Raw genomic sequence first — 144179 nt, 5'->3', positions numbered from 1 at the left:
GCCCTGGATTTAGGAGTACCTGAGTTCAGATCCAGCCTCAGACACTTGACACTTACTAGCTGTGTGACCCTGGGCAAGTCACTTAAACCCCATTGCCCCGGAAAAAAAAAAAAAAAAACAACCAAGGCCCCAAAAAGCTGAGGGATGTCCTAAAGTAGTAAATAGCAGAGCCCCTGTAATATAAGACACCAACCAACACATTATTAACATTTCAGTACATACTGCTTTCTAGTGTGTTTACTTATTTTCTACTCCCTTCTTATTGCTATAGCCCATTAAGGCAGCTAGGTGGCACAGTGGTAAAGCACCTGCCCAGGATTCAGGAGTACCTGAGTTCAAATCCGGCCTCAGACACTTGACACTTACTAGCTGTGTGACCCTGGGCAAGTCACTTAACCCTCATTGCCCTGCAAAAAAATAATAATAAAATAAAATAAAATGAGCTGGAGAAGAAAATGGAAAACCACTCCAATATCTCTTGCCAAGATCCAAATGGGGTCATGAGGAGTCAGACACAACTGAAACGACTCAACAACAACTGAACATGTTGGGAATAAGGATGCTCCTCATCTCTGCTTGATGATGGGAGATTTCCTGAAGGAAGTGAACATCTAGATATTTTTAGGATAAAGTAGGAACTGTGGGACTGGAAGAAAGAAGCAGGAAATTAGGGAGACAAGTTCAAAAGAGGTGGAATGGAGAGAAGCTTTTTCCTGGCATTGGGCGGGAGGGACAGACTTGACAAGGGCATCTAAATGCCCTTGGGTGCCCTGAGGGACACAGAGCTACTGGCAAAAGGAATGTATGCAGTCAGAAACAGCCATGCAATTTCTAAGCTCCAAAGTCTCATGGAAATGTGTGACCTGCTACTGCTGGAAAAGACTGAGGGGGGACGGAGGCTGGCTAACTTTCCCAGTGCCTGTCCTTTTTCAGTCCCTAGCCCCTAGCTCAGATAGCAGGATGGAGTGGGAGGTAGACCAGCTCATATTTCTCTCCTTTCTTCCTGGCAGAGATCACATGGCCAGTGAAAGAGGAGGACAGCTGGGCTGGCAGGTGGGACTTTGCCTACTGCCTGGGAGAAAGGACAGTGGGAGGTTACCAAGGCCTAAGGGCAACTAAGCTGCCCAGTTGCTTTCCCCAAGCACCCTTCACAGGGCCTCAGCACTCTAATTTCACATTCCTATGGAGCTGATGACGGAAGCCCCATCGCTAAAGACCCTTTCCTTTCCATCAACTACTCTTTGTCAGCTTGTATATATGGTTCCTCCCTTCTCCAGGACAATGAAAGTTAACCAGTTTCCCTGACAGGCAGGAACATACTTTGGATAGGAAGTAGGAGGGCTCACTCAAAACTTAGAGTGGTTCCACTCAGGATTCTCTTATCATTATCTCTTATCTCAAGATTCCACTTGAATGTCTAAGACCAAACCAGCTAAAAGACCTTCTAGGACAACATTTGACAAACACTGATCAAGATGCAGCATGATATACTGAGAAGAACATCAGCCCTGGAGGGAGTCATAAGACCTGGGTCCAAACTCCACCTCTGTGTGACCATGGAGAAATGACATAGCTTCCCGGAACCTCTGTTTCCTCGCCTGTAAAATAAGGACTTCAGACTAGATGGCCTCTGAGGTCCCTTTCATTTCTAGATCTATGCTCCTGTGTGCGAAGCACCACGCTAGATGTTGTCGTACAAAGAGGAATGAGACAGTTCCTTGAGAAGTTTATAGGCTGATTATAAGACAAGTACACTAAAAAGTATGAAACAAATTAGAACAAGAGCATATAAAATGAGCACAGAAATAGCCTCCTACTTGGTCTTCCTGACTCAAGTCACTGTCTTTTCCAGTCCAGTCTCCACACAGCTGCCAAACAAAGTGTTCCCAAGAGACAGATCTGACAATGTACTCCCCTCCTCAATAAACTCCAGTGGCTCCCCTCTGTCTCTAAGATCAGATAGAAGCTCTTCTGTTTAGCCCTTCACAACCTGCCTCCAACCTACCTTTCCAACCTCATTCTCCATTCTTCCCCCTTCCACCCTCGCTGGTCCAACCAGACTGCCCTTCTTGCTGCTCTTCTCCCAGGACATCTCATTTCCCACCTCTTTGCCTTTGCATGGGCTGCTCCAGATGTTTGGGAAGTGTTCCCACCTCATCTGTGTCTCTTAGCCTTCCCTGTTTTCAGCAAAGCTGTGCTCCAGAGACACCTTCTGCAGAAGCTTTTCCAAGTACTAGTGACCAGCCCCCAATCAAGAAAGGAACATCCTTGTATTTATGCAATGTATGTATGCATTGTTTATGTATACGATCCTTCCCATGAAAAACACCAGTTCCTCGAGAACAAGGACTGTTTCATTTTCATCTTTCTATCTCCACCACAGTGCCTGGCACAAAGTAGATTAATAAATGCTTGTTGGTTGACTGTCTGATACAAAGAGCCATGAGAACAGACAAGGAAGACATCACTTGTCATTCGGAGAGCAAAGAAAACGTTTTGGAAGAGGTGGCATTTGGACTGAACCTTGATGGAGGTGGACAGAAATGAGGGAGAGATTAGAATTCATTTCAGGGATAGTAAATGGTATGAGCAAAGATATAAAGGTAGGTGAATAAAGGATATATGTTCAGGAAAACAGTGAGTACTTCAATTTTTTTGTTGTTCAGTTGTTTCAATCGTGTCTGACTTTTAATGAATTCATTTTTTCTTGGTGAAGATACTGGAGGGGTTTGCCATTTCTGTCTCCAGTTCATTTTACAGATAAGGAAACTGAGGCAAACAGGGTTAAGTGATTTACCCAGGGTCACACAGCTAGTAAGTCTTTGAGGCTGGATTTGTACTCAGGAAGATGAGCCTTCCTGACTCCAGGCATGGCACGCTACTTATGCCACATAACTTCCCAATTTAGCTTGAAAGAAAAAGTAAAGGAAGCAGGCATAATGTGAGAAGGGGACAGCTAGCTGTTCAGTGAATAGAGCACTGAAATGGACAGAGGACCAGACCTAGAGTCAGGAAGATCTGAGTTCAAATCTGGCCTCAGACACTTAACAACTGGGTGACCCTGGGCAAGTCACTTAACCCTTAACCCCTCTTTATCTCAGTTCCTCATCTGTAAAATGGGGACACCTTGGAGAAGGAAATGGAAAAATACTCCAGTATATTTGCCCAAAAAACCCCACCACAAACCATGAACTTTCACAACAAATGTAGATTAAATTAGATTATAGAAGCACCAAGGAGTTAAGACTTTATCCAGTAGCTAATTAGAGACAACTGAAGATTTTGGAGAAAGAAATGAATATAAGATCATAGATTTACAGCTAGAATGTTCCTAGGCTAGTGTATGGTCCAAACTCCTCTCCCATTTTCCAGATGAGGAAACTGAGACTCAGAAACGTTAAGCAATTTATCCAAAGGCAACAGAACTAGTAAGTAGAAGAAAGGATTTTAGTCACCTTCTTCTGATTTCCAATCTATTGTTCTTTCCATTTTGTACCACCTTGACCCTCTAACACAGAGATATGCATTAGGAATACTTACCAGGCAGTGATTTATGACATATATTAGAGTCAAGGGGACCAGAGAGGTAGATATTGCAGTATCCAGGGATGAGTCAGTCAGTCAATAAACACTTATTAAGTGCTTCCTATGTGTGAGACCCTTGACTGGGTTAGTGGAATTGAGAATTGATTGGAAATGGGTGGGCCACAAGTTTCAATTGTGGATAATGGGAGAAGCAGCCTTGGTCTCCCATGTATCCTCAACCCAGGCAAACTGCCTGCTCTAAGAGATGTTACACAGGACACAATCCATCCTTCAAATGCACCTCCCTAGAAGCTCTGCCCAGAAACTGAACACCTTGGGAATGTGTCCAGTTTGTGTGGGCAGAAGATATCCCACCCTCACCTTAGCTGCACTAACTAGGCTGACTTGATTTTCCATCTTGCCAGAGAACAGGCAGTCCTGTAGTCAGGGTGATATGGTGTCAGCTGTGGATTGGTTGGGGCAGCACTTTGGAGGTTAACTGCATGCATGTTAATGAGCCTGATAGTGCCATGCAAATTATCCTGTGCCCAAGGCTTAGAGGAAATCCGGCACTGAGCCCAAAAGAAATTGAGTCAGATTTATCTCTCTTCTCTGTTCCCTTGGTTAGATTTTCACTGGATTCTAACAAAGGAGATCTCCTGGACTAGAAAAGACATGCTGAGAAAGGAAATAATTATTAGAATATGAGAAAGTCCCAACCAATGATCACAGTACTTTACTTGTACCTATATCCCAGCATTCGCATGTTATCTTACTCAGTCATCGCAACATACCTTTGTGATTGGGAAGACACAAGTTATACATTCTTTGGTGAGTATCTACAGCTTCCCTCTCCTCTCCCCCACTCCTCCCCCTGAGAAATTTGCGAGCTCCTGGCTTATCCTGACAAGTTTAGATGGCACAGTGGATAGAGTCTTGGGATTATTGTCAGGAAGACCTGAGTTCAAATCCCATTTCAAACACTAGAAAGATACCATATTGTTTGAGGTGAGGAAACTCTAATAATAATGTGAAGAACATCATGAAGGCCAGTATTTTGTCAAATAATACCTGAAATTTGGATTACAGAGTGCTTTACCCCCATTCTCCCAATTTATATTCTCAACAACTCTGTGAAGTAGGTGCTACTGTTATCTGCATTTCACAGATGAGAAAACTGAGACTTAGGAAAGTCAGTTTCTAAGGCAGGATTTGAACCCCAGGTCTTTCTGACTCTAAGTGATGGTTGTTGTTATTGTTGTTCATCCATTGTTCTTTTTTTTACAGAGCAAGAAACTGTTAAGTGACTTGCCCAAGGACACACAGCTAGTAAGTGTCAAGTGTCTGAGGCCAGATTTGAACTCAGGTCATCCTGAATCCAGGGCCAGTGCTTTATCCATTGCGTGCCTCACCTAGCTGCCCCCATTCATCCTTTGTTCTTGAAGAACACCAATGACATCACAAGGGTAATGTCTTGACTTGCATGTGGATTGGCTTTAAGTGAGACAGAGCTAAATTATCAGCCTCACTCTCTCCTCCAGAGTCATGGAAGTGAGGGTAAGCTCCCTATACTAGGGCAGATTTGCCTGCACTCAGTTCAGGCAGTGGCCACATTTAGGGCGGTGGCAGAGGAGAAATCTGTTCCTAACTCTGCACATCAGACACCAGACTTACCCCAAACAGCCTTTCAATCTCATCTTACTCCCAGTTTAGCATAGGCTAAGTGGAGAACTGATTAGTCAAAGGACAGAAACCCAAGGATAACCACCCCCCTGCAACTCCCCACCCCCGCCGTTTGTACTCACATGCACAGGTAAGCAAAGGGGACTCATGCATACAGTGCAGAGCTGGGGTGTGTACCCTAAGCTGCTCCCATTTAATATTTAGGTAAGGATTTGTAGCATAATGTAATATTGTGAAAAGAGCACAGGTCCCTAAGCACGACTGTATAACCTTGAGCAAATAGTTTGCCCTATTTGGGCTGCAGTGTCCTGATCTGGAAAATAAAGTGGAAGAGAGAATATGAGAAGAAATTGTTTCTTAGGTTTCTCCCAGCTCTAGCAGTTCATGATTGGGGCAGTGCAGTGGCATAAAGCCCACTGAGTCCAGAGTCAAAGGACCTGAGTTCAAGTTCGGACAACAATTTTCTATGTGACCTTAGTCATCACTTAAACTTCCTGGTTCAGTTTCCTTATCTGTAAGATGACAAATGTGAACTAAATGCCCTCTGAGGGTCTTCTAAGATCAAAATGTCTGAGACTGTGATTCTCTGATTTTTTTTTTAGAGATTAGAAACTTAGTCATTTGGCTTCTAAATGTACTTTTTCCGCATAGGAAACTGAGACTTAGACATGGCTGGTTTTCATTTGCTAGCTCCAGAAAAAATCTTGAGGTGGAAATCTCCCCCTTCCTGCTTTCTGGAACCTATCCTGGGCGTTGTGGTATTCAAACCCACAAACACCATAGCCACAAATTGGTTTCAAGCAGAAAAGGAGCCTGATTTGGGGGGAGGGTGAATAGGACACACAAGACATCCCACCGCACAATGGAAATGTGCTCCACTTTCCAGTCTCTGTGTCCAGGTTTATGTGTGAGTAACCATCTTGACCTCAATCTTTCTCCATGAATTATGGACAGTGAAAATGAAGTATGTGAAAAAAAATACCAATGTACTTCTTCTCTGCATTAATTTGATCCTGGCAAGCTTAATCAGGGCCCTAGCTTATTAACTGTTCTCCTGCTGATTTGTATAGATCTCTACCTGCAAGTGTATGAATATAAATATCAATCTTTTCTATTAAAGACTTTTACCCTAGGGAGAAAGAAACACCCAAATGAATTAGATGCAATACTGCATCAGAATCATGACTAGGTTTTATACAGTACTACAGGATTCAAGCCATCTGGTCCATCCCCCTGCCTTGAGGCAGAACTGCATAAATATCATCGTGAACAAATGGGTGTCTAAAGACCTCTAGGAAAGAGGATTCTATAGTCTCTGCCAAGAGCCCTTTTCCACCATTAAACAGTCCTGCTTTTACATGCATTTATATTTACAAAGAAGCTATTATTTAGAGATTTCACAACGTGTTAAGGCTTTTGCCTTATTATCTAATTAAAGGAGTTCAGGCATCGTCTGAGGAAGACAGCGTACACCAAGAGACCTGAATCTCCAAGAAACAGGTCTGGGATGTTGATAGCCTATATATCCTTGAGGATAGAAAACATCTCTCAGCTTACTCTTTTTAAAATAAATAAAAAGTGATACAGTTAGGCACTAGGGTGCCTCCTTCTCATGAGAAAAAAAAAAAGCCTTTGTCACCTAAGTGCTCTCAGCTTTGCTGTACTGGAGTAAACAGAGATTTGGATTATCTCAAGAAAATTTAATGAAGTGAAATAAATGAGAGTATTGTTTTTTAAGCCAACAACAGCTTTACAACACTATTTGTTACTGATAAACTCTGCTGTGAATAATCTGTTGCCAGTATTCATCAGTATATAGCATTGTGGAATGGCAGAACTAGAAAGGACCTTATGCTAACCTTTCACTTGACTGATGAAGAAACTGAGCCCTGGAGTCAAAATGTTGCTTATCTCAGGTCATGTGGACAGTTAGCACCTGAGCCCATGCTCTAGAATCCAAATCTAAGAGTCAGATGTCTTTTCCACTATGCCACAGTAAATAATAACAGCTCTGCCCTTAAAATCAATCACCTGTTTATTAGGTGCCTACCCCATGTCTTGTAGTGTGTTCACTGTTATGGTGGATACAAAGTCATAAATCCTACCTTTAAGTTGATTATAGTTTAGTTGAGAAGGCAAGACTCAAACAATGGATGGTGTAAAGCTAAATACAACTGTGATGAGAATCTAGATATGAAAGAGATCTAGAACTGAGAGAGTCCTTAGAAGTCATCTAGAACATCCTTCTCGTTTTACAGCTGAGGAAACTGAGACTCAAAGAAATTAAGTGATTTGCCCAAGGACACATGGGAAGTATGACAACAGAGTGGGGATCCAGACTCGGGTCCTCTGATGACAAATATATTATACTTTCCATTATGTCACGCTGCCTTTCCAGGAGAGAAAGGAGACTTAGAATAAGGTCAGGCTTATTAACTTTATATTTACACTGAATATGTACTTGCTGTCTCCCTCTACCCACCCATCCTCCATTAGAATATGAACTTAGTGGGAGAAGGGATTTCATTCCTTGTACTAAAATCCTTTGCCCCTAGCGTAGTGCCTGGTGCCTAAATAGTACTTAATAAATACTTGTTGATTGACTGACTGATTGATTGAATGAGATGGCATATGAATCATGGGAGAAGCAGGTTGGTATAGGGCAGTAGTTTCCATTTAGTGGTCAGCAAAATCCTTGTGCATTTATAACAATCCACTAAAGGTTCATTAATGGTGCCTTAAGTAATAAATAATTGCAGAATGTTATGAATAGCATATTAAATTACCTTGAGAGATCACAACACATTTTTTTTCTCGAAATTATTTGTGAAATAAAAAATATTGGGAACCACTAACATAGTGAATGAGTATAAGATTAGGACTCAGGAAACCTCGATCTAAGGAAATAATTTGATCATTAGCTAACTGTCTTTTTAAGTAAGTCATTTTATCTACTCCAAGCTTCACTCATCTGTAACGTAAGAGTTTATAGACGATGATAGCAAATATCCATTTTGGTTCTAACATGTAATGGTTCTTTGGTTCTATGGATCTGGATAGGTGGAAAAGATATGGGGCTAAGAAGGATCACACACTGTGGGGGTAGCATGAACCAAGACAAGGAAACTCAACTCAGAATGGGAAATAGAGAGGGAACACAAAGGTCCTGAGGTTGGGTCATAGACATGTATAAGGTCAGTGGGCATCCATTAATAGGAGTAAAGGACCAAAGTGAAGATTGCTGTGATGTTTGGGTGAGACGCTATGCAGAAAGACACAGAAAGTAAAATAAGTAAATGTACATGCCGCAAGGGATGTCATAAAGGGATGCCAAACCAAAGTCTGAGCCAAACACAAACTCCATGAGTTCAAGCATGAGGCAGGAATTTTAGAAAAGGGTGATCATGAGTTTGTAGTGCCTTTAAAATTCAAATACGAGCCAGATTCTGAGAAATCTTAGGTGAGGGAACCTGAGCCATCAAAATTATTATTAGATGGATCCCATCTAAATTAAACCTGGTCAGTGCTATTTGAGCTCAGCACCAGGAAAACATTTGGAGAACTCATCATAGATCAATGAGCTTTCTTTTGCAGGGAAGGTCTTAAGCTATCTACCCTCAATTTGCATAGGTCAGAGCAGATCCCCTTAAGCACCAAAACAGTTATGAGCCAAGAGAACAGTACATTATTGTATGTTGCAGTGAGTGATCACCATAGCCACCCAGTGTATGGGGATGGGGGGAGGTCTGCACAGGGATGAGTCCTCTTCAAGAATCATGATTCCTATGGGTATAAAAGGGACACTATTGAAAGGATTTTGCACATACTTCTATTGATTCTTTGTGAAGCTTGGAAAGGGAATAAGGTATTGGATAAGGCATTCTTCAAGAACTGGGTCACTGAAGTTACTGTCTTGTGTAAGCTACCTAAAACAACATAACCCCAAATCAATCAATCCACAAGTATTTATTAAATATTTGGTATATATGAGGCATTATGCTAAGCCCTGGGCACAAAAAGAAAAGTAAAAAGAGAAAGACACTCATAAAAGGAGTTACTTGGAGACTGGTTACTAAACTCTACTTATGGCCAGGACTTGTTAAGCAAGATTTTAAAAGACTAGAAGGTACTTATTAGAGAAATGCAAATTAAAATTATTCTGAAGTACCACCTCACACCTATCCAACTGGCTAATATGAAAAGAAAGGAAAATGATAAATGTTGGAGGGGATGTGGGAAAACTGGAACACTAATGCACGATTGGTAGAGTTGTGAGCTGATCCAACCATTCTACAGGGCTATTTGGAACTATGCCCAAAGGGCTATAAAAACTGCATACCCGTGGATCCAGCAATGCCACTATTAGTTCTATATCCTGAAGAGATCATAAAAAAGGGAAAAAGACTCACATGTACAAAAATAATTATAGTTACTCTTTTTGTGGTGGCAAAGAATTGGAAATTGAGGGGATGCCCATCAATTAGGGAGTATCTAAGCAAGTTGTGGTATATGAATGTAATGGAATATTATTGTTCTGTAAGAAATGATAAGCAGGCATATTTCAGAAAAACCTGGAAAGACTTACATGAATTGATGTTGAGTGAAAGGAGCAGAACCAAAAGAATATTGTACACAGTCTCAACAATGTTGTGTGATAATCAAAGGTTATAGACTTATCTCTTCTTATCCATACAATGATCCGAGACAATGCCAAAAAACTTATGAAAGAAAATGCTGTCCTCAAGTAGAAAAAAGAACTATGGAGTCTGAATGCAGATCGAAGCATACCTTTCTCAAATTTGTTGCTGCTTTTTTGTTGTTGTTATTGTTTCTTCTTTCCTATGGGTTTTTTTCCTGTTTGTTCTGACTCTTCTCTTACAACATAACTAATGTGGAAATATGTTTAACATGATTATAATATATAACCTACATCAGATTGATAGTTGGCCTTTAGAGGGGGAGGAAAAGAAGGGTGGGAGAAAAATCTGGAACTCAAAATCTTACAAAAGTAAATGTTGAAAACTATCTTTACATGTAATTTGAAAAAAAGATCTGGTAAAATGAGCAAGATTAGAAGGATTAGGGAAGAGAGTAGAAGAAGAATAAGAACAGAAAAGAGAAGAGCTTCTATTTTATTCCATTTGCCAGGGAGTCCAGAGACCTTTATATGAGTAATCCCATGGAGGTCAGAGTAAGGAAGCAATACAGCTCCCAGGAGTATGCTGGTGAGAGGTAGAAAGCAGCCCAAATTGAGAATGAAGTTACTTTATGGTCTGTGATTCTTCCCAATGAACCCTGTTCCTGCTGTCAAAGCTCAGGGGAATTGGCGCAGATCAGAAAAAAACAGAAAAATCTGATTCTAACTGTAAAGTGCTTTGAGTTCTTTATTCATAACTATTAAAGTAACCTGAAGGTATCGATAAAGAACTCAAAGCATTTTACAGATAGAATCTGATTTTTCTGTTTGTGATCTCAAGTGAAAGACAGCATCTCTGAGAATTAGAAAATAACCTAATGTAAAATGGCTGGACCAAAGACACATAATGAAACCTCATCAGAAAGTCACTGCACAGGATGCCAAGCACTGAAGAGAGCTGACAACAGAATGCAGAGTCCTTCATTCTGGACACTTACATTTCCCCTCTGCTAAATAAGCTTTTAAGCCCCGGGAGCCATTTCTGAGTCCATCAGGTATTTATGAACTTGAGGAAAGATTAGGACATACAAGATATTCTCTAGTGGAGGTTCTTATCCCTTTTATAAGCCATGGACCCCTTTGGCAATCTGGCAAAGTCTGTGGACCCCTCCTCAGAATAATGTTTTTAAAGGCATAAAATAGAATATACAGGATCACAAAGGAAATCAATCATATTGTAATATAGCTCTGTGTGTATCAAGTTCATGAAAACCCTATTAAGGACTCTTGTTCTACAAAATCAGAGGAGCCGAGGTCAAGACTAGATCTCCACAGGTCATCTGGTGCCTCCCCCTGACTCTAGGCAGAACCAACCCAAACTAATCTCTCCCCACATGAGGATCTCTGATTTGTAAAGAAAATTGTACATGCTTCCAAAATAATCCTTCTAATTTTTAATATTCATTAAATAAGCAGTTTTTCTTTCAGTTTAACCAAAATCAATCATTCCCTTTTAATTTGTTCTCTTTGGAGATAGAAAACAAATGGTCACTAACTCTCTAGTGACCCAAAGACCATCATTAAGCCACCCCCCAAAAAAACCCAAGTTTCATTGCTCAGGATGAAACTATATATTTAAGCTACTCTGGAAATCTTTTTGCATCCTAGAGACAGAAGGATCGAGGAATATGCTAGGGGCATTTCAATATGACTGTAATAAACACTTGGGAATCTGGGAGATGTAATATCTCCATGGGCTTTAATGTGCCACTGGATATCTCTCCTGGCTTTGCCTGAGATATTTTGGAAATGGTGGTGAGAGACAAATTGATTTTCATCATCTCTATCCACAGTGAAAGTCAGAGAATGCCACAGAGTATATTGTCTGCAAAATTAAACTACCTGAAATGAAACAAAGTAGAATTCCCCACATACACAAACTAGTAAGTGCAAAGCAAGGGGAATTTAATGAGGTATTGATAGAAAAAGACAGAATACCAAATAAGATGGTGTTGACAGAAATACTATGGGAAAGGGGAGAAACTTGACAAGCCATGAGCCTGCACACTGGAAAAGGGTAGAGAAAAGCAAATGTATTTAGCAGAGAGAGTCATGGGGGTTACAGTCCCTGCTGAGAAGAGACATGCAATATTTTCTGCATAACTATTCCTTATCTAAATACACACTTCCATTAGGAATTTACAGACAATTTGGGAAAGTTACCTTTAAGACCATTAGTAAAGGTGGCTTCATACTTGAACCCAATTTTCCCACTCTCTTCTTCTCCCAACCACTCTTCCCTCCCACTCCCCATGATCTTAGGCAAAAAATGCTCGATGAAAATTATAATTGAGGAGTGGGAGTTTTTAATGGCATCTCTGTACATGCTCCTTCTAATGAATAGAATGCAAACTCCTAGAGAGCAAAGATTAACTTTTGTGCTATGCCTGACACACAGGTGGCAATTAAAAATATTGATTGATTGGTCGATTGCCTCCCAATAAACTAACCTGCTTCCATTCTCTCTCATTTTTTGGAATGAAATGTCCTTGAGGGCAGGAAAAATTTCTTTTCAATCTCTGTATCTTCAGTGCCTAGTATGGTGTCTTCTATGAGCTAACACAATGGGTTTACAGTGTCTTATTGTGCTAGCACAATAAAAGTTGCTTAATAAATTCTTATTAAAAGCTCCCCCTCCCCAGTAAAATATAAGCCCCTCAAGAACAAGTACTGTTTTGCTTTAGTTTTTTGTATCCTCAAGACCTAACATGGTACATGGCACAAAGTAGGAACTTGATAAATATTTCTCCATTTTAGTTTAATAAAATGGAACATCTCTGGAAGAGGCAGATATAACTAGGCTCTTGTTCTACCTGGATAATTTATAGGCTACTGGTGATTTCTGGAAGTGTTTCAGACCCATGGAATATTATTTCACCCCAGCTGGAATAGCATAGCCATGGTTGCCATTTACCAAGTAGAAAAGATCTGAGTTTGGGGTTATTGTCTCGTCTCTGCTAAGACAAAAATGCCTCTCCTTCTGAAGAGCCAGTAATTCCTCCCTAAGCTACTTCAAAGTAGTAAGACTCAATTGATTAGGTCTAAGAACAGAAAGTATCTTGGGAGATCTAGTTTTCAACCACTCAGTAGAATCTACCATCATGCCATTTGGTTTCATTACTCCTTATACAGAGAGAGAGAGAAAAAAAATGTCTAGCAAGTCAAAGTAACCTTTCCAATTTAGGGCAAAAGGATGCACTTGAGAGTTTAGTGCCTTCATGAAAACACAAGCCAAAACTCAGGGTTTGAGGAAATTATCTTACCATGTTTCTTGTCAATATTCAAGAAATCCAGAGAAAATATTTGGTAATTGGGGTGTGCAATGATGCATCCTGAGGACAAGCAAAGAAATGAGAGAAGCTCAAAGTAAGAGGGATTAATGGATGGGGAGAGACAGAGAAAGGAAGAGAAAGACAGAGAGAGAGAGAGGGAGAGAGACAAAGAGAGGTGGAAAAGGGAAAAAGTCAGGGGGCAATTTTTAAATAGTTTGAAGTATAAATCTGGAAGGAAAGTATAGATAGAGGAATGTATACAAATGTCCTAAGTCAGAAACATGTCAATTTTCAGATGGCAGGGATTCTAATCCCTCTTTTTTGTCAGCTTCCTACTCACAAATGGAGAAAGGTTAAGAATGTCAGCCTTATACACCCCTAGGTTTTACTTTTACAGAAGGATTCTGAGATTCTAATAATAGTAATAATAATAATAATAATTTACCCATAAACCTGGTGATACATGACCACCAGCAGGGGGCAGCAATGCATGCTGGGATGCTGGGTTCCCCCAATTTCATGGGACCTCCCACCAACCTCACCCCAAGTTAGAGGTGTTACCTTAGGGTGGGAGAGGCAAACACAAGCAAGCATCAGTGAGGTACAAAGTTGGTTATATGTAAGATATGAAAAAAAAATGTCCTTTTAGTCTCAAGTACTCTAGGTCATCAGATCAGAGCTGACTGGACTGAGTACTCTCTTAGATTGCATCTTTCAAGGACCCATCAATTCAGAGACTTCTGCCTGATTAGCTCTCCAGTCCATCAGACAGAGCACAGACGAAACTGAGTTCTACCTAATCATCAAAAGACGCCATTTATCCAACTACTACTGAATGATACTTTCCTAAGTATTCATTCATTTGGTTCAATTCAGCAACCAAAAAAAAAAAAAAGTCAAACATTTTAGGAGTCTTCCAGGTGCAAAGCACTGTCCAACATCCTGAAGGATTTAGAAAGATTAGTCTAAGAGTCCCTGCTCTCAAGGAACTTATTATCTGGTACTCACAGTCTAAGTATCCTATGATATGATTTCTATAATTTGGATTAAAATTTTAAAAGCAAAGCCTTTAAACAAAAACATGACTTAACTCTTTTAATGGAAAGTACTACATTATTACAAAGCATTATGAATATTGCATCTTTTTTTTAAGTTGTGAGCAGATACTCATGTTACATGAGCAACTAAGCATATGGGGAACAGAGTTTAATATTGTCACTAAAACTTACAAAAAGTTAGTCTGTCACATACTTTAAAAGATTTTCATAGTCATCGTTGTTCTGCATGGTAATCAGGAACAAACGGTAAGTAATTCACTTAATGTCTGTAATTAGCACTACTTTAACAAACAAACCAAGTATGCCTGAGATTAGAGGGAGAAAGAGGAAGAAAAACTTGGAAAGACCAAGAAGTTGCTTTGAGTCTCCACTGAATATTCCGGGATAGCAGAACTGGTTTCCCTTTCCTTCTCCCATACCCATGAAGAACAAGAAAGATCAGATGCTAGGGCCATAGGGCATTATGGGAATTTAGAATTGAAAGGGATCATAAAGATTATCTAGTCCACAGCTGTATTTTATAGATGTTGGTCTCATCTACATAACCTACAGAGTAGGTGACGCTTTGTCCAGAATTACAACCTAGTAAACAGCAGAGCTAAGGTTTGAACTCATATTCTTTGGCTCTAAATATAGCATAGTTCTTAGGAAAGGGAGGAGCTAAGTGCTCCATATTCTTAACTCTGGCAGGGAAACAAGCCAAAGAAGGCATTTTCCCTCCCCACCAACCCTAGGATTCACCCCTCAATATTGGTTTACAAATTCAAGGATCCTATGAGAACTTAGAAAAATTTTCTTGGATTTTCCAGTTTCCCCTTTCCCCAAATTATAGGGAGAAAACTGAAGTCTACAAAAGCCCCTTTCCCCAATCCACTGACAAAACTAAACCAAGAGCAAGCAGAACAAATGATGTTTGTAAGGGGACTACCCCATGCTCATGTTCAAGTCCTCACATTGTACATCCCTGTGAGGGTTAGTTTAATGACAGTGGAAGCAGAAAGTCCCACCTCTCCTGTTTTTTTCACTGGAGTGAAGGCCTAGTACCATTTTGCAATTTAGTCTTAGAGAGTTGCTTGTTGACACTAAGATGTCCCTATAACTTGCCAAGAGTCATACACTGGGGATGGGTCAGAGGGCAAGACTCGAGTCCAAAGCTTCCTGATTCTTAGCCTCAATTCTCTAACCTCTACACCATGTTACTCCTCTATTAGAAATTAGTTCAATTTTATTGCTTCTTCCTGACAGAAAAATTGTTAGTATTACAGAAAAATTGTTAATATCAATTATATGACCTGCCACTCCCTCTTACTGATCCTAGTAATGTCAGAGTTCCAGTAATGTCCTTGCATTCCTACTTGTAATTTACTTTTTATTAGGTTGAGTTGAACCACACCCTATGTCCCCACCTTGGGACTCATCCTTGTAAACAAAGCTAGCTTGAGCCTAACTCCCAAAGTAGCTTCTGATGTCCTTACCTCCTTCCCTTGGGATTCATGGCATGAAGGGCAAAAGGAAGTGGTTTTCCTGAATCAGGCTGCCAAGGGCAACTGGCATCTCATGGCTAGGCCTCCTCCTTTTCTTCTAAAAGTATAAAGAACCTTTCCTATAGGCCTCCTGGTGGGACAGTGCCCAGGGTGGCAGGTTTGCTCCCCTTTTATCTCAATTAAAGATGTTTTATTCCTCCACTTATGAGTTTGATTTATTTCAGTACTTGACACTCTTAATATCTCACTGAAATATACAAACTGAAGGAATTCATGATTTGAAGAAGAGGAGCTATGAATCAGGTGGTTTGGGAGTTTGAGAACTTGAAGAGGGGCTGGACTGTGCAGAGGGGTGTGTGTGTGTGTGTGTGTGTGTTGGGAGATGTGGTATCATAGTTCATCAGGTTTATGAAGACTGTAAAAGCATCTTCTGGCATAGGGTTTAGCTGAAGCCCCTGAATCACACAAGACTCAGAAGAACTTGTTGTTGTTCAGTTGTTTTAGTCATATCCAACTCTTCATGACTCCATTTGGGGTTTTCTTGGAAAGAGATACTGGAGTGGTTTGCAATTTCCTTCTCCAGTTCATTTTCCAGATGAGGAAACTGAGGCAAGCAAGGTTAAGTGATTTGCCCAGAGTCACACAGCCAGTAAGTGTCTGAGGCAAGATTTCAACTCAAAGAGTTGGGTCTTCCTGAATCCAGAGCTGGCACTCTATCCACTTAGCCACCTAGCTGCCCCTAGTCCTTAGACACTTTAACCTTTTTTGTATCATAGACCCCTTTGGTACTCTAATGAAACCAATGGACCCCTTCTCAGCATAATTTTGTGTCAGCTACATTCATAACTGAAGGAAATGTTAAATTTCATTTAGAAGTTAATGAAAAGATGGAAATTTTTCTCATCCAAGTGCATGGACTCCCTGTAATGGACCCATGAACTTCATGGCTGTCTTTGAATCCATGGTTAAGAATCCCTGGAGCAAATGGACTCTGAGTTCCTTTGCAGCTCTGAATTCACCATCCAATCATGTACCTGAGGGGCACATCATATGGGTACTATTACATTTAGCAGATGAGAAGATGGAGACTTAACAATAGAAGGACCAGGTGGATTAATTGACTTTGAAATAAAACTAATTTTGCTCTGAAATTAAAACTTTCATCATAGTATCTCTATTTTCTTTGCTTCATGAATTAAAGAAATGCACTGTATCAACTGACACACCTTGGTCCTTTGAGGTATTCTTAAATTCCTATCCTTCTTTCAAGAGGCAAAGGAGCTCAGTCAGTTAAAAAGCATTTGTTAAGAAGGTATTATGTGGGCTGCGGCGCGGGCTGTCAGGAGGGCAGACGGGCGGGCGCTGCAGGCCCCGTTGTGCTGCGGCCGCCGCGGCCTGTGCCATGGAGCCCGGGCCCCCAGCCATCCGCGAGGGCTGGTTCCGGGAGACGTGCAGCCTGTAGCCGGGCCAGGCCATGTCCCTGCAGGTGGACGAGCTGCTCCACCACCAGCGCTCCCGCTACCAGGAGATCTTGGTATTCCGCAGTAAGACCTACGGCAACGTCCTGGTGCTGGATGGAGTCATCCAGTGCACAGAGAGGGATGAATTCTCATACCAGGAGATGATTGCCAACCTGCCCCTCTGCAGCCATCCCAGCCCACGAAAGGTGCTCATCATTGGTGGTGGGGACGGGGGTGTCCTTCGGAAGGTAGTGAAGCATCCATCTGTGGAGTCTGTGGTCCAGTGTGAGATCGACGAGGACGTGATCCAGGTCTCTAAGAAGTATTTGCCGGGCATGGCCGTGGGTTACTCCAGTCCCAAGCTGACCTTGCACGTTCGTGATGGGTTTGAATTTATGCAACAGAACCAGGACGCCTTCGATGTCATCATCACCGACTCCTCAGACCCCATGGGTCCTGCCGAGAGTTTGTTCAAAGAGTCTTACTACCAGCTGATGAAGACAGCGCTGAGAGATGATGGGATCCTCTGCTGTCAGAGTGAGTGCCAATGGTTGCATCTGGACCTCATCAAGGAGATGCGTCACTTCTGCAAGTCCCTGTTCCCCGTGGTGGAATACGCCTATTGCACCATCCCCACCTACCCCAGCGGCCAGATTGGCTTCATGCTCTGCAGCAAGAACCCGAGCACTAACTTCCGGGAGCCGGTGCAGCAGCTGACCCAGGAACAAGTAGAGAAAATGAACCCCAAATACCACAACTCGGACATCCACCGCGCGGCCTTCGTGCCGCCCGAGTTTGCCCGCAAGGCCCTGAGCGATGTGTGAGGAGATCAGCAGGCCCACCTTGGCTTCTCCCAGGGACTTCAAAGCCACAAGCGCCCATTCCAGGGTGCTCCTCTTCCTGCTCTGAGGGCATCGCCTGGCACTCGGCACCCCCTCCCGACTGAGGACCTGCCCCTCGCCAGCCATCCCGCCCGTTGACCAAGTGTTACCAGACCCAGGACGTGATCGAGGGGCTCCCCGTGCCATGCTCTGCTGGGCGGGTGGGGGGAGAGTACAAGATGTCTGTGTCTGTGTCTGTCTCTGTCCAGTCTGGTCAATTAGCGTCTATTAATATTGATCATCTGTGTACAGAACGATCCTTCTCACCTCTAACAAGCCCCCTCACCAAACAGTGTATTTATAACTGAAAAAAAAAAGGTATTATGTGACTAGCACTGTGCTGATGGCTGAAAATACAAAGAAAAAAAAACAAAGAATTCCTGCCCTCAAGGAGCCTACAGTCTAATTGGGGAGAGGACATGCAAACAGGTATGGACAAACAAGCTATAATACAGAATAAATTAGAAATAATCAACAGAAGGAAGGCACTGGAATTAAGAGGGATTTGGAAAGACTTCCTATAGAAGGTAAGATTTTATCTGTGACTTAAAGGAAGCCAGGAAATGGAGATGAAAAAGAAGAGTAAGGGGCAGCTAGGTGGCGCAGTGGTTAGAGCACCGGCCCTGGATTCAGGAGGACCTGAGTTCAAATGTGACCTCAGACACTTGACACTTACTAGCTGTGTGACCCTGGGCAAGTCACTTAACCCTCATTGACCCACCAAGAAAAAAAGAATATTCAGGATTTGGGGACAGCCAGTGAAAGTGCCCAGTCTAAAGATGGAACAGCAAAAAGGACAGTGTCACTGGATCAAAGCATACTTGCCCACGGAGAGTCACACTGCTAATAAGGATAAAAACCAGGTTCTAATCTCAGGTCTTGACTCCAAATTTTCTTTTGACTATACCATGATGTATATTTTTGTCTATCTATAGTGATGATGTTTCTGAGAAGTGCATTGTCAGACCATAATCCCTTTATTAGTAGATGTATTTCTGTTAAATGTGCAAGTCTGACTGACTATTCAACCTGAATAGTGCTTATCTCACACCTTGCTTTCTGATCCATACTGGGAATGGACTGTGTCACCTCTCAGAGCAAAGCAAAGGCCCTCTCTCAAGCAGTCTTTCCCTTAGCTGTTTCAGGCCTTCTTGGGAACAGAGAAAGGTCACCTTATTTTTTTAAGCCGATTCCAGTTCCTCCTGAGCTAGAGTAAACAAATATGTTGTTTATATCAAAGGACTTAATTAAGCAGACTAAGTGACAATGCCATCCAGAGTTTGCAAGTGAGCTTTTGGTCCTACAACCCACCCATGGATAATTGAGAACTGGCTGGATCTTTCTGTTTATTTCCCTACAAAATGGTTCTTGCTGAATCTGAATTACTTCCCAAATGACTAGGATAATGGCTTAGCCTTGCAGGTAGCATGGCAATGGACCAAAATAATTTGAGTAGCAATGATGATTGTCATCCTAGTCTTAAAAGTAAATTCTTTTTGACATCTTTTGCTTTTATATCATCTACATTTCCTAAGGAATCCTTCTCTATTCCCCCTCCAGACAACCATCCTCCATAACAATTCTGTGGTACTACCTCATACCTATTGGATTGGATAATAGGACAGCAGAGGAAAATGACAAATGTTATAGGGGATATGGAGAAAAGGAAACATTAATGCACTGTTGGTGGAGTTGTAAACTGATTCAAACATTCTGTAGAGCAATTTGGAACTATGGCCAAAGGGCTATAAAACCCTACATACTCTTTGACTTAGTAATACCACTACCAGGTTGCTATCCAAAAAGAGATAAAAACCAAAAAAGTTAAAGGACCTATATGTGCAAAAATAATTATGGGTGTCCTTTTCTGGTGCAAAGAATTTGAAATTGAGGAGATGCGCATCAATTGGAGAATGGCTGAACAAATTGTGGGATGAAATTATGATGGAATACTAGTGTGCTATAAGAAATGATGAGCAGGATGCTCTCAGAAAAACCTGGACTTACCTGAGCTGATGCAATATGAAATGTACTGTACACAAAGTAACAACAATATTGTAAGATGATCAGCTGTGAATGACTTAGCTATTCTCAGCAACACAAAGATCCAAGACAACTCTGAAAGACTTATGAAAAATGTGATCCATCTCCAGAGAAAGAACTGATGATTTCTGAACACAGATTGAAGCATAATTTTTTAAAGTTTCTTTTTTGTCTGTTTTCTTTCACAACCTAATACAGAAATGTTTTGTATAACTTATATTGAATTGCTTAAGTCTTTAAAGGGGTGGGGAGGGAGGAAGAGAATTTGGAACACAAAGTTTTTAAAATGGACATTGAAAATTGTTTTTAAATATAATTGGGGGAAATAAAATTCTAAATAAATGAAAGTAAAAAAGAAAAAGAAAAAACTTTGAAAGACTTAAGACCGCTGATAAAAGCAATGATCGAACATGATTCCAGAAGATGGATGATGAAGCCTGCTATCCACCTCCTGACAGAGGGGTGATGGATTCAATGAATTAGACACATATATCCAGGAATGGACAATGCGGAAATTTGTTTTACTTAACTCTGTACATTTGTTAGAATTGTTTTGGTTTTCTTCTCAATGAGGGGTGGGGAAGGTTAGGAGGCAGAAAGTGAGCAAAAAGGTGGGAGAATGATGCAAAGTATCAATAAGATTGCAAAAAAGAAAAAAAAAGCACCATTGAAGCATATTTTTAATATCCAGAAAAGATCAGAAAGAAGTCCAGATAAGCAGGACAGCTTTGAAAGCTACATGCTGAATCTATTCTCTATTTAAAAAGCAAGCTGTAGGTAATAGAGAGTCACTGTTTCATGTACAATTCTCTCTTTTGGTTCTTCTTTGTATACGAAAATGCTTGTTTTGGGTGGCTAGGTGACACAGTGGATAGAGCACTGGCCCTGGAGTCAGGAGTACCTGAGTTCAAATCCGGCCTCAGACACTTAACACTTACTAGCTGTGTGACCCTGGGCAAGTCACTTAACCCCAATTGCCTCACTAAAAAAAAAATGCTTGTTTTATTTTATGCTTAATATCAGAATAAAATTTAACACAATTTTAAAATAATAATATTTGACCATTATTATTATTTGCAAGGCACTTTACATCTATTGTTTCATTTGATCTTCACCACAACCTTGTTAGATAATTGCAATTATCACATCTATTTTAAATATAAGGAAACTGAGGCTGAAAGAGGTCAAAGACATGCCCATGATTACAAAGCTAATAAGAGCCCAAGGCAGGCTTAGAAGAACCCAGGTCTACCTGACTCCAAAGTCTCATACTAGATCTAACTATTCTGCACTGACTCTCTCTTTTAAAAAAAAAAAATCACACAGGATAGTAAATAGCCTGGGTTCAAACACTGATCCTTTCATGCCAAAGTCAGTGTTCTCTTCACCATATCACACTGTGTGGACTATAACCAATGGTACACCCCCTTTGAAGGACAACTCAGCATTCAAGTCCTCCTAGAAAAAGATCTCAAAAATTCCTGAAAAACTCTAAAAAACTCAAAAAAAAAACCCTTCTAGTCCCAAACTTGGTGCCTAGGTTATTGCTAGTCCTAAGCCTCCACGTCCCCCATTCCTGCTGACTACATCTTCCCATTTCAACCTTTTCCATGCCCTGACTCAGACTGATATGATGGTGTCAACAATCCCTGGGAATCTAATCCTTGGAAGCTTCTCTATGGAGGCTTCAGTTCTCAGTAATTTTCCCTCCTTAGCTCAACAGGTGTTGAGTGACCCTGTATCAACCCTAGATTTCTATTAGTTTTTTAATATAATAGAGAGTATATATAATGCTAAGTATTGCCTGGGGATCATTTCTCTCTGCCCTCCATCACTAATCAACCCAAACTTCAAGGCATATGTTTTGATTATCTCTATATAATTACCTTAACTTCCATGGTGAAGAGTGTTGTCAATGATCTGCGATCTGTAATGGAGGGTGTAATGGAAGAACTGATAAGATTTCATTATGCCTTTCATAATGCAACTGAGTCCTATTAATTATATTGCTGCCCAATATGAGAGCTAGAATGCATCATTTGTGCAGCTGATTCTGCCTCAGACCTTCTTGTATTTCATTCTATTGATGCAACATAAATGGTAGGTTGGCCACAGATAGAGTAGGGGAAAAAACCCCAAAACACAACATTCTATTTACCTCTTTCAGCCTGAGCCACTTAGATAAACAGTCCCCCACATTTTACTGATGCACTGACTCAATACTGCCTTCTAACTTCTGGCTGCCTTTAATTACTCATTCTACTTTCCAAAGATATCTATAGTATGGCACTATGGAAAGAGCACTTGTTTGAGATTCAGAGGACTTGGGTTTAAATCTTGCCTCTGACACTTACTACATGTGTGACCTTGGATGAGTCTCTTAACCTTCCTAGAGCTCGGTTTCTTCATCTGTAAGATGAGAGGGTTGGTCTCAGAGGTTCTTAACCAGGGGCATCAACCAGAAAAATAAGGCAGTCCCTCCTTCCCAGGAGCTCACCTTCTAATGGGGAAGGGCAATAGGAGACATCTATAGAAGGATTCAACTTCAAGTCCATTGGAAAGGCTCCATGGTGCTTCTTTAGGATGTAGTAGCAAAGCAGCTAGATAATAATACATTTTTTCACAGAGTGATCCATTTTCAGTCTCTTTCTTGGGATTCTCAGTGTCAATAACCAAGGACTACTAATGTCTGGAAGGAATATCATATCAAAATCAACTGAGGGAATCATCACTCCTTTAGATCTTTTGTTTTGTTTTTGTTTTTTTTTTTTTAGTGAGGCAATTGGGGTTAAGTGACTTACCCAGGGTCACACAGCTAGTAAATGTTAAGTGTCTGAGGCCGGATTTGAACTCAGGTACTCCTGACTCCAGAGCCGGTGCTCTATCCACTGTGCCACCTAGCCGCCCCTCACTCCTTTAGATTTATCTCTTTTTTGTTGTTCAGTCAAACTCCATGACCCCACTTGGGGTTTTCTTGGCAAAGATACTGGAGTGGTTTGCCATTTCCTCTTCCATCTCATTTTACAGATGAGGAAACTGAGGCAAGCAAGATTAGGTGATTCGCCCAGCTATTAAGTGTCGGAAGCCAGATTTGAACTCAGGAAGATGAATCTTCCTGACTCCAGGATCAATACACTGTGCACTATAGCACCAGCTAGCTGCCCTCTTTCTATATAGACTACTTCATGAAGAGTATCTCTTTATGGATGTCAAGAATTGTACTTTGTTTTTCACCTATATAATGCATTTATATAATATTATGAATTAGGGTTTATGTATATATGTACATATATATACATATATATAATCTTATCCCCACCTCCACCCTGACATTTATACTAGATTTTAGTGCCATTAGGCAAGGGGCATTCTCTTAATTCGTCTTTGCATCTCCCTAATATCCAGCATAGTACTCTGTAGACAACAAGTAAGTAACAAATGTTTGTTCCTATTTGGGACTCTGATCTTAAGATCATAGATACATAGAACTGAAGGTGGAAGGGACCTTAGAATCCTGAGCATCCTACCTCCCTCCTCCCCATTTTATAAATGAGGGAACTGAAGGCCAGAGGGATGATGCCCAAAGTCCCACAGGTAACTGTGAGTAGAAAGTCAAGATTTGAATAAAAAGTCTCTGATTCCAAATCCAGTCCTCTTTCCACTGTGCTATTCTGAGAGCTGTAACCCTTGGCAAGCTGCCACATTTTTATGGGCCTTGGTTTCCTCAACTATAAAATGGGGGTAATAAGATTTTACCCATGATTAGAATTATGTGGAGATAGCAATTTTTTAAATTTCAAAATATAATATAAATATGTTATTATTATTATTATTATTATTATTAGAATAGAATTGTAGTGTCCAGGTTCAAGTTTAAATTAAACAGTGTAGGAGGCAGCTAGGTGGCGCAGTGGATAAAGCACCGACCCTGGATTCAGGAGGGCCTGAGTTCAAATCAGGCCTCAGACACTTGACACTAGCTGAGTGACCCTGGGCAAGTCACTTAACCCTTATTGCCCCATTTTTTAAAAAATTAAACAGTGTTAAAGTTAGAGATGGATATTCTCTTTTTTTTAAACATGAGAGTCCTGTTTCATTTGGTTTCATCAGGTTGCTTTGTGATGGGGAGAAGCACAGTCAGATTACTGCTCTAAAGGGTCTCTGAGAGGCTGACTCTATTTATTTGTCTATTTATTTCTTCATTTTTGCAGGTGGCTGGCTCACAGAAAGTTCTCCCACCTTCTCCTCAGGCAAAATGACATCCATGGGAGATTTCCCAAGGATAGGTACAAACTAATATGAACAGACTCATGGCTTGTTAACATTGGAAGAGACCTCCCAGCTCACCTGGTCTAAAACTCTGATCTAACAGAGGAGGAGACTGGAGGGCAAGAGCAAAGGTAACCCAACAGGCAGCAACTCAGGCAGTATAAAAGGCTCCAACTGGGCTTATCACTGAGTTTTAGAAGCATAGTAATAAACAAGTCCCTTTAACATCAAGGAGCCATGCTGGGGAGTTAAGTACTGACTGCCAAGAGCTGCACACCTGTGAGGGATCCCTCCAGTAGGGGCTGAAGAAAAGTAAAGATACCAGTCCCTGCAGCTCTCACAGTGTTTCTACATAAATGGGAGCATTAGGGAAAGTACTCTGGAGTCATAGTGAACACTAGTTAGACAGTTACTAAGCTATGGACTGACCCAGATAATTATGGGGAGATTTGGGCATCAATATACAAAGTCAGATTTTTTTTAAATTCTGCTTTTCTTATTAGACGATAAACTCCTTGAAGGCAAAGACTGTTTTTGAATCTTCTTTGTATCCCCAAGGCCTAGCATATAATAAACGTTTAATAAATGCTTATTGATTAATCATTAATTATCAATTAATCATTAATTGATTATCTTTCAGGTGACAATGATCCCATTGTACCCTTATTCCCTCTTCCCTTGTTTCTTATCCTCAAGGCCTTCTGAGTTTCTGAGGTTAATGTCTCCCTTTGTGTGAGATGAAATAAACCTTTAATAAAAGACATGAGAGGTAGCATGATACAATGTCTAGCTTCCTGATAAGGATGACCTGGATTCAAGTCCCATCTCACATACAAGCTGTGTCACCCTGGACAAGGCAATTAACATCTCAGTGCCTCTAGGTAACTCTCCAGGACTGTAAGTGACTGTTGACAATCTTTACAGTATAGACATATACTATTTTATCACAGAAATAAGTCTTCTGGACTCTCTTGAAAGCTAGCAAGGAAAAGTAGCAAGAGCATTGGACCTGGAATTGGGAGAAATCTAGGTTTAAGTCCTAACTCTCACACTTAGGAGTTGTATGACCTTGGGTAAGTCACTTTATCACTATGAGCTTCAGCTTCCTCATCTGAAAAATGGGGACAATATTTATACTAACTACATAAAACCCAGCCCACAGGGTTGTTCTGAAGAAAGCATTTTGCAAGTATGAAAGTTCTATACAAGTGTAAGCTATTATTATTGGTTTTGAAACATCAATATTGCGTGAATCTCTCCTTGTATATCAATCCAACTCACAAAGCATAATCATGACTCCTGGACAAGGCTGCCCTCAGGCTAATAAGAGGTGGCTACCAAACTGTCTGGCACAGTGGAGCAAAGCAATGGTTCTGAAATCAGAAGATATTTTTAACAAGTGATTTCAGCTCTTTAAAGTTCCAATTTCTTCATCTTTAAAATGAGGGAGGCAATCTAGAAGGCCTCTAAGTTCCTTTCCATCTCTAAGTCCATGTTGCATCTGGAGCAGGTATGGAAAAGGGGAGGAAAGAGAAGGCCTACATTTCCCAGGATGCTCAGATCAGGCAGGACCAAGGTATGGAAGACAGTTCCCAGAAAGACCATGTGCAGAGTGCAAATATTCATTAGGAAGACAGGAAATCCAATTCCTATGAAGTATGTTTGCCCACAGCACAAGTTGTTTGCATTAAGGGGCCTGAGAGGAGGGAGCAAGAAAGATGGAGAAAATGGAACTGGGTTTGTGACCACTGAAGTGTGAGGGCTTTTGAGATTGAACAGTGTCAATAATAGGTTTTGGTTTGTTTTTGTTATTGGATTTAACATAAAGCAAGGAGATGACATGTCCTGGATGGGCAAAAGTTGGGAAATTGCAACCCTGACTGAGAACTGCAAATAGTGTCTGAGAGAAAGCAGGCCAAGAAGAATCTGTACTAGAAATGGTGTCAACCAGAAAGCAGATGATTAGCTAGAGAGAAACTTGACCCTTCCCTGAGGTCAAAGCAAACTATGATCTAACCCAGAGAACAATCAGGCTGCTGAAACTGCCTATGGCTTCCCTAGCAGGTCTGTAAATTGCAGGCAAAGCTGAACTGCAACTTCTCCAGGAAGAAAGTAGAATAAAGCTATGCATGAGTCCAGAAACTTGCCTGAGATTATTTTCTGTTGCTTTACATTCATTTCTATCCCAAATAAATGGTTATTCCTTGTCTAGATCCGTTAGGCTGGTGAGCAACCATATGCCAAGACATGAGTTATTTCAGAATTTCCCAATTTTCTGAAGGAGAGCTGCTAAGGAAACCATAGATAAATAACCATTCCAAAGTCTTCACAATTAGAAGCCACTTCTATTATTGCCTAGAAATGGAAAGAGCAAGGATTAAAAAACCTTAGACTTTCTTCTATGCTATGTCTCTCAATTCTATATATCTATACTATTTCTCTCAATCGTCCCATTTCTTCCTAATATCTCAATATTTCTATTCAGTTCACCAGTCACTATCTTCCCCCTCCCATTGATATTATAGGAATTAGGGGCTTGAGGAGAGCTATCATTAGACAAAAAGGGGGAATGGGCATGTGCATCATGGTAGGGAGAAGCTCTCTATCCCCACTTTTCCTGGCCCTAATCAGTATTTTGCACGAGAACATGATTTGGAGAAAGATGCACAAGACATAGGACAGAGATAAGAGGTTTTGATTAGCTGTCTATTTTGGAGATGCCCTGGAGAGAAAGACCTGGTAGAGGTCAAAATCAGGACATAAAGACAATGGAGAATCTATGAGATTCCTCCTGATTATAGCTGCAAGTTTTGCTTCCCCATTGCAGATATTAGCCTTAAATGAGTACTTTTCAGTGATGTCACTGGAAGAAACAGGCCATATCAAGAGACTCTCTTTCATCACTTTTTCTCAGTCGTCTCTCCCTCCTTCACTCACTCTCTTTCTCTCTGTAGGCTGCCATCTCCTAGGAGTCTTCATTTTGTCACTTTTTTATTTCTTCTCTATCTGCTCTAAAGTCATCCTCTCATCCCTCCAGGGCCAGCCTTTGGGAAATTGGTTTTCAATGTAGAAGATCGCCTAGGAATAGCTGTGCTGTGCTTTTCACACTGTCAGGAATCTGTATGAGGAGGGAAAAGGAATAACAAAACAAATAGAGTGGAGTTCCTTTACTCTATTTCCCATTGAGGGTCCGCAACTCCCTACTGATTATGAAGGAGACCTTGACCTTCTAAGTTTGGCTCATCAAACCAGTTTATGCCCGTTTAGAATGGGGACAAAGCAGAAGTGAAAACACACTTTGGGGGGTGTACGTATGCTGTAGTTGTTGTATATTTCTCTAACGTACAGAACATAACACTGGCTGTGCATACCCCCATGCCAAACTGCCTCCAGGCTAATAAAAGCCTCCTACAGAACTGCATGGGACAATGGAAAAAGCACCAGATTTGGATTCAGAGTATCCAGGTTTAAATCCCAACTCCACTACCTGTGGGACTTTTGACAATCCATTCAGTGCCACTGGACCTCAGTGTCCCCATCTATAAAATGGGCATGGGTGAGGTCAGACTAGAGCTAAGATATAAGATCTAATCTAAGATCATGGAAGACTTTCCTGAAAGGACAGTCTTCTATACTGGAACAACATGATACAATGGAAAACTCAACAAATTTGAAGTCAGAAGATAAATGTTCAAATCCTATTTCTGCCGATTCTGGCCTCTTGGATAAGGGGCTTGGATAAGGCCCCTTAGATAAGGATATAAAATGAAGTGGTTAGATTGGATGGCCTCAAGGAGTAACTAGGTGGTGCAGTGGATAGAGTACCAAGGCTTGGAGTCAGGAAGATCTGAGTTCAAATCTGACCTCAGACACTTACTAGCTGTGTGACTCTGGGCAAGTTATTTAACCTCTGTTTGCCTCAGTTCCTCATCTGTAAAACAGGGACATACTGGACAAGGAAATGGCAAACGATCCCAGTATCTTTACCAAGAAAACCCCATGTATGGGGCAGGTAGGTGGCACAGTGGATAGAGCACAGGCCCCGGGGTCAGAAAGATCTGGGTTCAAATATCATTTCAGATACTTACTAGCTGTGTGATTCTGGGCAAGTCACCTAACCTAGAATGCCTCCAAAAAAAGAAAAGAAAACTCCATGTACCAAAGCCATGGGGTCAAGTAGAGTAGGACACAACTCAACAACAACAACAATAACAACAAAGATCCTTTCTAGTTCAGAATATATCATTCTATAAAAGCATAGGGCTCAGAGCACTTACTTCTGCTTATCCAGTGGTAAATCTAGTTCTGAATTCATAACAATAGAATGGTAAGTAATTAGAGCAGGAAGGCACTTGGGAAGTCACCTAGTCTAACCTCTTCACCTTAGAAATTAGGGTACTAACTCCAGAGATGTGAAGTGACCTGTTCAAGGGCACACAGAAAGCTGGCAGAATGTCAGAGCTGAGAACAGACTAAAAATCCCCTAACTCTGAACCACCCAATCTCATTTCCTGAAAGTCCTGCACTCCTTTGTATTGACATTTAAGAAGCTGTTAAAATTGTCTTTCTTCTCCTTGAGGACCCAGCTCAAATGCCACCTATTCCAAGAAATGGTGCATGATCTTTTCCAGCTGTGATTTCCCCACCTCTGAATTATTAAGAACTGTTAAGGGATCCCCTCAACTTGCCTTTGGAGTTGCCCGATTTTCCAAAGACACTGGACCCAGAGCATGCAGGAGGCCTTGAATGTGTCAAGGACAAAGCCCCACCAGCTGTTGTTTTCACTCCAGGCCGGATTCCCTGTGTGTTGGGGAAGTTCAGTGGTGCAGTCGATGGAGCACTAACTCTGAAGTTGGGAAGACCTGAGTTCAAATCTCACCTCATACACTTACTAGCTGTGTGACCCTCGGCAAGTCACTTAAATCCAATTGCTTTAAATACTGGACCAAGATGGCTCTGGAGAAGAGAGTAAGGTTGGTAACCTTGCCAAGCCCTCTCTCACTTAAATCTAATTCATTGCAAGTCCTGACATCACCACCCAATGTCATGGTCCTCTGTGAGATCGAAAGACAACAAAGAATGTCCAGTAATATCCCTTCCCTACTTCCTCCCGCCCCCTGCCCCTAGCGCAATGGACCTCTGTAACTCATTGTTTAGGTTTGATGATGGCTTAGGATGAATGTAAATACCAATTGTTTTCTATTCAGACCAAAAACTTCTATTAATATTTTTTCGATAGCAAATCGGGCCATCTTTTGTCTCAATTCTTATCTAGCCCCTAATCATTAAATGGACATTTCCTCAAACAAATTGAGAACTGGGAAAGACCTCAATTTAGAAAGGCCAAGGTCCTCCACTGCATCTTGGGCCACCAATAATCATCTTGCCTTTTGTCTTGCCACTGGTCTTCACTGACTGGAGGAGAAAATTAAGCTGATGATTTTGTGTAACTCTGCCTCACTTAAATCCAATTTATGCAAGTGAAGATATCTCCCCATGATGTCATTGGTTCTCTTCTAGATTGAAGAACAATAAGAAGGGAGAAGTCTGTGTTGCCCACCCCAGTGAAACATAGCTATGGATAGATATGACTAGCAAAAGAGGTCTGGGTGCTCACCTGGATAGGATGAGAGAGGGCTAGCCAATGAAGAAGAGGTAAAAAGAGGGAAGAGGACAAAGAGCCCAGAAGACTCACTTCGTCATCTACTTTTCCAGTATAGAACACTCCCCTGACTTCTTGGAGTGGTAGGAGAGAGAATATTAAGTCAAGTCCATTGGACTGGGCAGAAAAACTGCAGGACTAAGGCCCAGGGTGATCTTTTACCACACTGTAAATACAGGCATGCCTCGTTTTATTGTGCTTTGAAGATACTGCATTTTTTTTTACAATCGAAGGTTTGTGGTCACCCTGCCTCGAGCAAGTCTATTGGTATCATTTTTCCAACAGTATGTACTCAAAAAATATCTATCACATTTTGGCAATTTTCACAATATTGAAAACTTTTTCATTATTATTAGATCTGCAATAGTGATCTTCAATCAGTGATCTTTCATATTACTATTGTAATTATTTGGGGGAGCCAACAACCACTCCCATATAAGACAGCAAACTTAATAAATGTGTATGTTCTGACTGGTCTACTGACTGGTGGTTATCCATCTCTCCCTTCCTCCCCAGGGATCCCTCTTCCCTGAGACACAATGATATTGAAATTAGTCCAATTAATTACCCTACAATGGCCTCAACTGATACAGGAAACTCCATTGTTGTCTTATTTTAAGAAATTGCCACAGCCAGCCCAACCTTCAGCTACCACCCCACTGATCCCTGATAGGTCAGCAGCCATCAGCATCGAGACAAGTCCCTCCACTAACAAAAAGATTATGACTCGCTGAAGGTTCAGATGATGGTTAGCATTTTTTAGCAATAAAGTATTTTTAAATTAAGGTATAGACATGGTTTTTTTTAGACATAATACTATTTCACACTTAATAGACTATGGTATAGTGTAAACATAACTTTTATATGCACTGGGAAACCAAAAAATCCATGACTCTCTTTATTGGAATATTTGTTTTATTGTGCTGGTCTGGAACTGAACCTGAAATATCTCTGAGGTATGCTTGAAAATGGATTCAATTCCCTGTTTTCCAGCCCCTAGCCCAATACATACCCAGGACCTCAAGTCTTCTAGAGAGCAGTGACCCATGACCTGGGGAGCCAGTATAGGAGGTGGAGCTTAGGGAGGAGAACTGAGGTCTGAGGGAACATAAGTCTAAGTCAGCCCTACAGCAACCATCATTGATCTGTAAGGGGGGGGGGGGGTGGAGGGAGAAGGAGAGCAGGTGGATAAATGTCAGATATTATTATTTCATTCTTGTCTGAGTTTGATGGAGTTCAGATAGAAGTGGTCCTGGGAGAGGTACCTAGCCTGTATTATCTTTTTATGTTTTATGAACACTATAACATGAATGCATAAAATGACTACATTTTATAATTCAATAAAAGTATGTGGTTGTAAACTCATCTTTATACTTATACTTATTATTATTGTTATTATTATTGGCATAATTATTAGAAGTAGAAAAGGCAGGATGACAGCAAATAGAAAGTAGCCTCAGATCCAGGAAGACCTAGGTTGAAGTCCTATTTCTGATACATACTGATGTGTGACCTTGGGCAAGTCACTTAACCTCAATGTTCAAAGCAACTCTCTAAAACTAAGTTGAAGAGAAGCTGCCAACCTACATTACTAGAAGGAGTTTGCTCCCTTGGGAGTTCCCTATACCAATGAAAACTCAGTTCCAACCCCAATCCCTATTAGAGGAAGTATGACACTCCCTTTCATGATTCCAACTTTCCCAGTGCCTTCCAAATAAAGCCTCCTAGGACTTGCCCTGGACCCCATATTATCAAAGGTCAGTTTGAAGGCTTAACAATTCATAGGACATTTTTGGGAGTCGTGAGTGTGAGGGGAAGAATCTTCAGTCTCAAAATGAGGGGGAGCTAACAGGTCTGAGAGTGAGAACAAATGTCTCTTAAGGGGCTAGTCTTACTGTGTGATCCCAAACAAAGACTTGGACCCCTGGTTGAGATGGCATACATCCTATGCATGACAAATGAGTTTTCTAAGCATGTAGAATCATATAATAGCATTGCCAGGGCCTGTCACCCACAGGTGTTAACATTCCCCCAGAGACCACCAGCCAAATGTCTTGCAGCTACCAGCTCTGTGACAGGATAGGAGCCTGAGATAAAATTAGAAAGGATTTCTCAGCTCAAGCCTTCTCCAAATCTCAGTGGCCAGCTAAATAGGGTCCCTCTTAATTGCTAAATCATACTGTTCCTTCTCTGTCTCCTGACTAGCCAATTTGAAAGGCAGGAGAGAGTGAGAGAGAGAAGATGGGGAGGGGGATAGGTATGGAGGGGATGGAGGGGAGATCAGACTTTTTACTGAGAAAGGATTTGCAAGACTTTCATTCTACATTACTGTGGACTGTCAGTTAAGCACCCGGGAGATCCTATTACCTAAACCTGACTAGTGTGAAGATCAATTGCCTATAGAGATCTCTCCCTGTGTGTCTCTCAATCTCTCTCTCTTCCTCCCTCCCCAACCCCTGCAACCCACTTTATTTACCACTCTTCTGCAGTAGCATTAATATGTGTATATATATATATATGTGTATTTAGCCCTTCTCATAAGTATATATGTGTAAACATATATGTGTGCATGTATTTGGATATATATATATGGATTTAAGCATGTATCCAAATACACATATACATATGAGAGGAGCTATATATATGCGTGTATGTTTAGATCCATATATATGGTACATAAATGTAAATATACATTATATTTGGATACAAATGAGAGGGGCTGGGCTATATGAGGGTGCAAAGGGGAAATGACTGACCACTGTCCCATTTCTTGCAGCTATTCTGATGAGCTCTGTTGCTCCTCTTTTTATACCTTTTTTTCTTATTAATTTTTTTTTTTTGCTTAAATTGTAAGATTTCCACATGGAACCAGACCTCGGAGCAGGGAGGAGGAAAATCTTCCTTCTCTCTGCAATAAGGAAACTTCGAAGCTTCCAAAGAAAAGCCAGCCAAGCCTAAACTAGTTCTGAGAAAAGTATTAATACAGAAGGCAAGTGGTCAAAATGGAAAGGGCAGGAAGGCAAAGAGAACATGGGGGAAGAGAGGGGGAAAGGAGGGGGTGGAGGGACAGAGGGAGAGGCCCTCGTGAAACTAGAACCCTTCTTTCCAAGTGCTCTCCTTCCTCCACCGTGGGTAATGGATCCGCGCCGGGATTTCCTTTCAAAGGTGACTTATAACCTCTTCATTAGGGTAGATCTCTCCTGGGCACTAATGGCGTGTTTGGCAGAGTCAGCGAAATGCTGTTTGTGTGTTCGTTTTGAGTGAGGGGGAGCTCTCAGCTCAAAGGGAGGAAAATAAACAGTGTCATTCGCCGCAAGACGCCGCATCGGGGACGACAGCCGGCGGCCGCCACTGCTGCAGCTGCGTGTGGGGCGGGCAGTGAGGGCCAATGCGCACAGCTAACAGGTGCCATGGAGTTGAAAAAGGAAAACTGTGAAATAACCATAGATATGCTCCTTATAGTTCACCCCGAGAAGAAACGGAGTGTGCAGAGGGACAGACAGACGGATCCTACCGCTTCCCTGCAAAGCCGAGGTAACAAACAAGCAAGCAAGCATTGCTAGTCCCGGAGTCCGGAAAGGGGCGGGGAAGGTGCCCCCTACGGTCGGTCTCTCTAGGGTGCCCGGTCCCGGGGTGGGTGTCCGCGCCTGCAGGACGCGGAGCAATTGCACGGGACAGGGAGCAGGGGCGCAGGGGCGCAGGGGGACGGCTCTAGGGCAGAAGTCCGAAGCGGGGTCCGCTCCTTGCTCCCCGCCAGAAATGGGGGAGCGTCAAAGTCCCTACTGTTACATAGTGGCAACCGATCTCCTCCACCGGATTTCGCGGCCTCCTAAAATCGTTACTTCGTTTCCCACCTGTATCTAGATAGATTTCTGCAAGCCCAGGCTGTCCTGGGACTGAGTGCAGAGTCCAATTCAGACCAGTGCTCCAACCAGACGCAGCTCCCGGATGGGAAATCAGTGGGGAAGAATGTTAAGTCAGTCTCTCTTGCTATGGTTGCCTGAACTTTGTTTAGCCTCAAGAAAGCTAGCTGGGAAAGGAAATCCAGGATCCTGAGCTGCTGCAGTCACTGGAGGGGCTTGATCCGAAGGGGGACTCGGAGAAGTTCATTTCCCTGCCCTCATCTCTGCTCTATCAACAAGAACAATAAGATCTCCCCGATAGCCTTCTATCAATCCTGCTGATCATAGAGGCAGGTGTAAAGATGCCCAAGGTAAAGACAGCCTGGGTTCTCATTTGCCCAGTCCCTTTGCCAGGCAAAGTTTATGAGAACCCAGAAAGCAACTTTATGTAGCTCTGGGCCCAGCTTTCTGCACTAGGCAGAAATTTAGGTTACAATAAATACAATCTTGCCAAAGATTGACCTTGTGGCCTAAGGAGATAACCTTCTTGGTGCCTCAGTTTCCCTAGAGATGAAACCGCTGTCTTACATTGGAAGGGGTGTTTCTAGGAGAGAGGAAAATAAGACGACAAACTGCTTTGATTTGAAGGTTCTACCATGTTATTATATCAGAAGAGGAATAAAATCATAGAATATTAAAGCTTGGGCAACTCTGGGAATCATCTGGTTAAACTCCCTGATTGTACAGATGAGGAAACTGAGGCCCAGAGAATTGAAGTGATCCTAAGTGGTCAGTGGCCAAGGCAGGACTAGAATACAAGACCCCTGATTCCCAAATACAATGCCCTAGTTTGCTTTCCATCCTGAAGGCTTCATTTGGGGGAGCAGTGGTTTGAGGAGAGGACGAAACAAAGACTTGGGCTTACTTACAAAGCTGTTCTAGAAGAAGTTTAGGGATTGCTCCTTTTGTTTGGGCAGCATACCTGGCATAATATATGAGCATGTGTGTGTGTGTGTGTGTGTGTGTGTGTGTGTGTGTGTGTGTGTTTTATATATGGGGGGTGGTATTCATTGATAATGAGTCTTCACATTTCCATCCCTTAGCATAGTGCATGGCACATAGTAAGAGATTAATACTGCTTGTTATTCACTTGAACTGATGCTGCTGCTACCGCTAAAGAAAAGACACCCATTGTTAAGCATTTGAGGGCCATTAGTTATCAACAAATAGACTATTTCATCAACAAGAAAACTATTAATGATAAGTGGGTATCCACCTGAATAAGCTTGAATTCTAAGGGAACCAGGCCTAATGGAAGTTCTGTGAAATGCGTTGTGTAACTTCCTTTTAGCCTCCTACCCAAAAGCTGTTTATATTTTCTGCTGCTATGCTCTGCCTCTGGCTTTGATTCGGTCCCCAGAGCTCTTGAACCCATTTAATTTCCACCTCCTACCTACCCACCTGAAGTGGTGGTGCTGAAGATGTCTTTGTCCCTGTCAATTACAGCTGGAGAGGCTCTGAAAGCCTCCTGAGAGCTAGCCTAGACACTGCACACAGGCAAGGAAAATAAATAGATTCAGGAGTTCTGGGAATACCGACAGGTGTCCTGGACTCAGAAGGGACATGGGGGCCAAAGGCAATTCTCTGAGATTCTCTAGGTGGGAGGGACAGTACTAAACTAGAGAGAGAGAGCTTGGAAGCTTTGGGTTAAAATAATTAGGCAATTAGCAGAGGTAATAGGATCCTGATTAAGAAATGACACTTTGTCCATTCTGTCTCTCAATTCTCTGTCATTGAGATGTGTGGTATAATCCCCTAATATAGGGTTCTCCTAATAGCCTTTCAGAACCTAAGTGGCCAGATCAGGGTGTTGGTGGTCTTTGGTGAATGTCTACCTGCATCACCTCATTTATACCTGGCATTGGGTGTGTGTGTGTGTGTGTGTGTGTGTGTGTGTGTGTGTGTGTGTACTGCTATATATTTATTTCTGTTCTGGGAGTTCTAGCATTAATAAAAGTAGGTGACAGAATAAAGACCCCCCCTCCCATAATGACTGCCTTCAGAAGTAACAGTAGTTTAACTTTACAATTGCCTGAAAATAGACTGAATAGACTATTCACAAATCCACCTGTGTTTCTCCTAATCTTACAATTCATGCACCTCAGTATGATCTTGGAGAAATCCAAGCAGAGACTGAAGCTCAAAAATAAATATTCTTTCTGCTTAAGCTTTTTTTAAAAGAAAATTCTTTCTTCAAATGTTTTACTGGTGGATTCTAAAATCATCTTGTGACTTAAAAGAAAAATGGAAATTCTTTTCCATTCAAATGCCCCCCTTGACCATATCAGAAATAAGTGGCTATTGGCATTGCAAACAATTACTCAATTCAGTGCTTATGTATATGGGGGTAGGAGGGGAATTGGTCAGATCCATCATTTAATTAAACAGGTGTATCAGCTCAATCAAAACCATTGAGTTGTAGTTCTATGCAAGAGCCCAGATACTCCATGGAGAGAAAGCACTGAACACATCCAACATGTTATGAGAAAGCATTAAGGGGCCTAAATGAATACGGAGAGATCAGAAAGAAACAAAAATTCTTCCTTTCTATTTTCCTTAGCTCTTTGGTAGAGAAAGTGACCCTACTGTTGGAAAATCCCCTTTTCATTCTGCATCCTTTCTCCAGGGAGCCAGAATGAGGAATTAGGCCCTCAGGCTGACCTACTCAGATATGACTGGACTCCATAGCAGAGAACACCAAGGCATTTTATCTATCCAGATGTTGGAGGATTGAGGGAAAGGTGACTGCCCAACTCTTATGTAATGGAGACATAATGGGTTTAGATTTTCAAAAAGGCGATGGGGATAAGAGTGGTCAGGGCAAGGCAACATGGGAAAAATGAAGGCAACTTGATTCCAAACAGGATTATTCAACCTGTTAGGCCATGTAAATCTCTTGCCATTTTCCTCCATGGCATTCCAATGTGATGCCCCTTCTAGAATCTTCCAGATGGTTTAATGAGTGAAACTCCCCCCATTCTTTCCTAATTTAACTTCTCTTGAAGAGCTAATTCCCTTGTTGAATTATACACACACAGACACACAGACACACAGACACACACACACACACACTCTATACATTTACTCCAGTCCTAAACATATATAAAGGTTAGGTTAAAGACCACATTCTGACCCACCACCCCCTCAATAAACTTGTATTTGTTTTGCATGTATACACATTAGCCTAAGAAAGAATTGTCATATATCACTGAGGGCACATAAATTTGTGATAGACTCCAATGAGTAGATGAGACAGCAGTAGGTAAGACAGGTGGTGAGGATGACACAGGGTTAGGTTTTGGCAAGGTGTGAGTGGTGATGGGACAAGGAAGCAGGAGATTCAAGGGTAGGGAACAGAGTATATGTAGTTGAACTATTTAACAGGAATATCAAGACATCAGATGAAAGCAGGAGAGATGAAGTATCAGAAGTTATATTGGAGAGAAAAATTAGAGTTCGGGATCATGGACATAGAACTCTGTGGTATTATAGGTGTGAGGTGAAGGTATGACCACCACACATGGAATAAAAGTCTGGATCATGGGAATTAAAAATGTTGGTGAACTTTGAGATTAGGGTATTTGAGAGGACATCAGTGTGCATACTGAAATTCCTAAGAATGAGTGAAGGACTTGAGGATGAAGGGAAAACTGTGAGCTAGCTACGAAATTCCTGAAAATGAAGGAAGATGACCAGAAGGCCTGCAGATGATTATGACAAGGATCTAGATTGTGTGATATTATGAATAGATTGGACTGAAAAGGAGTGGTTACTGTATGATGATAGCACATGGAGAGACTGGAAGAAGCAGAAAGGAATATGATGATTCCCTGTGTCTCTCAGTGTGCCCAGGGGGCTTGAGAGGTGGTGAACCCAATGCTAGAGAGTGTAGCCAGAGATACAGTGTCTTCTGGGGAAGCCAAGTTTCCATGAGTATGAAAAGATGGAAAGACTGTGAGAAGAAGTTTCATACAAAAGGAAATTTGTTAATAATAGAACAGGGTTTCCAAAGGGTTCAGGAAAGATAGTCTGAAGTGGCTGGGGAAGCAGAAAGTAATTGCAAGAGAAGAGAATTTTTTCCAAAGTAGCATACTACTCCGACTCAAAAGAACTGGGAAAGGGTGAAGTGGAAGTTTGCTAAAGATAGTACTGGAATGTACCATTTGATTGCATCTCTGACCCTCAAGGGTTTTGTGATGATGAGGGCAGAGGTTATTTGTTTTCTTTCAAATACCAGAAAAGAAGGGAGATCAGATCAGGCATCTGGGTCAGTAAACACCAGTGAGTGACTCTTCAGGGGCATGACTGAAAAGGAGGAGGTGGTGACGTGATATGAAGATGCCCAGCATTTGGAGCATGTTTTTGGGTCCTACTGTGTTCTGGTGTCTCAGGTGCAGGCCCTGGGTAGGGTGTTGGGGATGAAAGGCCTGGTGTCTTGGGCTCTGATGAAAGTCTGTCTGAAGGTCCCTCTCAAGTTAACTCTTGGTCAGAGGGATTCAACAGAAGGCACCTTAGAGATCATCTAATCTAGGGATTTGGACTTGAAGCTGTCATTTCATCAATACAGGGAATTCCCAAATGAGGAAACTACCTCTTCCAGTTACCTCTTCTGCAAGTATAGTCCACGGTGCTGAGACCTGCTCACACAGCCAGTATATTTAGGAGGAGGGATGTGAATTGAGGTCTCTGTTTCCAGACTGATCTCTCTCCATTCTGCTAGACTAACCTTGTAATTTGACAGAATACATCACACGCAAAAACACACCAAAAACATATCCCTACCCTGTTGCATAGGGTGCTGAGTCTGGAATCAGGAGGACCTGGGTTTAAATATGTCCTTAGACACTTGCTAAGTAACTTAACCTAACCTAAGCAAGTGAATTAACTGCTGCCTGACTCAGTTTCCTCAATTGTAAAATGGGAATAATAATAGCAATTACCTCCCAGGGTTGTTGTGAGGATCAAATGAGGTAATATTTGTAAAACTGTTTAGCACAGTTTTTGACACACATGGCATATAGTAGGTATTTAATAAATGCTTGTTTCCTTCCTTTCCTTCCCCTCCAAAGAGGACCATAGACTTCTAGGGCTTCAGATTTAGAATCAGAAGGGAATTCAAGGGCCCATCTAGGCCCCATCTCTCTCCATTTTACAGGTGAAAAAATTGAGTCCTAATGAGGTTAAGTAACGTGGCCACAACCACAGAGCATCAGAGGTGAGATTTAAGCCCAGCTCATCTGGATGTAAAGCCCTTGTTCTTTCTCCTGTAACTTGCCTAAGGGATTGGATCAGGTGATCTCCAGGGTCTCCCCCCCTAAACTTTACAATCCTAAGATTCCTACTCCAATGCTCTTTCTACCACAGGATATTTTCACTCAATTAAAATATCCAGGAATTAGGGGAAGAAAGAATTGTTAGTCAAATAAAGAAATCTTTCACAAAAGTGCTTCTTACAAAAAAATTTAAATTTAAAAATTAAAAATTTTTTAAAGTGCTTCTTACTTGCAGTCTAGATCACAGGCCTTCCTTAAGAGGTAAGCAGCCATATTATGTAGGGAAGAGAAACCCAAGAGCTACAGGAAGCCTCCTGACTTCATTGTACCCATTAGTCAGTCTTATGACTGACTCTCCTCATCTGCCATGATGTTATTCACTGTTCAACTGGAATACAGTGCCCTAAATCAAAGATGGCCAGGAACACTCTGGAACATGTCAGAATCAGATTAAAATGTAATTGGGAAATATTTAACAAAAAATGTAAATATAACAAAGCACAGATAACATTATATTTTAAAACTCGGTCAATATGCAGGGATCCTTATGTTTAAAGTCTTCCTTTGCATTTGACTTGTCTGCCCTAGATAAATCTTCAACTAGAAAACTACTGAAAATATACAGGTGAGCAACAAGCATTTATTAAGTGCCTAATATGTGGCAGCCACTGTGTTTAGTACTTCAGGATACAAATACAAACTTAAAGATAGACAGTCCCTGCCCCAAGGAGGTGGCATTCTAATGAGAAGTCATAAAAGGAAGCTGAAAAAGGAAGGGGAGTGGAGAAGTACCAGGTACAGGGTATCAAGGCCTGGGAAAAACTTACCAATAGGAGAAAGGGCCAATCGTGGCTTGATGACTCTAGAGTCAGAAAACCTGGGTCAAATCCTTCCTCGGATACTTATTACTTGTGACACCTTGAAAAAGTCACTTAAACGCCATGATTAAGTGAAGAAACTTCAGTTTCTTCATCTCTAAAATGATTGGGTAGGATTGGTGGTCCCCAAAGTCCTTTCTAACTCTAGATCTATGATCTTTGAGATTGTCTCTTTTTCCTGGAACATTCTCCCTCTGCTCTAGCTACTTATCTCTCTGACTTCCATTAAGCCCCAACTCAAATCCCATCTTCTACAGGAAGCCTTCCTTAGCCACTCTTAATTCCAGTGCATTCCATTATTTAATTATCTCATGTTTATCCTGTATATAGCTTACTTTGTATATATGTTTGCGTGTTCTCTTACTCATTAGATTATAAACTCCTTGAGGGCAGAGACTGTATTTTGCCTCTTTTTGTATTGGCAGTGCTTTGCCCAGTGCCTAACACACAGTAGGCAGTTACTAAATTGAATGAAGGAATGAAAAAATGAATGAAGTAGTGTGACAAGAAAATACTGGAATCAAATCAACATACATATCTACTATGACAATAGATGAGAAAATATACAAGTGATACAGGTGCCGGTGGACAAATAAGGCAATGGAAAGGAATACAACTGGCAAATATAAGGGATATGTTAGAGATACCTGTGGATTTAAAGTCCTTTCTAAACTTAGTTGTAAATGTAAACTTACTTGCATTTGTTATTGTTTAAAGTTAAGTTCATAATATGGAAATGTTTTACATAATTGCACATGTATAACTTATATATGATTGCTTATGGCCTCAGGGAGGGGGAAGAGGGAAGGAGGGAGGGAGGAAAAGAGATTTGGAACTCAAAATTTTAAATAAAAATGTTTAAAGATTTTTTTAATTAAAGATCACAATACTTTAGTGATTTTTAAAACTCTGAATTTTTTTTAAACTAAAAATCTAACTGCTTTGGCATGTTTCATGCCAACTCATTGTTTCACAGGCTTCCAGGGAATCGGAAATGGAAACCGAAGACGGCAGAAATTTGAAGGAAATGACCTTCGAGGTAAATATCTGGGAAGAGGTCATGGGAGGTAATGGAATGTTAGAGCTGGAAGGAGCCTGAGCAATAGATCAACATGGTCTAATCCTTCATTTTACATATGAGGAAACTGAAACCCCAATCTCATTCACCTTTTTTATTTTCTTACTTTCTATTAAATCACTGGGAATTCAGTCTTCCTGAAAAGGAATGAGAGGGGCAGCTAGGTGGCGCAGTGGATAGAACACCGGTCCTGGAATCAGGAAGACCTGAGTTCAAATCCAGCCGCAGACACTTAACACTTACTAGCTGTGTGACCCTGGGCAAGTCACTTAACCCCAATTGCCTGACCCAAAAAAAAAGAAAAAAAGAAAAGAAAAGGAATGAGAGCAACTACAGTTGTACCAGTCTTGCAGACGGGTTCTGAAGTAAACATCGGCCCCAAATGTTGTTCTATCTGTGACACAAGGTCAGGATGACATTGTTCCTCCTGCAGCATGGAGTGTCCAGAGACTGGACTAAATGATCTCCGAGGTCTTTTTCAGCTCCCTGGAGCTAAAGAAGGCAAGCCAAATGGATTGGGCTGCCAGGAAGGATTTTCTGCCTTAAAATGGTCTCCTCCATGAAACCTGATTATGTTTAGGTTTTAGACAAAATTACCTACAGAGACAGGCCAAGAATTCTGTGATTCCACAATGATCTGGGAGCAAAGAACATGATAAAGTGTTAGTCTGGGAAAGATTCTGAAGCCTTCCATTCTGTGATTCAATCCATGTAACCATTCAATCTAGTTGCAACCCATTACTTCCTTCACTTCCAGTCCAAGAGTAATCTCTCTGAAGATGGGAATCTATAAGCCAACTCAAAGGGGCCAGGGCCTGGGCTGCTTTGGTAACCAAAGACATAGGTTAGAATCCTGCTTTGCTACTGCAGACCTGTGTGATCTTGGGCAAGCAATTGTGCCCTCATGTTCCTCATTTGTAAAGCAAAGAGGGTGGACAAGACAATCTCTGAGGTTGCTTTGACCACCATTGATCTCCCCATCTTGGAATCCGATTATATTTTTAAACAAAGAACCAGGACTGGCCTGTGGAGACAGACCACTTTTTTCCTCTCTCAATCAGTAACAGAGATTCTGTGGGTGAGCCAAAGATTCTTGTCCATGAGGGTACACAACTTCTCTGTTATCACGCACAGGATACCTTTTTCAGACAGGTTCCAAAGTGCTGTTAGCTGTGGAAAGATTTACTGTCTTCTACCATGTTCCTAAGTCTTTTCCATCTAACCGAAGCCCAGTACTAAGATTCTAAAGTGGTGAAAGCCAGTGCCAGCATCGGGCCAGCCCTGATGGAACATTTTCAAATTTTTAAATTCCAATTCTTCTTTATCTGTTGCCAAGAGGTCCAGTAGAAAGACCGCTACATCTGGAGTCAGTGTCCTGATACCTGTGTGACCTTGGGCAAGTTACTTCTCTGGGCTTCACTTTTCCTTATCTAGAAAATGGAAGGCTTGGTCTCCATGACCTTTAGATTCCTTCCAACTCGAAATCTATGAGCCTGTGCCTGAGTTCTCTCAGGTTAATCTAATAGCTTTCTAGCCAAGTCATGACTAGAAGCTAGGTGAAAACTGCTGACTTTTGCTTTTACTCCATATATGCCCTGGGGAGATGGTGAACTGGGAAAGTGGTAAGCTAGTCTCTTCTGTTGGTGTACTTATTTGGAAATACAGTCTCATCTATCATTCCTTTCCTTTTTCATTTATTTAGCACTTATTTATTTAGTGCCTATGAAACACAGGCCACCATTTCTAGAATGAAGATTATTTTTTTAAAGACCTTTCAGGTATCATGTCTCATTTGTATCCTCCCAACAATCCCAAGAGGTCCCCTTAGAACAATGAGAAAAACAAGGAACAAAGAATTGAAGTGAGTTTTAGAAAGAAGCAAGAGTTGCCATTTCTCCATTACTTTATAATTCATAACACTTTCTTTACACCAATCCTGTGAGGCAGATAGTTCAAGTATTACTCTTTCTATTTTATATATAAGGAAACTGAGACCCTCAGTGATTGTGACCACCATGATAACATGCTTGACAAACAGTCAATATGCCATTCTAGTTCAGGTCTCTCTATTTCTTGTCCTGTTTTTATTTAAGCAGGTTAATTTTATGAAATTTAAGTGTACCCTGTAGGACATTGTTCTTCAATTTTTGGTATCAGAATTCCTTGACACTCTTAAAAATTATTGAGGCCCCCAAGAGTTTTTGTTTGTGTGCGTTATCTCTATTGATATTTACTGCATTGAAAATTAAAACTGATAAAATTTTAAAATATTTATTCTCTTAAAATAACAATGATAAATCCATTACCTGTTATAAATAAAATGTTTAAAAATACCTATTGTCCAAAGCAAAAAAAAAAAGATACAAAAACACAGTCCCAGCCCTCATGGAGTTTATAGTCTACTGGGGAATAAAATATAGCTAGCCTTCAAGAAGGATAAGTAGCATTGTTTTACATATTTTTACAAATTTCATTCATATATGGCTTAATAGAAGAGAGTTGGGTTCACCTATCTTCTTCTGCACTCCATCTGTTGTGATATATTATTTTAGTTGAAGTCTATGAAGAAAATTTGGCCTCACACAAATAAGTAGAAGGAAAAGGGAGGAGCATTTTAGTGGACAGTGTCTTAGTATGATTATGAAAATAGTTTTGACCATGAGGAGCCCTTGAAAGGGTCTCAGGGACACCAAGGGTCCACAGACCACACTTTGATAACCACTGCTATAGTTTCAGACAATAGTTTGAGGTGTGTTGAGGTATATCTAACAATGGAATGATTATGCCAATGTCCAAAATTGGGGACAGGGGGAAGTAAGCCAACTATTATCATATATAATTTTTTTAAAGCTAGGATTTTGTTTAAAATTTTTGAAATGATATTTATGAATGACATTAGCCTAGACTTCCAATTCTTTGCTTTATGCTCCTCTGGTTTGGGTTCTAGGACTATATTTGTCTCATAAAAGGAGTCTGGCCAAAAAAAAAGAAATTCCTAAATTCTTTGGGAACAATTTGTATAATATAGGTATTAATTGGTCTTTAAAAGTGTAATGGAATTCTCCCTTAAATCCATCTGGAGCAGGGTGTCTTCTCCCCTTGATAGTTTTGTTCCAGCTACTTCAATTTCTTTTTCTGAAATTGGGTTATTTAATATCTTTATTTGGTGTTCTAGTCATCTAGGTCTTTTATATTTTAGTAGATAATTTTCTAATCCTTTTAAATTTTCAGTTTTGCTGGCAAATAATTGGATATAGATTTTGGCCATTTAAAAAATTTCTTCTCTGCTTGTTGTGATTTCATTTTGTACCCTGTATAATTTCTAAAGGCAGAACAAATATACCAAATTGTTGAGAAACCCAGCCTGGCAACACTGTCACCCAACCGGCTGTGCTCAGGATGGAGCGGTGCCCACTTTCCTGGCCGTGTATTCCCCTGTGTTTCTATTCGCTGCTTCCCTAGTCTCTCAGTGAACTCTACCTAGCAGCACTGTACGGCTCTGTTGTTACATATGGAAATCAACTGTACAGTCATGTCTATAAATATCAATCGCCCATCGGTGCCAGCCAATCCTCCTCCTCGAGGATTCCCTTCCCCAGGATCCAGTTTCCTCACCCCTCCCTTCCAACTCCCGGGGGGGTTGAGGGGGAGACAACCAGCTGTCCTATGCAGAAGCTCAGCCTTCCTGTCTTCAGGCCTTAGAATTTGAAGACCAAGGATTCCCACTGAGCACAGTGTTTTATTGAGTTGGCCTGAGACTCAGGGGCAGTGGTTAATCTTAAAGAGAATTGGGGGGAGAAGACATGGAGGCCACTGGAACAAGGCTGCTTTGATGCCAAGTCCCTGCTCTAGGTTTGGCTTTGGCCCCAAATGAGGGAAAATGAGATGCTGCTAGAGGATGCTAAATCTCTAGGCCTAAGGAACCAGCTGAGTATAGTAAAAAGAGAAGTAGAAATAACCACAAAACATGCAAAAATGAATGTTGCAAAAGTATAGAGAACAAGCTTGACTCTAAAGAAGAGAGATGGGGAGATACTTCCCCTCGCTCCTTTGCAGAGGTCAAGAGGGATGGCCATGGTCAGGGGGTGTTCACAAATGGGGAACATTTCATGCATTGTAAAATTTTTCAACATTTTAATTGAAATTGCTGATTTTTAAATTTTCTTCCTCCTTTTCTTTCTTTTTTTTTCTTTTTCTTTTCTTTCTTTTTTTTTGTGGGGCAATGAGGGTTAAGTGACTTGCCCAGGGTCACACAGCTAATAAGTGTCAAGTGTCTGAGGCTGGATTTGAACTCAGGTCCTCCTGAATCCAGGGCTGGTGCTTTATCCACTGTGCCACCTAGCTGCCCCCCTCTTTTTCTTTAAAAAAAATTCTTTTTTATATGGAATGGGTCTCTGGGAGGGGAAAAGGTAAGGGATATAGGAGAAAATTGTGAGGTAAAAAGGAAAAATATATATCCAAAAAGTTTAAAGAAAAGAAAGAGATTTGAGTTAGAGGACATAGATGTGAATACTAGCTCTGCTACTTACTATCTGAGTTACTTTGAGAAATGAAAAAAAAAAGAAGGAAAAAAGCATGTATTAAGTGATTAGCATGCACCAAAACACGGTGCTAACTCTAAGAATAAAAATGCAAAAGCAAGACAGTCTCTGTCCTCAGAGAATTTACATTCTGAGAGAGACAGAGCAGAGAACGCATAGTGTTGTGGCCAAGGAAAGGTGATTTGGTCTGGGAAGTCACAAGAGGTCAGTCAATTGACAAGTCATTTCCATGAGCAATGATGGTGTTAATTTGATTCTACTTCTTGAAGCAAGAGGTGAAAGGGGGGATGAGGGGAGTAGAAAATGGCCAGGGTGAAGAAGAATGATCCCAGGAAATTCAGAAGCTTATCTCCTCCCAGGTATAGTCTCTGAAGATAGAGTTGAGAAGAAATGGCACCCTCAATTTCTAGAAAATGATGACCTTAGACTTGTTAATCTCTAAGGTCCTTTACAGCTCGATAGTCTTTGATTCTATAACCTTGAACAAAGGAGAAAAAAGAAGAGATAAACTTAGACATCCCTTTGTGATAGGGTCAGAAAGAGGCATCTTGGGGTATGTGTTAGGAGTGGGCAAGAGGAAAAAACAATAACCTTTTTTGAAGCAAAAGATCTGTGTGTGAATATATGTGACCCTCTAGATGCCTCTGAGCCTCCATTCCTTCATCTGTAAAATGGGCATGCTCTTACTTGCATGACCTACCTCACAGGTTCATTGTGAAATACTGCCTAAATGTGAGCACTTGTTACTATCTACCTGATCCCACCATTCGCTGCTCTTAAAGAACCTTTTCTTTGTCCCACTAGGACTTAGGGCAGTAAGGATAATATGGCAAAGTAATACAGAGAGGTAGGTTCTCAAAGGGGGAAAAGCAGGAGGGGAGACTGATGGATTCAGTGCCATCACACCAGTGCCCTCTGCTGCCAGAATCCTGGTTCCCCATCTTCTCCTTGCTCAGTTAATAAAATCAGAGCAGAAGAGATTCCAAAGCAAAGAATAATAGAGATGGGAGGAATTGTAAAAATCGTCGAGTCCACCCTAGTGATTTTACAGATTTATTTTGGTGGAGATGCCTTTCATGTGTGGGTTAGGGGAGATGCCTGCTAATAAAGTCCCAACTCCTACATTTAGTGATTCTGTAAATCTGGGGCCCAGGGAAGGGAAGCGACTTGCTCAAAGTCATTCAGTGGCAGGATTAGTAAGATGGTAGATGCCCTCTATCAATGACTGCTCCCCTTTTTCCAGCTCATCTCCATGGAGATAGAGGGAGAACTAAGGGGAACTAGGGTGTCACAGAAAGGAATTGTTATCCAAAGTATAGACTGGTAAGAGGATAAAAGTTGTAGCATCATGTTTTACACACTCATATAAGTTCCCCCTAGGAGATGCTGCAATTTTTCATTCCTTTGAAAGTTATAAATTGGAGTATGCACCTTTGAGAAACACATCTCAATTTTCGAATGCAATGGAATCAAAGTTCGGGCACCACTAATGGGGCAGGACTGGAGTGGGGTTGTGTAATGGTTCTCTAAGGCAGTGATTTACAAGGGACAAGGGGTTCCTTCACCAGCAGGCACAAAGGGCTACTTGACTCAATGCCACTCCTTCTAAGCTGGGGATCAGCTCTCTGGTAATGATGGAAACTCAATCTCTTTTGGGACACTGATGAAAGATCCCCCCTGCTGAGCTGGACCCTGGTGTGGGAGGGAGAAGGGAGGATAGGGGAGGGGGGTAGATGTTGGCAGCCTTTGGATAACCTGCCTCTCCTGAAGGCACACACATCTCCTGACTCTGCCTTGAGGGAAATTCCACCCCAGTCCAAATGGTCACTGCCTGTATTTTCTCTCTTACTTAAATAGGAAATGTGGCCCAGACGCAACACCATCAGCAGACACAAGTTATCACATCTTATGACAACCAAGGTATGTGCTTAGCTAGTCCATGCTGGTTTCCCCCCAGCAGTACCCTGTGTCCCCTGCTGAGGAGAGACTAAACAAGCAAGAGCTCCCTCTGCCTCAGAGGGACCAGCGATCATTCAGTTCAACAAAGGCTGGAGTGGGCAAAGACTGTGTTAAGCACTGGGGAAGATACAAAAACACAGTCCCAGCCCTCATGGAGTTTATAGTCTACTGGGGAATAAAATATAGCTAGCCTTCAAGAATCAATTATCTTGACAGCATAGGAGACCTTCTGACAGTGTAGATCACAACCCTTCTGTTACTTAATGGTTGGTCCATGTGAAGTGGGACTGATGAAAAATCCAACCTGAAGCCAATCTGGTGATGGGACTCTCTGAAGTCACTGCAGCTAGGCTGCTCCTTGAATGGAAGACGCAGTCCATAACAAAGCTTGGACAGGCATTTCAACTTGGTAGGACTAAGCCACAACTCATGTTCTGCTAGCCTTGCCTTCAGAAAGGTCCAGGGTCATGACCTGTGTGACACATTGTGAAGAATTCCTTCCAGAAAAGAATTGTCAGGCACTGGACATGCTGATAAATAATAATAATAGCAAGTCTGTGAAATGTTCTACATATGTTTACATCTGTAAAATGGATAGAATGATAGTACCTACCTCTAGGGGCTATTGTGAGGTTCAGAAAAGATAATGTGTGTATATGTATACCTACATATGTATGTGAGTTTATATATACACACACGCCTATATATATAAAACTATATATTCACATGCACACACCTGTGCATACATGCATATACCTCTCTATATATGCACACACATATATGTATAAACTTCACAAACCTTAAAGTGCTATATAAATGCTAGCTGTTATCTCATTTGATTCTTATAAGAACTCTGGGGAGTAAGTGATATTGTCATCTCCTTTTAGAGATAAAGAAACTGGGGCTAAGAGAGGTTGTATGACTTGCCCAGGGTCACACATCTGGGAAGCATGTAAGAAAGGATTTGAACTCTGGTTTTTCTGACTCTAAATCCAGCATGCTAGTCACTGCACCACCTAGTGGCACCTAAGTGCCAAGCTCTAAATTACACCATAAAAATTGAAATAGATAACATTTTAATAGGGAGTAAAAGACTTGATATTATGACTTTATAATGAAGAATGAGGCATGAAAAACACAGCAGAGATGCAAGTGGGCAAATAATTTTCCTGTCTAAAAGGCAATATGACATAACATGATGGACTTGGAGACAGGGAGGGCTGGGTTCAAATACCACCCAGGGCACGTCCTGGGTTTCTCACTCTGAACTAGTCACTTACCCTCCCTTGTACTCGTTTAGGATTGGAGAGACCTGAGCCTGTTGGCAAGCAAATGAGAATGAGTTAATGAAAAATCAGACTAAAACTTAATGAGAAAAAAAAAGATTTGCTGAACAGCACGAGAAAGGAAATGGGAGCTAGGACACAGTTTAGTAAGGAGTAAGGGTACCCATGCCTATGTGACCAGAGAAAAAGAAGAAGAGAAATAGGTAATGAATCAGAGAAGTTTTGAGGAATTTTGGTGCTTTGTAGAAAGGATCCCTTTCAAGTTGGAGACTTATAACTGTAACCTCCCCAGTCCCATGTAAGGCAGCCAGTTTACAGGTATGTGCTGCCCATCATGGGATTTAGATTTAGCTCTAATCCAGTTCTTTCATTTTATAAATGAGGAAAGAGAGGCTCAATGAGGTAAAGTGATTTACCTAGGATCCCACAATCAAATCAGTGGCAGAGGCAGGAACTTCTTGACCACTGGTCCCAGATCCCATGGGCTCCTCCTGAATCCAGGGCACCAGCCTCAGGCCTTTTTGTTTGTTTGCTTGTTTTTACATAAAATCCCTGGGCTGGAAGAGCCATCTGGAAGTCACACTGCCCAGACCCCTAATTTCAGGTGGGAGTGCTCAGGAACAATTTTGTTAGACACAATGGGTTTCTATTTCATTTTTAGAGATCTATACAACTTGTCTTCATAACTACTTTTTGTCCCAAAGTTCCTTTCTTATATATAGCTTAAATTAGAGCAGTGCTGTGGTGGAGGAAGTGCTGGGTCTGGAGTCAGGAAGGCCTGCGTTCAAATCCCACCTCTGACAATAGATGTGTGAGTCTAGGCAAGTCCCTTTTAGCTTATATGAGCTTCATTTTCCTCATAATGATAATGACAATAACCACTCAATCAACAAGCATTTATTAAGCTCCTATTGTGTGCCAGGTGGGGGCAACTAGGTGGTGTAGTGGATGGAGCACTAGCCTTGAAGTTGGGAGGACCTGAGCTCAAATCTTACCTCAGACACTTATTAATTGTGTGAATCTGGGCAAGTCACTTCACCCTGTTTGCCTCAGTTTCCTTATCTCTAAAACGAGCTGGAGAGGGAAATGGCAAACCACTCCAGTATTTTTGCTAAGAAAACCCCAGAGTCACAAAGAGTCATGCATGACTGAAAATGAGAGAAGAACATCATGTGACAGGCATTGGTCTAGGTGCTGGGGCACAAATGCAAAGAATGGAAACAAAATGTACTCAACAATCTCTACTTGCAAGTAATTTACATTGTAAAGTAAGAGGAGAGGAAGAAAGACCACCACTTATAAATATGTGTGCTTAAGTATAAATATGGTAACTACAAATATATACAAAGTAGTTAAATGCAAATAAGAAAGAAGCAAACTAATCCTGAACAAAGATGTTATGAGGAAAAAAAGAGATTTATGGAATAATTTAAACTCCCTGGAAAAAGGAAATTAAATGCTTTCAAGGAATTATTCATTTCTAAAGCAAAGAAATCAATTCTACTACCACCTGGAGTTGATAGAGTGCTGGACCTGGAGTCAAGAAAATCTTGAGTTAGAGTCAGGCCTTAGATGCTTCCTAGCTATGAGGCCATGGGGCAAGACACAGCCTCAGTTTCCCACAGTTACTTGCCCTATGAAATGGGGGTAATAATAGAACTTATCTCACAAGGGTTGTTGTGAGGATAGAATGAGATCACTGCTTTGCAAGCTGTAAAGTCATATATAAATGCCATCTATTGTTATTACCTATTTCATGGGGCTGTTATGAAGTAGAAATGAGCAGAGTGATCTATTCATCATAAAGTGCTACGTAAATACCATAGTCACTATATTCTCATTGTTCCCATCTTTTTCAATGGGTTTCAGATAGGAATGGTCCTGGGAGAAGCTGCTAGCCTGTGATTATTTTTTCATGTACTATTCCATCACCTTCCCATTCATTTTTCTATTGACAAAACCTGGGATTTCATTAACGTAAGGAAGTCCCATCAAGAAAGCTTGCTAGTGAGGCAGCTAGGTGGTTCAGTGGATAGAGCACCGGCCCTGGAGTCAGGAGGACCAGAGTTCAAATCCAAGCTCAGACACTTGACATTTACTAGCTGTATGACCCTGGACAAGTGACTTAACCCCAATTGCCTCACCCCCCAAAAAAATAATAATAATAAAATAAAAATTAAGAAAGCTTGCTAGGTGGCACAGTGGATAGAGCACCAGCCCTAGAGTCAGGAAGACCTGAGTTCAAATCTGGCTTCAGACACTTAGGGCAAGTCACTTAACCCCAATTGCCTCACCAAAAAAAAAAAAAAAAAAGAAAGAAAGAAAAAAGAAAAAGAAAGCTTCCTCTACAAATGCAGGTCAGCAGCTCTCCTGCAACTTAGTGGCTTAAAAGTCTTATCATTAAATTTCTTGTGCTCTTTTTGTTCTGTCCTCAATAGAAATGGGGTTTCTCATAAAACTCTATGGGCCTGAAGACAGTTAAGTCACTAACTCATCAGCTAGCCCTGTCTTCCTCAATACAAATAGTCCTTCATGCATTTGGCCTGAGATCCTCTGTGAGAGGGACATTGCAACATCAGTGGATGCCACATTAAAAAACATACACGCATACAACAACCCAGTCCTGCTTTCTGTTCTGGTCTGCACTTAATAGTTCACAGTTCGCCAGGACCCATTTTGAAAGCTTGTGGGTAAAAATGAGGACTTTAACAGCATTCTTTTGTGTGCCTCTTTGACCCTTTATTTGGAAAAACTAGACAATCCTTTAAGAAAATAACAGGGTAGGGAATGGGGGGATCACAATGAATTCTTTTCAAATCTGTGGCTGAAGAATAGACTTAGGTTAAATTCATTTCATCTTACTTGTAGCCTACTCTTCTTTAAAGAATAATAACACTGATGGCTAAAAGCTTTCTCGGCACTTGATATGATTAGGCTGTTGGGCTCAACTGGATGACCCTCCAACCTTTACACTCGGAATTGATTTTCTAATGCATTAAGGAGATTAGTCATCTAGGAGAGACCTGGAAGATGCTACTGAAGTTGAAGGCTTCAGACAACCTCTGAAGGAATTCAGCACCCCTCAGAAAAAGTTCTGAAGATTAGATGAGACACTTCTTAATTAAGTTCCTCTCATGTACATGAATCTGACTTTACTCTCCTCTGTAGTGAGAGCATTCAGCATCTCCTGCACCGTCTTTACCCACCTCCCTTTGTGGGACAGAGAGTCTCCCAAGACTGGACCACTGGGCAATGGGCTGGTAAGGCAGGGGCATTAGACAAAGGTGGCACTTCTCCAACCAAATTATCTGCTCCAAGACCAAGGCTTCCAATCCCCTCCTGCAGCTTTATGATCACTTCTCATGGTATCTGAATGCCATGAGGGCAGGGACAATTGACAGTCCCATGCAGGGAAAGGATATTCAAGTGAAGGATTGTGGGTCTGAGAGGCAGTGCAGTTCTGTTCCCATCTCCCTTGTGGTATGACACCTGGAAACTCATTTGACTACTCTAAGTTTCTTTATGTGTGAAATAATTGAAATGACAACACACCTGTAAAAAACAGGAAAAATAACATCCTGGGGAATAATGAGAAATGTATGGAAAATGGAGACTCTTTTGGGTCACTAGAGTAATACATAGCAAATGACTTTCCCACTGTACCAGATGGTACCCTCTTGACCTGCCCTTATCATCAGTGTCTCTGGCAAAGGGAAGAAGCTTACTCTCTGCTGTCTTCTCACACCAGTCTCAGAGCATTTGGAGTCTAGAGGATTGCTAAGGAAACACAAGGGAGGAGGAGGAAAAGGAGAGAAAGAGAGCCCATTATAGTCCTGGTGTCCAGGCCTGAGAATAATAGGCACATTGCAAGATCTGCAAGTTACAGCAAAAAAAAAAAAAAAAAAGATCTCCTACGTAGTGAAAGGTCATCAAGGCCTCCAGGTAACAAAAGCTATGGAATAAATAGCAGAGCACTTCAGTGTGTGTTTCCACCATGTTGCCTCATGGGTCAAGCTCTGAATTGGGATGATTTGAGCCTTTGCAAATAAGATTACACGAGATGATTGGCTTGAGTTGGCTAGCACACTACCCGACACATAGGAGGTGCTTTACAAATGCTGGTAATTGAAGAAGAGTTTTCCCTACTTAATTTTCTTCATTACAATGTATAGGATTATAGAACATATCAAGAGTCTTGATTATACATAGAATTCTCTAAGATCTCCTAGGGTCTCATAGAATAGACTGCCTAGTATCAGGCTGGGTGCAGGGCAGGTATCCTGGCAATACTTGCTAACATGCTTTAGAGGAAACGGCAGGCTCATATTCCTATGGTACATGATGGGGGAGGGGAGAGGAGGGGAGTCTGTACTACAAATTGAAAAACCCTAGGTTCTAGTCTCAGCTCTGATGCTGTACATATCATATGATAGCTATAAAAGAGCATGGAGGGGGAAGCTAGGTGGCGCAGTGGATAGAGCACCAGCCCTGGAGTCAGGAGTACCTGAGTTCAAATCTGGCCTCAGACACTTAACACTTACTAGCTGTGTGACCTTGGGCAAGTCACTTAACCCCAATTGCCTCACTAAAAAAAAAAATAATAATAAATAAATAAATAAGAGCATGGAGTCAGAAAGACCTGGATTTAAATGCAGCCTCAGAAACATAATAGTGTTGTGACCCTGAGCAAATCACTTAACCTCTGCCTCAGTTTCCACATCTGTAAAACTAGGATAATATTAGCTTTTAACTTCCAGGTTTGAAAGGATCAAAGGAGAGAATATTTGTAAAACACTTTGCAAGGCTTAAAATACTATATAAATTCTAGTTTTTATTATTGCTATTACTATGATGAATATGCAAGTCACTTCTTTATGAGCCCCAGACCCTTTCGAGCTGTACGACGACAGTAAGTTACCCTCTTCTGCCTCAGTTTCCTTGGCTATAAAATATTAACACTTACCTTCCTGGGTTGATTTGAAGATCCAATGAAATAACACTTGTAGAGTGCTTAGTACAACACCTGATGTATATGAGGCACTAAATAAATGCTCATTTCCTTCCTTCCTAGATGATCTCTAAGGCAGAGATATCCACTAGGAAATGTCTATTATTATAGAGTCTTCCTGAGCCCAGGCCTGGTACTCTACCCACTGTGCCACCTAGCTGTCCATAGTCAGTGGAGAATTATTGAAAGATTTTGAGCAGAGGATTGTTTCTGGAAAATTACTCTCGCATTAGTGTGCCAAATGGATTGGAGCAGGCAAGAAGAATAGGAGGTTACTGTCTTGTGCAGGGTCCTTGGTACCGCATTACTTCTATAAATTACTTTTATCTGTGGTTTGGAATCCCAGAAGCACATTATTAAATTGCCAGTCTCTTGTCTGGGCTCTTATCCTTCAGCTGTTTTTCTACTTCATTATATGAACATCAATGAGAAATTTTCTCCAATATCCCTGCCTTTAAATGCAAAGCTTTACTCTCTTTAGGCTAGTCACTCTCAATGTGATATCTAGAGACCTCATCCCTGATACCCTTTCAGGGGTGTCCACAAGGTTAAAACTATTTTCATAATATTGCTAAGATATTTTACCTTCTTTCAATATCAGTAAATATAATCCACAAAAACAAAAGCTCTTGGGGAGAGGGGGCCCTCAATAATTTTTGAGTGTAAATGGTTTAGGGATAGCTAGATATCACAATGGATAGAGCACCAGCCCTGGATTCGGGGGGACTTGAATTCAAATGTGGCCTCAGACACTGGGTAAGTCATTTAACCCGAATTACCTCAAAAAAAGAAAGAAAAAGAGTGTAAAGGGTTTGGTGGTGAGACCATAAAATATGAGAACTGAAAGAAAGGAGACAGGGAATATTAACTCTGTTTTACAGAAGGGGAAAGTGAGATATTTTCCCAAGTTCCTAAAGTGATCCCTGGTAGGGCTCAGCTAAAGGTTTTCTATTATTATAGAGCAGAGCTGCACTCATTTATTTTTGGGATTTATCAGCATAGGAATCTCCCAGCAAGGAAACCCCTACTCTCCCCAGTGCATATCAGCTCCTACCCTGCACTTTATATTCTTTTTTTTTTCAGGGCATTGGAGGTTAAGTGACTTGCCCAGGGTCACACAGCTAGTAAGTGTCAAGTGTCTGAGGCCAGATTTGAACTCAGGTCCTCCTGAATCCAGGGCCGGTGCTTTATCCACTGCGCCACCTAGCTGCCCCCTGCACTTTATATTCTTAGAGAATTGCCACTGGGGTGCTGAGAAGTTAAAGTGAACTAGCTGTCACATGGCTAGTATATGACACTGGTATAATTTTAATTCAGGTCTTCCTGACTCCAAGGCCAGCAATCTTTTCTTTCTGCTCCTCAGACTAAGAAGTCCTATAGTGTCATTTCTCTATCAATCAACAAGCATATATTAAACACCTACTATGTTCAAAACACTGTGCAAAGTACAGGGGATACAAGGACAAAAAGGAAAATAATTCCTGCCTTCAAGGAGCTTATAGTCTTTCACTCTTTTTCAGTCTTTCAGTAGGTACATAGATCAGCACATACAGGATAAACATATACATATACATATGTGTGTGTGTGTGTGTATACACATATATAAATCTAGCCTATTTGGGGAGGAAAGCACTAGCTGTTGGGGCAATCAGGAAAGGATTTGGAGCACTGGGTCTATATGCCTCCAGTTGAAGTTAAGCTGTCAATGGTGCAGATAGGTAGTACCTATGACATCTCCCTGGTGTACCTGGCCACCACTGGAATACATATGAACCATGTCACTACAATTGGTACTTCTAGAAGAAGCGTGGAAGACTGTAGAAAGTTAGAAAGCTCTGTCTCATACATTTCTGGCGTCTTGGCCCAGTGGGGAGAACATCATACTGGGAGTCAGAGGGTCTTGATTGAAATAATGCCTCTATGCTTTGTGAATAGTGGTACCCCAGAAAAGTTGTTTCCCTCTCTCTGGCCCTTCGTTTCCATAATATGTCATACAAGGGTCTCATGTTTGGAGCTCAGTGAGATAATTAGTAGAATGGAGTAAGAACTCTTATGTTTAACATTGAAAGCCCTTGGCTCCAACCTAGTTTTCCAGACTGATGACTTCCTCTCACTCACCATAAAACACTAGCCACCATTCCAGAACATTCCCTCTCTTGCCTATATGCTTTTCCCCATGCTGTCTCTCATGCCTGGCATGTTCTTCCTCTGCACCTGTACTTCTTGGATCCCCTGGTCCCTTTTGAAGTTCAGCTGGGGGGCCACCTCCAACACAAAGCCTTTATTGAACTCTCCTAGTGCTTGGCTTCTCTGCTCCTCTTCCTTTTCTACCTCTTATGTTGGAATTTTTAATGTTAAATATATGTGTGTGGACTGTTTCATTTCAGTAGAAGGTAAGTTCCTTGGTGTCAGGGATTATTTTGTTTTCATCTTTGTATCCCCAGCACCTACTATAGAGTGTGACAAATTGTAAGTGCCTAAGAAGTTTCTTTTGAATGGAAAAAGCTGGGCCATGACCTGGGAGACAAGAGATTTGAATTCAAATTCTAGTGCAAGCCCTGTCACTAACTGACTCTGTGACCTTAGGAAAGTTACTTCATCAATCTGGGTCTGGCTTTTCATATGTTAAATACAAGGGCACACATCTGAGAGGTATTGTCAAAATTAAATGCATAGGACTTGATAATGAAGACATAGATAAGAATTAGTTTTCCAAATTGGGTGGCTGAGTATTGGTGCCACTGACAGAAATATGGAAGTGATAATGAAGAGCAGGTTTAGGGGAAAGGACCTGGACTTAGACTCTCTATAAGGTTCTACATAGTTTTCAGCTCTAGGGAGGAATTCTATGATTCTGTGAAAAGCTTCTCATAGGAAACCTGTTGTTGTTCTTCCGTTGTTCTCGAAGAGGACCATGACAGATGTCATGACTTGCAGTGAATTGGATTTAAGTGAGGAAGGGCTGTGCAAGATCACAAGCCTCATTCTCTCCTCTAGGGCCATCTGGGTCCAGTAGCAAGATATACATCAGGATGACTGGAGATGGCCCCTGATGTTTAAGGCAATTCAGGTTAAGTGACTTGCACAGGGTCACACCGCTAGTAAGTGTCTGAAGTGAGATTTGAACTCAGGTCCTCCCAACTTTAGGGCCAGTGCTTTATCTACTGTGCCACCTAGCTGCCCCTTGTAGGAAACCTAAACCAAACATAATTTGCCCATTCTCATAAAATGAATACAATGAGAATCAGAAGATGGTTCTTATCCATATTTGCTAATCTGTCATATATTTAGTAGATGGAAAACAAATTGTTATATGAGTCTGAGTAAAGAAGGGAGATCAGGGAAAGTTTTGTGGAAAAGGAGCATTTGAATATGGAATGGGAATATGGCTAATGAGGCAAGGCAGAGAGGTCATTAGTCATTGGGAACACAAAAGTGTTAGGAAAAATATGGAAGATACAGGACATGTTTGAGGAACAAGAGGTAATCCATTTTCTCTGGAGCAAAGAATGAATAGATGACAGAATACTTTGAATACTCAGAAAAAAAGAAAAAAAAATTGAACTTCACCTAGAAGGCAATGGGGAGATGCTTAAAGATTTTTAAGAGAAGTGACTTAATGTATGTACTTAAAAAGTAATCTGGGGGGGGGGCAGCTAGATGGCGCAGTGGATAAAGCACCAGCCCTGGATTCAGGAGTACCTGAGTTCAAATCCGGCTCAGACACTTGACACTTACTAGCTGTGTGACCCTGGGCAAGTCACTTAACCCCCATTGCCCTGCAAAAAAAAAAAAAAGTAATCTGACAAAGGTATGAAGAATAGATTAGAAGAGAGAAGAAAGTAAAATTAAGAAGACCAATTAGGAAGCTATTGCCATGGTCGAGACAAGTGGAAGAGGAAAATGTACCAAAATGGTGACAGTAGAAACAGGAGGGAATAAACAGATTTGAAATATCTTAGCAAAAGTAAATGCATATGACTTGGTGATGAAGTCAAAGATAGCAATTAGTTTTCAAAATTGGGTTACTGAATGTTGGTGAAATTGACAGAAATTCTGAAGTCAGAATGAAGAGCAGGTTTGGGGAAATTTTAATAAGTTCAAGATTGGAAGCTCAAGATAGGAATGAATGAAATTACTGAGAGAAGAAAAGAGGTCCAAAGTCAGAACCTTGGACAGTGCACAGCTTGGCACATCTATAGAGGAAGTGAAGAAACAGAGAAGCAGATGAAGAATCTAAATTGTGCAGTGCCTTTTAAGGAGAGAGTATACAGTAGGAGAGGGTAGAATATAGTGTCTAATACTATAAAGTGGCCAAGAGGGATAAGAACTAGAGAAAACAGCCAATGAATTTGACAATTTGGAGTTTGTTACTTTTTAAGAGATTGGTTTCAGTAGAGTTGGGACATGGGGTGATGGAAACAAATTATCAGAGTTTGAGGTAAGAGTGAGTAGCAGGGAAGCGGAGGAACATGCTGCACTATAGACAATTTGTTCGAGAAATTGGACAGTCAAGGTGAAAAGAGAATGACTCTGGCAGCTGTAAGGAGAGGCCAAGAGAAAGCCTTTGGGGCACCTGGAGGACTTGGTTGTATTTGTGAAGGAAGTGGCACCAATACTATTACATCCTCTGACCTTGAGCAAATCATTAAACATCTCTGGAACTCAGTTTCCTCATCTGTAAAATCAGACCTCTAACCTCTTTTTAAACTCTAAATATATGATCCTACAAATTCAGTGGCAAATGAACAATTGAAGATACATGAAGGACCCTGAATGATTGACAGACCAGTGTGCTAGAGGAAGTGGGAGGAAACAGGGTCAAAGATTCAGAAAAAGCTAATATCTCCTCCTACCATCATAGATAATGGGAAGGGATTTATAATCACTGCTCAGACAGCAGAACTGTTGCTGCAAAATCATGTGAGAGACTGTGAGGATAACCTGTTACTCAGCATTCCCACTGAGATATATTTTTGCTATGTGCACTAATAATTTTCTGCAATGGCCCCAACATTTTGTGTCTCATCCAGTTCACCAGAGGTAAAAGAGAAATCAATTTCATGGTAGAACATCTAGACTTTCCAAGCCCAGTAACCACTATACCCTTATGGTAGATGAGTGGTTTTGCAAGATCATTCTCAAACTCTTCCAATGTGCCTACATCTTGGCTCTTGAGTACATTTGCAAATGTTCATGTGCATATGTAATAATAAAGACATTGCATGTGTGCACCTTCTTTTTCTAAAGACTCAATTTAGGAATAATGTCTGCAACAGGGAAGCACAATTTGCAGCTTGATTAATTAGGGCCTGCTAAAACTTCTAATTACTTGTTTGTTTTAAATGAGGTGTTTTGTTCTCATTAAAATCATTAATGCTAGTGAGGGAATGATAATGTGTTTTTAATATGTATGTTTGAATTTGAACCCCTTAATTTTATAAACAGGAACCTAAGTTTAATCAATATCTTCACATACTGACACCTGTATTTGTTGTATAAGAATGTACTTAAGCCATCAAACAGTGCTTGCTTATGTCAAACCAAAACAGAAAGATCTGTTCCCAACCCTAGTTGAAAAATGTTAACATTAACCAAACATCTGATTACATCATCAGCTGGTTAAACACAGAACTGCTTACTTACTGAACACATATAGCCAGTGAATATGACTGATGTCAATATTAAGCAGCCAGATAACTAACCATCATCCAGACATTAGTCATAATATGGAAACCTTGTTGTCCTCTTTGACAGGGATGCTGCTATTAATGTATTGCTACCTACATAACTAAAAGGTTTGGGAGTCAGTGAAACCTGAGTTCGAGGATGTTCTGGAATTGGCTCACACTGCCTACCCCCCAGGTCAATTGTCAAAATTTTCAGCACAAACACTTACACCTTGGAGATGGACAAATGTTACAATTCAGGGCATGATTCAGGAAGAAGTCACAAGTCAGGACAAGAGTAAACAACTGAGAACCAAAGGATCAGCTAGGTGTACAGGAAGTTCAAGGAAAGGAGACAGGCTGCTGCACAGTGGGCATATGCCTCTACTCAATTCCTTTTAACATGACATTAAAAATAACACCAATAGAAAACATTTATATAGTACTTACTATGTGCCAGACACTGTACTAAACACTTTACAATGGTCTTATTTGATTCTCACAACAACCCTGAGAGGCAAGTGCTATTATTATCACTTCCCCATCTTTGTTCACACTGCCCCCAGTGCCTATAATGCTTCTCCTTCCCCTATTAAGTTCCTACCCATCACTTAAAGCCCAGAACAAATGGCCACTCCCCCATAAAGCCTTCCTTGATTCTCCCTAGTGGTAACATCCTCACTCTCTTGTATCACCCATGGTACTTTGTTCTGTCTTCCTCTAAAATAATTATAATTGGATTATTGTATATTCTAGATCTCAGTGTTTGTGTCTTGGTTTCCTAAGTTCAGGGACTATGTCTTATTTCAATTTTATATCTCTCATAGCACTTAGCACGGTGTTCTGCAAAGAAGAGGTGATTAATAAATATTTGTAGGATCTAATTTTAAAAGCTTCTTCCCCTAGAATAATTAAACCTACAAAATGAGAAAGACTCCAGGAATAACATCCAGTGGAACTAACTGTGGGGGCTCCCTCTGAATTGCCAGAAAGCCACAGACAAGCAAAGAGAGACCCCATATGAGTTAAATCTCCTCACGCCTGGGGAATGGCAGTGGCAAAATTTCACCACAATCATTCATTGTTAAGGGTTAGTGAGAAAGGTATCTGATTACACTTCAGTGTTTCTGTTTCTTGCTGAGTTCCTTAAATCTTGTTCTAAATAGAATATTTTTAATATGGTCATTAGAGTAGTAATCACAATGTTCAAATTTAAAGAAGAGTCCCATTTTAATTGAATTCTATAATTGAATGGAAAAATATGCTAAGTTCTTTTAGAGAGTCAGACCCCGGGAAAGTCTTTCTGTTCAGAACCTGTAATGACTATATCCCATGTCATATCTGCTTAGCTTTTAAAGCCCTTCACAACCTGGCCCCTTCCTGCCTTTCCAGTATTGTTACACTTTTCCCTCCTCCATGAACTCTGATCCAGAGATGCTGGTCCTCTTGCTATTCCTCACACACAATACTTCATCCCCTGAGTACATGTATTTTCTTTTTTCGTTGTTTTTTTTTTGTTGTTGTTGCTGTTGTATTTTTTTGGTTTTTTGCAGGGCAATGGGGGTTAAGTGACTTGCCCAGGGTCACACATCTAGTAAGGGTCAAGTGTCCGAGACTGGATTTGAATTCAGGGCCAGTGCTCTATCCACTGTGCCACCTAGCTGCCTCCAAGTACATGTATTTTCACTGGCTGTCTTCATGCCTCCTTGCTTTCATCTCCTGGCCTCCCTAGCTTCCTTCAAGGCTGAGTTCAAATCCCAAACTTCTGCAAGAATCCTTTTTTCCAGCTCCTTCCTCCTCCTCACCCCCTACCCACCCAGTTCATCCTTGGTTCTCAAAGAGGAGCAATAACATCAAGAAGATGACATCTTGACTTGTGTATGAATTAGAAATCAGTGAGGCAGAGCTGTGCAAAGTCCTGAGCCTCATTCTGTCCTCTCATACTCTATACATCCTGTATGTACATAGCTGTTTGTATATTGTCTCCCCTATTAAAATGAGAGCTCCTTGAAGAGAGGACCTTGGTTTTTTTTACATCTTTTTTGTAACCCCAGTGCTTAGCACGTGGTAAGTATTTGATAAGTGCTTATTGACTGACTGACCACAGACTGTGCCACCCATCACCACTTGGTAGCCATTTACCTGAAGTATAGGCACATTACCTAGGAAGGAATAAACTTTAGAGATAGCTTTGAAAAAATAAAACCCATAAAGTAAAGATTAATGTCAGAATATGTTACAGTTTTAGCAAAGCTAAGAATAATATAGGTTATCATTCCTCTGGGAAGCTCAGATTCTGAGATGGAATTGGAAACCTGAGCTCTAAAGGGTAACAAGACAAGAGGCTGAGGAGGAGGAGACTCTGCAGAACCATAAGACGATCATGGCAGCATCCTCAGTGTACATAGCAAGTCCTGAGTGTATTGCAATGCAATATAGATGGTAAGTCATCCATCCCTATTATCACTTCCGTACTATAGAGAGATAAGGTTGGAGTGATTAGGACTTCCACATAGGGTTAGTTTGGGGGAAATCCTCTTGGGACCAGAACCAGGGATACTAAACTTATTGGCACTACCCACTTGCTGGTTCATTTTGTTGAGGGTTGAGAACCAACCTCAAAGCTCCTAAGCAAAGTGGAAAAGGCAGTGGAGAGCAAGCAAGGATCAGAACAATCCTCTGCCAGTGTTCAAGTCCTATCTGGCTTATGAGATACCTTCCAGGCTCTAAGAGTCTGTTATCTTTGTGATTTGGTAAGGATTCATAGGAAAGGCACAGAAGAGAAACTGTTCCTTACTATGCAACCTAATTCTAATGATATTGTTCCAAGTATGGCCTTAGAGAGAGGCAATAATGATTCCTTAGAGTAAGAATCTGACTATATATATATATATATATATATATGTCTACACCAGCTAGAATCAGAATAGCATAATGGATAGCAATTTGGCCTCAGAGTCAGTGGTTTCTCAGAGCATTTACTGATTTGTATTGATAATAGGAGATTCTTCACTGGGAATTCCCTATACCAGTGTGTGTGTGTGTGTGTGTGTGTGTGTGTGTGTGTGTGTGTGTGTGTGTGTGTGTGTGTGTGTGTGTGTGTGTGTGAAAAACAAGCACAATATCTTTTTTTAAATATCCTTGTTGCTGGAGCAGCTAGATGGATTCAGGAGGACCTGAGTTCAAATCTGGCCTCAGACACTTGACACTTACTAGTTGTGTGACCTTGGGCAAGTCACTTAACCCCAATTGCCCTGCAGAATAAAAAGAATGAAAAAAAAAAAGAAAAGAAAAAATCCTCGTTGCCTCTATCTTGTTGCTTCTATTAGAATTCTTTACAATGCAGTTGTTACTGTATAGATTATTTCCCTGGTTCTGCTCACTTCACTCACTTCCTATGAGCCTTCCCAGATTTTTCTGAAACCATCTCTGTTCTTGTATCATTTTTTAAAAATAGAGCTTTATATTTTATTTTATTTTTAGCATTCATTTTTTAAAATAATAAAATACATACACACATATATAGCATATATATGTATATATACACACACAAGATGTTTTGTGGTTGTTCAGTCATGTCCAACTCTTTGTGACCCCATTTTGGGGTTTTGTTGGCAAAGATGCGATTCACCATTTCCTTCTCTAGCTCATTTTACAGATGAGAAACTGAGGCAAACATGGTTAAGTGACTTGTCCAGGGTCACACATCTAGTAAGTGTCTGAAGCCAGATTTGAACTTAGGAAGATGAGTTTTCCTGACTCTAAGCCAGGCATTCTATCCACTGCCCCCTACCTACTTGTATGCATACACAGACACACACACACACACACACACACACACACACACACCAATATCATTAATTACCTTGTTTTTACATAAGCAAAGTGATATTTCTTAGAACAGCAGTTGAGTCTCTCCTCTGATTTACCATATTTATCCCAAAATTATTTTTGGCTATCTTTTTCACAAATCAAATCCACCTCAAAGAATAGAAGTTTGACACCATTGAGGACACAATGTTTGAGCAGGAGCAGCATGTCCTAGGATCAGAGATCTGGAGCTAGAATGTACTTCAGAGATAGGAAAGGAAGCTACGTTCTAGAAAATTGTGAAGTAACTTCACCAAAATCACACAGATAGTAGATGATAAATAAAACTGGGGTTTGAACCCAGATCTGTCAAGTACAACATTCTTTCTACCATGCTGTAGCTTCCCAAAAGGTCTTGAAGAGAACAGGATTCACATGGAATATAATGATCAGTGATCTCTAATTTCTAGCTGTCTTACTGCCTAGCACATTAGTGTGCTACTCTCAATGCACAGTACAGTGTATTGAGGATATTATTAAATGTTTGTTAACATGGTATACATGGTATACATGTATAAAATGTTATTCCTTTCTGATAGAATGTAGTCCCACAGTGCCTAGTACAGTGCCAGGCACAAAGTTGACACAATAAATGCTTCTTCATTGATACTTTATATTAGACCCTGTCCTCTAGTTGCTTACAGTCTCAACATCTCTCCCTTTCCAGGCACTCATCTAACTGTGGAGATACACCCTCGAAACAAAACACCACAGCTACTTAAGAAATTCTCCTTTGACAAACGTAAGTATCCCTTTGCATCTGTTACTGAACTCCTCATGGGCACTGACTGTATCTGTCTGGTGTGTTCAAGAATGGTAGGGAGATTCAGGAGGGAGAAGAATAGACCTAGAACCCAGGAGATCCCATTCCAGGTTCCTGGAGGCTACACTCAGTCCTATATTCTTTTTGGACAAAAGAAAAAAATCTATAGAGCTTTAGCCTGAGCTCAACTGCATCTAAATCCTTGCATTGGGGATCTCCAGAATGCTGATGCTTCCTTCTCGGTAGTTAGTTGCCTGAACTGTTTGCCATATTCACTATACCTGTGCCTTCTAATTTTCTTTATATTTGTGGGAAACTCATATCATTTGGGTGGGAGGAATGTATTACATCCCAAAAGCTGTTTCATAGACTGGTGAGTGGGAGTCTCATCTGGCTGCATCACCTGTCTGCATTCTTTCCGTACAGATGTATTTGGTGCTCAGGGAGATTACTCCAATCTCAGAGGGAAGTGTCAGTTGGGGAAGAGCTCAACTCCTCAGCTGCTTCCTGGATTGACACAGCTCCTTCCCTTAAACAAAACTGAGAAGGGAATCAATACAATTGCAGGATAGACTTGAAAACAAGATTTAGTTTTCAAATCTACTTTTATCTCCTTTCCAGAGAGGAAAAAAACAGTATTAACAAAGTCAAATAGTCTATTCCTCTGCCTTCAATCAGTACCACACCTAAAGAATGAATGCTGTTTTTATTCATTTTTAAACCCCTCTCCTCCCTATCCCTCCCCACAAAAAAATAAATAAAAAGGAGGAAAATTGCAATTCTTAAATAAAATAAGCATAGCCAAGCAAACCAATTCCAATTCATGTGTCATATCTGAGACCCATTCCCCTCTATGTCAGGAGGTGATCGGTGGGTAGTATCACTTCATCATCAGTCCTCTGGAATCATGATTGGTTGTTGCTTCTATCATAATTCTTTACAAAGCGGTTGTTACTGTATAGATTATTTCCCTGGTTCTGCTTACTTCACTCACTTCCTATGAGCCTTCCTAGATTCCTCTGAAACCATCTCTGTTCTGGTATCATTTTTTTAAAAATAGAGCTTTATATTTTATTTTATTTTAGCATTCATTTTTTAAAATAATAAAAATTTTTATTTAAAGTTTTGAGTTCTAAATGTTATTCCCTTCTTGCCTCCCTTTCCTCTCCCCTCTCTCAGGTGGCAAGCAATCAGATATAGGTTATACATGTTTAGCATTCATTTTTAAAATTTTCAGTTCCAAATTCACTCCTGCCTACCTTCCCCTTCCCCACCCATTGATATTACTCTTGATAGAGTAATTCTCCAGTGGATGAAAATTCTTTTTGTTTTCATTTCTTTGCTTCAACAACAAAAATTCTTATAAATATGTTTGCACATATGGGTCTTTTCCTCTTTTTTTAATCTCTTGGGACATAGGCCTAGTAGTGATATCACTGGTGATTTGGGGAGTTGGGTGGGTAATAATTCTAAATTGTTTTCCTGAATAGATGAATCAATTCACAGCTCCACCAACAGTGCACTGTCTTTCCATACTATCTGTAACAACTGTCATTTTGTTTTTTGGTAATCTTTGCCAGCCTGATAGGTATGAGATGGAACATTAGATTTATTTTAATTTGCATTTTCCAAACTATTACTGAACTGGAGTATTTTGGAGCTTCGAATAATTTCTTTGAGAAATAATTTCTGCCTGTTCTTATCATTTTTAACCTTTTATCTATTGGGCGATGGCTGTCATTCTTATATATTTGAATCAGTTTCTTAGGTATGAGAGCTTTATCAGAGAAACTGTTGAAAAGATTTTTTTTCTCCCAAAGAACTGCTTTGCTGTTAAATTTATGTTTATCCTATTTTTAAAGCCTAGCAGAAAAGATTTTATAAACTCCTTTAACATCCCTTCCAATAATTGTGAAAACCCTGCCAAAAGTTTTTGCATCTAAGTTTCTCCTTAAACATCTTTTGCCTTATTTAGTCCTTCAGTAAGGTGAGGAACACCTTTCCCTTAGTGCAAAAGCCTAAAGGCTTTTTTTTTTTTGAAAAAAGAATTATTAGATTGTCTTTTGATTTTCACATTTTCTTCATCATTTCCTTGACTTTACTTTTCCCTTCTCTATTCCCTTTGCTCCTTTCCATTCCCTGTCCTCTTTCTTTGTATTTTTGTTGATGGCCAGTTCTTAGAGTAGCTACCCAGTCCAACAAAAACATATAAAGTACCCATTAAGAGCAAGATAATGTACTAAGCTTCATCTGAAATAAAGAGATTAATGGGGCACTGCCCTGGTCATCCAGGTTCAGGAGTCTAGTTGATAATATCGAATGCCAAAAGCAAATCCTTTGAACACAAATAATTTCTAATTACCCATTGGATAAAGCCTTCTCTTTTCTTCCCCATTCATGTCCTCTCACCCCACCCAAGAGGAATGAACAAGCAGGGAACTGACCGGTACCAATTTCAACTGTTTGGTTTTTTTCTTGACAAACCAATGAAGATACTAAGGCTATGGAGCAAAGTGTGAAGAGAAACCAGAAGCAAGGATATATGCTAATGAGATAGTTGAGAACTATCTATACTTGACTCACCAACATTTAGAATTTTGTAGGTTTTCAAGGAGATCGGAATGGAAACACAAGACCACAGCAGCCAGGAGGGAAAGATGCCCATGGTAAATATCGGTCAAGTTTTACGGCATTCATTCATTATGCTCAATTTGCTAAACATTTAGTAAGTGCCTACTATTTATGCCAAACAGTGTATTCTAAGATGGGGGGGGGGGGAATACAAGAATAAAAAGAATAAAAAGGATATGGTCCTTTTCTTTGAGAAGCATGTAGTCTAGTAGGGGTGATAAATCATGTTCAAATAGAATCTAATTAGTGAATGAATGAAGTAAATTAATGAAGTACTGTGATGTCAATAATGGAAGTTTCATATTTGACTGAAACATCAGGAAAAGTTTTATGGAAGCATAAAAGCTGAGCTTTATAGGATAATTAGGAGTTCAAGAGGCAGTCAAGGCATAGGAAAAAACAAAAGCAACACTCCAGAGGTGGGAAAGCAAGATGATTGCAATTGTTTTGTTGTTGTTCTGTCCTCTCAGTCCTATCTGACTCTTCATGACTCTTCATTTGGGCTTTTTTTTTTTTTTGCCAAAGATACTGGAGTTATTTGCCATTTCCTTCTCCAGCTCATTTTACAAATGAGTAAACTGAGGCAAACAGAATCCTGTAGTAAGTATCTGAGGCCAGATTTGAACTCAGGAAAAAGAATCTTCCTGACTTCAGGCTCAGCACTCTATCCATTGTATCACCTAGCTGCCAGTTCTGTTTAATTGTGTAGTATAAAGATAAAGGTAAAAAGGTCAGTTTGAATGAGTGTGTAGAGGGCCTTGAATGCCAAGGCTAAAGAAGTTGTACTAAAGTACAAGTACTTCTAAAGTGATAAAGGATCATTAAAGGCTTTTGAGCATCAAAGTGACACAATGGCCCAAATTGGCCCACAGCAGCCTAAATCTATGAATTAGGAAGCTTAATCCAGCAATCAAACAATGTATGGGATAGCTTGGGGGAAAGACAAACTTAAGTAAGAGTTAATAAGTTCCTGAACTAGGTAGAGTCCCATTGTGGAAAATATATTTGAAACCTTAGCCACATAAAAATGCCTGATTTCTGACCCCATATTTCAATGGTATGGAAAAAATTACATTAAATTTGTTTGTTTGTTTGTTTGTTTGGTGAAGCAATTGGGGTTAAGTGACTTGCCCAAGGTAACACAGCTAGTAAGTGTTAAGAGTCTGAGGCCGGATTTGAACTCAGGTCCTCCTGACTCCAGGGCCGGTGCTCTGCGCCACCTAGCTGCCCCAAAATTACATTAAATTTTAAAGGCATTATTAAATAGTTTCAAACATTTTAAATATTGACTATGTTAATAAAACAAGTTGTGGAAAAAATACCAGACTGAGAAGCAGAAGGGCTGGGCTGATGCCTAGGCTCTCCCACCATCCCACTGGGATCCCTTCTATGGATCTCAGTTTCCTCATCTGTAAAGTGAGAGAATTCAACTCCCTTAGAGGTTCTCTAAGGCCCTTCCAGTGCTAGCATTCTATTTCTATTTCTATATTCTATTTCTGTGTTAAATATAGTTAGCTTTATTCCATGCATTTTCTATGATTTGAAATCAGATCAACTTGGTTAATGCTACAGATATTTTAAATGTATTTATGCACAACATATTTGGGTAGGGGTGCTATGCCTCTGAGCCTTATATAATCTGTACAGAGGGGAGATTTAATGAGGCATAAATCATTATAGGGTTTTAAAATATGCAGATATTATGAAATGGAACGGAGAAAGAGTGCAGCTAGTAACAGTGTTTTCAACCTCATTTTAGAAATGTCATCCTTCTTCCAAATGGAAGGGGAAAAAATCCCTCATTTTCAGAGCTATATTGAGCAGAAACCTGTTAAATGTGTAAATCCACTTTCCATCCATTTAGGTCAATGCAATAGCCCTTGTCAGAGAAAATCTGATAGATGTCGACTATAGATACAAAAAGTTGCTAAAGAGGGGAGGGGGGAGGGGAAGGTAAGCAAGTAGTTTTCATTTCCCTGGGGTTTCCAATGACTTCAGCTCTTCGGGTTTTTGGGCAGGAATTGCCCATGGTCTAATTGAGGATAATAGATAATAATAAATAAATTCACATTAATGTAGCATTTTGAGATGTATATAGTACTTCCCTCATAATACAGGAGGCGGTCATTCCCATTTTACAGAGGAGGAAACTGAAGCTCACCAAAACTAGTTGAGTTACCCAAGGTCAAGGGTACCGTGTTCCATGTACTATCTACCATGTACCGTGTACTATGTACCATGTATTATATACCATGTACCTGCTGCCTGGATGAGGTTGCCAACCATGTGGCTCTTCTGAATCAGAAGGACTTACGGGAAGGATGCATGGTACCGTATACCATGTACTGTGTAACGTGTTCTGTGTACTATGTACCATGTACTGTGTACCATGTACCACATACCGTGTACTGTGTACCGTGTACTGTGTACCATGTACACAGTACATGGTAGATTGTACACAGAACACGGTACATGTACACGATAGATAGTACAAAGTACATGGTACACGGTACAAAGTACACAGTACAGAGTACACGGTACACGGTACATAGTACATGGTACACGGTACTATGAGGGAAGAAGAGAGGGACAAAGGGGTGAGGGAGAAGAACAGATAGGGAGGAGGAAAAGGATAATGTGGGAGAGCACTATTCCAATATTAAGGAAATTAATTTTTAGAACTAAGTACACAGAACATGGTACATGGTACATAGTACACAGTACATGGTACATAGTACATGGAACATGGTACATAGTACATGGAACACAGTACATGGTAAACACTACATGGTACACAGTAGTACAAAGTACATGGTAAACACTACATGGTACACGGTACACAGTACATGGTACATGGTACACAGTAGATAGTACACAGTACATGGTACATGGTACTATGAGGGAAGAAGAGAGGGACATAGTACATGGTACATAGTACACAATGCATAGTACACAGTACATGGTACATAGTACACGGTACATGGGACATGGGGGTTCTTAACCTTCCTTTATGTCATGGAAACTTTGATAATTTGGAGAAAGTTAGGGACCCCTTCTCAGAATAATATTTTTAATGCATAAAATAAAACACATAGGAAACTAATCACATTGAAATTCTATTGTCCAGCTTAAATAAAAACAAATTTTTGGATGCCAGGTTAAGAACCCTTGCCTTAGGGAGTTCTCTGGGATACAATGAGCTTAAGCACTTGCCCTGAGAGTCAGAGGTGGTACTCGAAGCCAAGTCTTGCTGACTCTAAGGTCCCTCTATACACCATGCCTATCACCTGCCACATCGTGACTAAGATAACTGGATGCTAAGCCATGAGCAAAGGCAACTGGATGGTCTGGATTTGGGGTAGTTCCATTAAAAATGGGGCAATAATCTCACCACTGTCCATTACCACCAGAGAGAGGAGTACTTTATCTCTTTATTAAAAGTATAGGTGGGGGGCAGCTAGGTGGCACAGCGGATAGAGCACTGGCCCTGGAGTCAGGAGGACCTGAGTTCAAATCCGGGATCAGACACTTAACACTTACTAGATGTGTGACCCTGGGCAAGTCATTTAACCCCAATTGCCTCGCAAAAAATAATAATAATAATAATAAACTAAAAATAAATAAATAAAAGTATAGGTGGGACAGCTGGGTGACTCAGTGGATAAAGCACTGACCTGTGTGACCCTGGGCAAGTCACTTAACCCACATTGCCCCTTCCCCCACTGCCATGCTTCCTTTCTGATATAATCACAGTGATTCCAAGGATGATTTATCAATTATGCCGAAGATGCACAGACACATTCAGACTCTACAGTGTGCAGAAACAATGTTGCCCTTACCCTCACCCTCATTAATTCACTCAGAAAATACTGAGTACTTGTTATAGTCATGCAAGGGACTTGGATTCTAGTTCATGCTCAGCCAGCATCTGTGGGACTATGGGTAAATCACTTCACTACTCTGAAATTCAACTGCCCAATTTCTGTTAAAATGAGGGGGGTGGCCCAGAGAATCTCTGATTCATTCTATGATTGATTCCATCATTCAGTCTATAGACACTCCATAAATACTTGCTGACTGATCTGTCTGGAATAGGGTAGGGGCGGACCTACCTGGAAACAGGGAGATGAATGGAATAATCCTTCAATCTCCTGCCCCCCTTCCTCAACCCTCCCATATCCAACCCTCCAAAAGAAATAATAAATCTCGAAAAAAAGTTCTTTGTTCTCCTATGCAACCTGCTATCCAGGGACTTCAGATCTCTTCACAAACACTAATTAGATTCTCTCCATCTCTCAATGAAATATGACCATCTACTATTCTCCGTTTTGTAGATGGATGGACTAAGATCTAAAAAAGTGAAATCCCTTGCTTACTATGGATGAATAGACGATGTAAGGAAGAAGAGAGTTTGCCCACATCTTTCTGCAACCATCTAATTACCCATCTGCCCATGTATTAAGGGCTTAGTGATCACCCCCATCCCCACCCTGAAGCACTTGGCTCAATTTTTGGATGCTTTTGGAGCAACAGTCACTGACCTCAACAATTCCAATCTCTTTTGTGGCTGTGTAGTTAATGTTGGGGATAGAAAGGAAGAGAGCTATTAGCCAGCTCACTGCTTCCTTCTCTCACCATCTACTCTTCCAGAAGACTCTGGAGCATGAGAGTAGCAGAAGGGTATAAAAGGAAAATAATAACTACCATAAGGGGGGGCAGCTAGGTGGCACAGTGGATAAAGCACTGGCCCTGGATTCAGGAAGACCCGAGTTCAAATTTGGCCACAGACACTTGACACTAGCTGTGTGACCCTGGACAAGTCACTTAACCCTCATTGCCCCATAATAATAATAATAATAAACAACCATTGCCTCCTTTTATCTCAAGTATCTTATCTTTTATCTTTTATCTCCCAAGGTCACAGTTGCTTTATCACTCGATAAAGGCAAGAAAACAGCCTGTTTTCTTGAATCTCAGCCAGATTTTTCCTTCACTAGATCCCTCTGCCTCAGTAGAATAGAAAGATTTCTCAAGGGTATTGTTTGGGACTCTGTATCTGGGAGTAGTGACTCATGAAATGGGAAGTGTGTGAGGTACGAGCCAAAAGGCATGTGAACCAGGCAGCCCTGGTCTGGGGATCAGATGAAAGTCCCATGCTTCCATTCCCAGGACTTAGCCCTTCAGAAGTGTTAGAACCCTTTGACAATGGCATTCCCAGAAGTGGAGTTTTCCGACCTTGCTGCCAGTGACCACCTTCCTTTCCCACTGTTGTCCTCTGAGCTCATCAGAGATTACCAAAGGTCTTTGGTCAATGACAGTTCCTAGGGTATTTGCTGGTGTTTATGGTTTAAGCAAAAAAGTACAAAATCTAATATTCTTTGTTTTCTCCCATGCCCCCCTTCCTGTCCTCCTGGCTTGGCTGGCAGATCTGTTCTCCTGGCCACTTTGTGCTGATCATAGCATTAAAGGGCATTGTCAAAGAGGCCTTTTCTCTGAAACATAAGGACAAAGCACTTCTGGGGTCAGGGCTCTCTGTCAATGGCCATCCTAAAATGCTTGGTAGTGATAAATTAAAATGCTCAGGTTCTTCTTAAACACAAAATTATTTTTCATAAGTTCAGCTTGCAACAATAGAGAATATTTTTGATAGAACAATTCAGTTCATATAGTAATCATCTCCTAAGCACCGTAGCCCCAGGGAGGTGATCTTAAAGGTGTCCCCTGCCCTTCTGAAGCTTACCATCAAAGAGGAGAGACTTTTTCAAAGCTTGAGCTCACATTGATAATATTCTTCAACTTATTGTCCTCATTTTGCAAGCTAGGTAACAAAATTGTATGGGTAGTCAAATCTCAATTATTCAAGGGTCCGTTACTTAATTAGTCAATTATCTAGGATTCTTTTGACTTATAACCTCCTTGGAGTGTCTACTTTCTGACCTTTTCTTACATCATTAAGAGTTCCAAGTCAATTCACTCTACTCCTATTTAAATAGTTCCCTCCCTTCCTCCCTCCTCCCCTCCCTCCATCCATCCAGTGAACATTAATTGAGCACCTGCCATGGGAAACACAGGGTAAAAGTTTTAATAGGGACAAAGGTAATTCTGGATACAACTATGAAATAAGGATATTTTGTCCTGTATCCTACTACATACCCCATACCAAAGCTCAGATCATCTTTTTTTTTGTGAAGTAATTGGGGTCACACAGCTAGTACATGTCAAGTGTCTGAGGCCAGATTTGAACTCAGTTCTTCCTGCCTCCAGGGCCAGTGCTCTATCCACTGCACCACCTCAGATCATCTTTTACACTGCCTCCCTCCAGACACATTACACAGTGGGTTCCTCACCCACCCAGTGCTACTCCCATGCCAATCTTACTCCCAAAGCCCTGGACCTTTTTCTTTCTCCTCCATTAAGGAAACTTCTTTTGTATCTCACTATCTTAGAGCTTCTCCAGGAAAGCTATCAGTTTGGAATTGTTCTGATAAGCTAATTCATGTCATTGTTGTTCAGTCATTTTCAGTCATGTCTGACTCTTCATGAACTGAGTTAGGTTGGGGTTTTCTTGGCAGAAATACTGGGGTGGTTTGCCATTTTCTTCTCTAGCTCATTTGACAGATGAAGAAATTAAGTCAAACAGGGTTTAGTGACTTCTCCAGGGTCAGACAAATAGTGAGTGTCTGAGGTCACATTTGAACTCACTTCTTCTCGACTCCAGGCCCCACCCAGCTTCCCCAGAGTGGAATAAAGGAGAGGTTATTATATGCCTTTTTCAGAACATAATGACTCTCTTAATGCAAACTAGAATAACAGTAGCTTTATTTGGCTGCCATGCTATACTGCTGACTCATATTGGATTTGTAGGCCACCATCTCCCACTACTATTTCCCATCTTTTTCACAGGAAGTACAGTCTAGACACACTAACTCTATCCTATATTTGTGACATAGATTTTTTTTTTAACCCAAATGTGGAACTTTACTTTTATCTTTATTATGTTATCCTAAGGCATATAGATGTGTGTGTGTGTATATATATGCATATCTCACATCTACCTACACATATATTGCATGTATACAGCTAGATGGTGCAATGGATAGAGTGCCACTTTATGTGTCTTTATGAAGTCTTTATGACTTCAAATCCAGCCTCAGACACTTGCTAGCTGTGTGACCTTTGGCAAGGCACTTAACCCTATTTGCCTCAGTTTCCTCAACTGTAAAAATGATCTGGAGAAGAATATGGCAAACCACTCCAGTATCTATATATATGTATATATGTGTACACAAGTTTAAAATTGTCTTAACTAGTCCTTGCCAGGAGCCCACTTTAGGTTGAATTCCCCTATTTCTCCATTTGTCTGGCCTCAGCTCCCTAGACATAACTATTCCTAGAATGAACAGCACTATTGAGAGTTATCTTCACAACTGAGAAAGTTCTCCTGGTTTGTTTTCCAGCTTACCCATGGGATCGGTCTAGTCTGAAATCCATGCCATTGGACGTAAGGCAGTTTGAAAAATTGGATGCATATGCCTCCAGGGTAAGAAATCCGACATGGACTGTGCTTGCCTCTGATCCTTGGATAGGAGGACCCATTCAGGGTATGGGTTAGAGTACTGTGGGACAGTCAAATCAAAGTCCAGCTTTACAAAGTCCCTCCAAAATATTGAAAACTTACCAAGCTCATACAAACTCCTTTAAAGGTGGTCAGCATCCACATGAACATATAGACTATGGGGAACTCCTACTGCTGCCAGAGGCAATGTGGTACTGGCTAAGAAATAAAGTGATGGATCAATGGAATAGGTTAGGAACAGGAGACACAGTTATAAATGACTACAGTAATCAGTAATATAGGAAACAGTAGTTTGATAAACCCAAAGAATCCTGCTTCTGGGATAGGAACTCAGTATTTGACAAAAACTGCTGGGAAAATTGGAAGATAGCAGAAACTAGGAATAGACCAACATCTTATACCATCTACAAAAATAAGGTCAAAATGGGTTCAAGATTTAGACATAAAGGGTGATACCATAGATAAATTAGAAAAGGAAGGAATAGTTTACTTCTCAGATCTATGGAGAGGAAAACAATTTATATCCAAACAAGAGATAGAGAATATTATGAAATGCAAGATGGAAGACTTTGATTACATTAAATTAAAAAGGGGTTGTACAAACAGAAGCAATGCAGCCAAAATTAGAAGGGAGGCAGAAAACTGGGAAACCATTTTTACAGCCAGCATATCTGATAAAGGCCTCATTTCTAAAATATATCAGGAATTTATAAGAATTTATAAATTTATAATTTATAAGAATCCAAGTCATTCCCCAAATGAGAAATGGTCAATAGGCAGTTTTCTGATGAAGTCAAAGCCACATGAAAATATTTCATATTGCCATATGAAAAATGCTCTAAATCACTATTGATCAGAGAGATGCAAATTAAAACAGCTCTGAGGTACTACCTCACACCTATCAGATTGGCTAATATGACAAAAAAGGAAAATAATAAATGTTGGAGAAGCTGTGGAAAAATTGGAACACTAATGCATTATTGGTCGAGCTGTGAACTGATCCAACCATTCTGGAGATCAATTTGGAACTATGCTATGGGACTGTTCATACCCATTGACCCAGTGGTACCATTGTTTTGTTTTGTTTTGCGGAACACTGAAGGTTGAGTGCCTTGCCCAGGGTCACACAGTTAGTAAGTGTCAAATGTTTGATGCCGGACTTGAATTCAGGTCCTCCTGAATCCAGGGCCAGTGTTTTATCCACTGCATCACCTAGCTGCCCCATGCTCCATCCATTCTTAGCTGACCTCCTAGGACCTGACCCTTTGTCTGTCTAGGACCTGTGTTATCTATTAGATTTATCCTATTGAACTATTCATCTGTTCCTGGAACCTCCTGGCCATCTCTGACCCATCGCTAACAATATTACACAGCACCCCTAAAAACAACTTAGTTTCAGTCAAAAAGCTGATAGGAGATTGGGAAAGAGAGAATAAGAGGTGTAGTATTTATTCTTATATCTCAAAAACTCTTGTAGCTGCTAGAAGAATGATGAGCAAAAGAAAAGAGAGACCATGAACTGGGGGTAAAAGGAGCAGTTGCACCAGAGGGGCTTATGGTCAGTTAAGTGCTGTCTGGCTCAGTTCTTGCCTTGACCGCCTCCCTCTTCCACACCTCAGTCAGCACCTGCTTGTTCTCAAGCTAGACAAGTTGGAGAAATGATAGTTCATCCTATTCCACAATTGTCCTGTTTCTGACACATCATGTTCCTTTTCAAACAGGTGAAGGTAAGGTCTGGGTTGGAAGAACTGGTGAAAGACTTGCTTCAGGAGGCTCATACGGACCTGGAGAAAGTCAGAGCCATTTGGGTATGGATTTGCCACCACATAGGTAGGTCACACAATATAGACATTAATTAGCTCTAGGCTGATAGTAATAATAATAGTATAATGATAATGGTAACTAACATTATAAAGTACTTTAAGGTTTGCAAAGCACTATACATGTGATTTCTTTTGATCCTCATAACCTTGTGACCCATTTTGTAGATGAGGAAACCGAGAGTTTAAATGGTCAAGTAACTTGCCCAAAGCTACAGAACTAGCTTTTGAAGAGATATTTGATTGCTGGTCTTCTTAACTCCAAGTCCAGCTCTCTCACCTACTGAGCCACTTTGCTGTCTCCAATCCCCTGTAGAATCCATACCTTATTACCTCCTCTACAAAAGAGCCAGATTAAATTAAAGGAGCTAAATCTCAAATTGATCCACTTTGTTCCTTATTGGTATCTTTAGTAAAAGGTTTATATGGAAGAAATTAAAAGTAGACCTCATCACCAAGGGGTGCCCACCCCTTGGGCAATGTCCACTACTGGGCAATCTCCCCCAATGATGAGGAATTTAGAAATCATGGAACATCTTATATATGATTCTTAGGCTAAAGCTGCAAGTCATATCATTACCACTCAGACCCTGTCTTACATGAACCCTGTTCCATCTCCAGAGCATCACAGGGCCCAACCATGGACCCTACCCAGACACCCAGGGAACAGAAGCCAATAACATAAGTCTTTTCAAAGACTTCTTTTCCCTGAAGTACAGCAGCCAAGACCAAACACAACACACCAAAGAAGATGTAAAGGAAAATGTAGAAGGCCTCAGGCAAACCACTGCAAGATTCTCAGAGCACTTCCTTGATTTCTCATATACCTCACTATGAATCTCACAAAAGTTGAGCCAATCTAACATTGGCACAGGACAGCTAGGTGGCGCAGTGAATAGAGTGCCAGGCCTGAAGTCAAAAAGACTCATCTTCATGAGTTCAAATCTGGCCTCAGACACTTATTGACTGTGTGATCCTGGACAAATCATTTAACACTATTTGCCATAGTTTCTTCATCTGTAAAATGAGCTGGAGAAGGAAATGGCAAACCACTCCAGTATCTTTACCAAGAAAACCCTAAATGGGCTCATGAAGAGTCCTACTTAACAAGAACCACAACAATATTAGCACACCAGTACTAGATGAGTGGTTTAAATACATGACTCCTCCATGCCTAGTATGAGTTAACCCTCTAAAGCTCATCTCTGGGTCCTGGCCCTGGTTGTGTTATTCCTCTATGAAACCTATTACTTACAGACAATAAAAGTCTATTTTTAAAGCCAGTTGTTTGGAATGATTTTCCTATTAAAAAAACACAATATTTTTTTGTGATGGATTAGAGCCTTCTTTTAAGTAGTATTCTTTTTGTTAATAGATACCTCCTGTCACAGTCAGGTCATATGTGTGATGTGACCCTGAGCAAGTCACTTAGTCTTCCTCTGTTTGCCTCAACTGTAAAATCAAAATAATCCTAGGGCAGCTAGGTGGTGCAGTGGATAGAGCACCGGCCTTGGAGTAAGGAGTACCTGAGTTCAAATCCGGCCTCAGACATTTAATACTTACTAGCTGTGTGACCCTGGGCAAGTCACTTAACCCCAATTGCCTCACTAAAAAAATAAATAAATAAAATAAAATAATCCTAGCACTTACTTCCCAAGGCAGTTGTGAGGATCAAATGAGATAATATCTGTAAAGTACTTGGTGTAGGTGCTCAATAAATGTACATTTCCTTCATTCCATTATATCACATGATCTTCACAATGCCCCCTGTGAGGTAGTTAACAGATTCCTTTCCATCCCCGTTTTACAAACAAGGGTAACTGAGGTTCAGAGAAGTGATAGGATTTGTCCAAGGTGATTGAAAGCCTCCTGTGCCAGTGCCCTCATCACTGTGTACTGCCTCATTTGTAGGAATGATTCAGGGGTGTTTTATACAATACTAAACAAAAGGCTCAGTGGATAAAGCATTGGGCCTGAATTCAGGAGGACCTGAGTTTGAGTCCAGTCTCAGACACTTGACACTAGCTGTGTGACCCTGGGCAAGTCACTTAACCCTCATTGCCTCACAAAAAACAAAAAAAACAATACTACACATGCCCAAGTTAATAATAATAGCTAATATTTATACAGTGCTTTAAGGTTTCTAATGAACAAATCTACATCTAACTATATCTTTATCTACATAGATATGAACATAGATATACACCTTGTAAGGAAAATGATATTATTATCCCCATTTTATAAATGAGAAAACTAAGGCTAAGTGACTTGTCCAGGGTCATCAGGCTTATGAGTTTCCAAGGCAGGATTCAAACTCATTTGCTGTGCTCTATCCAGATCCAACATTCTTTCCACAACTCCATGTAGCCATTCTCTTAGGAGAACCAACTTAGAGTTGTATTATTACCTATACAATAACATGAAAATATTAAATAGTTTTACTCACTTCACTTTCACTGGTCTTTTTAATTAAACTGGGGTTTAAAGATTTAAATGATGCCAAACAGTATTATTTGGATTAGTAAGCTAATTCAAATGCTGCTAAATAGAAGGGGTCTAAATAGAAGGGTACAAAATTAAAACCCAAAATACCATCTGATTCCACAAAGTTCTACTGTCCTTCCCCATTCCCCTGCTCTTCCATTAGGCTGTGAGCTCTTTGAGAGCAGGGTCTGTTTTGTGCCTTTCTTTGTATCTCCATCATTTAGCACAATGCCTGGTACATAGTAGAGGTTTTAATAAATGTTTATTGTCTGACTACCAGTCCAAAGACTTACATGAACTGATACTGATTGAAATGAGCAGAACCAGGAGAACATCATACACAGTGTCAACAACGTTGTATGATGATCAACTGTGATCGACTTAATTCTTCTCGGCAGAGCAATGATCCAAAATAATTCCAAAGGACTCATGATGGAAAATGCTCTCCACATCCAGGAAAAAGAACTGTGAAATCTGAATGCAGATTGACTGCCAGTCCAACACAACAGGAGCTAGTTAACATTAAGGGCTAAAGGGTAGATATTATAAGTCAGGAGGAGGGGAAGCTAGGTGGCGCAGTGGATAAAGCACCGGCCCTGGATTCAGGAGGACCTGAGTTCAAATCCGGCCTCAGATACTTGACATTTACTAGCTGTGTGACCCTGGGCAAGTCACTTAACCTCCATTGCCCCACAAAAAAAAAAAAAAGTCAGGCGGAGGCTTGACCTTCTTTCCCAATATCCTCACATGCAGAAATTCATTCTCTCTCTCTCTCTCTCTCTCTCTCTCTCTCTCTCTCTCTCTCTCTCTCTCTCTCTCTCTCTCTCTCTCTCTCTCCCTCCCTCCAAATTATCTATCTATCCCAAGATATCTAGATAGTGATATATACATATAGAGATAGTGACTAGACCTGAGATTTGCTTGGTATAGGAAACTCCTACATGAGTAAATACCCTTTACCAATATGTCGGGACCTTCTCTGCAACTTATAGTCTTAAAGAGTTGGCCTTGTCCAGGCAGCTGGATTGCCTAGTGGTTAGAGCACCAGACCTGAAGTTAAGAAGACCTGTCATCAAATTTGGCCTCAGACATTTACTAATATCTGTGTGATTCTGGACAAGTAAGTCACTTACCCTTGATCTGCTTCAGTTACATCAACTATAAAAAGGGGATAATAATAGCACCTATCTCCGTGGATTATTATGAGGATCAAATGAGGTCATATTTGTAAAGTGTTTACATAGCACTTAATAAATGCTTTCCCCCTTCTTTCCATTATATTTCAGGGTTTTTTTCTTTTTCTTTTTCTTTTTCTTTTTTTGTGGTTCAGTGAGGGTTAAGTGACTTGCCCAGGGTCACGCAGTAAGTGTCAAGTGTTTGAGACTGGATTTGAACTCAGGTCCTCCTGAATCCAGGACCAGTGCTTTAATCTACTGCGCCACCTAGCTGTCCTCCATTATGTTTCAAAAGCAGGAATTAAACTGCCTCCAAGGCCAGCTCTCTCTCTACTATTTCATGTTGCCTCTCACACACGCACATAAATGTCTATGAATGTTCATATACCCAGTAATATATAATCATATATATTCAAACATGAAGATACAACATGCTCATATATATGCATATATACATACTAATACATATTCATTTACACTCATACATATGCCTGCACTCACAGCCAGATATATTCTTTAAATATTTTTTTTTGGTGGGGCAATAAAGGCTAAGTGACTTGCCCAGGGTCACACAGCTAGTAAGTGTCAAGTGTCTGAGGCCGGATTTGAACTCAGGTCCTCCTGAATCCAGGGCCAGTGCTTTATCCACTGCGACACCTAGCTGCCCCCCAGATATATTCTTATACACACATATACACCCTTACTTATGCTTACTCACACACAAATATGCACTCTTATATGCACATAGGCCCTCATCTATAGGTATATTTGTATATGTGTGTACATATATATCAATACACGTACATCTACATATAGACAACGTAGGTGCATACAAGTATACAGTCATTCAAACATAAATGCATATAAATTCATACTCGTTCATGTTCTTGTAGACATATATATTGCACCTGTCACTGTAGCCCTCCTTCCCAGTGATTCCTTCTGCACCTCACTGACTTGCAGTGTCTCCTGGAGGGTGGACTTTGCCCTCATGATGACAGTGTCACTTTTATTTTTATTATTTTGTTTTTTGTTTGTTTTTGGTGAGGCAATTGGGGTTAAGTGACTTGCCCAGGGTCACACAGCTAGTAAGTGTTAAGTGTCTGAGGCTGGATTTGAACTCAGGTCCTCCTGACTCCAGGGCTGGTGCCCTATCCACTGTACCACCTAGCTGCCCTGAGAGTGTTACTTTTATAAACATATCACCAGGACCTCAGGTCTTGGCGCAGAACCAGCCCCATAAGCCATTCATCCGATAAAAGCATTTCCTGGCGCACTGAACTGTATTCCAATGAGTCCCTGAGCACTGAGATATTCCATTCAGGGGCAGGTTTCTCCCTCCGTTTGGAAATTATGAGGGCTCCACTATTCAACTGCCCTCACGTCAGGGAGTGTAGAATGGTAGGAATCAACCTCTCTGTCTGGCGATTAATGACAGAACAGCAACACTTTGGTCCCCCTGGCTTAAGATTTCACAGTTTGATTTGCATTCCCTGTGAGGCTATTTTTCCTTCTTCTGACATACACTGAAAAGTCCTCCACTGAACACAGTGGGCCCAGGCCCCAGGAGCCGACCATAGTGCCTGCATGCAGTGCTACCCGTCCAGTCCTAAGAGTCGTCCCTCCCCTCTGTCTCAGTCTGATAAGTGTGTGTGTTTCTTTGCAGACTGTATCCACAGCAGTTCCTAGGAACTGATTTTTTTGGATTGTTGTTTAGTCTTTTCAGTCATGTCCCACTCTTTGTGACTCCATTTGGGGTTTCCATGGCAGAGATATTGAAGTGTTTTGCCATTTCCTTCTCTGGCTCATTTGATAGATGAGGAAACTGAGGCAAACAGTATGAAGTGACTTGCCCAGGGTCAGGCAGCTAGTAAGTGTCTAAGGCCAGATTGGAACTCAGGTCTTCCTGACTCCAGGCCCAGAGCTCTATCCACAGCACCACCTAGCGGCCCCTCAATAGCCAGCTTCAAATTTTATATGCTTGGGCGGTTTGGGAGAGCAAGTAGGTGTAACTGAAATATACAGTCTCTAAATTCTATTTTCACCTCCTTCCCCCTCCAAACTTTTACTGAAAGTACTCATAAAAAGACTGTCCCAAATTGCCTTTACCTCTTTTACATCTGACTCCTTTCTGGTGAATGTGCTAATCACAGTACAGTGGCCTCCCAGCTCCAGGTTCCCGTGGAAACCAATCCAAATGGAAACAGAAAGAAGAGGAGTTTATGAAATATATTTCAGGCCCAGTAGCTCATTTTCATAGGGCCCACTTTCAGTTTTCTTTTTTAATACAAAGCTATTTATGAGTCAGTGCTATCCATGATAATGATGATTGGGAGAGATCTTATGGATAGAGAAGTCAGCATGACCTGAGTTCAGGTCCCACTATAGACACAAAGTGGTTGTGTGACCCCGGGCACATCACTCACAGGTTTCGATACACCAGATATCCCTCTAGAATTTTAAGTTGCGTAGCAAATGACAATCGACATTGGAAGAGGGAGCCCTCTCGTTGGGAGTTTCCTCTGCCAATAAAATCACAGGTTCAAGACCCACTCGATTATCAGATGATTGGAGCCATCCTAATGGAATCTGATGGAAACACTGTCCTTCTGTTCTATCATTTTCCTCTTTGGAAAGAAGCCTGCCTTCCATCCTCTTATGCTTTCTTCTCCACCTTTGTCCCTCCAGAGTATGATATTGTGGCTGCCCAGGAGAAGGACCGCCGGTCCTACAAGCCCACTGACATTCTGCAGAGCCAGAAGAGCAACTGCGATGGGTACGCCGAGCTCTTTGAGAAAATGTGCAGGTGAGTGAAAAGTCAAGCAAACCCAGGCCCTGTGAGAGGACTCTGAAAGTGACTAACCCTGTCCTCAGCTGCCTCTTGTAAATCACCGTCTGCTTTGGTGCCAGGCTTGAAACTTTAGTTTGCAAACTCGGCTTTGGAATCTGAACAAGTCCTGAAAAGGTCAATTTCTCTCTCTCTCTCTCTTTCTCTCTCTCTCTCTCTTTTTTTCCACCAGCATAATTTACTTTATGCCATCTGCTGAGCTTCACATTGCATTAACATAATAGCAGATGAATACACACAGATAATTTGGTTATAAAAGGCTTCCCCCCCCCCCTTCTCCGGGCCTCTATGGAGCTGAAGGTTAAAAGAATGGCAGGTCTGGGAACAAGAGAGCCAGTATCTGCAGACAGCCAAGGCCTAGTGTGAAAAGCTGTCCTCCCGTTCTGGCCCGGTGGCCCTCCTGGGGAAACGAAAGGTCTCCTACCTGGAAAGCTTTGGCAGTGGGGAAAGGTGAATAATTAGAAGTGGAGCTCTCTTCAAAGCCCCTTTGGTTCCATTTTAAAAGGCCCTGGATAGAGCCCTCTGCATCTTTGCCTGGGGTACAAACAAGGAAGACTGAATGAATGGAAAGCCTATGTCATACCCCTCACCCCCCATGAGATTGATTCATGCTGGTTAAAGTGAGAAAGAACCCGTGCTTAGTATGGTAAATCTTGGAACTTTGTTGATAAGATTGGTTTGAAAAAAAAAAAAAAGACATTGCTAGCCAGGGTGATGTAAATACATTTTCTCATCTATCCAGTGATTGCTTATTAAGAGAAACCATGGGCCCTGACTAGGACCACCATTACTATTGCTGCAGCCTTCAGCAGGTCCTTACCCTATACTGGACCTTGTTTGCCCCATCTGTAAGGCGTGAAGTTTGAATTTCCAAACCTCCAAAGCCTTTCTATATCATTTTGTTGTTCTTGAGTCATTTCAGTCGTGACCAACTCTTTGGGACTTCCTTTAGCAAAGATCCTGGAGTGGTTTGCCATTTCCTTCTCCAGCTCATTTTACAGATAAGGAAACTGAGGCAAAAAGGGTGAAGGGACTTGACCAGGGTCACACTGCTTTTAAGTGTCTGAGACCAGATTTGAACTAAGGAAGATGAGTCTTCCTGACTCTAGGCTTGGCGCTCCACCTACCTGCCCTTTCTGTATCAATGTACCTTTAAATTTTTATTGTGTTTCCCCTAATCTGGATCTACTCAATGCCTCCCAAACGTACCCAGCATATTCCTGACTCCTCCTTGCCACTGTTCACATTAGTCTCCCTTTTCACTCCTTTACAGCCTATCCAATTCCTACCCATAATTCAGCTCTAATCCCATCTCTTCTATGAAGCCTTCCATACAGAAGCTCTCCAGACCACACTGATCTCTATTGCCCATGAAATTACATGGAATTTAATTCCTTTTCCACTTATTTTTTGCTTGTTATTTCTTGAGGTGGCTAGGTGGTACAGTGGATAGAGCATCGGGTCTGAAGTGCAGAAGACTCATCTTCCTGAATTCAAATATGTCCTCAGACACTTTCTAGCTGTATGACCCTGAGCTAGTCACTTCACTCTCTTTGCCTCAATTTCCTTAACTGTAAAATGAACTGAAGAAGGAAATGGCAAACCACTCTAGTATCTCTGCCAAGAAAAACCAAATGGAGTCATGGAGAGTAGGAAATGACTGAACAACAATAACAACAGCTCACTGTCTTGTGTTGTTATTTGAGCCTTAGCTCCCCAACTATACTAGAAGCTCAAGGTAGTACCTTATCCTTGCCTTGTATCTTCCATAGCATGTAGAAGTGTCTAATATGTAATAGCCGCTTATTAGAGGAGTGATTATTGAATATTACAGTGTATTCCTGTTCATCCTCTCTATAGCCACGTCAACTTATTTGATCAAATCGTATGTGCTGATCTATATTTAGGACTCCCCAGTGTGTGCTGCTCACCTTGTACCTGTAGTATACTGTGACTTTTGTGACTTTTCATCGTGGCTTGCTTATTTGAAAACATGAGGTTTTAATAAAAAGTCTTAGAAGATATGCTTCCTTATGTAATGTTGACTTTCTACCTTCCTAGCCTAGATAGTATATGTTCTGGCTATTTAGTTACTATTGCCCTTTTGTAAGATTGCATAAAAACCGGGGCAGCAAGGTGATGCAGTGGATACAGCACTGGCCCTGGATTCAGGAGGACCTGAGTTCAAATCCTGCCTCAGACACTTGACACTTACTAGCTATGTAACCCTGGACAAGTCATTTAACCCTCACTGCCCCGAAAAAAAAAAAAAAGATTACATAAAAACTAATGGAGATTAAATGTTTCTCTGCCTCATATTTTCATCTGTCTTGGCTTTTTTGCTCTATGTATTTAAAGAATGCTTCTGGTTGTCTTTTAGGGTTCTAGAATGAACCTTAAAGAACCTTGGTAGGAGGACTTTAGAATTCCATATGCATGCATGCATGCATGCATGCACATGTGGATGTGTGTATATGTATGTGTGTATACATGCACATATTTATATACATACACACATTTGTGCATTGCTTATTGATATGCATATATATGTGTAAAAATCTTATATGATTTCTTAGAACTCATGAATGGGAACCTCTTTATAGAATCTTTGGAAGGGACCTCAGAGAAACTAGCTCCTACCTAGTGCCCAGCTCCCTTAGCAGCGACCTCAAGAGTGGTTTATTCAGCCTCCATTTGAATACCACCCCCCCATCCCACCCCAAAGATGGAACACTTCCTCCTTCCCAAGGCAGATTATTCCATCCAGTTTTCTATTTTATTTTATTTTTTTTTTTTTTAGTGAGGCAATTGGGGTTAAGTGACTTGCCCAGGGTCACACAGCTAGTAAGTGTTAAGTGTCTGAGGCCGGATTTGAACTCAGGTCCTCCTGACTCCAGGGCCGGTGCTCTATCCACTGGGCCATCTAGCTGCCCCCCATCCAGTTTTAATGACTCACAAAGTTCCTCCCGATGTCCAGCCCAAATCCTCTTCTCCACAACAGGCATTTTTCTTCTAGTTCTATTCTGTAGAACCACACAGTACATGTCTGATCTGACATCCATTTGACAGCCCCTCAGATGCTTGAAGACTATGGATGACAATATTCCAGCTCCCCACCCCCAAGTTTTCTCTTCTCCAAGCTAATTAACACATTTTAGAGGATTCCAGTCTTTATGTGACTTCCTAAGTCAACCTGGTTCCTAATTATCTTGCATATTCTTTTCTTTTCTTTCTTTTCTCTTCCACCCCCCGCCCCAGGGCAATGACACAGCTAGTGTCAAGTGTCTGAGATCACATTTGAACTCAGGTCCTCCTGAATCCAAGGCGGTGCTTTATCCACTGCATCACCTACCGTGCATATTCTTATTGGGTATTTGGCTACATTTTGCTCAATAATTCTTTTGTGCTCAAAAAATAGATAACTATCCCCAAGGAATGAATGATGTTAACTTTCTTGCCTCTACTCAGCCAACTACAGTAGCTTCCTATTGTCTCTAGGATCAAATATAAACACTTCCATTTAGTTTTTAAAGCCCCACTCAATCAGCCCCAACTCATCTTTCAAGTCTCACTATATATTACTCCCCCTCCTGTTCTCTTTGACCCAGCCAAACTGCCCTTCACCTTGTACAGGGAACTCCACCTCCTGACACCATGGCTTTGTGCCCATCAACCCCCATGCCTGGAACACACCCCATCCTAGCTTCTTCCTCATAGTTTCTCTTTTTCTTCAAGATGCTGCTCAGGCCCCATTTTCTGCTTGAAACATATTCTAACACTAGCAAGCTAATGTCCTCCCCTTTCATTTAACTACTTTGTACATGTGGCTTATTTGGGGGGGGGGGTTTTGGTTTTTTTGGTTTTGGAGGTCTGGGGGGTTTGCTTTGTTTTGTTTTGTTTTGTTTTTGCAGGGCAAGGAGGGTTAAGTGACTTTGCCCAGGGTCACACAGCTAGTGTCAAGTGTCTGAGGCTGGATTTGAACTTAGGTCTTCCTGAATCCAGGGCCAGTGCTTTATCCACTTCGACACCTAGCTGCCCCTGTGGTTTATGTTTTATGTGCACTTCTTGTCTCCTCCATTAGAGTGTAAACTCTAGGGGCGATTTTATTTCTTTGTACTTGTAGCCGTTGCCTAGTACCGTGCCTGACAGAGAGTAAGTGCTTAATAAATACTTGTTGATTGATTCATTCATTGATTTCCTAGACCAAAGGCTTGACAGTAGAGTCACTCTTATCAGTAAACTGCCATCAAACAAAGGAAGGGGAAAGAGGCAGAAGTGTTTTATATAGCAATGTAAGGAATTAATTGTGATTTGGGGTTTCCATGACCACATCTTTGCTTACATAGTCCAGTTTCTTCCTCTCTCCCTCCAAAAATGGCCTGGTGTCGTGGAAGCTCCAACACAGGCACCTGGTTCAACTTTACTCGGCTTCTTCACTCTGTCTGGTGGCATAGTCAGAATCCATCCACCTGGGGCCTAGCACGATTACTGGATATCTATGGAACCACAAGATGTGGTCATGGGAACCCCAAATCACAATTCCTTGCAGCACCTACTATGTGCCAGGAATTGTGCTAAGTGCTTTTTACAAATATTATCTCATTTGATCACAAGATAATCTATTATTTTTCAGCCATTAAAATTAAGTTTTCTGCTTAATAGTTACCACAGGGATCATAGGTTCAGAGCTGGGAAGGACAGACAATCTAATTCAAACCTTTATTTGACAAATGAGAAAGTCTCACTCCAGAGAGAAGCGGGTCAAAGTCACACAGGTAGTGAGCGTCAGAGTTGGAATGTGAACAGGTCCCTCTGACTCCAGGAAATCTAGCACTCTTTCTACCACCCCATCCATGCAGGAGTATAAGCATCATGCTTGCTTGTCTTCAGGTCAGCACCCAGTTACCAGGCTCCCTCCTTTGCTTTATAGCTCAATACCACCTGTCCTTTTCTCCCCCTATTTATGCATCGCCTTCTTCATTCCTTTTTTACTTTAAAACAACTGCCAGAGGTTTGGCAAATTCATTAGCTAATCCCTTAATAACCTGAGATACATACATAATCCCGATCAGCTGATTTATCTCTGCTCAACTGCCAAAGTAGCCTTTTAGCAGGAGTTGTATTTACAAGGCCATCATTACTTCTTAATGGTCCTACCTGCATTTTCTCATTAAAGACTGACTTAATGAAGCACTTCAGTGGAGAATTCAGATATTCCAGCAACATCATTCATTTCCTCATCTTCCTTTTCAAATAATAAATGTGTTTTCTGTTAGTTCTTTTGTCTTAAACTGCCAGGCCAAATTTGTTCATATTCTCAGCTGTCAAGTTTTAATTCCTTCCATTTTGCCTCTGTTGCCCACAGTCGTAATTGATTCTGTCTAGTTCCCCGTCTAGAGCCTCACTTAATTCCCTCCAGTCTCCTGTCGTTTTGATTCAGTTTTCACAGCATTCTCTTCACCTCTTAATGTTTCTCTAGCTCCATGAGCTATGGAGATTTTCCAACATAACTTTCTATAAATCCATGATGTTTACTACTAATAGGCCAAGTTCTATGTGCTTCCTGGGAGTTCTTGTTACCACAGATCAGATTCTGGTCCCATTATTCCATGAGCCTAAAGCTGTTTACATGGCTAATATTATAAACAGCCACCGTACTAAGAAACCAGGATTTCACTGCTGTGGTTCTTCCTTCCGCTTATACCAAGCATAGCTCTTTTCTCTGTCTTTAGAAGACAATCGTCATAAGCTGCCAGTGGGAAAGAAAGACTGGTGGCCAGTGATGTGGGGGTAAACCTCTCCAAACTGAGCTATTGGTCATTGAAGATCTAGCCTTTCCTTCTAGCTTTTAAAAGCATTATTCTCAGATAAGACCTAAAGGCTCAGGGCAGCTAGGTGGCACAGTGGGTAAAGCACCAGCCCTGGATTCAGGAGTACCTGAGTTCAAATCCAGCCTCAGACACTTAACACTAGCTGTGTGACCCTGGGCAAGTGACTTAACCCCAATTGCCTCACCAAAAAAAAAAAAAAAAAAAAAAAAAAGACCTAAAGGCTCCACCAGACTATCAGAGGGATCTATGACCCAAAAAAGGCTAAGAACCTTTAACTTTGAGAAGTGTCCACAGTTACACATCCAGTGTGTGTCAGAAGTGGGACTTGAATCTAGAGTTTCCTAACACCAAAGCCAGATCTAGAACTACTATGTTGTTGTTGTTGTTGTTGTTGGTGGTGGTGGTGGTGGTGGTAGTAGTAGTAGTAGTAGTAGTGGTGGTGGTGGTGGTGGTTGTGGTGGTGGTGGTGGTAGTTATGGTAGTTGTAATAGTAGTGGTAGTAGTAGCAGTAGCAGTAACAGCAGCAGCAGTAATAACAGTAGTAGTAATAGCAGTAATAGTAATTGTTGTAGTCTTCTTTGTCATTTAAATTCAATAAGCATTCATTAAGCATAAACCAGGCACTATCCTTGGTCCTGAGAGATTCAGAGACAAAAATGAAACCAGTTTTACCCTCAAGAGGTTTATACTCTACTAGAGGGAGATAACATGTACACAGATAAGTAAATACAAAATATGTTCAAAACGGATACAAAGTAATTTGAGGACACATGAGGGGATTAGGAGAGGCCTTATCTCAGGTGGCACTTGAGCTCAGCCCAGAAAAGAGGTAGGGATTTCCATAGGTAGAAGTGAGGAAGGAGTACATCCCAGGAATGGGTAACAACCTAATCAAATGCATAAAATGGGAATATGGAATGATGTATACAGGAAGCAGCAGGTAGGACAGTTTGACTGAATATAGAAGCAAAAAGAAAGTAATGTGAAATGATTCTAAAAAGATAAACTGGAGCCAAATTGTGAAATGTCAAGCAGAAGAGTTTGTATGGTCATCAGCTGTTGTTGTTTCTCCTTCATTCTCTAAGAGGACTATGGCATCAGGAAGTGATATCTTGACTTGCAGTGAATTGGATTTAGGCAAGGGGGGGGGCTATGCAGGGTCACCAACCTCACTCTCTCCTCCAGAGCCATCTGGATCCATTGACAAGATATATATCAGGATGACTAGAGATGGCCCCAGATGTTTAAGGCAATTGGGGTTAAGGAACTTGCCCAGGGTCACACAGCTAATCTGAGGTGAGATTTGAACTCAGATCCTCCCAACTTCAGGACCAGTGCTCTATCCACTGCACCACTTAGCTGCCCTAAGGTCATCAGGATGGTATAGTGGAAAGACTGACTGATTTGAAATCAGAAAATCTGGGCTCCATCATTACTCACTAGCTGTGTGTCCTTAGATGAATTACAAAACCTCTCTCGACCTCAGTGTCCTCATCTATAAAATGTGGAGTTGCACTAGATGGCTTCCAACTCTAAAGTTAGGATTTTTGTTTTTGTTTTGCATCCCTTTCATTTGCATCTGCATAAAGATACAACTCTTCTATAGGTATGCATATTGATTTCTCAGTAGAATGTAAGCTTACTGAGAGGCAGTATCTGTTTCTTTTTTGTATTTATATTCCTGGTGCCTAGTACAGTGTCTGGCACACACTCTAACAGAGCTGTGCTCTCATAAATATGGATGTTTCTTCCAATGGTGGAGATCACAACCCCATCTATGTCTACTCATTCTTTTTTTTTTTTTTTAGGAAATGGGGGTTAAGTGACTTGCCCAGGGTCACACAGCTAGTAAGTGTCAAGTGTCTGAGGCCAGATTTGAACTCAGGTCCTCCTGAATCCAGGGCTGGTGCTTTATCCACTGTGCCACCTAGCTGCCCCTTAAAGTTAGGATTTTTAAATCTTCTTTATGCTATAATTGAATTGTAGTCACTACATCTTCCTGAGTGGGAGAGTGGTCTAGTCATGCAGCACTTTAATAATAATATCCACTAACCTCAACAGACAGTGAAGCTGAAATTCAACTCTCCTCTTCTGAGACGACTCAGAATCCATGGCAAAATTTCAATCCTAAAACCTTATTATGTCAACCAACACACCTACGAAAAGGGTCTCCCATTGTCACTTTCCATTCCCAACAAGGTGACTAAAACACAAAACCAATGACATCAGTCCTTCTATTTAGCTCTTTCTTTATCATAACCGCTAATCTGCTTGATGCTTCGACCTGCCTAGCAATGATTTTGACTTCTTAACATCACAGCAGCAATGACCACAGCGTTATCAAGGCAAAACCTACACAAGAACAGGGGCTGTCTGCAGGCTTTATTATCTCACTTAGTTACTCAGCCATTTCTCTGCTCAGTAAAGACTTGATGACAAGCAGTACAAAATTATAGTTGCACTCATAAACAGATCTTTTCTAAGCCTAACACACATATAATACCTTCATCTAAAAAATAGATTCAAGTCAAGTCAACAATTATTAAATTCCTGCTATGTGCAAGGCACTGGGAATACAAAGATGACACAAGACAGTTCTTGTCCTCAGGGGGCTTTTAATCTTAAGACTGTGAAGTTAATACATGTTCACAAATAACTATAATATAGGCAGAATACAAGAGAGGGTTTGAAGAGGGAGAAGTCATTTTCAGCTGGGAGGGTTGAAAAGGGAGATTGGAGAAACCTGTCTAGATGGGGGGTGGGGAGAGTTAGAGAAAACTTCATAGATAGGTCAGACTGGCATTGGTCCTTCAAAGGAGGGCTTGCAACAGGCACATAGGGAGAGGAATCCATGAGACAAGGGATGGGGACTTGAAGAAGGTGAAAGACACAAAATCAAGGAAATAGGAGAGGGCTGAATAAGAACCCCCAGGTGACTGGGAGCAGCTAGGTGGCATAGTGGATAAAGCACTGACCTTGAATTCAGAAGGACCTGAGTTCAAATCTGGCCTCAGACACTTGACACTTACTAGCTGTGTGACCCTGGGCAAGTCACTTAACCCCCATTGCCCTGCAAAAAAATAAATAAATAAATAACTTCAGGTGATGAGATTGCAGTTTGGCTGCAATACAGGCCATACAAAGGGGAAGAAACTAAAGTAAGGTAGAGTGGAAATATTAGCAGGCTTTGAATGGTAGGATAAGAAATCTATACTTTATTTATATGGAAAAAAGGAGTCCCTCATGTTTTTTGAGTCAAAGAGTAGCACAATCAGAACGTTGCTTTGGGGACAGTTAGGTGGCCCTGGATTCAGGAGGACCTGAGTTCAAATCTGGCCTCAGACACTTGACACTTACTAGCTGTGTGACCCTGGGCAAGTCACTTACCCCTCATTGCCCTGCAAAAAAAGAAAAAAAATAAACAAAACAAGAACATTGCTTTAAGATTACTCAGCTCAATTCAATTCAACATTCAAGTTAATTGGCTATTATTTGCGAGGTAGTGTGCTGGACACTGGGGATACAGAGACAAATATGAAGTGGTTCTTGTCCTCAGGATGCTTACATTCTACTGGAAGGATATATCACATACACAGAGAAGAAAATATAAGATAACCTGGGGGAGGGGGGGTCAGCTAGGTGGTGCAGTGGATAAAGCACCAGCCCTGGATTCAGGAGTACCTGAGTTCAAATCTGGCCTCAGACACTTGACATATACTAGCTGTGTGACCCTGGACAAGTCACTTAACCCCCATTGCCCCACCAAAAAAATAAATAAATAAATAAAAATAACCTGAGGAAAAAGAGAACTCCTCTCTTCCCTCATATCCCTCCTGCTGAAATAGGCCATTCATTTAATGGCCTTCTTCCCAATAAGGTGGGAAAATGAAAGAAGACTTCACAGAGGAAGCAACACCTGATCTGAACCTTAAAAGAAGATGAAAGATGAGTAAACTCAAGATCCAGCAGGGAGAGAGGGCTGGAGAAATTGTAAAAATGCACTGAGGCAAGGAATAGAGTGTTAAGTTTGGTGAATTAATATTTGTCTAGTTTGTCTAGAATGTAAAGTGTATATTACTATCCGAAAGACAACTTAGTTCCAATTAAGGTAAATAATGAATCTTGTGAAGTGGTCTCATTATTCACGTTTTCATTGCATATTTTCATTGGAGGGGAACCCCTTACCATATTTTAATATAATTATACTTCAAATAACACGACCAGTCCTAGTCTCACTAATTAGAACCTAATTGACTACAAAAGTTGGCTGGAGCCAAATATTGGAGGGTCTTAAATGCCAGGTCTCAGATACTTTCTAGCTATGTGACCCTGGGCAAGTCACATCACCCTTTTTGCCTCAGTTTTTTCATCTATGAAAAGAGCTGAAGGAAGAAATGGTAAAACATTCCAGTATCTTTGCCAAGAAAACCCAAAGTGGGGACACAAGTAGTTGAACACAACTGAAAAATGACTAAACAAAAATGTCAAGCTGAGGAATTTGTATTTTATCCTAGAAGTAATAGAGAATCAAGAGGTGGAATAGCATGGTGGGCAGTAATACCACAGAATGTGTGTGTGTGTGTGTGTGTGTGTGTGTGTGTGTTACCTGGCACATAGTAAATGCTAAATAAATATTAGCTAATACATATTATCTAGTTTCATTATATATATATACACCAATATACACAGATATTTGCATACCTATACATATATTATGCATATGCATCGTTTTGTTCTTGTTGTGTAGTCATTCAATCATGTCCTACTCTTCCTAACCCCATTTGGGGGGGGAGGGGGTTGGCAAAAATGCTGGAATGGTCTGACATTTACTTTTCCAGCTCATTTTCCAAATGAGAAAACCGAGGCAAACAGCATTAAGTGACTTGCTCAGCTTCATACAACTAGTAAATGTTGGAGGTCAAATTTGAACTCAGGTCCTCCTGATTCAAGGCCCAGCACTCTATCCCCTGTGTCACCTAGCAACCTGTGTGTGTATACATAACAAGTCATTGAAGGTTTCTGAGCAAACGTTTATTTTGGCAGCTCTGTAGACAACGGGTTGGAGAGGAGAGGGTATATAAGGAGAGGAACCAAGTAGCATAATCCCAATAAGAAGCAATGTGGTGGCTATAGAAGTCAAAAGGAAGAAATATATATTAGATATTTTGAAAGTTAAATAGATAAGACTTGGCAACTGATCAACTATAGGGAACAAAGGGGAGGGATGACTGTGACAGGGTGACTAGAAGCTCGGCATAATGGGGAGAGTATGGGTTTAGAGTCAGAAAAACCTGGGGTCAGATCTCATGTCTCATGCTCACTAGCTATGTAACTGTGAACAAGTTACCTTTTTGAGCCTCAGTTTCCTTTTCTTAAATATGGATAATGCCACCTGTAGTGTGAACCTTGTAAAGTTGTTGTAAGTCCCAAATTACAGGCTATATCTAAAGTCCTTTGCAAACATTGACTCAGCAGCACTACTAGCAGAAAGAGGAAAGTTAGTGGGAAGGGCACATTTCTGGGGTGGGGGAAGGGGAGATGATAAATTCCATTTTTATGCTGCATGTAAGATGCTTGCAGAATATGTAGGTGATGATACCCAGCAGGTACTTGGAAATACAGGACTGAAACCTTGGGGAAAGGTTGAGGATAGAGTAGACTATAAGCTCCTTGAAGGCAAGGGCTATTTAATTTTTATCCTCTTATTCCTAGCCTGGTACATAGTAAATGCTTAATCAATACTTATTTAATTGAAATTGTAGGGGCAGCTAGGTGGTGCAGTGGATAAAGTACTGGCCTGGGATTCAGGAGGACCTGAGTTCAAATCCAGCCTCAGACACTTGACACTTACTAGCTGTGTGACCCTGGGCAAATCACTTAACCCTCAAAAAAAAAAAAAAGATATAAATTTCAGTCACTCTGTAGATGATAGTTAAAGCCCTTGAAGTGGGTAAGATCATCAACATGTGCAAATTGTCTTGGTCTAGATTTAGAAAGGTTGGGGGCAGCCAGATGGCATAGAGTATAGAACACCAGCCCTGGAATCAAAAGGACCTGAGTTCAAATCCAGCCTCAGACACATACTAGCTGTGTGACCCTGGGCAAGTCACTTAATCCCAATTGCCTCAAAAAAAAAAGGTTTAGAGAGGTTTAAGATACAAAGGCCCAGTATAAAGAAAAATGGTACACATAACAAAACAGCAAAGCAAGCTACGGTAACTCAGGGAGGAGGATAGAAGGAAGTCAGGCTCACTGGCTCAGGAACCCCAATGTGACCCTCAATGAAATGGGACACCCCCACCAGTCAAGTCTGGTGGGGCTTTATATCAGGTTCTTCTCTGGGTCTGGCAGGACCAGACATTAGGGGATGGGAACAAGGAGCCTAGACTTGCAGATGGTGTTGACAATGGGCTGGGGGAAAGACTACTGGGAAATTGGCAGCTAATTGATATTCAGACTCCCTTCCTACAGGAGTGGGAATTTGGGCCATTACTACTGGTCTTCCTCTAGGACTCTTCCATTTAGTCGGGTGGAGAGATTACTACAAGGGTCATTACACAAGTGCAGCCAGAGAAAGCAAGACAGCCAGGGATGGAACCATTGGGAGACGCCCATATGCTGTTAATCGCTGCCCTCCCCATCTCCTAGGGTGCTTCTGAAGATCAATATGAGAGCAGACATGTTTTCACTATATAAATATGAGCAATTATTAGTTCCAGAACTTATCATTTTACACTAAGTGGTTAAACCAGCTAATTATATCTGAAGTGCCCCTTCATGTTTATGAATCAGATATTGAATTGTAAATGTGTTTCATGATTGCTCTTAGTCAACCACAGCTAAAATGGGAGAGAATTTCTTTTTAATTTTCCACTTGTGAACCAGTGACCTACATCAGCCAAACAATGTTCTCTATTAATATTACAGAAACTCAAACCCCAAACACTTGTCATATCCTTTCTTGAAATCTCCTGTGCTCTTCAGGCTTCTTCACGGGTGAGGCCATGGCACCCAGGGCAAAATTAGGGACGCAGCATGGGACTGTGGAAAGGGCACTGCAATGAAGGCAGAGGACGTGGGTCCAATCCCACCTCTGACACTCCCTCTGCAACCTTGGTTATGTCATAACCTCCCTGGGCCTCTGTTTCCTCACATGTAAAATGAAAGCGTTTCACTAGATGGTCTCCAAGATCCCTTCTGGGTTTAGATATATAATCCTGTAACCCTATGAGATGGTGACCTTTAGATAATAGATTTGGTTAAGTGAGCCATCCACTCTGTGACTTAACCGAAAACAATAACCCTAAATACATGCTGCTTCTGAGATCAGATTACCATATGGCTATGTTGTCACCATTAATGATATTAGTAGCAAGAATAATCCTTGGGGGCAGCCAGGTGGCATAGTGGATAAAGCACCGGCCCTGGATTCAGGAGAACCTGAGTTCAAGTTAGGTCTCAGACACTTGACATTTACTGGCTGTGTCACCCTGGCCAAGTCACTTAATCCTCATTGCCCCGAAAACAAAAACAAAGAGGTATGTGATTTATTATTTTATGCAGTACTTGCAATAATACAGATCACAACCCTTCCCTTTACACTTTTACTAAACTGTTTCCATAAGTTACTGTGGCTGAAAAAAAAATTCATCACTTAGTAGCTAAGCTTCTGATGAGAAGCCACTCTGAACTGAGTTATCCTGCCCCCCTGGTCACCATCCATTGCTGAGCCCTCACTCAAAGCCTTTCCCACTTTAGTGGGATCTAGCAGAGCATGGATTCTAATGGTGTAAGTTTCAGGAACCCAAGATTTTCTCCATGTCCCCACAATTAGCTGTCACAGTATGACTTTGGTGGAATAAAAGCCATTATGCCACTATGAATAATATTTGGAATGAAGATTTCTTGAATTTAGACCTCACCATAAAACATTGCAGACCAAATCTTCCAAACCTTAAAGTAATATGGGACATGAAAGGTCATCTATTCTAACTTTGTCCCTGTACCTAAACCATGACCAACTGCCATCTAATATTTTGCTGGAACTCTTCTGGTGATAGAATCTCACAAAAACATCTATTCTATTTTCCCACTGGACCTATGATCTCATTGGTGTAGGAAATTCCTGGTGAAGAAACTCACTCTATTAATGAAGAGCAGCAACTGCTCTGCAAATTATAATGTTAGAGGCTGTTAGGTGGCACAATAAGTAGGGTGCTGGACTTGTGACTGAGTTTACATCCTTCCTCAGATACCTATTAGATGTATGACCCTAGGCAAGTCACTTAACCTTTCTCAAACTCAGTTTCTCATCTGTAAAATGGGGATAATAATAGCACCTACCTGAAAAAGTTATTGTAAGGATAAAGTGAGATACCTTATGTAAAATGCCTTATGAACCTTAAAGTACTATATATTTTCTAGCTGTCATTATTATGTTGTTGTTAGAATTGTTACTCTTGTTTTTAATAATTATTTAGTTGCCTCTGACACTTAGGAGTTTCAGTGTTATAGTTGTTGCTGTTGTTAATAATTATTAACTGCCTTTGGCACTTAGGAATTCACCCCAGGGGTACTCAACCATTATGGGTTAGAGGCAAGATTTGAACCCAGGTCTTCTTGGCTCCAAGGCCAGTTCTCTGTCATAATTCATTGAAATATTTGTCTGCAGTCTAATTCTGCCTTCTTCTAACTTCTATCTAGTGGCCATAGTTTCATCTTCTAGAGCCACACAGAATACTTCTAATCCCATTTCCATGAGAGGGCTTCAGCTATCTGCACCTCCTCTAGGCTAACCCTTCACCACTCCTTCCTTTCTTCATATGACATGGTTTCTAGCCATCTCACCATCTTGATTTCCTTTCTCTTGATAACCCCAGAATGAAACACAGTATTTCAAATGTGAACTACTCCAATTATTCTGTGGGGCTATTGCCTCTTTTCATCCAGACACTGTATTACTTTTATTAAAACCACATAACAATGGGACCTCTTCCATTGGATTGTGAGCTCCTTGAGAGCAAGGACTATCCTTTGCCTTTCTGTGTATTCCCGGCTCTCAGCATGGTGCCTGGCACTTACAGGCTTGTTGTCTGACTGACTGTCTGAAGTCAAACTGATATTTCATCCTTGTCAGGAAGTGATTCTGGGTCCCTTGAACTTGCTCCAGTGGAGCCACAGCTCTGACAGACCCTATCAAGATATGTGTACAATTCCAGTAACAGCAGTATATCTCTCCCCGGGACCAGATAGCAGAATTTGAAGATGTTATTACTAATGGGCTGGCCACTAAGTGACAAGTATTTTCAATCATAGCTCATGGAAGCTATTTATGAAGGCATAGAAAGGGTTCAATCTGGACTGATGGAAGGCATAACCATGCTGATAAAGACATGGGTTCTTGAAGAAGCCAGGTATTGAAGGCAAGACCGTTAGCTATTTGAGCAGCCCTGTAACAATATTGACTGTGAACGGAGAGAAAAAAAATCCTTTGAATCAAAACTCTTTGCTCTTTATATAAGCATTTATTCTTGCAGTGTAAAAAGAACAGTTATCCCTTCCTCATTGTGGGGTATAGGACCCCTGCCACCTGGAAAATCTGTGTAAAATTTTTTGACCCTCTGTTAGGTGGTTGGTACCAGAGAAATTGGAAATTTCTATTTCTTTTTTCTTTTATGGGGTGTTTATTGTAAAATTTGGGTTAAATATTTGTTCTGTATCATCTGTTGGCCTTCGAGTGTCATCTGTGACTTCCATAAAACTCCCCCAAAGTTCTCATTTATTTTCTTATGCCAATTTGCAATATATTGAAAGCATAATGGGGAAGGGATAACTGTATTGTGAGGTCAAAAGAGGGGAGACTAAAATCAAATATGGGAAGGGGATGTTCAAGTGTAACATAAATAGGCAACACAGGCCATTTCTGCCATCCTTATTAGAATAGAAGAAAGAGGAATGTGTTATATTATCTACCACATGGCCTTTCCATCTTCTCCAGTAAAATCACAGCATGTTAAAGGCTACAAGAGTCCTTAGAGAACAATTGGTCCATAATTGGTCCACCCCACTCATTTTATAGATGAAGAAACTGAGACCCAAAAAAGTGAAATGACTTGCCCAAGGTCTCACACAGCAGCAGAACCCAGGGCAAGTGCCTGATTCCCCAGTCCAAGGCTCACTCCATTATATATCTCACTCTCTCACACCCAGAATACTGATTTCACTGATGTCATGTTTCTGCCACCTGATTCCATCATCTTCTCACTGTCTCACAAGAGAGGCTCCAGGGTGTCTCTGGACATCTTCTGCTGTCCTGGTTCTTTTGTTTTCACCCACCCTTGATTAACACAGTCTGAGTTTATCATCTGGAACCAACCCCCAGTGGATGCTGCCTGCTTTCCTCCACCCTCCAGCTCAACCTTGCTTTGCTGCTGCTCAGTGATGTTGTAAATTCAGACAGAATCTGGGCCAGCTGTTGCTGCCAAAGCAAGTGTCAGCTCTCTTTTTGCTACGTGCCTGGAAATCTCTTAATCCTTCCACGAGAAGAATACATGTAGTTCTACCTTCCTTCTTTGAAACCAAGTGGCCCCTGAGCAGAGAAACCATCTTGGATTCACATGCCCTAATGGGCAAGTTCATCTTGGTGCTGAAATTGGTTATTTACTGTCATTGTTCTTAGTCTTCATATCATCATTCGAAATCATATTTGAAGCTAATATGTGCAGAAATCAAAGATGGCCTGAGGGTTCATAACAGGATTAATGGTACTACTCTCAATAGAAACAAAGAAGCCAGGAAGTAGAATTGATTTGGGAGAGGATTGAGTTTGATTGTATATAAGTTGAGTTTGAAGTGATGGCAAAATGAACAACGATAGCCCTCCAGAAGACAGTTATGATTCTAGGGAGATAGTGTAAGAGTGGAAAGTGCACTAACTCTGAAGCCTTGAGTTCCAATCCTCCCTCTGACACATATGGCCTTTCTGACCTTGGACAAGTCACTTAATTTTCTCATTTCAGTCTCCTTATCTATAAAATGAAGGTGTTGACTATTTGGCCTCTGAGTGCCCTTCTGATTCTGGATGGACCTATTCTCCTACTCAGTTATCTAACTTGTGGATTATGTGCCAAGAATTTTTAAATTCCAGGATGGTATCCCCCTGTTTCTCAGCACCCTCCTAGGATGCCTTCTTAGACTTCCATCTGGCATGTCCTTATGGGGTAAGTGAGGAAACATCTCTGACTAAAAAGGAAGCACTATCCTGAATGCCAGCAGCCTCTAAATAGGGTACTCAGAATGTCTGGCTGGCATAGAGCATGGAATGGGACAGCCATTGCACTACAGTAGAATGGGCAGCTAGGTAAAATGTTGAATAATGTGTTGGGCTTAGAGTCAGGAAGGCTTGAGTTTAAATCTGGCTTAAGATACCTATCAGCTCTGTGACCCTGAGCAAGTCTCTTAACCACTGTATACCTCAGTCTTCTCAACTGTAAAATGGTGAAAATAGCAGCACCTACCTCGCAGGGTTGTTGTGAGAGTCAAACGAAAAAATATTAGTTTAAAAAGTGCTTAGCACAGTTCTTGGCACCACTTAACTGGTCGTTTCTTTCCCCTTTCAATGGGGTAGAAAATTCTTACTCATCAGAAGGGAAGCTGGTGATTTTGAAACAAGTCCATCATCATTCTGCAGCAGCAACAAGAGGTGGGGTCAGGGAGGAGCCACACACAAGATAGAGGCTCTTCCGTACCATGTACCAGCATAGTCTTCACAGCCTTATAGGGTTCTGTTCTCTCTTCCTCCTATCTGTGCTTTTGTGGCTTATTAGGGAGTTGAGTGAACTCAACAGGACACTAAGAAGTCATGTTGGGCAAGTTATTTAACCTCTTTATGGCTCAGTTTCTTCTGTACAGGGGAGCAGGGGAAAAAGGCAACTAAGTGGCAAAGTGGATAGAGTGCTGGACCTGGAATCAGGAAGACTCATCTTCCTGAGTTCAAATCTGGCCTCAGACACTTCCTAGCTGTGTTACCCTAAGAAAATCACTTAACCCCCCTTTGCCTCAGTTTCCCCATCTGTAAAATTATATGGAGAAGGAAATGGCAAACCATTCCAGTATCTTTGCCAAGGAAACCCCAAATGGGGTCACAAAGGGTCAGACATGACTGAAAAACAACTGAAAAACAACAAAAGGGAAAGATTGGATTCAATTGACTCTAAGGTACCTCCCAGCTCTAAACCTTTGATCTCGTCATCCTCTGTTTCTGACCCTACCCCCTTGGAAAACTGACTTCTGGAGGTAACACTGGTTATGTCCCTCTAGAGATGAAAATAATAGTTGGCACAAAGAACATGGGCACTAATATCCCCAGGTGACTATGCCAATAATTAAAAGTATTATTCCCCATTTTTGTGTAAAAGAAAAGGCACTGTATCTGGAATCAAAGGACTTAACCTTTGAACAGTAGCTCTGTTGCTCAGTGTGGTGTTGGGCAAGTAACAATTTCTCTGGGGTGCAGGTTCCTTAACTGAAAAAAATAATATTTTAATTTCCTACTTCACAAAGTTATTATGAGGAAAATACTTTTTAAACCTTTAAGAGCCATATAAATGTAAGTTGGCCCAGACCTATAATTTCACTGGTGTGGCTAATTCCCAAAGAGAAAACTCCCTCTGTCTCCCAATGCAGATCAATAACTATTCTGCAGATTGTAGTCTCAGCTTTAAGAAAAGACTGGGGGGGGGGGAGGGCACTGAATGGTTAAGTGTGATGTACTCTGGGTCAGATACCCAGTATCAGAGACAGGACCTGAACCCAGGTCTTTCTGATTCCAAGGCTGGCTCTCACTACTATATGCTGCCTAATAGAATGATAGTGGTGGTGGTGATGGAATCATGGCAAGATTAGAGAGCTAAACTGATAGAGCCAGCTTCAAAATCAGGAAGAACTGCATTATCTTTTATACCAGCTTGAGACCCTGAATAAGCTATTTCATCTCTTCTTGCCCTACCTAACTCTCTAAGACTACAGGTTGTAGAAGATGCCAGCCTGCATTAACAGATAGAGTTTCCTCACCTGAGAGTTCCCTATCCCAGTGAGATCATAGGACAAGTCCCTGTCTCTACCATTGTTATTTTCAAATATGGTTGTTTATTAGCTATAGAACTGGCCCTTGGAGATCAGCCCTCAGCACACTTGGGCTGGTATTTGAAACCTTTCCATCCCTGTCAGTGTTTTTGGACCCCCATCCATAGCACTCAGGAACTCAGGGTCACCTCCACACTTTGGTCATTGGCCTGTGGAGGACTGCCAGGATACTCACTTTTACTGGAGGGATATATTCACTTAAGGAAACCATAATCAGGAATGAAAATGGTTGCTCGATGTCATCATTTACTGTATCCTGCAGACAAACACAAGATTACTTTTTGTGCCGTCTGCCCAGTATGAGCAGGAGCTGAATGGGCGGGATGGGTCTGCAGGTGCTACTGATTGCAGTTCCACAGCAGGGCATCCTCCATGGCAGGAGCAGACAGATGACATAGTGGCTGGTAATTAGAGGGCTTGGTGATGACTTGATCGAAGCCAGGAGAGGAGATAAAGCTCAGTCTGAAAAACTTGTCAGGATCAGATGATCCAAAAAACTACTAAGTTACTGCAGTGGGCATGACTTAGCGTATTACAAAATAAATTGTAGTTGGAAATAATGGCCAAAATTTAGGAGGCACACAGATGAGTTGTATTGGTGGCATCTACTTGGAAAGTTCAGATATTTGAGAGGTGGCTGAGCACTAGCCAGCCCTTCCCCAGCCTACCTTTCCAGGGCCTCAGGCCTCACTAGGATAATGTCTTCACCTAAGTGCTTTCTAAGTAAATTGACTAGGAAACTTGTTTAGATCTGAAATTCCCCAACAAAACAGAACTAAGGGTAGATCAAATAGACTTAGTATGTAATATAATGGTGGTGAAAAAAGACCAATTTTTAATATGGTTTTGTATAAATGTATATATTTTCATGCCCCTCAAATGCTGGGTTTTATGACATATAGATAATCATTTCAGGAGAAGTAAAATCATATATATGGGGATAGGAGGGAAAAGAGGACTAGAGAGAGGGTAGTTTAAAAATTGCAGGAAAAAAGAAGGCCATTGAAGCATTTTAATTACAGAAGAGAATGGAAGGAAGTCAAGAAGGAATCATAGACAAGAAGGACAACTTTGAAGTTATATGTTGAATTATCTATTTAAAAAGTAAAGGAGCGGGACAGCTAGGTGGCGCAGTAGATAGAGCACCAGCCCTGGAGTCAGGAGGACCTGAGTTCAAATCCGGCCTCAGACACTTAACACTTACTAGCTGTGTGACCCTGGGCAAGTCACTTAACCCCAATTGCCTCACTAAAAAAAAAAAAAAAAAAGGTAAAGGATCTGTGTATAATAGAAGCTCACAGTTTCATGTATAATCCTCTTTTTCTTTTTTACTATATCTATGAAAATTCTCATGTTATTTAGTGTATATGTTTAGAATTTTTTTAAAAAATGAAATCATACATGTCGACAAAGACTCAAAGTTTCCAATTCACAGTAACATACACAGGATACAACTTTCAAATGCAAGAAGGGATAACCACAATTTTTTAAACTTTGCCTAACACTTACAATGCCTTAGACTGATTTGCTACCCAGGCCATGAAGAAGGGGACGTTTTGCATGCTAAGGGTCCTTGTCCACTTTGGTACTCACTAGAGACCTTGATGAGAGAAGAGAACCCCAGGCCTGACAATATCCATTGCTTTGGTGTGTCATGAGAGATTAATAAAATGCTTGTTGACTAAGTTTGGATCATACACATGATTGTAGCCCTCTATTGGTATGGTACATCCTCTGACAAAACTTGACTCCAATGCTTCACTGAGGCATGGATGTGACCCTGAGTTCTCAAAGACAAACTCTGGCAGGTTATATTATTTTGAAAAGGCTTTAAGTATGATCTTAACAGACTGTGTTGCATTCTGAGGACCAGGCTAGCTAAGTACAGAGAGTTTAAACACAAGGAGACTAACCATTTGGTGATGAATTATTTGGCTATGAAACAAAGACTAGCCCTATGTTTTGAGTGACCCTCTTCTATTTCTGCAGTGATGGTGGCAGAAAGACAGAAGGGGGGGCAAGGGTGATTCTTAAAAATGTCATTGTTTTTGGACAATTTACCGCTGGTGCTCTAAATGTGAGATCTTTCTGAGACCAACAAATAGACATACTACAAGAAAAAAATTATTCACATTAATCTTTATATTCTTCCTATAAATTAAGTGAGAAGATAAAAGAGATTTTGACTAAATAGAAGGATGGTTCTAAATCTCTCTTTGGAGAGGCAAACAAAGAAATTGGCCAAGATGGTTTCTTCTTGGACTCTAAGGAAACGGAAAGGGATCACTTCATGGCACACTTGGTCTATTGGTTTGCAATATTCATTGTAAACATAAGCAAAAAAAAAAAAAGACAACCATGTTGATATTTGCAACTTATCCACCATCTGTTGTGAAGGATGGAGAAGTAGAAAAATTCTATGAAGAACCTAACAAGATACACCAAACTAAAGTAAAGCTATACTTTGATTATTGAATTTAATGTAATGATGGACACAAAGAGTCATGTTTATAGACTATTCAGAAGCCTCATGCCATTATGTCATGAATTCTTCCATAAAGCAAAAGGTTAAAAGCACTAGACATGGTAAACATTGAACAACAGGATAAAGAATGAAAATTATTATATCTGGATGGATTAAAAAATAATTGGGCTGTTCATGGGGGTGGGGGAAGGGACCGTGTTCAGAACATTAGCTAGTTATAGCAATGTTATAGCAAAGGTCTAAATTAATATAAATTAAAAGTTAAAAGTGAAATGGCACTGAAAAATTGCAATAACTTCAGCCTGACCTATTCAAACAAGCCATTGATGCCAAAACTTAGGAAATAGAAAGAGGTAAAGATATTGACCTTGATTATCAATATTTCTGGGGGGAACATTTTAAGGTGAAACAGTTGCTATAATGAGACCAAAAGAGCCCAGAAACTGCCTTAATTGGCAAACATTTGAAAAAGATGGCAGCTGAGAGCAACACTAGTATAAAATATAAATTCATCTGTAAAATATTACAAAGAAAAATGACAAAAAATTGTGAGTGGTATTGCCTTTCTAAAATGAAAAGCATTAGAAGTAATCATAAATCTGTAGAAGGCTGGGTCTGAGAGCCTAGTGAGCTATATTATCTCTAGAGAATTCACAGATAAAACCAGCAAGAAGTTAACAAATGTTCATAAAATAGAACAGATTTGTTAATGCTTCTATTACAATTTATTTCCATTATTGATCATAGAGATGCCATCATATTTTTATTCTAACCCTTCAGTTCATGATGTGGTGTACAGAGAAGTAGAAATGGCACTTAGAAAGATAAAGTTGGTGAGAACCACTGGACAAGACCAAGTACACAGTTTTTCTGGAGATGATACAATCTTAGACACTCTGTGATGAACTCATAGGAGGACCTGGAAAATAGTCTCATAGAATAAGTATAATAGGGGGCAGCTAGATGGCACAGTGGTTAAAGCACCAGCCCTGGATTCAGGAGTACCTGACTTCAAATCCGGTCTCAGACACTTGACACTTACTAGCTGTGTGACCCTGGGCAAGTCACTTAACCCCCATTTCCTAAAAAAAAGAATGAGTAGACATAGATGGGGTTGTGATCTCCACCATTGGAAGAAACATTCATATTTATGAGAGCACAGCTCTGTTAGAGTGTGTGCCAGACACTGTACTAGGCACCAGGAATATAAATACAAAAAAGAAACAGATACTGCCTCTCAGTAAGCTTACATTCTACTGAGAAATCAATATGCATACCTATAGAAGAGTTGTATCTTTATGCAGATGCAAATGAAAGGGATGCAGTATGACTTTGACTTAGAAATAATAACACTCTTGAACCATCATATGCATCAGCCTAGTGCTTGTTTAGCAGAGCAAACCTAAGAAACTATCTCCCGAGGCAAATAAAGTCTTGACTACACACCCATAACTCATATACAATTATTTTCTCTCCTTTTTCCTAATCTAGATATTTGGAATGGGTGAATTTGAAGTGTGTGAGTTAATGGAGCAGTGTTAAGTAAAAGGATAAACATTACCAGTAAAATGGTAATACGTAGCCTGGACAGCACCTATTTTATGCAGCTTTTCTGAATTTGTCCCTGTGATAAGTTCCACATGGCTACCCACTTATGCAGCCCTAATTCTCTACAGGGTGAGAGAGAGACAGAGAGAAGAAGAGGAGGAGAGAGGAGGAGGAGGAGGAGGAGAAGAGGGAGAGGAAGAGGAAGAGGGGAGATGGAGGAAGAGAGGAGGGGGAGGAGGAGGAGGAGGAGGAGAGGAGAAAGATCCAGAGAGAGAGAGAGAGAGACCCAGTGAGAGAGAGAGAGAGAGAGAGAGAGAGAGAGAGAGAGAGAGAGAACCAGAGAAAGAGACAGAAAGAGACAGAGAGAGAAAGACAGAGACAGAGTTAGAAAGAGACAGAGAGATTGACTTTTGGCAGATTTGCTACTAATTGTTCTTGAGCCAACCAATTTTGCATTTGGATAGCCAGCAGACTCTCAGATCTGGACTTCCCATCCCAAGAGACCCACAAATTTTAAAAACCCTAATTCCTTGTATTTGTATAATATATTACAGTTTTCAAAGGACTTCAGTTACATTATCTCACTTTATGATAATTGTAGCAAACATTCATCTAGAGCTTTAAGATTTACAAAGTACTTTACATCCATTATCTCATTTGGTCTTCCTAACCATGTGAGGAAACCTAATGGGGTAGTATATGGTATAGTGGAAGTATTGGACTTGAAGTCAGAAGGAGACTTGGATTTAAATCTCACCTCCAACATTTTTAATCACGTGACCCCAGGCAAGTTAACTACTCAGAGCCTCAGTTTCTTCATCTGTAAAATGGGGTTAGTAATAGCAACTGGTTCTCAGGGTTGTGATGAGGATTAAATGAGCAAATGTATATAGAGTGCTTTCCAAACCTTAAAATACTGTATCAATTGGCTGTTATTATTAGGTAAGTACATGGGGCAAGTGTTGCCAATCCCATTTCACAAGTGGAGAAGCTGTGCTTTAAAGAGTTTAGGTGTCTTGTCCTTTATTACACAGATAGTAAATGAGAGACCATTATTTTTATGATCATGAGGTTTTAAGTTGGAAAGGACATTAGCCAGAAGAGAATATCTAATTCAGTGCTCTCATTTAACAAATGAGGCAATTGGAGTCCAGGAAGAAGAGGTATGTCCAGAGTCACACAGGTAGTAAATAACATGGTTAGGATTCAAACCCAAGTCTTTTTATTCTAATTCTAGCACTTTTTTAATACTACATCCCATCTGACCCTCATAACAACTCTCTAATCTTAATCTAGGGTATGTGAAATTTTTAAAAATATATTTTGATAAACATATTTCAATGGAATTAGTTTCCTTGTTAATCTTATGTGTTTTATTTTATGCATTTAAATGTGATATTCTGTGATGGAGTCCTCAGGCTTTTCCAGATGTCCAGATGACACTATGACACAAGAACCTCTACTGCAGGATGGGTAGGAAGAGGTATTGCCTACCCTCATTTTGCAGATGAAGAAACTAAGCCACAGAAAAGTTATGACTGCCCCAATGTTACCTAGCTAGTTAGTAACAAAGCCAGATATAGACCCTGAATCTCTAACATATAGTCTAGAGCTCTCCCCACTATAGCAAATTTCATGCAGTGTGCCACAGTCAACCCAACTGATGATGGCTAGGGGAAAGGAATCATGGGATTAGCGACATAGAGCTGGGAAGGAACAGCATAGGCCATAGAACCTCAGAGCTAGAAAGAACCTAGATTCTACCAAGTCTAATTGATTCATCTTGAGGATCAGAGAGGTTAAATGACTTTTTCTAAAAGATGATCACAGAGCAACTTGTTAATAGTCAACTATTTACACTACAACAAAAGGCAGAGAGCAACACAAAGCTGAACAGAAAGGATCAGCAAGAAAAGAAAGAAAGGAACAAAGAGGTGGGGGACAAGTGGGAAAGACACAAAGACAGGAGGGAGGAGGAGACAAGGAGGCTCAGAGGGGCTCAGAGAAGGGGGGAACAAAAAATAGTGACCTAGAGAAGGTAAAGGAAAGAGAAAGCAGAAAAATCTCATTGAAAATTCTGAAGGACTATGATGAAAAATGCTATCCACCTCCAGAGAAAGAACTGATGGAGTCTGAATGCAGATTGAAGCATACTTTTTTTAACTTTCTTTATTATTCTTGGGTTTTTTTTGGTCTGCCTTTTCTTTTGCAACATGGCTAATATGGAAATGTTTTGCATGACTGCACATATATAATCTATACCAAATTGCTTGCCTTCTCAAGGAGGGGGAAGGGAAATGAGGGAAGAAGAGAATTTGGATCTCAAAATTCATTTTAAAATGAATGTTAAAAATTTTTGTTTATATATAATTGAGAAAAATAAAATTTAAATTAAATGTAAAAAAACCTCATCAAAAAACCAAATATAAAATGATATTGAGCTTTCCTGGAGAGATAAATGATAGCAATAATAAGCATGAGATAATGATGTGGCAGCTAGAGGACGACTCAGTCTATTTCAATCTTGCATCTTCTGCTGCTCCTGCTACCTCTGGCATAGCAGGTTATGTCCCCTTGAAAGCATTGGAGTGGATGAGAGACAGCCTCTCTGCATAGAAGGTGCTGCCCATTAATTCTCTCCTTCCCCACAGGATTGCAGGGGTGCATTGCATGACAGTGGCTGGATACTCCAAGGGCTATGGCTACCAAACTGGACAGAGCTTTTCAGGGGAATATGACCACGCCTGGAATGCCGTTTACCTGGAAGGAAGGTGGCATCTATTGGACAGCACCTGGGGAAGTGGCCTGGTAGATCCTGCTACCACCAAATTCACCTTCATGTAGGTACCCTTATTTCCAATGATTTGGGAGAAAGGGGAGGAAAGGGGAGCAGAAGGCTCTCTGGGTCAAGTGGGAATGGAGAGAGCTTCTTTCTCATTTGCACACTCCCACAAAAGCACACTCACATAGATGACTGTCACAAGCTACCTTACAGATGGGCTCATGAAGGTGCCAAAGTTATAGTAGTTCCCACTATATTTACCAATACCACCCCCTACCCCTTAAATAAATCCTACAGCTTCCCCATCACTAACCCAAGGCAGCATTGGGCTACATAGCAAATACATTCAGAGTTTCCCTCTCCCAGACCCCACTCCTCATCCCTCTGCTCTTTCCCTTTACCTCAAATACAAGTTCTCATTTTTAAAACAGTTAAATCAGAATAGCAAAGAGAATCCAAATGTATCATATTTCTTTTGGTTTAACTTAGGACTTGGGCATATAAACACAGATTCTGTGTGGCCAACTAAAATCCAGAGACAATAACCTTGTGAAATCCAAAGTAGCTTCAGGCAAGTGGATAAGGCACTGGTCTTGGAATCAGGAAGACTTGGATTTAAATATTGCTTCATACACTCATCTTTCTGTGTGGTCAAGTCATTTACTATCTCTTTGACTCAGTTTATTTATCTGTAAAACAAGAGAATTGGAATGGATGACCTCTTAGGTCCCTTCCACCTATAAATCTATGACCCTATGATTCTCTGAAGTCACAGTGTCTGCCTCTATGTGTAGCCTGCTTAAGCAAAGGATTAGTGCTGCCCTACTTTATACATCTGGGGTCATATCCCTGAAGCTATGCATGCATAGCCTAGAACTCAGAGGTGGACAGGGACTCTGAGGGCACTGGCTGCTGGCAGACATTTATGTTTACTCCAATCTGTTACAATGAGGAACGGTGAGAAAAAGACTGTAAGAAATGATGGACTGTGTTTCTGAGAGAGCCATATTCTGTAGGGAAAGTAGTGTCTGTAGGACTAACAGGACCCACATATTACAATTTGAAACCCTCTAACCCTCTTCCATGGACAAACACTAGCCCCTTTCTCCTGACACACCACCCCTCACATTTCCCAGTGAAATTCCACCATTCTAGGTCGACTGACTCCAACCTGGTGGCCATGCAGGTCCAAGCCCAAAGATTTGCTAATGCCCCAGCATACTCTGTTACAGGGAACTAAAGCTCCCACTCCTTTGAAAGTGAGGTTTGTAGGGGCAGTTAGGTGGTGCAGTGGATGGAGCACCGGCCCTGGATTCAGGATGACCTGAGTTCAAATCCAGCCTCAGACACTTCACACTTACTAGCTGTGTGACCTTGGTCAAGTCACTTAACCCTCACTGCCCAACCCCCAAAAAACAAAACAAAAACAAAAAAAAGAAAGAAGTGAGGTTTGTGGCCCCTACCATCATATTGGAGCAGCTAGGTGGCACCATAGTGTGCAGAGTACCAATCCTGGAGTCAGGAAGACTCATCCTCCTGAGTTCAAATCCAGCCTCAGATACATACTAGTTGTGTGGGCAAGTCACTTAACCCTGTTTATCTCAGTTTCCTCATCCGTAAAATGAGCTGGAGAAGGAAATGGCAAAACACTCTGGTATCTCTGCCAAGCAAACCTCAAATGGGGTCACAAAAAGTTGAACATGACTGAAAAGACTGAGCAATAATAACAGCAACCATAAGGCTCTGTGGAATGCAGGGAATTTTGCGGGAGAGGCCCAACATTAGAATCAATGAAGAACACAACCACAGAGCTGGAAAGGATCTCTGTGGGCATCCATTCCACCCTGTGGTCTGAGCAGGAATCCCCTCTGCAATATTCTCTACAGGGGAATATTGTGGAGGGGAGCTCCAAGTTCCTGCTTAAAGCACTCCAGTAATGGGGAGTCCCCTACCTCCCAAGACAGCTCATTCTACTTTGAGGCAGCTTTAATTACTAGGATTTTTTCCCCATGTATGAAACCAAAATCTATGTCACTTTAACTCCCACCCATCACTTCTAGTTCTACCCTCTGGGACCAATTAAAACAAGTCTAATCTCCCTTCTCTATGGCAGCCAAATGTTTTTAGGATCATAGATTTAGAGCTGAAAGGAAGCTTAGAAGCCCATCAGTCCAATCCCTTATTTTATAGATAAGGAAATTGAGGCCCAGAGGGGTTAATGACTTGTCCAAATGTGACACAGCCAGGATTCACACTCAGGTCTGCCAACTCTATTCAAACCCAGCACCCTCTCCACTGTGCCATGATACCTTCCTAATTAAAGGAAGCTCTCATATGCTTCTCTATGTCTATTCTACTCCATGCTAAGTATTCCCAGTCCCTTTAACTTGTCCTCAGATGGCACATTTTCCAGTGCCCACAGCATCCTGATCACCTTCCCCTGGACATGCTCCAGCTGGTCGATGGGGCATCCAGAACTGAACTCAGTGCTATAGGGATGACAAAAAGATAGCAATCCTTTCACTTCCATCATTCTGCTATTCCATTAGTGCAGTCTAAAGTCAGCTTAGATGCTCTGGCATTTTTTTCTGCTCTATCACATTGTTGACCTATATTTAACATTAAACACCCCCCACCCCTTTTCACACACAGTGTTGTCTTAACCATGTTCCCCCCAGTTTTGCACTTGCAGCACTAGTATTATGAATTCAAGTTTTTCATGTATACCTATTACATTTCTTTTTATCAGTCAGCCCATAATTCCAGCCTGTCAAGATCTCTTTGTAAGTCTTCCATCTAACATCCCTCCCAGCTTTGTATAAGTAACAAATTCAATAAATGTCCCATCTGTTGTTTCATCTGAGTCATTGATAAAAATGGTGAATAGAATAAGGACAAAGACTGATCCCTGGGACACTCCCTGGGCCTCTTCTCCAGGATGACATTGTCCCACTGAGCATCATTTTTTGCATCTAGATATTGAAGCAGTTCTAAATCTACCTAACTCTACTATCATACAGTTCATATCTTTCCATCTTACCCACAAGAATATCATAAGAGCCCTTTGTTGAACTACTTGCTGAAGTCCAGGCATATCTAAAACATTTCTCTAATCTGCCATCATAATCACTCTGTCAAAAAAGAATATGGAGGCAGCTGGATGGCGCAGTGGATAAAGCACTGGCCCTGAATTCCGGAGGACCTGAGTTCAAATCCAACCTCAGACACTTGATACTTGCTAGCTGTGTGACCCTGGGCAAGTCACTTAACCCTCATTGCCCTGAAAAAAAAGGAAAAAAAAAGAATATAAGGTTGGTCTGGCATTGCTTGCTCATGATGAGCCCATCCTAGCTCATAATAGCCACGATTTCCTTTTCTACATGCTCACAAACTCCCTTTTTAATAAAGGGTGGTTCTAATTCTATTATTTTGCTAAAAATCAAAGTTAAGCTCACAAGGCCATAGTTTGAAGAGTCTACCTTCTTATCCCACTTTTCAAAAGTCAGGACATTTGCCTTTCTCCAGTCCAACAGCCTCTCTCCATTTCTTATAGATTCCATCCCCCACCACCACCACCGCCAAGATCACTAACCTATTCGAGAATTCCTTTATCACCATAGGATGTAGTTAATCCAAACATAGTACAATGAATTTTTTGAGATGATCTGTTAGAACCTTCTTACTTATCTTGGCTTTTGAGTCCATTCTTGTCCTATGATGACATTTTCATAATGTGACTGGAGACAGTGCAAATTGGGATGGTCAATGAAAGTTTTCACTGTGGCATTGACTAAACTTTATGCAGAGCCCTTTAATAAGTGCCATATTCAATCCCTCTGTCAATATCCCTATTATCATCCTTCTTCCAGTCACCTAGGCTTAAAACCATAAGCTCATCTTATGTATTTGTTTTCAGATGGGTAATTTCTTGTTTTAACTATTTCGGGGGTTTGTGTCTGGTCATCAAGCATGAAAGTTTCTTCAGAGAAGAAATTTCTCATCCATGTTTGAATTCTTCACATTAACTAGCAGAGATGTAGGGCTCTCTCATAAGGTCAAATGAATTTTATATCTTCCCTTTTGTTTCTGCAAAACTTCTTGAAACAAAAGTGGAATATTAGGCTAGGAGGCCATCGATATGCTAATGGACTAGAATAGAGCATATCTTTCCTTCATCAGATCCAATCTCAAAGGTCTCATTATTCACCCAGTGCACTGGCCCAGGGCAAGGAGCCTACCTAATGATCTATAAGATGTGTTTCCAACTCTCATTCCTTTTTTTTTATTTAATAGGAGGGGGGAAAAAACCCCCTCTGCTTTTAAAAATTGAAATCTTAACAAACCTGTCTCCTCCCCAGTATGTTACCCTTCAACCTCTACTTTATAATTATGATTGTATAAATTGCTTGCCTTTATTAGTGAGGGGACATTTTCCTCTCTCTCGGGAATAAGAAAAAATCCGTCTGACACTGCCTTTAGTCCCCATGAGCCAGTCCTTAATTGTCCTACAAGACAATTCTAGGGCAGCTAGGTGGCACAGTGGATAGAGCACCCGCCCTGGAGTCAGGAGTACCTGAGTTCAAATCTGGCCTCAGACACTTAACACTTACTAGCTGTGTGACCCTGGGCAAGTCACTTAACCCCAATTGCCTCACTGAAAAGAAAAAAAAAAAAAGAAAGACAGTTCTAAACAAGGGCAACCCAGTGTTGAACCAGCCTTTCAGTGCCTCTCGGGCTGCAGGATCATCAATTTGATCTCAAAGAGACTTTAGAGGTCATCTAGTCCAAATCTCTCATTGACAGATTAGGAAATGTAAAAGTCAAGAGAAGTTAAGTCACTTTCCTGAGGTCGCACTAGGATTGAAGCAAGGGCCTCTGATTTCCACTGTACCTCTGTCCCCTCAGCACCATACTGCCTCCGATACCCACAAATGATGGGGTGTCTGTGCGCAGTGTTGGTTTTCTTATTAATGTGTTGCCCTGGAAAGCCTGTAGGGATGCGGCTTTGATAATAAATGTATTTTTTTTAGCATGTCACTGCAAGGCTGAGTTAAATAGCCTCATAATGAAGCAACTGAAGAGCAATAGAGAGGCAGAACAAGCATGTTGTCCATTTCCATTCACTCCCTTCCCCAATCCCCTTCCCCTGCCCCCACCCTCTCCTGAATGTTTGAGGTCTGGGCTGAATTTTGAGCTTTTGATCTTTTGGGTCTTAAAAATAAAACTCCTAAATAACCATTTGCCTAATGGATGTCCTAAGCATGACAAATCCACAAATAAATGCAGGTCATATCCATTGTGTCAAAGGAATGACACATCAAAGGCATGTGATAGAATACACATTATGATTTATGAAATAATCTCCACTGTGAAATTGGTGGACTTTAACATAAGGATATTAAAATTGACTTTTTCCAGTTTAGAATGGTTCCAGAGCCAGTCATCCCCCCATCCTGGTGATAACATAATGTGGTGGAAAGAACAATGATTTTGGAGTCAGTGAGCCTGGATTTAAATCTTAGCTCTATTATTTAATGCCTGTGTGATCTTGTGCAAATCACTTCACATTTCTGGGCCTCAGTTTCCCCATCTGTAAAATAAGGGTTTTGAATTAGCTGGCCCCTGAAGCTCCTTCTTGCTCTAATTTCATAATCCCCATAATCTCCTAATACAGAAGAGAGAGTTAACCCAAGAAAATAGAGTACTGTAAATATCTCTAACTATCCTGTTTCAGGCTGATCTTTGTTCAGGACCATACTTCCTCCACACCAGGTTGCCAATGACTCTGTCTTTCCCTCTGCTGCAGATACAATGAATTCTATTTCCTCACCCACCCTGCCCTGTTCATCGAGGACCACTTCCCAGACAATAAAAACTGGCAGCTGCTGAAACCGGCCCAGTCTCTGAGACAATTTGAGACCAATATGTACCATAAGAGTGAATTTTACAACAAGGGGATGCTGGCAGCCCACCCAGAGACGTCAGTCATCAAAACAGGTAAAAGAAGGCTCCTGGCCAGGTGAACAAATGATGGTTCTCTGGTACAGCATGTCCTGTCTCTTTCCACATTTTAATCATGTATGTTAATTGTTTCTCAACAGACTCAGCTAGTTTCTCCTCCACAAGTGCTTCAAAGTGCAGAAATCTAGGTTAGATAGCAGGATTTTCATGATATATGAAAGATTATAGAGATCTCTGGGTCAGCCAGCAAAAGTTAGTACATACATGTCATATGGAAAACATTGCCCTATGTACTAAGATTCTTTAATAGGCCATACCTCCATCTGTCTGGAGATAGCACATGTGCTACTTTTGAGTCAACCTATTCAGTTAGCCAACATTTATTGAGCACTCGCTGTCTGCTAGTTGCTGTGGTACTAGAGACTGTAATAGGTTGGGGAACATACAGTTCCTGAACTTAAGGAGTTTATCATCTACTACCGAAAGTTGCTAGGTGACTCATTGGATAGAGCCTGGAGTCAGGAAGACTTGAGTTCAAATTCTACCTCAGATACTTCCTAGCTTGGTGACCCTGGACACATCACTTAACCCTGTTTGCCTCAGTTTCCTCATCTGTAAAATGAGTTGGAGAAGGAAATAGCAAAAACACTCCAGTATCTTTGCCAAGAAAACTCCAAGTTAGGTCAAGAAGAGTCAAACACGACTGACATTATTGAACAATAACAAATCAAGGGTAAATATAAAAAGAACTATAAATCAAATAAAAATATGGCAAGGGCATGAAGACAATTCAAAATGCCATGAGGGGAGAAGATCTGGTAAGGAAATCAAGAAATGCTTCATAAAGGAGATAGGATTTCAGTAGCAGAGATAGAAGGAGGAGAACAATGCAGACTGAGAGAACGTTATGAACAAAGGTATGGAAGTGAGAAAGCTTCAAAAATGTTTGGGAAGCACCAAGGAATCTGGACTAAATTCAGTGGGCAAAGGAGAGCTTCTGAAGATTTTGAGTTGAGATATGGCATGATTGATGTGTTTAAAATAGAATGGAGAAAGGAGAGATTAGAGGCAGGAAAATCAGTCAACAAGCTGATACAATAGTAGAGGCAAGAAATAATGGGGCTTTGAAAAGGACTGTGAAAATAGAAAGGGAGAGATGGGGACTAGGGGTATTGTATTGGCAGTCTCTATATTCCCATTGCTAATTCTCTGGGAGCTAGGGAATTTAGGTCACCAGAGACTCTTGGAAGATATGGAAAACAAGTCACAGTAAGAATGTGTTTTCTACGTCACATCACATCACACAACAAAAAGGACAAACATAGTTCTCAGATCTCCAGAATAACAAATCGCATGTGTATAATGACTTCCAACTTGCAAGCTAAAGGGTATAGTATTTTATCTTGTAGGGAGTAGGGAGCCATCAAAGGTTTTTGAGCAGAGAAATTAAATTACCACATAGGTTTTATATGGATTAATTTGGCAGCTCTGTGAAAGAGTGCTCAGAGAGAAAAGGTATCAAAGGAAGGCAGATCATCTAAGTCTTCTGGGATGAAGAGGACTCAAACAAGGATGCTAGCAATGGAGGTATGTTCGGAGAGACCCAGGACATGAATGCCAGAGATATTATGTAGATAGAATTGCTAGAATTTGGCAACTAGAGGTTAAGGAGGGGAAAGAGTCAGAGAAGACTCAGGTTTGAAGCCTAGGTGACTTGGGGGATTCTGTTGCCAGCAGCAGAAATAAGGAAGCTGAGAAGGGCAAGTTTTGGATAAAAGATGAGTTCAGTTTTAGATGTGCTGAGTTTGAGAGCTGGTGAGATATTCAGGTAAAGATGCCCAACAGAGAATTTTCAAAGTGAGACCAGAGCTCAGAGTAAAGACAGAGACTGGAAATGTAAATTTGTGAGTCATATGCGTAGACCATGATGGCTTTAGGCAGAACTGCACCTAATTAGTCCTAGACAGATGGATGTATTTCTTATACTTAACTATTCTTTTTCATAACTTTTCTCAATAAGTCTGAGAAATTTTTCCTTATGTCTAACCTAAATCCATATATCTATGCTTATGGACAATTTTTCCTTGTTCTACTCTTAGTGGTGATGGAGAACATTTGATCACCAGGCTCTTTATTCTGATCTTTTGTCTACATCAAGACTATTAAGAATAATAATGGGGGCAGCCAGGTGGCACAGTGGATAGAGCACCGGCTCTGGATTCAGGAGTACCTGAGTTCAAATCTGGCCTCAGACACTTGACACTTACTATCTGTGTGACCCTGGGCAAGTCACTTAACCCCCATTGCCCCGCAAAAATAATAATAATAATAATAATGAGCATCATACATTATGTAGTATACTTTAGGTTTGCAAACCATTTTACAAATATGTCCTTTCATCCTTATGACAACTGTAGGAGGTAGATGCTATGATTATCCTTATTTTACAGATAAGGAAACTGAGGCAGAGATTAAGTGACTTGCCCAGGTTCACCCAGATAGGAAGTGATTGAGACAGAATTTGAACCTAGGTCTTCCTAATACCAAGTCTGTTGCACTATCTACTGCATCACCCAGCTGCCTCCTGCTAAGCTCAAGTGCCATCTCCAGCATGAGTCCTTTCCTCATCCCCCCAGCTTCTAGTGCCTCCCTGCTAAATTACCCTGGCTTCATTTGTGTGTGGGGAGAGAGAGAGAGAGAGAGAGAGAGAGAGAGAGAGAGAGAGAGAGAGAGAGAGAGAGAGAGAGAGAGAGAGAGAGAGAGATGATAGAGAGATATAGAAATAGAGACGTGGATATAGATATAAAGATATAGACATAGATATAGATATATACACACGTGTGCATATATGTATGTATACGTATCTATTTCCACACCTCACCCCCTCCACTTCTTAGATAGAAGGTAAGCTTGCTGAAGGTAGAGACTGTTTGATATTGTATCTCAAGCACATAGCAAAGTGCCTGGTATATTGTAAGCAATTACTAAATATTTGCTTTATTGGTTATACTGAAACCCTGAATCCTAGAAGGGCCTCTTTTTGCCATAATTATGACATTATTTGAAGAAGATGTGGAAGTGGTACATATATACACATATGTATGAATCTACTTGTTGGCCTTGTCTACCAATGGAAGACATTCCATATATCAATAACAGAGCAACAAGAGGTTCAGAGACAGAAAGGGAGAACAGAGAATTCAGGAAAGGACCATTCCACCTAGTGCAATCCATATCTAAGATAGGACTCCTCTAAATAATTTTATACAAGCGACTATCCAGCTTCTGTTGTCTGATGTAGAGAAGTAGCAATGACAATACAGATATTACCTTCACAGCATCTCTTGTATCCATCCATCTCTTTCTTACCACTTCCACAGTCCCTGTTACTCCTCAACTACATAGACTCCTGCAACAACTCTTTAACTTGATCCCCAATCCCAAGCTTTCCTCTTTCCATTCTGTCCATTCCACTTTAAAATAGTTCTAATTGTTAGGAAGTATTTTTAGTTTGTGTTTTTTTGTTTTTGTTTTGTTTTTTTTTAGTGAGGCAATTGGGGTTAAGTGACTTGCCCAGGGTCACAAAGCTAGTAAGTGTTAAGTGTCTGAGGCCAGATTTGAACTCAGGTACTCCTGACTCCAGGGCCGGTGCTCTATCCACTGCGCCACCTAGCTGCCCCTGTTTGTTTGTTTTTTAATGGAGCTGGAATTGGTGCTTCTCTAGAACTCATACTTATAGCTTCCAGTTTTGCCCATCATAGACAAGCAGAACAAGTCTGATCTCCCTTTTGAAAAGTTCCATTCCTATTTCACAATGAAGTTGATGTGTTTTCCATAGCCACCCCAGGGCAATACTCTCTTTAGAAGGCTCTGCCATACCGGAAAGGTTCTCCCTTTGGACCTATTTAGAGACTAGCTTTAGCCCTGGACGGAGCTTTTGAAATGATCAAGTCTGAGAGTTATTAATGTAGGGGCCCATAAAAAAATATACTTTGCAGCCTCAGACACTTAACACTTACTAGCTGTGTGACCCTGGGCAAGTCACTAAACCCCAATTGCCTCATTAAAAAAAACATATAAAAATATACTTTGATAACTGTATTTTAATCTAATTGATTTCCATTATAATACTGTATATTTTGTATATGTATCTAATATATAATATATAATCCTATGTATTTATTCTGAGAAGAGGGCTATAGACTTCACCAGACTGCCAGAAGGATCTATGAAACAAACAAACAAAAAAAAGGGTGAGACCCTCTGATCTAGTCCAGTACCCTAATTTCACAACATAGAGGCTGACTTGACCAAAGTCAACAGCATGTTGCACTTTGAGGAGTGGTGCTCTTAAAGGAGAAGTGGCAGCTACACTGCATAATGGCTAGAGCACTGGCCCTGAAGTTGGGAGGATCTGATTTCAAATCTCACCTCAGACACTTACTAGCAGTGTGACCTTGGGCAAGTCACTTAACCCTAACTGCCTTATACATCCAGTGCCATTTCCAGTCATCCTAATGTATATCTTGCCACTGAACCCAGATGACTCTAGAAGAGAGAGTGAGACTGATAATCTTTCACAGCCCTCCCTCACTTAAATCCAATTCAGTGCAAGTCATGACATCACCTCCCAATGTCATGGTCCTCTTTGAGAATGAAGGACCAGGGGGCAGCTAGATGGCACAGTGGATAGGGGCAGCTAGATGGTGCAGTGGATAGAGCACCGGCCCTGGAGTCAGGAGTACCTGAGTTCAAATCTGGCCTCAGACACTTAACACTTACTAGCTGTGTGACCCTGGGCAAGTCACTTAACCCCAATTGCCTCACTAAAAAAAAAAAAAGAAAAAGAAAATGAAGGACCGGGACAGTGGATAAGCACCGGCCCTGGAGTCAGGAGTGCCTGAGTTCAAATCCAGCCTCAGACACTAGCTGTGTGACCCTGGGCAAGTCACTTAACCCCCATTGCCTGACCTTAAAAAAAATAAATTAAAAAAAAAAAGAGAATGAAGGACCAACAACAACAGTCTCTTAAAGGAAACAGACCTTGGTATAACACTGGTTTCCATACTAACTCACTGTATGACTGGACAAATCACATTACTGTGGACAAGTCACATCACTGCCTCAATTTCCCTATCTATGAAATGGGAATAAAAATTTGCACCACCTACCTTACAAAGCATGTTATTTATAAATTGTAAAACATCATATAAATGTTAGCTATTGTGGTTCCATACAATAACAGGGACAGAGTAGGATGTTAGGATGTAGGCCTCCTGCCCCCTGAGTGCAGTGATTCTGCATAACTACAACCACCTGTGTATCTCTCAGAAAACCTCAGTCATCACCCCGACCCCGCTAACAGATTCTCTTAAGTCGAAGTGTAAATGGCTTATGCTTGAAGAGCAGAAGGTCCTGAGTCCCTCCTCTCATGCCCAGTAACCGGCAACTGTGAATTGTCTGTAGCACCCAGATTTGTTCCGGATGACCTGCCCCTTTTCAGCTGATGTTAGTTTCTTTAAACAGGTTGTGCTGCTCTCACTTACTTTTTAAAAAGCTATAAATATCTGACAACTCCAGCTGCTAAAATAACAGGGTAAGATTGCTTGCTTTTGCATTGCCATATCAGAGGTAGGGAGGCTTTTTTTTTTTTCCTATTGAGAACTACTGACGCTCAGGAGAAAAACAAAATCAATCAAGGGCCACACAGATATAAAAGGCAATTTGATTTAATTAGGGTTTGTCCATAGAAGGAGTACTTGATTGGGAGTCATAGAACCTGGGTTCAAATCTAGGTTCTACTACTCATTAGCTGTTTGACTTTGGGGAAGTCGCTTAATGTCTTTCAGTCTCAGTTTCCTAATTTGTATATGGAGGAAATTGGGCTAGATTATCTCCAAGGTTCTTTTCAGTCATTTTTTCAGCCTCATCCAACTCTTCCTGACCCCGTTTGGAGTTTTCTTGGCAAAGATACTGGAATGGTTTGGTTTGCCATTTCCTTCTCCTGCTCATTTTACAGGTGAGGAAACTGAGGCAAATAGGGTTAAATGACTTGCCCAGGGTCACACAGCTAGCAAGTGTCTAAGGTATGATTTGAACTCAAGTCTTCCTGACTCCAGACCCAGTGCTCTATCTACCGGGCCACCTAACTGCCCAAGGTTCTTGCCAGTTCTAAATCTTATTTAGTGTATGATCCTAGAGCATGTAGTCCAATCTCCTGTCTGATTATGAATCCCTTTAAAATATCTCAGTGAATGCTTTATAATTCTAAAGAAGGGATTCTTCACTGTTTTGCAGATCATGAGCCCTCTCTGGCCATCCGATAAAGCCTATTGACCCTTCATCATATTAATTTTTTAATGCATAATATAAAATGCATAGGATTATATAGGAAATGGATTATATGAAATAGTAATATATGTATATATATATGTATATGTGTGTACACACACACACACACACATATTTAAAGTTCATAAACCTTAGGTTAAGAACCCCTGAAGGACTCCAGAAGCCATGTAATACACTTTCATTTTACAAGTTGGAAACTGAGGCCCAGGAAGGATGTGACTTAACCATGGCCACATGGATAATAAGCATCAGGGGCAGAATTCAGATCTAGGTCGCCCACCCAAGAGCCAGAGTCTCTTTTATTGTATCCTGGGGACCACATCACCTCCTAAGATTGCTCTGTCCACTTTTAGACAGCTCTCATTATTAAGAAATGTTTCCTCGTTTGGAGCTGAAATCTCTCTGCTTGCAAGTTATACCCACTATTCCTAATTCTCCCTATGGGACCAAGAAAAATAAGAATGACCCTTCTTTCTCATAATCTTCCACATAATTGAAAAGAGCTATTGTATCCCCTCTAATTTTCTCAGATAAAACTTCATAATTAGCATTTACCTAACACTTTAAAGGCTTATAAAGCACTTTACAAATATTATTTCATTTGATCCTCACAACAACCCTAGGAGGTTGGGTGCTATTATTTTCCCCATTTCATAAATGAGAAAACGGAGGCAAATAGAGGTGGTGATACTGTTCTCTCCATAGTCACATAGCTAGTACATTTCTTAGGCCTTCCTACCTCCAGGTCCAGCATTCTATCAGCTGTCCCACTTAGCCATCCACTGATTGATCACCTCTTGACATAAGCAGGGCAGGTATTATTATCATCCACTTTTTTTAAAACAGATGAAAAATAAGAGTCAATCACAGAATTCCCAAATTGAAAGGGGCCTCTGGTATAAGCCATACCTAAAGCATTGATTCCTCTCTACCATCCCCATAATAAGTAGTTATCCACCTTCCATTTGAAGACTTCAGTCCCCTGAAGCAGTCTCTTCTATTTGGAAACTGCTTCAAATGTTAGGAACTTTATCCCTTTATGCAAATGTGGGAAGGACCTACGATTTCTTCCATGTAAACAATTCCTGGGTGGATGAGCTTCTTCCACCAAAAGATTACAAAGCATCCATGACTTAGTAGAAAAGTCTTAGGGAAGAATTCAAGCCTGAAGCCTGAAGACATTGTCACTTGTCCCAAGGTCACAGTTACTAAGTGTCAGAAGCAGGATTTGAATCCAGGTCTTTCTAACTCTACCTACTGTGCCATGATCCTTCTTTTCCTTAGAGAAAGCTGAAATCTTCCTCCTTGCATCTTCCACTCTTAGTTCTACCCTTTTGTAGGGGAGTGCGGAGAGGGAGAGAAGCAAAATGGGTTTAACACACACCCCCTTTCCCCAATGCAAGGGCACTGACTTTGGATTCAGAGGTCCTAAGTTCAAATTTTAATCATGCCACTTGTTACTATGTGTCTTTGAGGAAGTAATGTAACTTCTCTGGGCCTCCGTTGCCTCATCTTTAAAATGTGGATGGGTAGGGGGCAGCTAGATGGTGCAGTGGATAAAGCACTGGCCCTGGATTCAGGAGTTCCTGAGTTCAAATCTGGCCTCAGACACTTAACACTTACTAGCTGTGTGACCCTGGGCAAGTCACTTAACCCCAATTGCCTCACCAAAAAAATAAATTTTTTTTTTAATTTAAAAAAAAAATGTGGGTGGGTAGAGTAGATGAGCTTCCCAGCTTTAAATCAAGAATCTGATGATTCCCTCCACCCTGTCTCCCAATTCTTTTATTCTCCTGGCTAAATGTCTCTTTTTCCCTCCTCTGGACACACTGGTTTTTAAATCTCTTGCTGAAAATGTGACGTAGCACCTCACAAATAGGAGGCACATAGGCATTGTTAATTGCACTGAACTGAACAGAACACAGAACCCAAAATTTGTTTTGGCCCAGGGAGATTACAACAACCCTGTTACTGCCATCCCTTCTGCTCTCTGAGAAAGAAGCAAATACAAGGCTAAATTCACCTGATTCTTTAAGTACAGACAAGGAACAAAGCTTTATGCAAAATAATAATTATTATCAATTGCATATTATTATCAATGAGGAGTTGGGGTAAGGGTAGGAAGAAAAAGAAATGGAGATGGAGAAAGAAAAGCAACAGGCAGACAAAGACAGAGAAGACAGACTGATAAAAAAGGAAAGATAGACAATTAGAGATATAGAGAGTGAGAGAAATAAAGGGAAGACTGAGAGGCCAGTAAAAACATAGAAAGGGGTAGAGAGACAGAGCTTGGGGAGGGGGGCAGGGGGGGGGGAGAGACAGGGGTTTAGGAGATTGTGGAGGAGTGCTCATTAGATTCTGTCCTGCCCATCAAACTGCACACCCCAAAATTCCTGTGATCTGGGAGTTTCCAAGTGATCACTGCCTTTGAAATGCTTATATTAGCTGATGCTCCTAATTCTTCCATCCAGGAAGTTAAGTCAAGGGCCAGAGTCCACACCCAGCCAGCCAGCCAGCCAGCCAGCCATCCTCACTCCTGTTTCTACACTATTGTTTCCACAGAAACATGTAAGCGCTTCCTCATGCCAGGCTCACTATTTCTTTTTCTTTCTTTTTTTTTTTTTCAGGCTCACTATTTCACATGAATTCTATTTTTCCTTTTCTCATCTCCCCACCCCCCAAAAAGGCAAGATCTCTGTCATGGGGAAAATAGGGTAGGGGGTTTGGGGTCCTTAAGAATTCATCTTTAAAGAATTATACCCTCTTCCACACAAAGTAGTTAGAATATGATGGATAGTAGTTTATTTAGAAGAAGGGGAAGGGAAGGGAAACCATGAAAGAAGTCCTTGGACTTCTCGTGGGGAGAAGGCATGGTACAGAGAGTGGCTCTGAAATGCCAATCTCCTCGAGCGGGAGACTGACAGGTACTTTTATAGAGGACTGATGGGGGTGACCATCTGACTGTGGAAAGTTCCTTTAGTGAGGGAGGATCATCCCCCACTGGAGGTGGCTGGAGGAATTGGGTGAGGGGTGGCTGCAGATCTCTGAAGCCATCTCCTCCTGACACAAAGGAAGCAGCCACACCTAATCTTATCTCCCCAGGGTTGAGGGAAACTAGAATAAAGGGTGGAGGTCTGTAAACTAGCTCAGTCGGATCTGGTTTCACTCATCTCTTTAGGTGTCCTTTGGTTTAGTTTCTCTAGGACAAGGTTCTTTGATGTGCCCTAGAGAACTTCTGGGGTGCTATGGGCCCATAACATTTCTTCAGTTTTGTTGTTATTATTGTTTCCCCTTCTGTGACTTGTATTTCTGTAATTCCGCTCCTCAAAAATATTCTGCCATCAGTGCTAGAAAGACTGGCTGGCTCAACTCCACACAGGGAGCTCCTGGCAAAGCTGGAACTAGAGCCCTGGTCACCTGACTTCCCATTTAAAAATCCTTGGCATTTCTTTCTCTCAAACCATCCTTCTAGAAGAGTTTAAAGAATCATAGAATTGGAAGGAAACCCAAGAGTCATCAACTGTGGCTCATACCTATCAGAACTCCGCACCAACATCATGATATACCCAACACACATTCATTCAGCACCTGCTTGAACATCTCTAATGACAAGGAACTCACTACTCCCAAAGCATCACAATCCAGTTCTAGTGTTAAGAATTCTTTCTTTATATAAAGCCAAAATATGACTCTCTTGGACTTCCATCCTTTGCTCCTACTAGGATTAATCCAACTAAGTCTAGTTCTCCTTCCATGTCACAAGTGTCACTGTACCTGATGGTAGCTATTGTGTGTCCCTTCTATTTTCACTTTTCCAGGCTGACCATCCTCAGCCGCTTTAATCAATCTTCATAAAGCATGATTCTGAGACTTATGATCACCTTCCTTTGGATCTATTTTAGCTTATCAGTGTGGTCCCTGAAATATGGCATGTTAAATTGAATGCAATATTCTAGATATGGCAGCCAGGTGGCCCAATGGATAGAGCGATGGGACTAGCGTCAGGAGGACTTAAATTCAAATGTGGCCTCAGACACTTACTAGTAAGTCACTTAAGCCTGCTTGCCTCAGTTTTCTCATCTGTAAAGTGAGCTAGAGAAGGAAATGCCAAACCACTCCGGTATCTGTGCCAAGAAAACCCCAGATGTACTCACAAAGAGTCAGACACAACATATCAACAGAAACAACAACAATCCTAGATATGGTCTGTCCAGACCAGTTTTAACCCTAATTGGTGAGGCCAGTTGAAAGAAAGAAAAGTGGCTCTCCCATGATGAAGAAATTAAAGTTCAAAATTTGTCTAATTCAGATACAGCAAAACACAGGTGTCACTGGGAATAAGATCCGTGATTCCTAATTCTTAGGTCATAATCTGTTTGTTCAACCATCTGCTTCCCAGAAAGCAGCAATGAATATATCTAAGGTTTGGGTTATTGAGCTTCTAACATTTCCCTCTCATCTCCTCTGGAGCTGACAGGAAGCCACTGGAGTTTATTGAATATGGGGTGATGTGGTCAGACCTTTCCTTTAGGAAGATTAATTTAATAGGTTAGCAGTGGATGGACTAAAATGAGGAGAAATTTAAGGCAGGGAGATCAACCAGCATGCTATTGGAGTATTCCAAAAGTGCATCAAAGGTATTGCAGTGTCAGAGGAGGGAAGACGACACATACTAGAAATATTACTTAGGTTATACCTTAGCAACTGATTGAATATGGGGGACTTGGGGGATGGGAGGTGGTGAAAGACAGTAAGGAATAGAGAATGACATGTAGGTTGTGAGTCTGAGTGATTGGAAGGATGGTGGTGTCCTCCATAGTAACAGGGAAGTTTGGAAGAGGAAGGGTTTGGGGTAGGGGGAAATAATGAATTGAGTTTATAGATGCTGAGTTTGAGACTTCTAATAAGCAGTTGAAGTTGAGCCTGGAGGTCAGAAGAAAGATTAGGACTAGATAAATAGATTTGCAAATCATAGGTGATAAATAAATCCCGGGGAGTTGATGAGATCAGCAAGTGAAATGGTATAGAAGGAGAAGAGGGCGCAGGACAGAACCTTGGGGGAAAACCCATGTTTATTAGGTGTGACCTGGATGAAGATCCAAAAAAGGAGACTTCAAAGTGGTCAAACAAGTAGGAGGATACCAGGATAAAATTGTGTCACAGAAGTCTAGAGTATCAAAAAGATGGTAAGTGACAGTGTCAAAGAGTGGGGTCAAGAAGAAAGAGAATTGAGAAAATCCCAGTAGATTGTAGACATCCTTCTGAAGGAGTGTAGCCACAGAAGAGAAGAGAGCTATAGGATGATGGCCAGCAAAGATGGATGGAGCAAGTGAGGGTTGGTTTGTTTGTTTTTTTAAGATGGAGGAGACATGGGTTTGTTTGTAGGCAGCAGGGAAGCAGCCAGTGAGAGAGGAGAGAGAGAGAGAGAGAGAAGAAAAAGAGCTTCATTAAAAGCATTTTTTTAAATGCACAAAGACACCTAGAAGAAGGTCAAAGGAAAACATAGAGAAGCAGGACAGGTTTGAAAGTGACATATTGAATTTATTATGTCCCTTTAAAAAACAACAAGCTGTATGTAACAAGTTTTCACATATAAAAAAGGTATATTATGATCAGATTTTGGCAGACCCAGAATTGTAACTTTGCCCTATAGACTATAGAGAGTCACTGAAAGTTTTCTGAGAATCCTGGAGCTGAAGTTTTAGGAAGATGACTATGGCTGTAGTGTGAAGAACGGGTGGGGGTGGAAGAAGCCATAGGCAGGAAAATTAGTTAGCAGGCCATCACAGTAATCCAGGCATCATTAAATTGTGCTTTAGGGTCATAGTAATGAAAAGGAAAAGGAAAATGGATGGAAGAGACATTAAGATGGAATAACTGATAACACTTGGTGATTGTATATGGTGGTCAAGGGAGGATATCAAAGTTGCCTTTGATGTTTGGTGTCCAACATGCTAAGTTTGAAATAACAATCCAAGTGGAAGTACCTAGCAAAGAGCTAGAGACATAGAACTGCAGCTCAAGGGAGAGATCTGGCCAGAATTTAGGAGTCAGCAGCAGAATGGTGGTATTTGAAGCCATAAGGGTGAATCAGATCTCCAAAGAAGAGTACAGAAAGAGAAAGGCTAAAAACTGAACCTTGGAGAATGCTTACAATTACAAGTGGGAAGAAAAGCAAAAGAGTGGAGGAAGACTAGTCCGAGAGGTAGAATCCCAACCAAAACAGTACAATGTGGCAGAAGCCAAGGGAGAAGAGATACCCAAGGAAGGAGGGCCAGAGGCTGCAGTGAGATTAAGGAGGATGTGATCTGAGAAAAGGTCATTGGATTTGATGATTAAAAGATGACCTTTGAAAGACCAGCTTCAATAGAAGAGTGTAGGCTGAATCTGAATTATAAGATACCAACGGATGCCATACGTTTTGATCATTTATTTGAATAGTTTGGGACTAAAAGGAGAGAAACAGGACAGGGTTATTTGGAGCCAACAACTGGATTCAGGGAGAGTTGTTGGATTTGGATTTTGCATGTGTTTTAAATTGAGGGACTCTTTGTTCAAAAGGGACAGGGAAAAGAAACAAAAAGGGTATGCTCTTTATAACAATGCTTTATTTTTTGACCCTGCCCCCAAAGTTTACTTTGCCCTGAAATTACAGAAGATAGTCCAAAGTTAAATAAAAATCAAAGGACCCATATGGTCCCTTCCAACTCTTTTTTTTTCCCCCAGGGCAATGAGGGTTAAGTGACTTGCCCAGGGTCACACAGCTAGTTAAGTGTCAAGTGTCTGAGGTCGGATTTGAACTCAGGTCCTCCTGAATCCAGAGCCAGTACTTTATCCACTGAACCACCTAGCTGCCCCCCAACTCTTAACATCCTATGACTCACCTCCCTCTAAGATTTAAGAAAACCCATTGACAAGAAGAAAGGGAATGTGGGATGTGGCATGAAACTACCTTCTTATAATATTTTAAACACATCAGTAAACGGGGCTAATAAAGTTTAATCTGATTAAATAAAAATGGTAAGCATATGTAAAAGATAAAGAACAACACTGAGAAGAGTTCACCCAAGTGTGTCAGTATAGTGTATGAAAGAGGGATGGATGGAAGTCAGAAGACCCAGAGCAAGTCTTTCATCTGATACTTATTATCTGTGTGACCTTGGACAAGGCACTTGTACCACTACAGCCTCTTCTATCTCTAAATCTATGATCCTTCATGTGTATTTTTAAAAATTATTATGATTTTTTGTGGGGCAGTGGGGGTTAAGTGACTTGCCCAGGGTCACACAGCTAGTAAATGTCAAGTGTTTGAGACTGGATTTGAACTCAGGTCCTCCTGAATCCAGGACTGGAGTTTTATCCACTGTGCCACGTAGCTGCCCCTTTCATGTGTATTTTTGAAGTTTTAAGATGAGATTTTGAAAAGTAAGCTCTCAATTTATCTGTTGCTGTCGGGAGGGGCAGGGAAAACTGCATAAATGAAATTCCTCTATCTTACTTTTGCCATCAGTTTCAACCTCCTCTTCTACTAAGTCTTTGAAAAGAACTAAAATATACTGGCTTGAATTTTCCCTGATTGCTAGGGAAATGAACCCAAAAAAGGGAAAATGAACACACAAAAAGAAAGGAAGAACCAAAAAGTCCAAATAAAACATTTGCTGATGACAGAATAAGAGCATTTAGAATAAGGCTTTAGATCTGGAAAGGACCATAGGAATAATCCAATACACCCTCTATGTTTTACAATTGAGGAAACTGAGGCCCAGAGAAATATATTGATTTATCCAAGATTAATTAAGCAGGTTTTTTTGTTTTGTTTTGTTTTGTTTTGTTTTAGTGAGGCAATTGGGATTAAGTGACTTGCCTAGGGTCACACCGCTACTAAGTGTTAAGTGTCTGAGGCGGGATTTGAACTCAGGTACTCCTGACTCCAGGGCTGGTGCTCTATCCACTGCACCATCTAGCTGCCCCAGTTTTTTTTTTTTTTTAAAAGCTGGGATTTTAAATTTGGCTTTTCTGACTCCAAATTCAATGACCTGTTTCCTGTACTATGATGATTTACGGGAACTACATTGCTAGCCTGTAAGTCAAGGGTTCCTACCTTTTTGTGGGTTATGGACCCCTTTGGAAGCCTAATAAAGCCTATGGACTCCTCAGAATAATGAGGGGTTGTTTTTCATCACAATCAAAGGAAATGCTAAATTTTAGTCAGAGCTGATTAAAAAGAAAGATGTATTTTTTTTCTATCCAAGTTCACAGACACCCTAAAATCCATCCAAAGATTCTTTCGGGGTCCATGGACCTCAAGTTAAGAATTCCTTCTCTGAGTAACACAGAAGTGGTTGACCACATTAATGAATGAAATCTTCCAGCACTGTGCTTTGAATTCAATAGGAACTTAATAAATGGATATTGAAGGAATGGATGAATGATCAGGATGTTATCTTGTATAGCAGAGGCTCAACTTCACATCTAAACCCCTTCCTATTTTCTAGATCAATCCAGAGCAGTATTTTGTACTCAGTCAATTCAATTTGACAATCATTTATTCAGGAAGTGCCTGCTATGTGGTAGATGCTGTGGTTACCAAAAAAAGATAGTTGCAGCCCTTGGGGAGTTTACATTCTATTGGGAGAGATAAGGGAAGCTTCTAACAAGGTCTTTGGCTTTCTTTACTTACAGTCAATGGAAAAGCCACCATTTCCATTGAGAGCTGCTCGCCAACACTCTTCATGTTCATGCTCGATGGAAAACAGGAAAATGGCATAATGACTTTCAAGAAGAATGGGATGAAGCTGGAGGTATACCCCCAGACCACTGGTACCCACAAGTTACAAATCTTTGCTAAAGGTACCTCAGACCTCTACAGCTCTGTGCTGGAATATACCCTGGAATGCAACTCAGTGGATAGGAGCATCCAGCTTCCTTCAGAACTCCACCAGCCTGTGGGCCCCAGCTGGTTCTCTGAGCAGGCAGGCATCCTGAAGCCTTCACACCCTGATCCCATCATCCACACCAAGGATGGGCGTTGTTCCATCAGCTTTGCGGTGGAGGAGGGCGTTAGTGTCTTAGCCTCATTACATGGTGATGAGAAAATAACCGAGGAGACCCAGCGACGTTACATCTTCCAGCTCCATGGCGAAAAGAGAACAGAGCTGAAAGTCCAACTCCCCTACGCAGGGAAGTTTGCCCTGAAAATCTTTGCCAAGAAGAGGTTGGATCCAGGCAACTATGTCTTCATCTTCAACTACCTCCTCTGCTGTTCTAACACTAAAGTAAAATGGCCCGTGTTCCCAGAGAGTTTTGGCAACTGGGGTCAGGACAATGAGCTGCTAGAGCCTCTGTCTGGGGTGCTGCCGGCCAACCGGAATATCCCATTTAAACTGAAGCTTCACGGGGTAGCAGAAGCTTTAGTGAAAGGACAGGACACATGGCCTCTGACGCTGAGCCAAGATGGATACTGGGAGGGCACCTGTAACACTGCCGGCTGCAGAGAGGTTTACGTCATGGTCTTGGAGAATGCCAACCATAACTTCTACTCCTACATCCTGAAATACAAAGTGACGACCCAGTGACAATCCTTGACCTCTCTCTCCTCCATCTTTCTGGATGGACATTTCTCATTTTTCCAGCTCAGCAAAGTTAGAGTAGTAGGCTGAAAAGAGGAGAGAGAGAGAGGGGGAGAAAAAGGGAGGGAGGGAAAGAGAGAGAGAGAGAGAGAGAGAGAGAGAGAGAGAGAGAGAGAGAGAGAGAGAGAGAGAGAGAGAAAGCTAAACTATAAGACAGCATTATCTAGGAAATAGAAAAGGCCTGAAAAGCTAGTTGTTAGTCCTTGTTCTGCCTCCTGCTAACTCACTGAATGATCTTCATGAAGTCTCCTATACTCAGTAATTCAGTCTTCCTTTTTGCAGAGGGATAATGATAAGTATACCCTATTCACTTTGCAAGGAAGTTGTGAGAATAAGATGATAGATGTGAAGGTGCTTTAGAAGAAAAGGTGCTATATCCATCCAAGGTTTCATGATCATAGTAAAACCCTGTTATAATGTTGATGTGGGGGGGAAAGGATACTGCCCATGATATGGGGTTTCCTCATTGTAAAAGAGAGAATTGCCCTCAATGTTCAGGGCCTATGAAATGATCATGGAGGATAAATCAAATCCATTCACTACTAAAGGACAGAATTATATATTTAGTGTAGAGAGTATCTGGACTCATTGAAAAGAAGCACACACACACACATATACAAACAAACATATACAAGCACACACACACACACACACACACACACACACATCTCCCAAGTCTATTAGGAAATAACAGTGTCCAAAGTTTTCAGGCTCTTCTGCCCCATTCCCTCTCCCTTCTGTCTCCCTTTGTTGGCAGTCAGACAAGCCACATCAGGAGCAAGAAAGCTCACATGAGAATCCATCATCCTCACAACCCTCTCAGGGTCCCATGGGGTCAGAAGACATAATCCCTGCCCTCTTTGACCTTGGTTTCCATCGAATGCATTAAAAATGACAACCTGAGAGGAGGGCTGGAAGCCAAAATCAAGAAGACATGTCAGAGTATACAGAGGGTTTGAAAACAAAAATTGTGTCTGTTTCTTCCATAATCCAGCCTTCATTTTTGAGGGACTCAGAAATTAGTCACATACATACACAAACACACACACCACACACATACCACACATATACACCACATACACACACACTACAACACACTACACACACCACACACACACACACAGAGTAAAATAGTAAATACAATCTATTCGCCACAGCTGCCCCCAAGCCTTTTATATCTCCTCCACTTTTATTCAGCCATTTCATTGCACAAAAACCTGAGAGTGTGAGGAATAGAAATCAATCAGAGATTTATTAGGTCTCTTCTATGTGCCAAACACTATGGCATTTAGTGTTTACTGTGTGCCAAGCACAGCGCTAGTAGAAAAGACCAAAATGAGACAATCTCTGCCCTCAAGGAGCTTACATTTTCCTTGAGGAAAGAAGACAAGACTCCAGTCAGTCCTTTGCTCCTCTTTTACAAGCCTAATTAAAGGTTTGAGGGGAGGGAAGGCGGGGCTTAGGATGTTATCTAAGCTAAGGGAGTGAGGCTAGATTTTAATTTTACAAGATTCTCCTCCCTCCACTAGCAGAGCTAATCATGGGATGTTTATTTTAGAAACAGACTAATCTGCCAAACTTTCCTTGCCTACTCTGTCAGTCCAGAAGGAGAGAGAACCCAATCATCTTTACCTCACCTGGCACCAAGAGCTACTTGCCTGAGATAAGTGGTCAAGGAATGATGGTTTTCAACCTTTTTCTTTTATCTTGTCCCTTATCTACTTTACATTTTAGAAAGGAAGCCCCGTCTTTATTTCCTGCTTTTCATGAATGAATTTTTAAGCAGAAGAAAAAAAACCCCAATACCACTTAACATATTCATTTTGGAGAAAAACCTCAACTTCCCTATATCTCTCTCCTCCTAGCTCCCCTCTGAGTGCCCCCCAGCCCTGTCTCCCCCCACCAGTACTGTTTACTCCTTATTTGAGATTAGGCCTAGGAAAGGAAATTAGCAGCCTAGCCCTGTATCTCCTCCTCCCCCCTCCCCTCAGCCCAGCTGTCCAGTGAAGGGTAGGCAGCCCCTCCCAGAGGGCTCTCTATCTCCATGGCAACAGAGAAAAGGCTGCATCCATAGCTGGACAGGGAGGGGACTGGAGTTAAAGGAAAAAAGGCCCCATCTACTTCTCTAGGAAGAGCACTTCCTTCCCTGAAGGCTAAAGATGCCACAAAGGGATGTCCCCCACTGTCTGTTCTGAGCCTCATGGAAAGACCCTATCTTTTAACCTGTATTCCAATCCATCCAGGAACTGCTTGTCTGGCCAAGAGTCTCTCTCTCTCTCTCTCTCTCTCTCTCTCTCTCTCACACACACACACACACACACACACACACACACACACACACACACACACACACATACACAGAGTTATTTCTTCTGCCTCAGTAGCCATTTCTGCTGCCCAGCACAATAGCCAATCCAGGGCCTATGCTGATGATGAATGAGCAGCTTTGCATCCCCTGCACCCCAGCTGACTCAAACATAGACACCACACCCCTAAACTGCCTAACTCACAAGATGGTTGAAAGCTGGTTACAGAATGGGAAAAATCCCACCATCCCAGGACCCCACAACCTTCCTCAAGGTGCAGCAGACTGGCTCACTTACAGTCACCTCCTCAGCAGAGCCCTGAGAATTTAGCTCAGCTCTCAACAAAGCAGCAATGTCTAATGATTAGAATATGAGCAGCTGTGGAAAGAATTTTGGTTCTCCAACCCTAACTAATCTCCATTTTGTACCAGACCTCACACACAAACATGCACACGAGCACACATATACACACACACACATACACATTCACACTTATTTAACATTTTCCCCTCTAAATTGCTACACCACATCCCCAATCCCTTCTATTTCCTCTCTGCTTCTCATCCCAAACACTCATTGGCAGTGGCAACTCTGCGAAGGGGGCAAAATTTCCCATGGGGTCAGAGAAGAGGGCTTGCAAATGGGGCTCCACCGAACAATTTTGCATGGGGTTAAGAATCCATCAATGAGACATCTGCCTCTGCCTGTGTAGGTCTCAGGGGCTGCTAACAAACTGAACCCTTGAGAAGCAGCAAGATTCCAGGAGAGATGTGCTTTTCTGCAGCCTTTGGTTATATTTTTAAAAAGCACAACTCCTCTCCTGAGGCAAATTTCACTTACACCACCACTCAAAAGAAAATGGCATTTATAGATCATTACCACAGCCTTTTCTTACATGTTTGCTTGTGTGGAATGGGAAAAAAATGCTTTATATTCCATCAAAAGACTAACAAAAGCCAGCCTTGTGAATTTTGTCACTAAATGAATAGCTAGGCCAGGAAGACACTGCAAATGCAGGGCCATGGGTAGCCAAAAGCCACCTAAAAGGATAAAAAGAAAAAAATCAGCATTATGTAGAGTGCAGAGGACCAAAAAGTGTAGAACATGGGCTCCTGTCCTGGTAATATCAAGAATGGGAGTCCTGCTTTTGTCAGCCAAATGGTACTGCCAGCCCAGCAGCCCTTTCCTCTGGCTGCCCCCCAAAGTCATTCATTCAACCAGGTGCCCCCTTTGTCAAGACAGCTTTGAGCCTTGTCTGAAAAAAAATCCTCTCTCTCTCTCTCTCTCTCTCTCTCTCTCTCTCTCTCTCTCTCTCTCTCTCTCTCTCGTTGAAGCAAAAATACATGAACTGAAATCAGATGAAATTGTAAATGCATGTTGCTCTTGGTAAGAATGCAGGATTGGATTTTGAAGTCTTTTATTCAAATCCCATTCTCTTTTTGTTCTTTTTTTTTTGGTGGGTTTCTGTTGTGCTGTGGAATGGTGTGGGTGCCCTCTGGTGTCTGTACCTCGGTACTACTCACTTGTCTTCCAACAACAGATAAGGGTGAATTGTTGGAAAAAATTATCCAGATACATACACATATTTTTTTTTTTCCAAAATCCTATTAGGGTTTTTATGTTAGGCTCACCTTTGGGGTTTCTCGTGGTCACACTGATTACTGTGTTTTCAGCATTTGCTTATCTTTATGCTTTGAAGCATCTCTAAGCAGCAAGCATGGCCTGGGTGTCATTGGTGAGACATGGAAATGTAATAGGAAATGAGGGTGCCTAGCATTAAAATCCTTTTTCGAAACAGAAAATGTTTGAGATATTGGCCCTGGCAGCACTTGTCTGACTCGCTGTGCCAATAAAGTTATTGAAATTGATCGAATTCCTTTTGTTCAAGTGAAAAAACCGGACAGAAAGCTAGCATGCCCCAGAATGACAGCTAAATGAGGCAGCTAGGTGAACAGTCTATAGGAAATGATGGGTGGGTGGGAACCAAGTAGGGGGTGGGAGGTGGGAGGGGAGGGGAGGGGAATGTTGCCAGAGAAATCATGCATTCACAAATAGCTTCTTTTTGACTTGTTTTAGGTTCCACAATTACAGCTGGACCTTATTTTCAATTGGTGATCACCATGAACAGTCCATGGGGCTCTTGACCATTTTGGGAGGGGCCATGGACCCCTTTGCCATCTCTTGAAATCTATGGGCCCTATCTCAAAATAATGTTTCTAAATGCACAAAAAAATGCGTAGGATTGCAAAAGAAACCAGTTTTACCCAAACATCAATATCCAGAATATTTGTTTGTTTGTTTGTTTTTTAAGTCAATGGATCCCAGGTGAAGAACCTCTCCTTTAATGCTATCAGGAAAAACATTCCTTGCAACTTCATAAGTATATGAGGAAATGATCACCAGCTTAGCATAAAGGATTGGTGTTAGATGTAAGGAAATACATCCTATTAAAAAACAAGGTGAAGGGTGCTAAGGACATTTCTTTTTTGGTATTTCCTTCTCTAGAAGATCCCATAGATGAAAGAGCTTCCAATTCTATTTTTCTGAGATTTTAGAAGCAGTTCAAATGGACTAGATCCTTCTATTCCCTGAAAGGTCGTCCCATAGCAGTCAGAGGATTAACCCCATTTGCCATGTATTGGTCCTGGGAAAGCTTTCCAAAGTGTTCTGCATCTATGTCCCACATCAGTATATCCGAGTACATTTGAATCCTATAATTTCTTTTCATTTTGTATGAGTAGTCGAAAATGTTAAAAATGTGATTACTTTTCATAATCCTTGTATCGAGCTGAATAGGCTGACGGCTGTTTGATCTCTGTGCTTTCCCACATTGTTGCTGGTGTTGTTTTTCAATAAAATTTATATTCATTTTTATCCAACAATGTAATTATTGATCCGTTCTTATCACTGCTCTCAAGGAAAAAAAAAGTCAAAAACATTTCCATGTTTGAAAGGAGCTGAAGAAGAAAAATCAATAGTCTGACCATTTGAATGTGACGGCGTGATGCAAATAGGCTGTCTGAGAAAAGAGCTGTATCTTCCATTAAAGAAAACAATTAGGTGAGTTCGGTCTTCTGTGGCTCATCAGTCCTTTGAAGACAGACAAAGGCCAAGTTTCTTTCATGGCATTTTGTTAAACCTGAAACTTTTCAAACCAAACTCTAGTTTCTTTCTTTTTCTTTCTTTCCTTTTCCTTTCCTTGTTAATTTGTTCAGAACTGGGATTTCATTGGTGTGCAGAATTAGCAATGTGAAAATTCCTTCTACCCATGCAAATTAGTAAGTCATCTATAAATTATAATCTTATTTCTAAGATAAGAGAGCCTGCAGCAGCAAGAGGTCAAGAGCCTTACTTGTCCAGGCTCACACAGTTAGTGTATGTCAAAGATAGGCCTTGAACCCTAGTTATCCTAGCCTATCCTCTCTCTCCTCTGCCATGTGCCATCCTGCCAGTATTTCTTATAATACTGGAAGAAACTTAATTTCACTCAATCACTGTAGTTTTTGTTGGGTCTTTTTTTTTAATGGTTATATTGGTTTTGTTATTTGTGTTTTAAACTTAACTAACATATAAATATGAAGACTGGAAGTAGATTGAGGGTTGGGAAAGTATATGTTACCTACAATGATTATTTGTAATTTGCACAATACAGGGATTATGGAAAACAGGCATGGGTTTAAGTCCCACTTCTGACACATATTGGTTATGTGATCCTGGGCAAGTCACTTATTTTTGAATGTCCCAGGTAACTCTCTAAAACTGTTGCAAAATGGTTGCCAGGCTACTACCATTGGTAGAGTGAGTGTCCTCACTGGAGATGCACTGTACCAATAAAATCAAAGGTCTAGGGGAGAGAGAGAGAGAGAGAGAGAGAGAGAGAGAGAGAGAGAGAGAGAGAGAGAGAGAGAGAGAGAGAGAGAGAGAGAGAGAGATTGAGAGAGAGAGAAGAATAAGAAGGAGAAGAAGAAGGAGAAGGAGAAGAAAAAGGAAAAGGAGGAGGAGGAGGAGGAGAAGGAGGAGGAGGAGGCGGTGACGACGAGGCAATGACGAGGCGAGAGGAAAAAAGAAAGGAAAGAAAGCTGGCTATCCTCCAGGAACTTTGCTATTCACACACACATCATCTCCTGTCACTAATTCACTATTTGACCTTATGCAGGTCACTTCTCTCCAGGCCTTTGTTCCCTCATCTGTAACATGAAGTTGGAAAAGATGATCCTTAAGGTCCCTTACCAGCTCTGTGGCCCTCTGATTTCTTATGTTGGACAAAAAAATGTTGCTAACTTTGAAGTTGCTGTGGCCCCCTCATTGAAGATTATCAGACCCTATTATTATAGTTCAGATGTTGGTGTCACACAGTTTCAGGGTATGCACATAGAGTGGTACAAAGATTGACACTACATGTTTTTAAATAGATACTAAGATTCATGCAGAATTTCCAAAGTTAATATCCAAATTAAATTAGAAAGAGGGAACATTGGGGCAGCTAGGTGGTACAGTGGATAAAGCACCAGCCCTGGATTCAGGAGGACCTGAGTACAAATCCAACCTCAGACACTTGACACTTACTAGCTGTGTGACCCTGGGCAAGTCACTTAACCCTCATTGCCTGGCAAAAATGAAGGAAAGAAAGGAAGGAAGGAAGGAAGGAAGGAAGGAAGGAAGGAAGGAAGGAAGGAAGGAAGGAAGGAAGGAAGGAAGGAAGGAAGGAAGGAAGGAAGGAAGGAAGGAAGGAAGGAAGGAACATGGTGAAGTAGACCCAAGATGGCAGAATAGCAGAAAGGAGTACAGGGAGCTTTCTGGTCCCCCAGTCCCTCACAACTCCTTAAAAGTTATCTTGAACAGGGCAGCTAGTTGATGTAGTGGGTAAAGCACTGGCCCTGGATTCAGGAGGACCTGAATTCAAATGTGGCCTCAGACGCTTGACACTTACTAGCTGTGTGACCCTGGGCAAGTCACTTAACCTTCATTGCCCTACAAAAACCAAAAACCAAAAAGAATGAAAAACAAAGAAACAAAAACATATCTTGAAAATACACCACATCTAATCCTGATTGGGAAGTTAAAAAAAAAAAGCCTTGCAGAGTCATTTTTTTCTAGCCCAGGTCTGCACAGGGAAACAGAGAGAGAAGTTTATGAACACTGAAGATGGAATCTGGCCAGTATCTTGTGCAGAACATTCAAGTACAGGAAGAAGCCACCCCACCACCACCACCACCAATGCAAGAAGAATCTCTCCAGCCAGCAGAGGAAGGATTTAATTTTGAATAGAGTGCAGGAACAGCTGCCACCTATCAGTTCTGTTGTTCTCTAACCAGTGGTCATAAATCCAAGGCAGACTGAGGAGGGGACCTGCACCAAGGGTTGGCATTCCAAAGTAAGGAGCCACTGTGGACCCTAGGCTGTATACCAAGCAAGGAGCAAGTTCAAAAGCAAATAGGAGCTGTATGGATGGCCACATCCTAGGGTGCTAGTTCTAATTTCCAGCCCAATCTGGAACCTGAAAAGGAATAACCAGGGCATGAGTCCTAGACCAAAGGGAAGTCTACAGCTCTGTCACCCTGAACCAGCAGAGCCTTCTAGCTGTCAGATAGTGGCTGAGTCCAGCAGCAGGAGTCTACTGGAACTCTAAATAAGACAGGCCCATAGTCTTGTTGTTCAGACTGAAACCTAGGTCAGGAACCTTCAGAGCTCAGACCAAAAAGGCAACAACCAGACTTTTCCCTGGATCAGACCACTTTGGGAACAATGCAAGCTCCCTAATGCAGATCTCTAGCCTTAGATATGCCTGAGATCCTAGAATAGCATAAGACTCAATGATTCCAAGAAAGCAACAGCAGGACCAGCCGAGACATTCCCTCCAGAAGGGCACAGACCTTGGCCCTAACATAAAGTCTAAAGTCAGGAAGTAGGCTGGAAGGTGTTCAAATAAATGACAAAGAATGCCACCATAAAAAGCTATTGTGATGATAGGGATGCTCAAGACACAACCAAAGAGAAGAGGACTTCAAAACATCTACAAGCAAAACCTCAAAGAAAAATACAGTTTGGGCACAAATCCTGGATGAGATGAAGCAAGAATTGAGGAAGTTTTTTTTTTAATTTGTAAATAAAATTAGAGCTCTAGAGGGGAAAATTTGTAAAGAAATGAGAGCTATAGATGGAAGAATTGGAAAGGGAATTAACATCTTGGCACAACAGATTGTCCAACCAACCAACTCCCTGAAAATTAGAATGAACCAAATAGAAAACAATGACTCCTTTGGCAATAAAAAAATATTTAAAACAAAGTCAAAATACTAGAAAAAATAAAATGTAAAGTATCTCCTGGTGAAAACAACTGACTTAGAAAACAGATGGAAGAGAAATAATTTCAGAATAATCAAACTACTACCATGATAAAAGAATGGAATTCCCAAAGGCAAAGGCAAAACTGAGAATAATACTCCGGGGGTGGGGAGGAATGGATATTTAATGAAACAGGGAACTTTCAAACATTACTAATGAAAAGACCAGAGCTGGAAAGAATTTGACATTCAAACTCAAGACTCAAGAGAAGTATAAAAAGGCACAATGAACTTTGCAAGGTTGTTAAAGCTTCAGGTCTCATGTGAATGAGAAATAGCCATTCACTTCTTTGAAAGTTGAGATAGCATTCCTACTGGAAAGTTTGTGCATCAGTATTCACTGGTGATTTCTTAGGAGGATACAGGTTTTACTCTCTTAAAAGGGTTCCCAGGGGCAGCTAGGTGGCGCAGTGGATAAAGCACCAGCCCTGGATTCAGGAGGACCTGAGTTCAAGTCTATCCTCAGACACTTGACACTAGCTGTGTGACCCTAGGCAAGTCACTTAACCCCCATTGCCCCAGAAAAAAAAATACAAAAAAAAAAAGGGTCCCCAATGTGTGAGCACAACATAATAGAAACAATTTCATCTTTTCCTCAAGGAACACTCTTTAGAAGGCTCAGTAACTACCTACCACCATACCACCCACTCACCCACCCACATCCGGCCCTGAAACAGCTCAGGTCCTTCAACAATAACATCAGGATCAGAAATTTAAAAGCCAACTTATCTTTGATAAACAATCTTTGGATCTAAGTTGGGCTTTAGCAGTCACCTAACAGACACATACTCCAGTGAAATTGAGCACAATGGATGCTGTTTTTAATTGTGGAGGCACAAAAAAATTACTATTTTGTGAAGTCTCTCAGTTCATTTTCTAGTGGTAAGCACACAGCATTTGGTGTCAGAAGAATGTTGTTTGGTTCTGATATTTACTACCTGTATGACCATTAATGAGTTACTTTCACTTCTCTGGGTCCCAGTTTCCCTAGCCTTTAAAAATAAGCACAACAATATTAACATAGCACTTTAGGCTCTGCAAAGTGCTTTATAGATGTTATCACAATAACTATGAAGGTAAGCATTACCCCTATTTTGTAAATAACTTAGGATGAGAGAGGTTAAGTTTATATGCCAAAGGTCACACAGCTAAGTGTCAGAGGCAGGATTTGAATTCATGATTTCTTGATTCCAAGTCCAGTGTTTTATGTACTGTGCCACCCATCTGCCTATAAAGCAGGGGTCAGTAATATCTGTACTACCTACCTCCCAGAGTCAGTGCAAAGTGCTTACTTTGTGAACCATAAAGCACACTATAAATGCCAGATAGTATTTGTGTTACTTTCTTTTTTTTTTTCCTTGCAGGGCAATGAGGGTTAAGTGACTTGCCCAGAGTCACACAGCTAGTAAATGTCAAGTGTCTGAGGCCAGATTTGAACTCAGGTCCTCCTGAATCCAGGGCCATTGCTTTACCCACTGCACCACCTAGCTGCCCTGTGGTGTTATTTTCAATAATGATATTAATGAGTGAATGAATGATTAGCTTGGGAAAACAGGAAGAAAAAACAAGGCAATGTGAATTAATAGATGTTCTTTCTTTTTAAAAATTTATTAAAAAAATTTTTACTTTATAAAATAAAAATGAAAAAGAGTTACTAGACTTCCTGAAAGCCATGACCCATCCCCCCAAAAGAATATGGATATCATATTTCAAGAAATCTTAAAACTGCACCAAATCTATTAGAATCAAAGGGAGATGTGAAAATAGAAAAAAATCCTCTGGTCACCTCCTGAAAGAAACTCAAAAATGAACATTTCTAAAATCCAGAGCTTCTAGGTCCAAGAATAAATATTGCAAGGAGACAGAAAGAAAGAATTTAGCAACTCGCACTCTAAAGGAGCACAGAGTTTGGAATAAAATATTGCAGAAAGTTAAAGATCTAGGATCACAACCAAGAATAACTTACCAAGCAAAACCAAGTATAATCTTGGGGGGCAGGAGGAAGAGTATGGGTCTTTAATTAAATAAAGGAATTCCAAGCATTCCTGATGCTGAATTAACACTTTACAAATATTATCTCATTTGATCCTCACACTGTCTCAGTGGGATGGGTGCTATTATTATCCGCATTCTACAAATGAGGAGACCGAGTCAGGAAGAGATGAAATAATTTACCCAGGGTCACAGTAAGTGTATGAGGCCAGACTTGAACTCAAATCTTCCTAATTCCAAGCCCAGAACTCTATGCACTGGGCCACCGAGGGACTTCAGCTTTGAGGTACACAAGAGTCGAAAGAAACCTATAAAGATAAACATGTATGAATAAGTATAAGGAACTGAACAAGGATAAGCTGTTTGGATTTTAATATAGGGATATGATACATGTGTCCCCTCTGAATCGTATCATCATCCTCATCAGGGATCATAGAGGGAGTCTAATGATCAGGACTAAGAGTAGATCTTAAAAGAAAGATAGAAAGGGAGGGAAAGGAGAATGCACTATAGCAGGAAGGAAGATGGTTAGGGTAAATTATCTCACATAACCAGGGTGCACAAATAGAAATCTATACAAACAAGGAAGAGGGAGGAGCAGCTGGCATTCAAACTTCACTTTCATCTGAATTTACCAAAGAAGGAAAGAACACACACACACACATATCCAGTTGGGTATAAAAATATTTTTTATTTAACAGAATAACAGGAGAGAAAAGGAAGAAGAGTGAAAAGTAGGGAGGGTAGGATAAGAAAGGGATTAGTCCTAAGCAAAACAAACTCTAAGGATGTACAAAAATATTTCTAATTCTTTTTTGTAGTGGCAAAGAATTAGACATTAAGGGGGCACCCATCAATTAGGGAATATCTGAAAAAGTAATGGTATAGAGATGTGACAGAATACTATTGTGCTATAAGAAATGATACAGGGGATCCTTTCAGAGAAACCTGGAAACACTTGCATCAACTGATGCAGAATGAAGTAAGCAGACCCCAGAGAACAATGTATATAAAGACAACAATATTGTAAAGTCAAATAGCTTTGAAAGACTTAGGAACTCTGAGCAGTGTAATGACCAATCGTGATTCCAGAGGGTTAATGAAGAAACAAGACTCCCACCTCCTGATAGGTGGACTCAGAATACAGAAGGAGACATGTTGGTTTTGGACATGACCAATGTGGACATTTGTTTTACTCTACTATATATGTTTGTGTAACACTGACTATGTTGGCCCCCGTTGCCTGAAGGCCAGATAGATTACATTTCACTACTCCCTCTGGGTTCTCCTGTATTCTTAAAGGGATTTTTAGGGTAGCTAGGTTCTCTGCAAATGACTCCAGCTCCCACTGACAGTGTTCCCCCAATTATAGGGGTGCTTCTCTACACCCTAGTTCCATTTAGCCACAGTCACATTAGCTTTTACAAAGGAATGTTTACTTTAAAAGATATAATCACACTCATACAAACTTACTCCTCTAGCACATAAAAGGATTCATCACACCCCCTGCCCTCCACCCCTGTACCACCTCAGTCTCAGAGGTGGAGGGGACTAGCTCAGTTCTTGTAGAGAAGAGTCTCAGGTCCAAGTCTAAAACCCATTTTTGGATGAGTCCTAGGTGCCCTGGCTGCTCCCAGCTTCCTTGCCCGACTATTGGGCAGCCTGACTACAACATCCTGCCTAGAATCCTGCTATCAAGGTCACTATGGCTCAAATTCCCAGGGCCAGTGGAAGATCCCCTCCAGCAGCTGAAACAGAGGACAAACAAAACAGAGGAGAGATTCCAGACCCATTTCTCTGAGCCAAGATAAGAGAGACAGAAACAGGCAGATAGGCAGACAGAGACAGAGAGAGAAGAGAGAAACAGAGAGACGGAGAGACGGAGAGAGGTAGAGAGGGAGGAGAGAGGAGAGAGAGGGAGAGAGAGAGAGAGAGAGAGAGAGAGAGAGAGAGAGAGAGAGAGAGAGAGAGCACCCTTCTCCCCGATTCGGTTCACCATCATAGTCTTTACGGTGATGTTTGTGTGTATAGAGAGATGGCAGTAGTTGTGACTGGTAAAGAATAACCCTTTGGGTTAAGGGCCTCCTCTATTTATGTTTTGTCAGTTGTCCCTGAACAGACTGTGAACAAGCAAGACTTTAAATGTCACTGCATGGCCTAGTTGGAGGGGGGGCGTGGAAAGCATTGAGTTTGGGGTCAGAGGCCTCTGTTCTAAACTTAAATTAGCCATTTCCTTCCTGTATGACCTTGAACTAGTTACTTCACATATCTGGGACTCAGTTTCCTCATCTGTGAAAATGAGGGTGTGTGGGGGCAGCTAGGTGGTGCAGTGGATAAAGCACTGGCCCTGTATTCAGGAGGACCTGAATTCAAATGCGGCCTCAGACACTTGACACTTACTAGCTGTGTGACCCTGGGCAAGTCACTTAACCCTCATTGCCCTGCAAAAAGAAAAAAGAAAAAAAAAGAAAATGAGGGTGTGAGATTAGATGGTCTCTTATAGCTCTAAATTCTATGATCCTCTGATACATTAATATCAATGCTATCAGAAATACCTACCTCATCAAAGTCTCATCTTAGAATGACTACCACAAACAAGGGAAAGAAGCCCTAAGTGTAGAAGACAGAAGGGATTTATGACAAATCATTGTAAAAAGTCCAAATATTTTATGGGATTTATACGCATGTTGCAAACACATTCTATGGGGTCTAAAGGTCTGGTTTTCGACATAAGTTTCTATTTCCTAAGAATCAGCTAATTAGTTAACTCCTAACTTTTCCTTAAAATATAGGGAAGCCCTGTTCTCCTTGCCCTGAGCTCATCTTCATGTTGTTTGTGCATGTACCCTGGATAAAGCCAGCTAGGGAGGATTTCATATTGAAACAGATAAAACTCCAATCTCAGGATCAAAGACCCATCTATACTCCTCTACCTAATAGGGATTAACCTTAATGTGGAAAAATATAAACAGAAATGTTGGCTTCAGTACTTTTCTACCAACTTCCTGAACGA

At 41.1% G+C, this 144179-nt stretch overlaps 1 protein-coding gene and 1 pseudogene across 1 annotated transcript; both read left to right on the top strand.

The window, feature by feature from the left end:
• Positions 1–17120: 17120 nt before the first annotated feature.
• On the top strand, positions 17121–18238 carry LOC122749951 (annotated as a pseudogene).
• Positions 18239–33246: 15008 nt separating this feature from the next.
• KY (kyphoscoliosis peptidase) lies at positions 33247–130589 on the top strand. The gene is made up of 11 exons (XM_043996662.1): positions 33247–33567; positions 41063–41125; positions 47563–47625; positions 64165–64239; positions 66864–66926; positions 74349–74431; positions 76189–76297; positions 82635–82752; positions 108453–108641; positions 114390–114580; positions 129578–130589. Exons 1-11 carry the CDS (start codon positions 33444–33446, stop codon positions 130468–130470), a joined length of 1971 nt encoding a protein of 656 aa, XP_043852597.1. The 5' UTR covers positions 33247–33443; the 3' UTR covers positions 130471–130589.
• The last annotated feature ends 13590 nt before the right edge of the window (positions 130590–144179 follow it).

The sequence above is a fragment of the Dromiciops gliroides genome, chromosome 3, assembly GCF_019393635.1.
Source record: "Dromiciops gliroides isolate mDroGli1 chromosome 3, mDroGli1.pri, whole genome shotgun sequence".
NCBI lineage: Eukaryota > Metazoa > Chordata > Mammalia > Microbiotheria > Microbiotheriidae > Dromiciops > Dromiciops gliroides.
Note: the sequence above shows the minus strand (reverse complement) of the source record. Positions and strands in the feature narration are given on the sequence as shown.

What these genes read in the sequence shown, in the direction of transcription:
- KY (XM_043996662.1), top strand. Translation starts at nt 33,444, where the DNA reads ATGGAGTTGAAAAAGGAAAACTGTGAAATAACCATAGATATGCTCCTT. An exon ending in CTCTTTGAGAAAATGTGCAG is followed by an intron (nt 82,753 to 108,452) that starts GTGAGTGAAAAG and finishes CCTTCCCCACAG; the next exon opens with GATTGCAGGGGTGCATTGCA. An exon ending in ACCACCAAATTCACCTTCAT is followed by an intron (nt 108,642 to 114,389) that starts GTAGGTACCCTT and finishes CCTCTGCTGCAG; the next exon opens with ATACAATGAATTCTATTTCC.